Consider the following 137968-nt stretch of genomic DNA (forward strand, 5'->3'; position numbering starts at 1 on the left):
GCCACCAGAATGGCTGCTGGTCTCGCTGTGCCCTGCAGACCTCAGTCTTTCCCATGGAGATGAGATGCCTCGGGTGACTCCATCTCTCAGCAGCAAGTGACCTATTTTGGATCATAAGGAGCAGCACAAACACAGGCTCTGGCAGGAGAGCTTTGAGCAATCCCTGCTGCAGGGCTGTGCTGGTAATTGCAGTGTCTGATGGACATGGGCAGGAGGAGCTGCGGTATCGGCTTAGGCTGGGTGTGAGGCCCGACACAAATTTTTAATTGTATTTTTAATGCAGCAGCTTAGGATCCAACATGATCACAAACACAAACAGGGGCAGGTGACTGAAGCCTCCGATCCTGCTCTGCAGGTAGGAGTGTCTGCTGAGCTCCGTGATGGAGAAATGCAAAAGGCCTTTTCCTCCTTGGAAATTGACCTGATTATACTGAAAAGTAGGGGCTTCTACTTGAAAGAAAAAAAAAGCATTTTGAACATTGTTTCTCCAGCTTGATTCTGTGAGTTCCTAGTAGGATCCCTGCTGTGCACTTCTGCAGCAGCAACAGCTGATATCCCTGGAGAGTTAAATGACTTCCAGCAACTGAGTGGATTTGCATTTGAGGTGATGGAAAACAGGCAGTGCTGGCCAGAGGGGTTTGGGGCTGCATTTGTACCCATCTCAGTATCCATCCTTGTAGTACCCACCCCAATGGTACCAATCTAGTGGTACCCATCCTGGTAGCACTCATCCCAGTGGTCCCCATCCTGGTGGTACCCAACACGGTGTAACCCATGCTAATTTTGGGGTGAGGACCTGGAGGAGAGCACATGGAAGGACTCCATGGGAATCCAACTGTGCGCAGCCTCCCAAAACCTGCCCGAGGTTTAACAGTATGGTGATGGTCTGAGTGTGTGAGAGCAATGCCAGATCAGCACCAAGTCACAAAGAAGCCCCGAGAGTCCTTATGGGGCAGCAATGGCTGTGGCCACTTGGGCTGGAATGGGGAATGGATGGAGTAAAGGATGGGGGTGCACAGCCCCCACGCAGCCCTCCCAGCTGCTCCATGGTGCTGTGGGCAGAGAACACGGCTGGGTACTGTGATGGGGCAGAGGGAAATGACCCCGGGGGGCTGTGGTGCTGCAAAGTGCTGAGAGGAGGTGGGGCATTTTCTCTTCCTTTGGTTATATGTGGATGAACGCAGTGATTTGAACCAGAGGCCCCGGGGAAGGAGTTTCCTGTGGGTCTGGAAGCAAAGAAAGCCTGTCCTGAAGAGGTAGGGTCAGTGCTGGGTGTGATCCTATCCCATGGGATTCCCACAGCACTGCACTGCCCGCTGCCGGGTGGTCCGGGCGCATCCGGAGCTGCACATCCCAGAGCTTCCCTTTGGCATCCACTGAAGCTATTTCCTCTGTCTGAAGGAATCCAGATGGAAACCATCTGCTCGTTCCTGTGTCCCTCACATCTCCTCCTGCATCCCCCAGACATGCATCTGTAGTCCTGCACCTCCTTGTCCTGCGTTACAGATGTGTGCGTACGTGCCAAGGGAGGCACCTGAGTATTGTCTTATCTAAGAGGAATGATCAGAGCTGGGGGTAAGGATGCAGGGCTGCAGGGATACTGCTAATTAGCTGCATGGCATTAACCAGCCCGTGGGAGCCTGCTGGATAAACATTAGCCAGGATTCACCTCTCAGCCCAATTTTTCAGAGCTCTGTTGAGTTTGGCTGGGTGTGGGACCGCCGTGCCAGTGACCCCACTGGGGACCAGCTCCAAATGGGTCCACAATCCTCCTGCCATGAGGGGGAGGTCCTCCCGCACTGCTCTGAACCTGTGGCTGCTGAGAGCTGTGGGTCCAAACGCATGGGTGCAAATGGGATGCGACAGCTGCAGCAGAGAGAGCAGACTGGAGCACCTCCAGCAGCAGGGGTGCAAGGATGCTCTCTGACCCCACTTTCCACCCCGTTCCTGCAGTTTGCCCTCCAGATGTGAGCGAGTGAGGGAGAACCCTCTGTCATATGAGCACATAATTAAAACCCGCTGGGCAGGGGGCTGCGATTGGAGTCTCATAGGCTGTGTGCTGTGGATTCTCTGCTGTCTCATAGTCCTAAATCCCTGACCATGCCCATAGCGCAGCCCCAGTGCGGTTCCCCACTCCCAGCCCTGCATTTTGGATCCCCCCCCCCCAGGGAGTTGTGTCCCTGCTCCGGATGGGACCATCTCTGCAGCTGTGAGCAGGCGCACAGCCGGGCTAAAAATACTCCTGCTCTGTGCTCCTTCCTGCCCGCACTGCTGCCTTTCCTGCATTACTGCACGTTTCCACCACTCCCAGCAGCTCCAGCAGGCTGGGGAAAAAAAAAAACAACACACCAAAACAACAGGCAAGTCCAGAGCTCCAAAAAACCCCCCAAATCCCAGCTTGGCCCCGGCCTGAAGGCTTTACCAACACTTGATGCGCTCACGGTGGATTTTCCTTTTCCAGCCCCATAAACAACAGCTTTATTTCACTGCTCAGCTGTGCTGACTTCCCAGGAGAAGCAATATCAGGTTGAACAGAATGGGAGGTATGGGGGTCTGGCTCCCTTGAGGTGTGGGGGTCTGTCCTCCCTCCTGAGAACCCCACTGAGTGCAGTGGGGCTGTGGGTGACTGAGTTCCCAGTGCTGTGGCTGTGTGCCACCAGCAGCCATCCCATCCCAGCACCCAGCAGGGCCAGCCCTTGTGCCCCACTCCTGGCATGGCTGAGAGAAATGGCCTTGAAGACTGCATTGCCAACTCCATGCCAGCCCTGTGTCTCCAGGATGTGCCCAGCATCACTCCATGAAGCCTGGGTGTCATCCAGGGCTGGTTCCTGCCTGGTGGGGACCGGCTCTCTCTGGGATGCATTGAGATGCATTGAGATGCACTGGGATGCACCACAGTATACTGGGTTGCACTGGGATGCACTATCAAAGAGCTGAGGCAACACCAGGCTCTCCATGGATGCACTCTGGGATGCATTGGGATGCTGAGATGCACAGGGTTGCACTGGGACGTGCTGGGATGGATGGTGCTGGGCTCACTCACCACCTACCAAAGAACTGGGACAGGTTGAGTTTCCTTGGGAACCCCCCATGAAATGCAAAGACACGGTGAAGCCCAGCCCCACACCGGAGTTCATGGCAACGCACAGCTGTTGTGGCTCTGCACAGGGATGAGCAGGGCTTCATTATTTATTTTCTTCCCTTTATGGGCTGAGAAACCATCCCTCAGCCTCCCACCTCTGTCTGCGTGCTGTCTGCAGGGGATTCCTGTGCCCTGCTTTCAGCTGGAGCCATGGCTGTGCCGCACATCCCTGCATGGAGGTGACAGCCCTGTCCCTGTGTGCACCCCAGGGCCATGCGTGTGCCTCGGGATAAGGCTCATACGCAAGGAAATGTGCACCCGAGGGGTCAGCATTTATGAAAACGAGTGGCACAAGTGGAAGAACTCGTGGCCAGCTCATGGAAGGGGTCAGAGCAAACCTCTCAGAGCCACACTGAAGGCATTTAGATCCTTCCTGGGGCACTTTCTTATAAGGGACACGGCAAGGGTGACCCACGTGGCACCGCAGGGTGGGACATGCAGCAGCCAGCATCGTGCTGAGCAGCACCATGGGGCAGTGCAGGGGAGAATGAGCTCTGCACAGAGCTGGGGGCTGAGGGTAGGATGAATCAACTCGTTACTCTGTTGCTTCGTTTGTCATTTTGGTCCCATCAGCAAAATCGTAGGGAAAATATGCGTGAGATAAGGGAAGCTCTCATGCTTGTGCTGCCATCCCTGCCAGTAACAATGCTGATATTGAAACGCTGTGCACAGAGACTCGAGTGGAGATAATGCAGGGTCGTGGCGAGCAGCTGCTGTCTCCCATCCTCTCCGTGTAAACACATCCACTGTGAAAAATGCTGCCTGCTTTATGAGAGTGGCATTTTCACTCATAACCACAAATCCTTTCATTTTTTTCCCCGGGATGCACCTCACCATGCACGTAGCCCAGATTTAAAAACGAAAATAACGAAAACAAGAGAATAAAACCAACAGAAAGAAAAAAGCCTCCACTTCTGTGACATTTTCCATCTGCGTTTCCGCTTCTTGGGATTTTTGGCAACCTTAACCACAGAATTGTGAAAGAGAATTGTCGCCTGCGTCCTTGGGGCTTTTCCTTCCACGAGGAAGGCAGGCCGGCCGGACGCTGGCCCGCGTCCATCTTTCCGAGCTCTCCCCGCAGAAGGGAGGTGCTCGTGGCCCTGGCCTGAAATTGTCTGCATTTGTCACGGGATCCACGGCGCTGCGTCCAGATTTGTGTTTATGGACCGCTTTGCTGGCATGCGAAACTTCTTTCTGCTGCTTTATTTGGCTGTGCCAGAGCCTCTGCGGCGGGGCACCTTGTTCCCAACGGGTGGCAGTGGGGAAGGGGCTGCCTTCCAGTGCAGAGTATTCCAGATTTGGTGTAGAGGCTGGTAGGAGATCCATCCACACCCACTTCTGTCGCCGCCGTTCTAAGCAAGGTTGGGAAACATATCTGCATCTGAGCCTTACCAACCAGCCCTCCTCCTCCCCACCCCTCCATAACCGCCACGGGGCTGAGGTTCCTCAACGCGGGTTGCTGAAACTTGGCATTGACACCCGTAAATTTATGCATCATTTTAATTTATGTAAGATTTTTTCTTCAACCCCCAGCTCCGGGCAGAGCTCTTTCCCCCCTGCGCTGCCCCATGGTGCTGCTCAGCACGATGCTGGCTGCTGCATGTCCCACACTGCGGTGCCACGTGGGTCACCGTTGCCTTGTCCCTTATAAGAAAGTGCCCCAGGAAGGATCTAAATGCCTTCAGTGTGGCTCTGAGAGGTTTGCTCTGACCCCTTCCATGAGCTGGCCACGAGTTCTTCCATTTGTGCCACAAATGGAACCTGTGCACGTCACTGAGCCGCCGTCTGTCTTGAACTGAAGAGCCCAGAACTGCCCCCAGTGCTCCACGTGGCCTCCCCAGGGCAGAGCAGAGCAGGAGGAGCACCTCTCTCACTCTGCTGGCAGTGCTCCATGCATCCCAGGACGCCACTGCCTTCTTGGCCTCCAGGGCACACTGCTGCCTCAGGGCCAACCATTGGTCAGCTGTTGGTCAACCGTTGGTCAACAGTTGGCCAACCATCGGTCAACCGTTTGTCAGCTGTTGGTCAACAGTTGGCCAACCAGGACCCCCACGTCCCTCTCTGCAGAGCTCCTCTCCAGCAACTCAGCCCCAACCTGTGCAGCTCCATGAGGTTCTTCCTCCCCGGCTGTAGGGACCCTGCACTCCTCCTTGTCGGACCCAAGGATTTCGAGCCCACACCAAAAGCCAGGCTGGGTTTTTCCATGCTGCCAGCACTGTGCACTCGCATCATGGAATAACCCAGCTTGATCCGTTGGGCTGAAAACAGATTTCAGGCAGGAGAGTCGGGGTGTTTGCAACAGAGCTGCTCTTTATTTAGGTCCGGGAACGAGCGGCTGTTCTCTCCCACAGCCATGCAGAGATTGCGGGGGCAGAGGCGGCCTCGCAGGTCAGCCCGAAGGATGCCTATAGATGCTTAAAAGTGAGGAATAAATAACTCCTCCCAAAACAACCTCGCCATATGGCACCTCGGAGGAAGGAGTGCGGTGGAGATGCTTTGCTGCTAATTTATGGGGCTGTTGCTGCTATTCTGGTCCCGGGTCACCTATGGAGAGCAGCACACAGGTGCACGTTGTGTCCTTTGTGTGCATAGGGCATCCACGGTGCAGCTGCTGGGGCATCAGAGGCAGCTGCCACAGGATCAGGCTGCGGTCCTGATGGTTCCTGGGCGTCCACTCAGGGTGTTGGTGGCATGGTTGGTATCTTAGGGCTCTCTGTCCAAAGAGGTGCCCAAAACCAGCTTGGATAGGATACCGTGCAACCTGATCTGATGGGTGGCTACCAACAGGGGATTGAACGAGATGCTCTTAAGGTCCCATCCAATATAATCCATTCCATGATTCTATGAGTCCCAGACATCGTATGCTCGGAAGCCCAGTGGTTGGTTTGGACCGCACGGAAATCCCACTCAAAGGCTGCGTGGGGATCTTTGGGACCTCCCTCGGTGGCACGGTGGCAGCGCAGAGGGTCTGAGCGTTTGAGACGGGTGCTGGAGACAGGCAGGGCGCTGCGACGGGGACACAAGCCGGGCACGGGGCATCCCTTCCCAAGATGATGGCACGGGATGGGCTGCGAAAAACAGCGCCGGGAGCCGGGGCTGCGTGCCTCCCTCTGCAGCGATGCTCAGCTTCACCCTCGGGACCCCGGGGCTGCACTCCCTCCCCCGCAGCCCCCCGCGGCCCAGGGGCCGTCCGCCCCCCCGGGCTGCCCGCTGCCCCCCTCCTATCCCGGCGCAGCGCCGAGGCGGCTTGGAGGCGGTGCCGGTGCCGCTCGGGGCGGTGCGGCCCGGGAAGGGGCGGGGGCGGCGTGTTGGGCTGGGCACGGAACGGCACGGCACGGCTCGGCTCGGCTCGGCACGGCACGGTACAGCACGGCTCGGCTCGGCACGGTGCGCGGTCCCCGGAGCCGCAGGTAGGTGCGCACCCGGCGCCCCGCAGCGCGCTCCCAGCCCGGCTCGACTCTGCGCGGCTCGGTTCGGTTCGGTTCGGCTCGGCGCGGCTCGGCACGGCTCAGCCATCGCACCGGCGGCCCGCTGGGGCTGTGTCGGGTGGGCCCGGGCCGGCGGTGGGCGGCGGGGAGCGTCGCGGCGGCTTGTTGCGTTCGGAAGCTGAGTTGGTGCCGGAGAACTGCGAGTGGCTTCATTTTCCAGGAATGCGAGTCATTTCCTCTGGCCAGTCGCAGGGAGTTGAAATTTAACAGCGGCGGGGCTGCTCCGCCAAACCCCCGCCCCGGCCCCAGCTTCGCTTCCCGGACCCCTCGCCCGTGGGATCCCTGCCCGTGGGTTCCCCTGCCTGGGAATCACGCTCGGTCACGGACCGTGCTTGTCTGTGTGTCCTCTCACCAGTGGGTCCCTTCGCCTCTTGTCTGTCGGTCTTGTTGTTGGTGTGTTGCAATCATCAGTGTGTTGCATTCCCCCAACATCCCTACATCCGTGCATTCGCTCGTGGATCCCGTTGCCTTTGGTTTAGCATTCACCCGTGGGTCCCATCACTCGTGGATCCTCTTGTCTATGAGTTCTCTTGTTCATGGTTTGCATTCACCCTTGGGTCCCGTTGCCCATGGGTGACTTTCACCCATAGATCCCATTGCCCATAGGTTGCCCTTGCCCACGGGTGCTCTTACCCGTGGATCCCATCGCCACAGGGTCCCCTCACTCCTAAGTTCTTGTTGGCAGTGAGTCCTCTTGTGTGTGGGTTGCGTTTGGTCATAAGTCCCGTGACGTGTGCTTTGCATTCATCCATGTGTCCCATCACCTATGGGCTGCATTCACCCATGGGTTCCATCACCAGTGAATGGCATCCAGCCGTGGGTTCCATCGCCCACGGGTTGCATTGCCCATGGGATATCTCACCATGGGGTCCTCTCACCTGTGAGTCCTTGTTCATCGTTTGTGGACGATGAGAACTCACCTTGAGTCCCATCACCCGTGGGTTATGTTCACCCGTAGGTGCCATCCCCCACGAGTCACACTCACCCTTAGGTCCCGTTACACATGGGTTACATCCCCCCATACATCCTATCACCCATGGCTGATCTTCGTAGGTCCATAGCCCATGGCTTTTGTTCACCCACTGTGCCATTGCCTATTGGTTACATCCACCCATACCTCCCATCACCCATGGTTTGTGCTCTCCCATGTGGCCTGTAGGTTGCACTCACCCATGGGACCTCTCCCCCACGGCTCCCATCACCGGCCGCTCTCCTCACCCACGGGTCCCCTTGCTGGTGGGTTGCACTCCCCCACAGGATGTGTCACCCATGGGATCTGCCCGTGGATCCTGGTGCGTGTTGGTAGCCACGCTTGTGGGTTCTCTTATCTGCGGCTCCTCCTGCTTTTGAGCACCACTCACCCATGGATGCCCTCACCCATGGGTGCCATCGCCGCAGGACCAGCGCTGGGACGTCCCATAGGAGGCACTGAGGTGATCGTGGTCACAGGCTGGCTGTGGGGACGCGGTGGTGGCAGCGGGAAGGACGTGGCCAGATGTGTTTGCTGTCATCTTGCAGATCAGAACCAGCTTTTCCCCACCCGTGGCTCAGCATTCCCCATCCGCTGGGCTGTTCTACCCTTAAAGCCAAACTCTTACAGCCCTTCTGGACGCGCTGGCTGTGCACGGAGCCCTCCTGCTCTGTGCTGCGTCGGTGTTTTTCCACCAGGCTCTGTCATTCCTTGATTGAACGCGGATTGATTCGGTCTCTGTTGCTTGAGAGCAATGTTTTGTGTAAAACCCCACGTCCCGAAGGCGCTCCGGGGTTTGGTTATAGGCACTGCCTTTTGGCTGCTGTTTGTAAAGGGGTCCTTTCATTGGAGCTCGGGTTTATTCAGCCTCTCCGAACCCCGAATCTGTAAGCAATTATTCCACGACATGAAAAGTCGGCACTCTGGAAAGGATTAATTCAGACCAGATGTAAAAATAAATGCGAATTTCAAATTAAGATGATGTCAGCTCCCTCCTGCTAAAAAAAAAAAAAGACCCAAAAAAAAAAAATTAAATAAATAAAAAAGCAGCGCTGTGGACTCCAGATGGAATATACAAATTGTGGCTGTGGTTAAAATATCTGCCTGGCTCGTTAATTTAGTTTGATGCTTTATTTTCTGACGTTTCTCAGGCCCTGCTGGGGAAGGGCGAGCGCGGCCTCGACGGTGCTTTTAGGGCTGCATGGAGCAATTTGGGGCGGCCGGGGGGGTTCCAATGGGGGACTGCAGCTCTGTTTGCCCCAACCCGGAGCCGGACACAGAGATGCTGTGAGCTCTGGAGGGAGCGGACGGGGCTGTCGGTGTTCAAGGCATCATTGTGTGCGTTTTGGCATAAAATGGAGCTCGTTTCGGTGTAAAATGGAGCTTGTTTTGGCACATCCTGCCTGGGACATGGGCGGTTTTGCAACCACCAACCCGCTCCCGTGGGTGAGGACTGGGGCTCGGGGCAGGGCAGTGCTTCCCCACGTGTGGTTATGAACCCTCATCTCCTTCCCCTGGCAGATCAGCCCTGTCCTGGGGCTACACCACGGTGTAAGTGGGGGGCGTGGAGCTGAGCCCCAGCTGCTTTGTGGCAGCTCAGCTCCTGCCCGGAGCACAGCCATGGGATATGGGGCTCCCAAAAGGGGTTTCTGTACAGAAATCCTCTGAGCCTTCCCAAAAGCACATTTGGGGAGCTCGCCCTGGTTTGAGGCACCGCTCAGGCTTGAGGCTGCTGCAGGGCTTGGGTTTTGTTTTCGTAGGGACTTCCATAGTTTGGAAATGGCTCTTTATTACCCTGCTCCCTATGGCTGCTTTGTGGTTGGAGAGCAGAACCCACAGCAAGTCCAAGGCCAAGATCCACAGGATCTCCGGGTGCTGCTGTCAGCATGGACTCGCTCCCCATGGAAGTGGAGGCAGCACTGCTTCCCTCTGTGTGCATCCTCCAGAGCTGCTGTCCTGCATCTTGAGCACTGGGAGAATCTTCCTTTGTGGACACTGGGACATCCTCCCTTGGTGACACTGGAGGCATTGGTGGCACGGGCAGATCCTGCCTTGCTGATGCTGGCAGACCCTCCTTCTGTGGCAAGGAGTGATCCTACCTTGGTGACGCAGGGAGCCTTGGTGGCACCAGGAGATCTTGGTGGCTCCCAGAAATCCTGCATTGGTGGCACTGGGAAGTGTTGTCTTGCAGGCACTGGGAACACCTGCCTTGGTGCTAACAGGGCTGGGGAATGTTTCACAAAGGCCCCGGAAGGCGTGGGGGGTTGAATGGGGCGGCGAGGCGTGAGGTGCCGGGGCGCACAAAGCCCCTCTGTTCCCTGCTCTCCTCGTATAACCCACAGCTCCAAGCTCTCCTCCTCCTGGCTCTGCTGCGGGGATAATTGCTTCCAGCCGGGTGCCAGCCGCCCTGCAGCTCCTCCTTGGTGGAGACCCGAGTGGCTCTCATGCATTTTTGGTTTCTGATAGGGGTGGTTTGTGTGAAGCTTTGGGACGATGCTCAGTATCTCCAAAATACCCAAGGAACGAGGCTGGCTTTGTCCTGTGGGACGGAGCACTGCATGCACCCAGGGGGCCAGTTTGGAATCCTGAATGTCCCCAGATGTCCCCAAGCTGATGGCCGTGGGGTCCCTGCAGTCCTTTGGGGGCAGCGCTGGCCCCCAGCCCAGCACCCAAGCAGCATTGTGGTGGATGAAGTAATGCCATATTTATAACCCGGCCCTTTTTTCCCACTGAAGGGCTCTTTCATCTCCCTCTGTTCGTTATGAGGAAACTGTTGAGTTCGTGGAGAATCGGAGACGATTTTAATTACGGGGCGACCGCAAGCGTGCATTAATGTGGCTGTCGGGTTCGGAGACGCTGCGCTGAGCGCCGGCCCTACAACTTGTAGGAACAGCTTGCGCATACCTGCGCCCTGTGATGTGGGGCAGAACCGACTCTGAACTCTTCCAAACAAGAAATTCCTGCCCCGTGAATTCATCTTCCCATCCAGCCCTGCACTTTGTTCTGCTTTTCCTCTCCGATTGCCCTCCCGTAATCCCTTCGTTCGCCGCTATTGTGGCTCAGCAGCGCTGAAACAAAAGCTGGGGACGGGCAGAGGGGGGGAGAGAGCTGATGGGACAGAAGTTATTAAAAGCAAGCAAATGAGCAGGGTGTACTGATATAATATGGTGCAGCTGGGGGACCCGAGTGCTGCGTTATGGGTGCGTCTTGGGGATGAGCCACGTTCCCAAAGGGAAAGCACCAACATAAAGCTGTGCCAAGCCTGAGCCCTCCGTGCCGTGTGGATTTTGCAGCTGCTTTGCTTGGCTGCTCAAAGTTACTCGTGGGGAAAGTTTGCTGGGGATCTCTCTACAAATAATGGAATCCGAGGGGCTGAGCCTGGCTGCAATCCTCTCGTGCCGCTCCCAGCCCGCAGCCGTGCATGTTCAGTGCTCGTGTCAGTGCTTGTTTGGGCACACGGGGAGAAAAATACCTGTTTGCTGGGAATTTTCCTATCGACCGCAGAGAGATGGAGTTTGCCCCCGGCTCAGGGTTAGCCAACAACAGCACGTTGGGGCTTCTTTTCCCTTTTTTAAGCCTTTCCGCCCGGTGCCGGCGGGCGTTTTTTGGGGAGCTGCGTTGGGGCGGTGCTGCGGGGGCTGAGGGGCACCTTTGGGTGGCAGTGGGTGCAGAGGGTGCTGGCACTGAGCACGCCCAGCCTCGAGGTGTGCTGCCCTCCCCACCACCACCGGCCGCAGCTGCATCACACCCAGCCCTGCAGCGGGCACCGGAGCTGCCAGGTGCCCGGCCGGGGTGTGGGCACTCACCAAATACCTTCAGCCCCATTTTGTTCCCTGCTGGGATTTTTAATGAAGCTTGAAACAAGCCTGGCCACTGTGCTGCTCGCTCCCAGTCAGGATTGATCATGTCTGGGCTTGGTGCAGATGCAAGGCATGAGCGCCGTGCGCAGCCACGTTGCGTGGATGCAGGGCATCATGCAGAGCGTGACCACAATGCATGACCACAGTGCATGGATGCAAGGCAAAAAGCCGTGCTGCGTGGTCACAGTGCATGCAGTGCACATTTACAGCGCAGGCACGGCTGTGATGCACGTGCACAAGGCACAGCCATGATCCAAGGCTGCACAACTCCTTGGTGGTGCAAAGCCTCTGGATTTCCCAACTCCTGCTAACCCCCAGTAGCTACCTAACATCATCTCGCCTCGGGGCACTTCTTTCTCTGCTGTAGAAATATAAGAGTGAAATGGTTTTGGAAACCAAACATGTTGTCATGTAGACCAAAGCTATTATTTGGTGAAGAGAGAGGCACCGGGGCGTCCTCAGAAAAAAAGAGGATTTGCTTTGATTCTAAAGATCCGCGCTCGTTATTTCACACGTGCATTTGTTTCCCTCTGGATAGAGATGGCATAAAGAGCACTCCAGGACTATTTGCCCTGGGATCTGGGCTGTGAGGGGTGGCAGTGCCCTGGCTCCTCACCCAGCGCTTGCTGGCTTTCTGTGAGACAGGGATGCTCCGGAAGGGGTGCGGGTCCTGCGGCCGGAGATGGCAGAGAAGAGCCTGCTGTGTTCCCAGCATAGAGACTTTTTTTGGTTATTATTCTACGATGCCAGGAAAGGCATTTCTGAGGTTTTTCTGAACTAGAGCCGAGAGGATAAAACCGCTGCTTCAGGCTTTGGGGGCTGAGCTGCAATCCCACGCTGCCCAAGGGAAGGCCAGCAGTGCCACGGGTGGGGCTGTGGGATGGGATCTGGCGTGATGGGGTCTGGCGTGGGGCTGAGCACCCCTATCCCACAGGGATGGCGCCCGTGGGGACCGAGGCCGCCCCGTCCTGCCGGTGAGGTGCCCACTGCCCCCAGCCCAGCCCGGCCGTGCTGCCCACGATGAACAAGCTGCCCTTCCACAACAACCGAGTCATGCAGGACCGCCGCAGCGTGTGCATCTTCCTCCCCAACGACGACTCCCTCAACATCATCATCAACGTAAGCCTGTGGGCCCTGGGGTGCTCTTTTCCAAGCTCTCCTTTGGCTTCTGCTTTTGATGTTGAGCCCGTCGCCCTCTCCTTGCTGGAGAAACCCACATGGCACATCCCTCTGCATCAGCACTCCGCGCTCTCCAGCTTCTTGAACCGCGGGCACCGAGCACAAAATTCCCACACTTGGCTTCTTTCTTTAATTTGGTGCTCCCCAGGATTCCGTTTTCTGCCCACTTTGGCTTGCTAAAGGGGACTCACCTTTGGTCCCCATGGGAAACCAAGATCCGGATCCCAGCTGGTGACAGCGCTTGGGGACACGGCGGGGGTGGGTGCTGCTATCCGTGGTTTGCACCCAGGGCACACGTGTGCTTTCCACAGGTGAAGATCCTATGCCACGAGCTCCTCGTGCAGGTGTGTGACCTCCTGAGGCTGAAGGACTGCCACCTCTTTGGGCTCAGCGTCATCCAGAGTAAGTGTGGGGCTCACCCCATGGCCCCGGTGACAATGGGGACGCGTCGCGATGCTCACCCTGCCCAACTGCCCCCCAGACAATGAGCACGTCTACATGGACCTGGCCCAGAAACTCTACAAGTACTGCCCCAAGGAGTGGAAGAAGGAGGCCAGCAAGGTCAGCGGTGAGGTGTTGCATGGAGAGATGACGGCACTAAGGCCACCTCTGTCCCCGGCGCAGGTCACTGTCCCTGCGCAGCCGCGGGCTGGGGGTGGGCATGGTGCTGAGAGCCCCTTTGGGTGGTGTGGGGGGTGAAGGCAGCGCTCGGTGGCTGTCACCCCAGTGCCACCACGCCACGTGGGGACGTGTGGTGTGGAATCCTATTCCTCCCTTGTTTCCCAGTGGGTGAAGGGATGGGATGGAATGGGATGGAGGAGGGATGGGGAATGTGGCTGCCGACCCGATGGGGTTTTCAAACCCAGCCTTTACATTTTATAACTCCAAATCTCCTTTGTTTGTTGACATGAGGCAGATTTGGGGGGAAAATGAGAGGCGGTGGTGGGGAGGGGATTTGCCAAGACCAGCCCTTGTGCTGAGGGCAGCACTGGAGCCAGGTGCCTTGCGGGGACTGGCGGTCACAGCGTGACACCAGGATGTCCTCAGGGACCCTGAATGTGTTCTGTGTTCCAGGGGATCGACCAGTTTGGCCCCCCCATGATCATCCACTTCCGAGTGCAGTACTACGTGGAGAACGGCCGGCTGATCAGGTGTGAGGCCGTGGCACTGCCAGAAAACCAGATTTCTGGTGGGAAATGGCACATCTTTCAGGAGTGTTCAGGCCCCCAGTGCTCACCCCTTTCTGTTAGCTCCGTTGTACTGTCTCTGTCCCTCCCCATCTGTGTGCCAAGTGACCCCTCTCCATGAACACAGAAACCAGCAGGGACCCTCCTCCTATCCCATAACAAAGACATTGTGGCACTGAGGGACGAGCATGCTGGGGATGGGCTGGGATTGGTCTTTTCCAACCTCAACAGTTCCATGATCCTGTGATTTTGGGGGTTGGGGACATCAGATTTAGGAGTTTATCACTCACGTGCCCAAAGCCAGGAAGGAGCTATCAGAAAACCATTGTCAGGTCTGCCCCCCTCTGGGACGTGCTGGGGACACGGTGGCCACGTCGGGATGCTTCTGTAGGGTTGTAGGGTTTTGTAGGGGTTTTGTGGGTCCTGGCTGCAAACCGCACAGCTGCTGGGGTCCCCTCCAGCATCCCCAAATTTCTCATCCCTGCAGTGACCGCACAGCACGGTACTACTACTACTGGCACCTGCGCAAGCAAGTGCTGCACTCGCAGTGTGTGCTGAGAGAGGAAGCCTATTTCCTGCTCACTGCCTTCGCCCTGCAAGCTGATCTGGGAGATTTCAAGCGCAACAAGCACTATGGGAAGTACTTTGAGCCTGAAGCCTATTTTCCTGCCTGGGTAAGTGAGGCTGTGGGGCTCGAGGCGTCTCCTACTGCTCTCTGCACTCTGCTTGCAGCAGGAGGGGTGATGCTGCTGTGTCCACACTTTGTGGTTATTAATAACCAGTGACAACTGTGGGGCTGCAAATAGCTGTAGGCGTGGGTTGGGGTTGGGCAGTAGCATCAGCACCGCTGATGGGGATTTCCCTGTGTTTGCTATGGGGGTGTTCACTGCGGGGCTGCCCTCTGTGCCAGCTGGCACTGTGGTGTCACTCGGCCGTCCCTACGTGTCCCCTGCAGTCTGTGCAGCCCTGGTGTCCCTGTGCACAGCCCATCTCCCAAACAAGCCCAGTTGTTAGCTGACCGGTACATCCATGACTTAAGGAGATGCAGCGATGGGCAGCACTTGCAATGCTCCAACACCAAAAAGCTGAGCCTTCCCCAGGGTGTCCCACTGCCCAGGCTGACAGGATGGGAAAATGAATCAAAGCTGTAGGTGCTGCTGCCTGCTTTGATTTATGATGAATATTCCTTGGCTTTGCCCCAGATCTGCCTGCTTTGCTGTTTTTCGTACTCATGACGGCCGCAGGGCTGCCCTGCCCTGTGGGAAGCCTGGTGTGTAGGAATGGCTGGTTCTGTGCTGCTGATGGGGCTTTTGCCACCAGAAGTTGAGCATTACAAGGACTGAGCCCTGCAAATCTCTGCAGCAGAAGGCTCTGCTCCGATTTTCCATTGCCATGGATGATCTTCTCATCTCCTTCAACCAGGTGGTGGCGAAGCGGGGCCGGGACTACATCCTGAAGCACATCCCCAACATGCACAAGGATCAGTTTGCCCTGACGGCCTCCGAAGCCCACCTTAAGTACATCAAGGAGGCCGTGCGGCTGGACGACGTGGCCGTGCACTACTACAGGCTGTACAAGGTGGGAGTGGGGCTGCTGCTCAGCCCTAACCCTGCTGTGGGCTGGTTGCCCCCCCCCAGGCTGCCCACGGCCCCATCCAGCCTTTTATTCATCCCCAAGCCCAACCCCAGCCCTCCCCAGCCCACTGATTGTATCTCTCAGTCCAAGTCCAAGTCCAGTCACCTCCACGGTGATCCCACAGTGATCCCGCCACTCCATAGGCAGCTGCCACTGCAGCACTGCTCTTTCAAAGCAGAAATGACTCCTAATATACAACCTGAATCTCCCCTGGCACGACTTAAAGCCTTCTTTAAGTTCCTTCAGAGTTTCCTCCTTAGTTACGGACATTTTGGGGAGGTGAGGTGGGACCAGTTGAGGATGCAACCTGCAGTGTGTGTGCATCATTAATTGTGCAAGCCCAGCATGCAACATCTGCTGCAGCAGGGGATGGGGAAACCAGAAGGGACAGCTGGGTTTTGGAGGCAGATTTATCCACTTTATCATAGAATCACAGAATGGCCTGGGTTGGAAGGGACCTCAAGGATCACGAAGCTCCAACCCCCCTGTGCCATGCAGGGCCACCAACCTCCACATTTCACAGCAGCCCAGGCTGCCCAGGGCCCCATCCAACCTGGCCTTCAACACCTCCAGGGATGGACGGGGCATCACAGCCTCTCTGGGCAGCTGTTCCAGCCCCTCACCACTCTCATAGCAAAGAACTTCCCCCTGACATCCAACCTAAACCTTCCCTCATTTGCCCTTTATGGTACAAATTTAAAAGCATCTCATATTTCCCCTCAGGACAAGAGGGAGGTGGATGCATCGCTGACACTGGGGCTGACGACGCGGGGCATTCAGATCTTCCAGGTACGCAGCTCCTGCTCCCAGCTCCATCCCTGCAGGATTCCCCCACTGCCACCCTCATCCACCTTTATCATCAAATCACAGAATCACAGCGTGGCCTGGGTTGCACAGGAGCACAGTGCTCATCCAGCTCCAACCCCTGCTGTGTGCAGGTCGCCAACCAGCAGCCCAGGCTGCCCAGAGCCACATCCAGCCTGGCCTTGAATGCCTGCAGGGATGGGGCATCCACAGCCTCCTTGGGCAACCTGTGCCAGTGCCTCACCACCCTCTATCTGCTTACAGAACCTGGACGAGGAGAAGCAGCTGCTCTATGACTTCCCCTGGACCAACGTGGGCAAACTGGTGTTTGTGGTGAGTGCGGAGCCGCGCACAGCAGCGCTGGTTTGTGGCGCGGCGCTCCGAAGGGACTGAGCTTCCCCATCTTCTGCACAGGGCAAGAAGTTTGAGATCCTTCCAGACGGGCTGCCCTCGGCCAGGAAGCTCATCTACTACACGGGCTGCCCGCTGCGCTCCCGCCACCTCCTGCAGCTGCTGAGCAGCAGCCACCGGCTGTACATGAACCTGCAGCCCGTGCTGCGGCAGGTCCGCAGGCTGGAGGAGAACGAGGGTAGGTGCCCAACGTTCCTGCCTGTGTGTGGATGTGGAGCTGCCCCGCGGGTTCCTGTGATGGTCCTGTTCTGATTCTGTCCGATCAGAAATGCTCCCCTGGCTGTGGTGGATGCCTGCAGACCCCTGGAAATGGTTGCATGCCCTGCTGTGGTCCCTGAGGGTCTCAGTGCTTCAGTGCAGTGTTCCCAGCCCTCTTGTCCCTTCCCCAAGCTCAGAAAGCCCTTGCACAAACATGAGATAGTCCTCCTCCTTCTCTTCCTCTTCTTTTTCTTCTTTCTCCTCCTCCTTTTTATCTTTGTCTTTACCTCCTCCTTCTCCCTGACTTCTTCCTCCTTTTCTTCCAGTTCCTCCTATTCCCCTTCCTTTCCTTATTCCTCCTGTTCCTCCTTTTCTTCCTCTTCCTCCTCCTTTCTCTCCCTTCTTCTTTTCCTCTTCCTTCCCTTCCTTTTCTTTCTCTCACTCCTTCTTCTCTTCCTCTTCCTTATCTTCTACCTTTTTTCCCAATTCCTCCTATTTCTGCCCTTCCCCTTCCCCTTCCCCTTCCCCTTCCCCTTCCCCTTCCTCTTCTTTCTCTCTGTCCTCCTTCTCTACCTTGTCTTCTTCCTCCTCTTCCTCCAATTCCTCCTTTTATTCTTCCTCCTCCTTGTCTTCTTCCTCCTCTTCCTCCAATTCCTCCTTTTATTCTTCCTCCTCCTCTTCTTCTTTCTCTTCTTCCTCCATCTCTCCCTCTTTCTCCTCCTCCTCCTTCTCTCCTTCCTCCACTGAAGGAAGGACACAGCACAGAGCCCTGCAGGCCCAAAGCTCCTCACCCACCCCCAGCGGTCTCCAAATGCCATCAAGCAGGGCCGGCTCCCAGCGTACCACCCAGCTGGATCGTTGTCCCACGGTACCGGGGGGTGCCTGGGTGCCACGTGTGCATTGTGTGTCCATCCTGACAGAGAAGAAGCAGTACCGCGAGTCGTACATCAGCGACACTCTGGACCTGGACATGGATCAGCTGGAGAAGCGTTCGCGTGCCAGCGGGAGCAGCGCCGGCAGCATCCGGCACAAGCGCCTGTCCCGGCACTCCACTGCCAGCCACAGCAGCTCCCACACCTCGGGCATCGAGGCTGACCCCAAACCCCGGGACGTGGGACCCGAGGATGCCGGCGTTCACCGCAAGCTGAAGACCTGCAGCTCCATGACCAGCCACGGCAGCTCCCACACCTCCGGGGTGGAGAGCGGGGGCAAGGAGCGGCTGGACGAGGATCTGCAGGATGACGGTGAGAGACCGCAGGGTGTGCAGGTTGGGTGCCGGTGGGCTTGGTGGGAGGGAGGAGGGGAGGTGACCGTCGCCATCCCTCCTGGCACAGAGATCGAGATGCTGGTGGACGACCCACGGGAGCTGGAGAGAGCGGGTGAGCTGGCGCTGGAGGTGAGCCCCGACATGTGTGTGTACATCACCGAGGACATGCTGCTGTCACGCAAGTTCAACGGGCACTCAGGTAATGCCACGCTCCATAGAATAGGGGAATCACGCAATAACTCTGAGTTGAAGGGATCCCTAAGAGTCATGGAGCCCCGCTCCAGGCTCCACACCAGGTCCACCCAAAAATCAGACTGAGAGCGTTGTCCAAATGCTTCTTGAACTCTGGAAAGCTCAGTGTTTTTGGGAACCTGTTCCATGCCCACCTCCCTCTGGTGCAGCCTTTCCTGACATCCAACCTGACCCTCCCCTTCACCTCTGCTCCTGCATCTCCTCCTCCATCCTGTGAGATGCAGTGCTGGGCAGACCAAAATTAGCATGAGCATTCCTTTGGGATGCAGGGAAAATCTGTCCCATGGCTGCAGGTGGAGATGAGGCGTATTCAGCCTGGTAGAACTGTAAAAATCTTGAGAAAGGTGGAGGTTTTCTTTAGGGGGGGATTCACTTTTTTGGGTGATGCTTATGGAAGTGAAGCACAAATCTGTGCAGGAAACCCCTGCAAGAAGGCAAGGTTGGCCAATAAAGGTCAACAAGCAGGGATGGTGGGAGCCATCTGGGGACACAAGGGGACAAAGGTAGCAGAGATGGAGCCATAGGGAATAATTTTAGATTTGGATGTCATTTTTGAGTGCCCTCCTCTCCCTCTGTTGAATATCCAAGCTGATGGGGCACAGCTGCCCAGCAGAGGTGGGGTCACCATCCCTGGAGATGTTCCAGAGCCGTAGAGACGTGGCACCGAGGGATGTGGGCGGTGGGCACGGTGGTGGGCAGCGGGTTGGGGATGGGGATCTCGGAGGTCTTTACCCACCTGGGTGATTCTGTGTTTCCACACAGGGCTGATCGTAAAGGAGCTCAGCTCCTCCACCTCCAGCTCCTCAGAGACGGTGGTGAAGCTCCGTGGGCAGAGCACCGACTCCTTACCCCAGGTGGGTGCCACCAGCGCTCCTCACCCCCCGCCTCCCTTCCTGATTGCATTTTGCAGCCCCCCACACCCCTGACTGCCTTTCCCTCATGCAGACGGCATGCAGGAAACCCAAAACATCAACGGATCGGCACAGCCTGAGCCTGGACGACATCCGGCTCTACCAGAAGGACTTCCTGCAGCTGGCAGACCTGTGCCAGGACACGGCGCAGAGCTTCACCTTTGGCTGCGGCCACGGCCTCGGCGACGACGGCCTTTATTGCAACGGCTGCCTGGCCCGGCAGTGCCTCAACATCCAGGAGGGCTTCCCCGCCAAACGGACCAGCAAATACTTCTCACTGGACCTCACCCACGATGAAGTCCCTGAGTTTGTCGTCTGAGGGCGGTGGGGACGGCACCGGCTGCTGCCCAGGGGGGTCCGGGCCCCACCGAGCCCCACTGTGGCCAACCCCGACCCTCCCTGCCGTGGGGACGGCCGAGCTCAGGGGGATGGGGATGGGTCCCTCAGCGTCCTTCTGCCTCTGGAAGTCGATGTGTGTGCATGAATCGTCTTGTTTCACCTCGGGGAAGCACGAGGAGCTCATCCGGCCGAAGCCAACCCGTGGTTTCCCAGTGGCAAAGATGGGGATCCTCCCCATACCCGACCCCTGTCCTTAGCGTTGCCACTGTCTGCTGGGAAGAAAATGCCAGACTGCTGCGTCCAAGTCAAGCCAAAGAGATGTAAATACCCCAAAGGCCAGTATGGGAAGCGAGAATCAAGCAATAAGCACCAGGGATGTCTGTGCATGGGGGAGCAACGCTGGAGCCCGGCTCTGAGCAGTGCTGCTCGGGGGCTTCGTGGAGCTTTGTTGTACAAAAACAAATCCAGAAACCAAAAACGCCCCCCAAAAAGGCAAAGGAGAGTGGAGAACGTCATCTGTAATAGTGTCACAATAATGCTTCCCGATGCATAGAAGCCACATATATAAATATATCAAAGTCCGTATGTTTATATATGTCTGGATCTTACAGACCCACCTTCGTTGTATTCCTGCTCCAAAATACCTTTGCAGAAAGGATATACGCCTCTCTCCAGCCAAGCATACAGACAATCATTTGTATTCCAAAGCACCAAGGGGAGAAAATGGACCTTCCCACTGAGGAGAGCACGTATGCAACCGCACTGGGAGCGCAGCTCTGCCCGCAGAGCTTTCTGTGCATCCTTCAGCCTTTATGGATCCAGGAGTTGTGCTCAGCGGTGATGTGTGCCCAGGAGGCAGCCGAGGTGTAACGCACGGTGCACGAGGGTGCCATGCAATGATCACAGCACAATGCCTTCTTAATTGAGATTTTTAATCAGAGTTTAGCGATCGACGGCCAAAGTTTTACCCTATTTTGATATACCACCTTTTTCTTTTTTTCTTCTTTTTTTTTTTTTTTTAAACTGGAAAGTTTTCTTATATATATAAATATATATAAATATATATATTGTTTTATAAATAAGCACAATCTTATTTTTCTAAGGAACGCTGGGGAGGGAGGGGGGGATCGGTGCCCAAATAAAGCAGAGCAGAGCTGCGCTCAGCAGATGTTGTGTGCAGTGGGATGAGGTCCACTTCCAACCCAAAGCCATTCTGTGGCTCTGTGATCCAAGGGAATCTCCCGCTCTTGTTTTGAGGTTCCTCCTGAAGCACCCCAAAGCCTCCTAGGCCGTGGGATGGCTCTGACCCCGCATCCCAAGGTGGGATGTGGGGTGGGCAGGAAGGTGCCCCGCACTCATAGCCAGCCTCTGCGGGGGCAGAAGTGCATAAATCATTGCTCAGCAGTGCTCAGTGATGCTGGCAGATCCCCCAGCCCCAAAGCCAGGCTGTGGGATACAGAGATGCTGTTCATGCTGCTGCACGTGCCCGGGATGGGCGTTGGTGGCCTTTGGTACCGCTGGTCCTTCAGCAATAAGGAGCTGTGTGTCTGTGCAAACTGAATAGTCCTTTCTGTGAAAGGATCCTCCCATCGGGACGGCGTGAGAGCAAGCGGCTGTGTTACAAAACCAGAGGCCAAAAATTACAGCTGAAAGCATAGGGAACCCCAGGTTTGTCACAGTGACCTTCGCCGTGTGCCTTGGGTGGCACGGCCAGAAATGACAATAAAGTGACTGCTGTTTGCATCGCTGTGCCCCGTGGAGGTCGGAGGAGCTCTGGCTCATAAAGAAGAGATGGGACGTGGAGGGATGCTGTGAGCGGGCCACATCTGCCGTGCTCTGCTCCAGCATGGCTGCTTTGGGACAGGCAGGTTTGGTGTCTCCAGCCCTGTCCCCATCCCCAGCCCTGACCCAAGCGGTGGCATTTGCTGCCATCCTGTGGCACCTCTGGGTGGCAGCTGGGCCGAATCCCTGTCCCCATCCCCCATAGGGCCTCGAGGACAGCAGCCACCAGTGTGATGAGCACAGCCATTCTCTGCTCTGGCTCATACAAGGTCTCCATCTCACACTGTGCTGGCTGTGTCCCATTGCTTTGAGATTGTCACAGGTGCCATCCCACTGCCAGCAGGTCCCTGAGCCTGTTTCCAACCCTGGGGAGCAGTAAGTGTTCATTCCATGAACCAGCCTTTCCTTGTCCTCTGCTGGAAGGGAGTGTGCATGGAGAGGGGACGTGGGGTATCTGGAGCAGCAGTGGGCTGAGCACCCAGGTTGGAACTAAGTGATCTTTGAGGTCCCTTCCAACCCCATTCTATGAGTCTGTGACTTGATTCTAAGATGATGAAGGTACGAAGTTACGATGGTGATAAAGACAGGAGGATAACGAGGACGAAGAGATGAAGGTGATGAAGATGAAAATGAGGACATTCCATGGCAGGAGGCTCCCATTGCACAGGCTGCACCTATTCAGCAGGCTCCAAAAATTGTGGCATGTTATCAGAAACCCCCATTTTCTCCAAAAGAATCATTGGTGGGAGTGTGCCCAGAGGAGGGCAGCGTGGTGGGCTCTCAGTTGCTGACTGCCACCTTCTGCTGGTGTGGGATTCTCACAGTTAATTGCAGTATGCAGAAGGGGTGAGCATGAGGCAGCAAGCAATGGTAGGGCTGCACTGCTGACATGGAACAGGTTGCCCAAGGAGGCTGTGGATGCCCCATCCCTGCAGGCATTCAAGGCCAGGCTGGATGTGGCTCTGGGCAGCCTGGGCTGCTGTTTGGTGACCTGCACACAGCAGGGCTTGGAGCTGGATCAGCATTGTGCTCCTGTGCAACCCAGGCCGTGCTGGGATTCTATGACATCTGACAGCTTGTCCCTATTGCTCCTTCCTAACCCCATGGAGAGGGCTCTTCCCATTTCCACCCCATGCAGCCTCACACCAGCGCTCTCTTTGGGATGCTCTCATGTCCCAGCTGCCAGTTTGACACTTTCACAAGTTCTAGCTGTCACAGAGAAGCTCACATTCCATCTCCAGTTGCCTCCATTCCAGACTTGGCATCTCCTGTCATCGTTCTGGCAGCCTGGCTGGCTGAGGATTTGAGATCTGCAGCTCGACGACGTGCAAACGCCACCTCCCTGGCAGGAGGGCTGACAATCTCTGCATCAAACCCAAGCGAGAGAGTCGACGTGGAACTGGTCACAGCCACGGATCAGCCATTGGGAAAAGCTGATTTCAAGTCAAATAATAATGATAATAATAATTCCCATCTAAGATCCAAATTAGAAGCGCTTGGAATGTGAACCATTGGGACTAAGTGGGAAGCCAAGCACAAAAAAATGCAGTTTGAGAAGGCGAAAACGCTGTGGCAGCGCTATTTTAGTTTTGCTGCTTGGGTGCTTCTCTCTGGGGTCTCGTGCTGGGGGCACCCTTGGGTGCTGCTGGGGGCAGCCCCAGCCTCTCCCAGTGGCTGCCGACCTCAGCCATCAGCCGTTGGGCATTGCTGTGTAAATGAAGCCCATTTTCTTGCGGCTCATCGCCTCTCCTTCCAGGAAATGTGCATGGGGAGACCATGTGCAGCCTGCAACCCTGTTATGGGTGTGATAAAGGGGGTCTGGGGTTTAATAACAGGGGTTATGGGTTTGACAAGAGGGCTCATCCAGTGCATCCCAAAATTCAACCCAAGGCACCTGAGGTGAACACACATCCGGGGTGTTGGAGGTCATTTTGGGGTCCAGATGGAGGAAATACATGATCTTATAAAGAAGCTAACCAGCTCCCCATATCCTAAAAAGATCCTAATCCTAAAATCTGGGCATCGAGGCTTAAAGATTTAACAATAATGTATGTAAAATGAGGAATTGCTGGAGGCACAAGTAGGGGCTGGAGGTTGGAAAGGGCTCAGGAGGGCAGAGGACCCCTAGGAGGGGGAAAATAGGAGATCCTGGGAGATGTGGGGGCAATAGAGGGAAGGCTTGGGGGGTGATGGGGTGCAGGATGGGGTGCGGTTTCGGAGCGGAGCGATGGTGGGGATGGGGTGTGATAAGGTGTGGTGTGGGGGTGTGATAAGGTGCAGGAGTGTGATGGGAAGAAGGGGGTGAGGGGATGCAGGGGGTGTTATGGGGGTACAGGAGGGTGGGATGGGCTGCAGGGCTGCTTTGGGGAAGGATGCCGCTGTGTGACGGGGCTGCAGGAAGCGGGGTGGGCGCATAGCGGGTGGTGGGGTCGGTGTGGGGCAGGGGGAGGGAAATGGGGCAGGAGGAGGGGAATGGCAGCCCAGAGCGCAGCGGGGCTGCAGAAAACGGGGATAGCGGAGGAGAGGGGGCTCGGGGTGAGGAGAAGGGGAGGGGACAGGAGGGAGAGCAGCAGCAGAGGGAGGAGGAGGAGGAGGAGGAGGAAGTCGGGGCCGAGCCGCTTCCTGTAGGCAGAGGGATGAGCGCAGACAAAGCTGGGTGGGGACTCGCCGCTCCGGGCTGCTGCTGACCGCCCCTCTGCCTCCAGCCCTCATCCCTTCTCCATCCATCCCTCCATCCATCCCTCCATCCGTCCGTCCGTCCGACCGCCGCCGCCCCGTGGGGAGAGCAGGGGCAGCACCGCCCTCAGGTACGGGGAGAGCCGGGGGGCAACGGGAGCGGGGCTGGGGGGCAGCGGGCGCGCACGAAGCGCGCACATCTGGGCGATCCCATGGCAGCGCCGTCCTTCGGGGCCCAAACCTGCTTATTGTCCCCCAAAAGGCGATCCTCCCACCCCGACCCCGGCTTGCATCACCCCGTCATTGCTCGCGTTGGATGCCCCGCGGGGACCCCGGCACCCCGCACAGCCCGTAGCCCCAACACGGATGGGTGCTGCAGGGCTGGTGCTGCCCCAGCGCTCAGCCCCCAGCAAAGCTCTACGGGGGCTGATCCTCACTTAATCAACTGATTTGCCATCACATGAACGGCTTTTTCTCGGGATGAATAAGACGTAGTGTTCTCCTTTTTATTTTTTTTTCTCCCTCTCCCACCCCCTGCAAAGGGCTTTCCCTGCCCCAAATCCCTCTGGCTGGGATGGATCTGCCCCCGGCACGGCTTAAGGAGGGGGTATTTGGGGTGCCCCATCCCCACCTTCTGCCCCACCCCACCACCCCCATTCTCTCAATGGCTGGGATTTCAATGGGAGTTCGGATTTTCCCCGCTGTGGCCATGCAGCAGGAAGCAGCACAGATCGTGCAAGGTCGCAGGAAAAGTAACCATGGCAAAGGCACCGTGTGCCCAGGCAGCTCCCTGCTGTGCCCAGGGACTGGGGAGTCGTAGAATAGAATCATAAAAATGGTCCGAGGTCCCCTGTGCCAGAGGGAGAGGAATCCAGCCCCAAACTTGAATCTTCTTGCAGGAAAATGGATTTCTAACGAAGGAAAAACTTGAATCTCAGCTCCCCACTTATGAGTCTCTGATAAACTCAGGGTGTGCTGCCCCAATGGTAATGGGGGTGGGAGCACAGGGCAGCGCTGTGCCCCGTCGTCGTAGCCTTGTGTGCAATGCTTGTGGCTTTGCTCTACTGTTTGTTTCCCACTGGACAGACCTCAAATCCCCATTGCACCGCCCGGGGTCGGAGCATGTCCCCTTTGGCACCAGGCTGGACCCAGGCAGGGGGATTTTTCCTCCTAACTGGATTTCCCTCCATGCAGCTGGAGGCTGCGATGCTAATCCTCTTTTCTGCCATATGGCCGCTGGCTGGATTGAAATATGACTCAATTAATTATTGCCAGGAAAACCCCGGGGTGAAGTCTTCCTCCAGGAGGATGCTCAGAGGCGCTCCGGGCGTTGTTTTCCCACCCCATGCCACAGGCTATGGGGTCAGATTGTTCCCTTCCCACCCATTTTGGGGCTTTTCTTGCCATTTCCATCCCCTTGCTGCCTTATGCCACCTGTGACACAAGCACGGCGATCTCCTCTCCGTCTGAATCGCAGCCCCAGGGGCTGGCATCGTGCTCCTTGGGGTCAGGGCACAGCATCCCAGAGCAATGCGGGTAGCGCTGCCGGAGAAACCCAATGATGAGGATTGTTGCCAATCCCCAACCCAGCCAACACCTCCACCACCCGATGCTGGAGCTCAGCGCACAGCAACGTCTCCAACTTGGCACGGCACGGCGCTGCCTTTCCTGCCCGGCCCCACTGATGCACCCGCCTGGATTTTGCTGCTTTGGCCTCAAAACGGCGGCGGCCGAGGCATCACTTCTCCCTTTGAAAACCCGTGAGTCATGGGAGGAGGGAAGGCATCGCCGCGCACGCAGTTTCCATAGCAATTGGGACTGGAGAGGCGGCACCCAACCCGCGGCCCTACAAACGCCGCCGCTTGGTCCCACCGGCGCTGCTGGAGGGCTATGGAGCCCAATCCCACACTGGTTCCCGGGAGGGGTCATAGCTGGGCCTCCCCATTTCCATTTTGGGGTTAGAAATCAGGGGACGGCCGTAGGGAAAGCATCATTTTTGGCATGAGTTGTGTCAGTGCTCAGCAGGACGTCTCCTTGTGCCTGGAGCGGGATCAGAGCGAGCGCTCATGGCACGCACGAGTGGGAGAGGCGAGCAAAGGAACCAGGGTGTGGGGTTAATTTTCTTGCTTCTCAGCCTCTTTTCTGGCTTTTTTATCCCTCTGGGTGGCAGCATGGGGGGGGGAGATGGCTGGGAAGGCAGCGGGGTGCTGCATCCTGGACCATGGGATGCCATGGGATGCAATGCAGAGCGTCCTTGCATGAGCTGCACGTGTGAAGGATGAGGTCTGAAATAACGCATCTCCTCCATTTCGTGCAGCCAAAATCATTTATTTTCCACATAGCGAGTAGAGAAAAAATAATAACCAAAGAAATCTCCTGAAATGGCATCGTACCAAACCTTACACCTCCCCACCTTGCAGCTTGTTGGTGACAGCGCTGACAGCTCTTGGGCAGCAGCAGCTGGGTGAGATGCAGGGAGTGGCAACCACAGTGCATTTAAAGGGCACCGTGAAAGGACCTCTCCATCCCCAGCACTGTGCTTGGGGGCACTGATGATGGTCTGGGTGTGCTTCACCCAGGGACAGGAGCAGCACCGTGATGTCTGTGCACGGTTTGAGGCAACACACGTTGTGCTCAGTGGATCAACTCCTTGAGCTGAGCTGCTGTCTTGATTTAACAGGCTTAGCGCCCTCCTTGCATGGGAAGGAAAGTTAGCTCCGTGCCTTCTGTAATGCTCCCTGAGAGCTGCTCTTCCTGGGTCTGTGAGAGGGCTGTAACTCAGCTTCTCCGTGCTTTTGGAGCTCATCAAGCATCCTGAGCAACAAACACCATGCAGTGGGAAAAATAAAACCCATCACAGCACAAGATATTCCCACTGCAGCTCCCGGCAGACCCCGCTGTGCTGCTGCCTCACCCCAGCGTGCTGCCCTGCACCGCTCCTGCTGCAGCATCCTCCCTCCTGGGGCTGCAAAGTTCCACCACAACAGAGCTGAGGGTTGAAGCCTTGCAGGGATATGAGCCACGAGCAGTTCTGCTCCAGGGAGTTGTGCTGGGAGAGAGCCTGGAGTTGAAGAATGGGATCAGCTCCTTGGTGCGGGCGCTTCCCCGGCTGGCACGTTGGGGAACACGCTGACAGTGCCTGGATGGATTCATGGCACTAATTATAGGGCTTGTCAGTGCTGTCGTGTCAGTGCTGCTGTGTTGGGAAAGCTGTGCTTCTTCAGTGATGGGAATAGGGACAGATTCTGCAGTTGCATCATTCCCCATGTCTCAACCCATGTCCCATATCCCAACCAATATCCCATGTCCCAAACCATGTCCCGTGTTTCAGCCAATGACCCATGGCCCAACCAATATCCTGTGTCCCACGTCTCGATCCATGTCCCAACCAATATCCCATGTCCCAACCCATGTCCCATATCCCAACCAGTAACCCATGTTCCAACCCATGTCCATGTTTTAGCCAATGTCCCATATCCCAACCAATATCCCGTGTCACAACTCACATCCCACGTCCCAACTCACATCCCATGTCCCAACCCATGCCCCAACCCATGTCCCATGTCCCAACCCATAGACATAGGGCCCCAAGGGCAGGCAGGGTGTTCCATGGCCGTGTTGGAGAATTGTGCTTCTTAGGCCATTCTCTGTCAGAAGTGAGACGTTCAGCCACATTTTTTGGTGGTCTTGTAGGGAATTAGCTGCAGCAAGAAGGAGGGAAGCAAGGTGTAGGATAGGGTGCTGCAGGTGGGTGCCTATACCCCATGGCACTGTAGGGTCTGGGTGCTTTCCTACACTCTGGGATCACTGCATTGCTGTTTCCAAACCTTCCTGTGTCCTCTTGGAGAAACAGCAGCACATCTGAGCCCCCCCAGGCACAAAGCAATGAGAGAAATTCTCTGTCCCTGGATTTTGAGCTGGGTAGTGGTGTCTGTCCAAGGGTGTTATCTTGGGAATTGCCTTTGAGCAGCTTTGGGGAGTCCTGAAGCATGTCCTAAATGCACCAGGAGCTGCACAAAGCCTATCAGGTGAACCAGTTCCCTCTGTAGCTGCTTGGAGCACAACTCATTACGCTCCCTGCTCTTCCTTCTTATCTCATGGAGCCTCTCACATAGAGCTCTCACACAGAGCTGTGCTGGGTGTTGCTGTGACTGCACCCACTCGTTGGCTCCACACACTTTGGGATGTCCATGCTCCCTCCTGGGGTCCCACTGGCCGTGCAAAACCCACCTCACTGTCATATTTCTGAGCTGGAGGCTTTGACTCTACAGGATGCTCTGCTGGCACATTGTGCCTTGTTCAGATGGGGAGAGTGGGGGGATGCAACACCTCAGAGGTCACCGTCCGCAAGAAACATGGAGACGTGGCACTGAGATACGTGGTGGGGTGGCTTGAGCTTGGGCTTGGAGATCTCGGAGGTCTTTTCCAACCTGAATGGTTCTATGAGAGGAATGGGCTGTTCTGCAGATGGATGTCAGGCCAAAGGGTAAATGATGGCGGTGCTGGGATGCTGTGCTATGGCAAGGAACTCCAACTGAGATTTTGGCTTCTGCCAGGCTGGGATGCGTTGGCCCAAGAGCAGGTGGCCATGGGAAGAGCTGCCCAAGGATCTGCCCCTTCATTTTCATGGAATCATAAACTGGATTGCTTTGGAATGGACCTCAAAACTGTCCTCTCCAGTGCAGAATATTCAGTGTTTCTATGATTTGGTGATTTAGGCTGGACTTTTCTGGTCCATCCACCATGAGTTCCAGGATCATATTAACAGCCACTTTCCTTTTGTGGCAAGGGAAACCTGTCCAAGTCTTCTCCACACAGCTCTGGGGGCTCCTCCCCTCTTGTTTGGGGTCGTTTGGGGCCAGCAGCCCTCCACAACCTGTCAAAAATACTCACAGCTCTTCCCATCAGCTCTAGGGTTGCGTCTGCACCTGGAGGAGCTCTTCTCTTGCTGAGAAGGTTTGAGCATTGGCAGGGTCCTGTGTGAGCCCATGGCCTGGGTAGGACCCATGAAGAGCTGGTGGCCTCAGGACCTGTGTCCCAGCCTGCCCCAAGGACAGCATTTCCAAAGGGCTTTATGTTCAATTATTTAATGCTGGCCTGTCTGTGCTCCATCCATTGTATTTTTAATGCTGTGATGGTGTTTGTGCGGTGCTCAGAGTGCTGGTACCATCAAAATACGCTGCATTATTTATCAGCTGATTTAATATAATTGCTGCTCAGCCTGGCATCCTCACCAGGGGCTGGATCCATGTCTGCTGCTTCCTGGCTGATGCCGGAGGGGGAACGCAGCCACCCCCAGGAGGCACAGACAGCAAATGAGGGACATGCTGATGGGTTTTGAGCCTGTATCTGAGCCCTGTGTAAATGCTCCCATCAATGGCTCCCATCAAAAACTTAGTCTGGCTTGGAAGGGATGCTGCTCCTTCATCCTACATGTAGCTGAAGCCCAGCTTCCAAAAGAGCAGCTGGCTTCAGTGGTTTCTGCAGCTCAGGCTGGCAGCGATACAGGGAGCAGCAGCAAGACGGATGCTGAGGAGCCAGTGGGCAGGGAAAGATGAAATGCACTGGCTGCAGGTTGTTCTGAGTGGCTGAGGAGAGGGGGGTGGGCATGGGTGGAATAACTGAGGCATGTGGGGTGTGCAGCACGGCCAGGGTGAGAGCTGTGGGTCCCACATTTGTCATGTGTCTTCATCCCCACTGCAGCGTGGGATGGAAGGATGGATGGAAGGAGGGAGTGGAGGAGGGAGAAAGAGAGGGATGGATGGAGGGATGGATGGATGGATGGATGGATGGATGGATGGATGGATGGATGGATGGATGGATGGAGGGAGGGAGAGATGGAGGGATGGAGGGATGGAGGGATGGAGGGATGGAGGGATGGATGGATGGATGGATGGATGGATGGATGGATGGATGGATGGATGGATGGATGGATGGAGGAAGGGATAGAGGGATAGTGGAATGGGTGGATAGAGGGATGGAGGGATGGATGGATGGATGGATGGATGGGTGGGTGGGTGGGTGGGTGGATGGATGGATGGATGGATGGAGGGATGGATGGATGGAGGGATGGATGGAGAGATGGAAGGATGGATGGGTGGATGGATGGAGGGATCAAGGGATAGTGGAATGGAGGGAGGGAGGGAGGGAGGGAGGGAGGGAGGGAGGGAGGGAGGGAGGGAGGGAGAGAGGGAGGGAGAGATGGAGGGATGGAGGAAGGGATAGAGGAATAGTGGAATGGGTGGATGGAGGGATGGAGGGATGGAGGAATGGAGGGATGGAGGGATGGGTGGGTGGGTGGAGGGATGGATGGGTGGGTGGATAGAGAGATGGAAGGATGGATGGGTGGATGGATGGATGGAAGGATGGAGGGAGGGGTAGAGGGGTGGATGGATGGATGGATGAAGAGATGGATGATGGACAAATGGAGGGATGAAGGGATGATGGACAAATGGAAGGATGAAGGGATGATAGATAAGTGAATGATGGAGGGAAGGATGGAGGTATGAATAGATGATGGAGGGAAGGATGGATGACAGACGGAGGGGTGACAGATGAAAGGGCGAGCTGTGTAGGAAGCGCCACCTTGCACTGCTTTACTCAGAGTTTCACACATATTCTTTGCCTTTGCATTTTTCCTTTACTTTTTTACAACGCTTTGTATTGCAATTGCGAAACCACCGCCCCAGCAAGTCGCTCCTGGGTGGTTTTCTTCTTCTGTCTGCGCAATAACAGTGCTTGCTAAGTATGTGTCACTTCACGACGCAGCAAGAACGATGTTTGGTGTCACATGCAGTGCATTGACTCAGCAGGAAGCGTGGCAGGAGCGCGGCGGTGGCGGCTCGGCGTTTCCGGCACATTATTGTCAATAAGACTGTGAGAAAAACCGGGTATCAACAAAGGAGAAAATGCTCCGTGTGCATTTCAAGGGGAAAGCAGGCTGGGGCAGGGAGTGGGGCTCTGTGGGAAAATCGAGATGCTGCGTCTCGGGGCTGATGGATGAGCTGAGACCCAAAACCTTTGCCCCAGGAGCTCCTGCTCCAGCTGAGCCCCCTGCTTGCATCACAAGGGACCCAGGTGTGCAGGCTGCCCTGTAATCACTTTCTGCTTTCGCCTCCAGGCTGCAGCAAGCAGATCCCAGCAGCAGAAGTGCTGTGGAAAGGAGGCAATGTGGGTCAGACGAGGAGCAGCAGCAGCAGCCGCCTGCTTCTGGCTCATCAGCCCCGCTGACCCCATTTGCAGCACCACTTGTCCATGGGAAACTGCTCCGTGTGCTCCTTGGGTTGTAATGCAATCAATCATCGTTCAGCATCACAGATCATAAAAGCATGGGGACACATTTTTCCTGTTTTCCTTTCTTCCCCCTTCAATTGGAAACCTGCTAAAATCACCCACGTTCCACCGCGATCCTCCTCTTGCTGCTTAGGATCCGGCCATCAGCAAACTCTTTAGCAGCTATCTTGCATTTGCAGGTCAGCCATAGAGAGATTTACCCCACAGCTCATACAGCAAACGTAGCAAATCTCAGCTACCTCCAAGGGGTGCTCAGCTCAAAGGCATCTGCTTGCAGTGCTGGGGATGCTTAAAAAAAGAGAGGTGAAAGACAAGGGAGGAAGAAAAGAGGAGAGAGAAGGGGGGAAGAAAAGAGGAGAGAGAAGATAGGAGCTAAAAAAGACAAAAAAAGGAAGGAAAACGGGAAAAAGGAAAGAAATTGTGAAAAAGAGAGAGAAAAGAAAGGAAAGGAATAAGAAAATAAAAGAGAGAAGGAAAGGAAAAAGGGAAAACCACCTCCATCCTCCTGCCTTGATAGTGATGGAGCAGGGATGGGGGAGGATCAGTGCTCAGCAGCACTGGGGCTTTGCTCCACCATGCAGGATAGACTGTGACCTGTTTGATGTATTTGAAGCTTGAAATAGTTCCTTATGAGTAATGTGGTTCAGGTGCTTATCACTAATTAATTAATTCTTTCATAGTGTGGATACCTAATTAAAGCAGTCTAAGGTAATTCCGGAGGGGTCTGAAGCTGAAGGGATGGTTAATGGGGTTGTTTCTGTGCTGATGCAACCCTTGGGGCAATTCCCAGTGGCTGGAAGGGTTTATTAGGTTCTGTGTGGTTGTTACTTAAAATAAAATTCCAATAAAGGTTTGATTTGGGTGAAGTCATCAGAGACAGCAGCAAGGCTCCCACGGCACAGCTGGGCTTCTCTGGGCAAAAAGGAGATGGAAAAAGGCATGAGTTTGTGTCATGGCACCCCAGGTCCTCATTCCAAGCCTCGTTTTGCACCTCCTGTTAACACCTGTGTCTTGATGATGGGAAATACTTGAAAGCCACAAGGGGTTGGAAGCTGGGATTTCTGAGCAAGTTGACTTTATTTTAAGGTCAGCTTGAATTCTTTTGGTGATGGCGTCAAGAAGTGAAAGAACCAAGAACTCAATGATGGGATGGCTACTCTAATGAATGGGTGATGTGAGTTTTCTAGTGGTCTCCCCATAGTAGAAATGAACCTTTGAAATGAGGGGTTCTGATGTCTCCTGTTCCTAAAGAAGACCAGACAGGCCAGGAACCCGTGGGTCAGGCAGTGGCCAGGCTGTGGGATGCAATGAATAATGCTGGAGTAAAACAGAACCTTCTGCCAGGGGAAAGAGGCTCATAGGCTGGTCTGGGTTGGAAGGGACCCTTAAAGACCATCTGGTCCCATTCCTCTGCAATGAGCAGGGACACCCACAGCTGCATCGGGGCTCAGAGCCGCATCCAGCCTGACCATCTCTCAGGGCAACCCGTGTCAGTGCCTCACCGCCCTTATTGCAAGCAACTTTTTCCTTATGTCCAGTCCAAATCTCCCCTAAAATAAAATCATAGAATCACAGAACGGCCCGGGTTGGAAGGGACCTCAAGGATCACGAAGCTCCAACCCCCCTGTGCCATGCAGGGCCACCAACCTCCACATTTCACAGCAGCCCAGGCTGCCCAGGGCCCCATCCAACCTGGCCTTCAACACCTCCAGGGATGGACGGGGCATCACAGCCTCTCTGGGCAGCTGTTCCAGCACCTCACCACTCTCACAGCACACAACTTCCCCCTGACATCCAACCTCCAGCTGCCCTCCCTCAACTCCAAACCATTTCCCCTTGTCCTGCTGCCATCTCCCCTTGCCAAGAGCTGACTCCCCTCCTGTCTGCAGGCTCCCTTTAGGCACTGCAGGCTGCACTGAGCTCACCCCGCAGCCTTCTTTTCTCCATGCTGAACAAGCCCAGCTCCCTCAGCCTGTCTTTGTAGTGGAGGTGCTGCAGCCCCCTGCTCATCTCTGTGGCTCCTCTGGACCCTCTCCAACAGCTCCCTGCCTTTCCTGGGGGCTCCAGACCTGCACACAGCACTGCAGCTGGGGCCTCACAAGAGCAGAGCAGAGGGGGACAATCACCTCCTGTGATTGGGGCTGCCACCCCTCTGCTGATGGAAAAATAAGAGGCTGCTCAGCTGAGATGGGTGGGTGATGCAAAGCTCGGGCTCAACCATCACTCCCCCAAGTCTGTGAGGGACCCAGGGGGGAGAAATCCAGTAGTGTGACCCTGTGAAGATGTCCGCTGATGGGACACACGTGTCACCTTGGGGCAAGGCCAGGAGAAGCTGTTGCTTTGCAGCTGGGGCACTGCTGTTTTTTCCGTGCAGCATTGGGTGTTTTTAGGGAGTTTCTGAAGCTGCGTGTTCTTTTCTCAGGCCAGCTGCATAACAATAAAACACAAGCATAAAAATAAAATGCCAGCAGCAGAGAGCGTTCCTTACCTCTTTTGGACTCCCTTTACCCCCACATATAAAGGATAGAGGCCAATGGCTGCTTGCAGAGGTGGGAACTGGATGGTCTTCAGGGTTCCTTCCAACCCAAGCCATTCTCTGGTTCTACAGTTCCATGATTTATGCTGTGCTGGTTTTTTTTCCCCCCCAAACACAGTGTGTTTCCTTTTCCTGGCAGCTCCTGGGGCTCTCTCCTGCTCTGGGAAACGTCCCTTCACCCTCATCATTTCTTAAGAAAACAATACAAAAAAAAAAGCATAAAAGAGAATAAAAGGAAGTTGAGGTTGCTTTCAGTTTGCCTTCTCTTTTCAACCGTTAGGGCACGTGTGAGAAAACAACCTGAGATTCTCACTTCTGTGTGCCATCCAAAGGTGAAAGGGAAGGCTCTTGAGCAGGGCTCCCAAAATGCTTGGGGATGGTCTGCCCTATGTCTGGTTCACGTCTGCATGCAACCCCATGCTCTGCTTTGGAGGAGCCTTTCCTGAGCTGCCTGGGATGGGATGCATTGCTGTCCTGCACCACTACCTCCATGTATACTCTATGTAGGAGATTGTGGTTTTGTGGTCATGAATGGGTGGATCAGAGCATTGCTCCCCATACAGACACATCCAACAATGGGCTCTTCATCCCGTGCACTGATTTCAGAGGAGAAAACTCATTGGGAACCTCCCTCCATGTACCAATTTTGGAGGACAAAACTCATTGGGAACCTCCTTGCTGTGCCTCATCCCATGGGACGTGCATCGCTTGATGCTGGCTCTGCTTTTGGGGTGAAATGCAGTAGCATGGGGCCATGCAGGGCTAAGGTCATAAAATTAGACTCATTTGAATTGGAATGGACATTTAAAGGTCATCTGGTCCAATTCCCATTCAGTGGACAGGGGGCAGTGGGTTCTCTGCCCCCTCCATTCCAGTGATGGGAACTCAGTTGGCACCAAACCCTGGATATGGACACACTGATGGCATCAGGGCTGGCCCCTCACTTGTCACACCTCGTGTCTATCTGCTATCAGCGTGATAACGAAGCTGTTGCCATGGAAACAGGTTCATTTTCACCCTTCAATTTCTTTCTTACTTTGCTGTTGTGCCTCTGACCCATGAGCTGCTGTTTGGTGATTTCCATGCCACGCTGGGCACTGGGCAATAAAATGTAGGTTGGGAAAGGGAATGCAGTTTTCTGCTCTTTTCTTTCTGCCTGTAGTGTTTTTACAGCTTTCTATGTATATTTAGTCATTATTTTTTCAATGGAGCAGCCTGTTTTTAGAGTCGACCTTTAGCACAACTAAGAACTATGGAGATGATTCTATTAGGCTGAATAGAACCCCCTTTAAAGGGATGCCAAAGTGCCTGTGACAGGTCTCTGGGCTCAGACATTTCACTGCTGGGTTTTGCTCACTGATGCCTATGCTCCAGAAAGGTGGTTGGGTCACCATCCCTGGAGGAGCTCAAGAAACGTGTAGATTTAGTACTAGAATCATAGAATCAGCACGGTTGGAAAAGACCTAAAAGATCATCCAGTCCAACCATTCACCTGTTCCCAATAGCTCCCACTCAAGGTGAATGGTTTAGTGGGCAACATTGGTGGTAGGTGGGCGGCTGGACCAGATGATCTGAGAGGTCTTTTCCAACCTGTGATTGTACGATTCTATTCCAAAAAAGCACTGAGTTTCCCAAGGGGCTCTGCTTAATGGAGGATGACTGATGTATTTGATTGTTTTCTCCTTTCCCCAGTCAGAAGAGATCCCAAAAATTGGGATCTTCCTCTGTCACTTGGGCTTAATCTCAAGTTGATATGGGAGGAGAAAGGAATTCTTCTCAGTGCTTAAAAAGCAGCACTTTCGTGGCGAGTATTGAGTTTGAATACCTTAAATTGGTGACTTTCACTGCAGAATGGGCTGTCTGAGAGCACATTTTGCATTGGGTTGGGTCTCAAAGGCAGCATCATCCTTGCTTGGGACACCAGCAGCTTTGCGAAACATAGTATCACAGCATCGTTCAGGTTGGAAAAGACCTCTAAGATCCCCAAGCCCAACCCCAGCCCATCCCACCGTGCCCACATCCCTCAGTGCCACATCTCCACAGCTCTGGAACACCTCTGGGATGGTGACCCCACCACTTCTGGGCACCTGTCAGCTCTTGTGGAAAAGAAATTCTGCAGTGCTGTGCAGTGAATAGCCCACAGCCCCTCTGCACAGTGCCCAAGCATCAAATCAACCCCAGAGCCTGAGCTGTAATCACAGCCCAGAGCCTGAAAGAGACAATATCCAGGTCCTGTACACCATAAACATCATTAGCATGGAAATCAAACACCATCCTTACTCATTAACCTGCAATCTGCAAGACAGGAATCCTATTATCCAGACGCACTGCACTGCAGACGTGCGGTGGCTTCTCTGTCCCCATGCGGTGCCATGGAGCCCATAGCTCTGTGCCACTGCTTGCAAGAGGTACGGAGCCCTTAGGGCAAAGAGGGCTTAGGGAATTCCTGCTGATTCTGCTGGAAAACAGCCAGGGCACCGCTTGCCAGCAGCCCTCAGATATTTGCCTGCTGACCTGAAACCTCTTCCTGTGCTCAAAGTCTCACCGCAGGCTGAGAGTCACTGTGGTCTGTCCCCAGCGAGCTGCTGGGAGGCGGAAGGAAGCCCTGAGCCCTGGGGCCGGAAAGAAAGGTATCACTGCAGCCATCTGAGCAGGTTGGTTTTTAATTTCTCTCCATTTCCCTCTTTCTGTAAAGGTGTCGAACGCCGAAGTGGAGCAACTGTTGCCCTAAGGACAGCCAGCACCAGTGAGACCCAGCTTTGGTAAAGCAATGCTGCCCACATCGAGCACTGGGTGCTGGGAGGGAGGGTGGTGCTGGATGCCTGACTGGGGCTTCCAGAAAGTAGAGGATGTAGTGTTTATGTGGTATATATGTTACATGGCATGCAGTTTATATAAGGTATATGGGGTATATAGGGCATATGAGTTACATGGGGTATAGACTGTGAAGCTGGCATGGCCACCCTGAGCATCCCTTGTCCATCTGGGGTGGAAATCTTGAGCAGTAGGAAACTCCTGCATCCTGTTTGGCATCTGACAGCTGGAGCTGGCAGCAGGGGTGGAGCAAAGCTGATCTACACATCCATCCCACAACACCTATGGCCACCCCAAATGCCCCTGCTACTCCAAAAGCCACTGGTCCAGAGGGCAGGTGGCTGAGGGAGGCAGATGCAGCCCCGTTTCCTTCTGCTTTGTTGCACTGCAGCTTTTCTTGTAATGCCCCAGCATCCCCTAAGCCTGGCTAATGGGGGCATGCATCCAGCAGCGATGCCCTCGGAGGATAGTGGCTTTCTGCCCTTGCCCAAATGCAAAGCTGGTCTGCATCTCCTCCCCTCACCCATACTCATACGGCCCAGCTCTAACACCTCCACAAATACAGCCCCACCAAACTGCTTTTGGGATTTCAGGGATTCCAGGCTCTGTGTTGAGCCCCCATCCCCATTCCTGCCTGCTGCCCGACCGGGGTGTGCCCGGCGTGCCGATGGCCAGCAACAACACCGCGAGCATAGCGCAGGCACGCAAGCTGGTGGAGCAGCTGAAGATGGAGGCCAACATCGACAGGATAAAGGTGATGCAGCCGGGGATTCGTTGGGCAGGTAGAGGGATGCTGTGAGGGTAGGTGCTGGTCAGAATGATATTGCAGGAGCCATCGGATGTGGTGGCAGAATGTGGTGGGTATGGAGGACGTCTGTCGCGGTGGCACCATGGCCATCCCGTGGTCGTCTCGTTAGCCATGGGAGGTGATTTCCTGGAGAAGTTCCCATGGGGTGGGATGTTCCATCCCCACGGTGGGGTGTTGTGTCCCCATGGTGGAATGGCTGAGGGATGTGGCTTAGCGGGAGTGGTGCTGATGGGTCAGGTTGGACTAGATGATCTTAGTAGTCTTCTCCAACCTCAGTGATTCTCTGCTGCTATTCTGTGATTTAAGGCGGGATGTCCCATCCCCAAGGCAAGATGTCCCATCCCCAAGGCTGGATGTCCCCCATGCCACCTGTCCCCAACACATGGCTCCTTCTCTGCAGGTGTCCAAGGCAGCGGCAGACCTGATGGCATACTGCGAAGCTCACGCCAAGGAGGACCCCCTATTGACCCCCGTCCCGGCTTCAGAAAACCCCTTTAGAGAGAAGAAGTTCTTCTGTGTGATCCTGTAAAGCCTCAAGGAGCCTGACGGGCACTCAGGCCACCCTGAACACTGATGTAGAGTTTTTAGGAACGGGGACGACCTGCTAGTCCACAGAATTTAAACAAAAAATAAGTAAAATACAAGGCCTGGAAGCTACAGAGATGTGCATGTTTAAAGAATCTGGCCGCCTTTGGGGGATATAAGATGATCCGCATTGCGAGGCAAAAGATCTGAAGTCTGTAGAGTTGCCTAGAAAGAAAAAAAAAAAAAAAAAGGAAAAAAAGAAAAGAAAAAAAAAAAAAAGAATATTCATGTAAAGAATAAATTCGTGTCACTTTTCAGCTCACAAAATCGTTTGATTGTTCCGTATTTAAAGCACCAGAGCGGTGCTGAGCAAAAGTAACCGCTAAGGATGTGCGTAACCTTCTTGGAATGATGTTGTTGGTTCCTTTCCAAGTACAGTTTTTTATTTAAGCTGCCGGATCTATAGCTAGATGGCTGTGATGTTACTCAGTGTTCGGTCTCGTGCTTTCCCATTCCCCGCTTCCCGTCTTGTGCCTGGTGGCTTCGCCCCGCGGTGAATGGTGTTGTGCTCGCTGCTTCGCGCTCTGTGACGGCTTTTGGTTGTAGTGCATGGATGGGGTTTGGTCTCTGCTCGCCCGCTGTGGGTTTTCTGTTCTGTCTGACAGCACAGGCCGGCGGGAGATGCTGCGGGATGTGATGTTGGAGGTGATGCCAGTGGCAAAGCCGACCCCCGCAGCGCCTCCCGACACAGCTGCAGACCCCAAAAACAGTGCTGGCCTCTTTTTCCTAGGTCCATTCCTTTGTCCCACACATCTGTGCCTCTTCCCTGCTCCCTGCCCGGCTCTTCCTGCCCGTCCTCATGCCCACTCCCCCCCAGTGACGGGAGAGTGCCAGCATGATGATGCCCAGAGCACCCCGCTCCTGCAGTGCCTGATGCTGTGTTTACACACAGCCCTGTGCCAGGGTGATGGCTCATTCCCACGTCCAACATCACCCACAATCAGAGTTTTGCGGGAAACATGCCCCCTTTTGGGGCCGTCAGATGCTCGTGAGGACATGGCTTGCCAGGAGCCCCCAGGACACTCCAATGCTCCACACCCAGCAGTAGCACCGGGATCCCATAAGGTACTCTGGGCTCTGCATTCACCCCATAAAATCACAGAATCATTAAGGTTGGAAAAGACCTCTAAGATCATGAAGCCCAACCGCCAACCCGCCACCACCATACCCACTAAGCCATGTCCCCATCAGCCCCAAACCACAGCTACCCAAGAGGGCAATAGTCTTTAGGTACCTTTCTGAGAATCTTTCTAGCCCGTTTCAAGTGCATTTTGGGTTTTCTACCTTTTCATACTCTTTTTCTAGCTCTGGTTGGCAGTGGGATGGCGCGCCCGGGGCCGGCCCCGCTCGTGGTGTTCCCGGGCCGTGTAAATACCCCCAACCCTTTGTCTTGGTCGTTGTGATGCCAAATTTCCGCTGAGCGCTGCCATGGTTTGTAAGAAGTTTTTTAATGACTCATATCTTTTACAACAGGAATTCTTAATACATCAACAAAGAGTAATGCGGCCGTGTTCGCACTGCTCGTTTCCCCATGCAAAAGCCCTCAGCTGCCTCCATCCCGGGCATGGAAGGGAAAATCCATGGAGCATCGGTGTGGGATTTGCCCTTCGCCCATTGGTGTGGGCTGTGGGGGAAGGCAGTGCGGGGAGGTCGGCGTCGCGGTGTTGCGCATCCCCGTCCCGCGTGGTCTGTGTAATCGTTGGAAATAAAGTTGGGATTTGTTTCAAGGCTGTGGTGGTGATGGTGTGTGGGTGCCAGGGGCAATGGGAGGCTGCAGGGAAGGTGACCTGGCCTGTTGGTTGTAGAGGGATTGGGAGTGAGAGAGCGGGGTCTGGGCTCTGCACGGTAGGGCAATGCAAGGCAGGGCAAAGCAAAGGAAGGCAAGGCAAAGGAAGGCAAGGCAAAGGAAGGCAAGGCAAGGCAAGGCAAGGCACTGCTCTCTCACAGTCCTTTCCCCTGTGCTGGCCATGACGTAATGGTCATCTATCAAACTGTCAAGTTTTTTGAACACGAGGGATTTTTCCCAGCCATAGTTAAAGGCTGAACACCCTCCGCTGGTCTTCAGCTCACATAAGGCAGTAGGAACGCATGCGCACAGGTTGCTCAGCCTGTGGTGCCCCATCCCTGGAGGTGTCCGAGGCCACGCGCGGGCCCCGGGCAGCTGAGCTGTGGGAGCACCCAGGCCACGGCAGAGGTGGTGCTGGGGGCTGCGAGGTCCCTCCCACCCGTCCCTGCGGCCCGCCCAGACCACACCGCCGTGCCCGGATCCCCGCCCCGTGGGACTGCCCACCCGCCGCCGTGTCGTTAAAGCTGGATGGATGTCAACTTCCGTTCCGGCTGCTTTCTTCGCTCTCCAATTGGTCGCATCGCTTTTCTCTCAGCGCGCGGAAACCAATAGGAGGCGAGATAACCGTTATAGAGGCGGTACTTCCTGTGCGGCCCGGCGGCTCTGCCTGAGCGCGGCGAGTGGCGGGGCCCGGCGGAGTTGGTAGCGCCATGTTCCGCCGCAAGCTCACGGCGCTCGATTACCACAACCCGGGCGGCTTCAACTGCAGGGGTGAGGGCCGCGGGGACGGGTTTCGGGGCTTCCCCACGGCGGGGAGAGCGCAGGGTGTGGAGAGAGGCCTAGGTTTAAGGCAGGAAGCCTGGGTTCTGTGTGAGGCCTGCTTGGGGCTGGGAGCAGAGCGCGGCCCGCAGGGAGCCCGGGGAAGCGCTGCGCTGTGCTTTGCTCCTTCTCTGTGTGTGCGGGGGTCGTGGGTGGGAGCAGGGTTGCTTGTTCCGTGTGTTAATAGGACAGGGGTTCCCCTGGAGCGGTTAGGTGGCAGATCTGATCTGTGTCGGTGCTGCGATGTTCCTTCTTGCAGCGCTTTGGTGGTTTGAAATGTTGCAGTGAGGCAGTCATAAGCTTCAGGCCGCGTGGAGTGGGGCCTGAATAATATCATAATATCATGAAGCCTGATAAACCCAAGTGGAAAGGTGTTGTACTCGGGCCGTTGTACCTCCTGCTGTCAATAAAGGTGGGAGCCGTAAGGATGGAGCACAGCTCTGCCAAAAACGACCTGGAGATTCCTAGCTGGGTGTGAGCCAGCACCGTGCCCTCACAGCATGGAAGGCCAGCTGTATCCTGGGCTGCATCCAACATAGTGTGGGCAGCAGGGTGAGGGAGGTGATCCTGCCCTTCTGCTCTGTGCTGTGAGTCCTCGCTTGGAGTGCTGCATCCAGATGGGGAGTCCTCAATGCAGGAGAGATGTGGGCCTGTTGGAGCGTGTCCATAGGAGGGCTGCAAAAGTAATCCCAGAGGTGGAACACCTGCCTGTGAGCACAGGCTGTGCAGCATGGAGAAGAGAAGGCTCCAGGGAGACCTGAGAGTGGCCTGTCAGTATCTAAAGGGGCTGTAAGAAAGAGGGGTACGGATGCTTTAGCAGGCTCTGCAGTGACAGGACAAGGGGAAAGCGTTTCAAACTAAAAGAGGGGGGATCTAAGCTGGACATAAAGAAGTTCTTCTACAATAAGAGTAGTGAGGTGCTGACACAGGTTGCCCCGATAGGTGGTTGTGCCCCATCCCTGCAGACACCCGAGGTCAGGCTGGATGTAGCTCTGAGCACCTGGTGGGGCTGTGGATGTCCCTGTTTGTTGCAGGGAGTGGGATCAGATGGCTTTTAAGGGTCCCTTCCAACTCAAACCATTCTGTGGTCTTTGTAAGGGATTGTCTTGCCCTCTGTGCTTCTGGTTGGCTCATTTCTCTTTGAAAAAATGGCGTCCACTGTCAGCTTCGTGTGTTGTGCTTTTTGAGCTCTTACTGCTAACATTCTTTCTCCTCAAAGGCTTGCTTTGTTGGTGTAGAAGTTGTTGAAGTTGTTACTGAAAGTTTTCCTCCATGTGTGTTGTGGCTGTGGCTGTTTCTTACAGCATGCTCACTGGAAGTAGGGCGTTCATGTTGCTTCGAGGAGACCCTCCTGGCAGGCAGAAGTAGCATAGCAGGTTTGTCCCTGATGGGAAAGCATTTTGCTTACCCCAGCCTGAGCTACAGGAGGATATTTACCTCATTAATCCAGGTCTCTGAAACTCATCCAGTGCCAAAATTTCACTGATGATTATCAAAATGCTGGTGGTGCCCAAGTGCTGCAAATCACAGATGCAGAGTAATTGTTTTGTCCGTTACCTTTGGACCACAGCCTTTGTGTTGTGGAGTTCCAACTCCAAATGATGAAATGTTGGCTCAACAACCAAGAGAAGTTGACTCAACAGAGAAGAAGGAAGAAAATGCCCCTACAGAGTCACGGGATGAGGGTGCATTGTTCTTAGGGACAGACTGGGGTTTGTTGCAGCATGTGATGTGTTTGTCCACGCAACAGAGTTGGGCGCTGAAACCCTCAGTGTCATTGTTTTGCTTTCCCTTCTTTGCTTAGTAACATTTATAATTGTATTCCTAATGAAAACAGTCTCTTAACTGATGCCTTTTAGTGTTGTCCATCGACTGTGGCCAATTCCAAGTCACTTGAGAAATGAAGAAAGCTCAGAGTGTTGAGCTTTGGTCAGAAGTTAGACTGGGCTGTGTGATTTTTAGGTAGTGGTGTGTATCTCTCTTTTTTTGTGGTAAGAAAGGGACACAGAATTTGTAGGAATTGGCTCCAAACTTGAGGGCTTGGTTTTGCCCTTAAGGTCTTGGTTAATTCTTGCTGTGTTTACTTCTCCCTGCAGATGAAACAGAATTCAGAAATTTTATTGTCTGGCTGGAGGACCAGAAAATCAGACACTACAAGATTGAAGACCGAGGGAATTTAAGAAACATACACAGTGATGACTGGCCCAAATCGTTTGAGAAGGTATTTTATTCCAATCACAAATGTGTCTCACCTGAACACATACAGGCTTTCTGTAGCTGTTGAGTGTAAATGAGTGGCCCCTTGTCCTGTCTCTGAATGTTTTCTGCTTCTAGGAACTGAAATATATAATTGAGGCCATGCTGCAGTTGAAGATGGTGAAACATTTTGTTTGTAAATTTCACTCAAGCCTGTTTTTGCAGTAGCATCTATCCTAATATTTCTTGCCTAAATTGATTTAGCTTTTGACGTAGAAAATTGGCTACAAATAAACAGCTTCTTTTTCTGTGCTATGGTTTTTATGTGGCAAAATAAAAATGGATTAGCCTAATATGGGCTTTACAAGCATATGAAATGAAGCTACTGAATCTCCTCTCTGAACCTACTGTCCTGTCAGTAAATGATTTTCCATTGCTAACATGAAGTGTGGCAAGCAGCCATAGCTCTGGTTGTGATCTCCTGTGTGCTTGTGAGCATTTGGACTCACTTTGGGCTGCTGGTTCTGTGCTGGATTCCATTGCCTTTCTCTCACAACAGCACTGAGGAGCTGAAAACTGCTCCTTATGCTCAGTGCCCATTTGTCTCACTCGTGTTCCCAGGAACCATTTGTCTTCTTCCCTGCCCACAAGGTTTGGACTGGTAGTGCACACACTTTGTAAGTGGAAGCCTAAAGTTCCAAAACTGATGGCAGGAGGGAAGCATTCTGAGCTTTAAAGAGGAATGATGTTGGAATTGCTGGCTGCTGGTACTGCTGTGGTGTCAGCAGTGCTTGTGGCATCTTGCTGTTGTATGCAGCCCCTTGGAAATAGAATTGCTCTGGTTTTTGTGCAGGTGGTGCTGCTGAACCTTGATAGCAGTATTGTGAAGGCTTTAGGTAGCATCCTTCCTGCTTGAGATAGGAAGTTTTTGCTGTACTTTGTTCTCTGTTCTTCTCCCTTGCCTCCTCTCACTGTATAAAGAGAGCAGACAGCAGAGGAAGGAGTGTTTGGATTCTCTGGTTGTCAGTCTGACAGGGAATGTTACTCATTCAAAGCATTATTAAATGTTTAGTGTTAAAGACTAAGTGCCCCTTGCATTCCTCAGATGGATCAGATGCTGCAGCAGGGATGTTTTGTACTGATGCTTCTTAGTAATGATCTTCCCAACTGCTGGCTGTGGGAAAGCGACTGCAAATCAGTTCTGTGCTTGTAGCTAACTTATACAAGTGTTTCCTTCCAGCCTATAAATAATGTCTATTTGTTTCTCCTCTTTCTCTTCCACAGTATATGAAGGATGTAAACTGTCCTTTCAAAATGCAGGAACGACAGGAGACTGTGGACTGGCTGCTTGGGTTAGCAGTTAGGCTGGAGTATGGAGATAATGGTATGACTGAGTTTATCTAATACTTAAAAGTGGAAGGAAAACCTGTTTGACTGTTTAAAGTTAAGAAAGATACATTCTTAAGAAAGAATGAAATTATGACAGTGTCAGAAGTATACATTGTTTTCCTTTAAAAAAAGTAAAGCTGTTTGATCTGCTTGATACAGCACCATGTTGAGATGTGGGCTGTTTTTCTCAGCTCTGTTCCTGTGGGTCAGTGCAGCAACATACTCACATTTGCTCTTAATTTCTGGATATAGCAGAACCCTCTGTATATATTGATACGTTTCTCTATCTGCTTTTGCCTTTGAGAACTTACCTCAAAGTCTATGAAGTGCTTTTTCTTTAATGCTACATATGTTGAAATAAGTTCTTCTGAAAACCACGTTTCATTGGGAGCTGATCCTGAACCCTTGGGAACTGGGACAAATGGATGAAAAAGTTGAATTTGACCTCAACAGGCAGTAGCAATTTCCTTTGCAGCAGGAGTGCAGATACAAATCTAATTACTGGTGGCAAACATAATAGCCAAAGGACTGTTTTCCATTACCTTTAATTGCTGCAGGGCAGGGCTCTGTCCAAGATGAGGATGGGGATATGAATGCTGGCAATCTACAGAGCTGGTTTTTAGTCTGTAGTACTGGAGGAAGTGAGCTTTCTCCCTTGTGTCAGTGTTCTATGAACGTGGAAGAGCCAGCAGAGATCACCTCAAAATACTTGAAGAGCACCATTATGGCTCATGGTTGAGTGCTTCAGGCTATAAAAAACAAATCCTCTGTTAATGTTTTGTTCACTGATCAGGGCCATCTCAAATCCTGACCCTCCATATGCTGCTCCTTAAGGCAAAGGGCCAATCTTGGCTGATTTGCTGGATTTCTAAAGTAGAAGAACTGTAAGTTGCAGCTTGTTCAGCTTCCTTCTGGGAGGTTGCAGGATTGCCTAAATTGAGTGCATGATGACTTATGTGAGTGTGAGCCGTGCTCTGATGCTACTGTGGGTGCAATGAGAAGCTTTGGGCAGATGGGGGCTGTTAGGACAACTGTCCCTGGGGCACTGAGGAGCTCCAGAATGGCAGCATGTGAGCTGAGGATGCTGTTGGGTATGTACCACATCTCCCAGGGGTGGTCACCACAAACTAGTTGGGCTATAAACTTCTAGCTAGTTGCTTTCTTAATTAGCCCTAATGGTGATCGTATTTTCTTCTTAATTTACCAGCTGACAAGTATAAGGACTCCACCCCTGATGGTGCTAAACATACTGACAGTACAGCCAAAAATGCAGAGCCACTGATTAACTTGGATGGTAAGTGTACAGTGATGTTGGATGCAGAAAGGCTGCATCATTCACAAGTCTGTCACTTGTTGGCTTGGTCTTCCACAGCCACTTCTTCCATAATCATTGTGACTTTCATGCTGGCTAAGTAGAACTGGTGGGAAAACTGCAAGGAAATAGCCCTAAATCCTTCAAATCTTCTCCCATTACTCCTACAGAAGGACAGCTAAGAGTTGGCCCTGCCTTCACCAGTTCTGCTCTACAGTGATGGAAAGATTTCTAAAAGATAATGTCTTCACTCTTGCCTTTAATTGTTAAGACTCAACACTGATTTCCTGTGGAGTAGGAGATGCATTTGATGTGTTTTGCATTGAAAACGGTGCTGTTTGAGCTTGGATGGCTTCCCACAAGCTGACTGATGAGCTTAGTGGCATCTTTTCATTGCTCTGTGTCCTCCTTCATATCCTAGCTATGTGCCAGCTTAAAACTTGCACCAGGCTGAGCCCTTCCTTGTGCTGCAGTAACAAAGTGGTTGCTGTGCATCCACGCCTCACCCATGCTCGAGGGCAGCCTGGTTCCATGGAACCAGAAAGCTAATTTTGTCTTCTGCAACCGGTTAAACCAGCATTTTTTTGTTGTGATCATTTTATTTCATTATTTTTTTTCCAGTGAATAATCCTGATTTCAAGGCTGGAGTGATGGCTTTAGCTAATCTGCTTCAAATCCAGCGACACGATGATTATTTGGTAATGCTGAAGGTGAGCTTCACAGGTTTCAGACCTTCTTTCTTCCTTTTCATCCCCTGCAGTGTGTGTGATAGCCTGTGGTAGGCAGTTACTGAGACCCAGGACTCACTGAGGAACAAAGAAAGTAAAATTCATCCTGTTGTGTGTCTTTCAAGCAGATAAGATGCAGTGTGAGTTGTGGAAATTAATGCAGGGTAATTATCTTGTTAAACACTTTGATTGTAGCCATGTTCCTGGAGTTCCAGTGCTGGCTGAGAGTTGTCTTTGAGGATTAGAAATGCTCTAGGCCAGTTGATGTCTCTGCTCTGTGAGGTTTCAGTGCACTTCAGGCATAGGGAGGAATGGGCTGGAAGGACAGCATTGTAGTCCAATTTTAGCAATGAAAAGCTTGAAAGCATAGAGCCTAAGTCATGCAGAGGATTTTAAACAGCACAGAAGTCACTTTGGTCGTGTCAGCTAATCATAATTTCTAAGTGCTGCAAATAAGCTAATTAATTTGCTAAAGCATCTCGGTATGGATATGGGAAAGCTTGTGATTTCGTGGTGGAACTCTGGTTATCTGTTGAGATTAGCCTCTCCAGGTACCCTGTTTAGGGAGATAGTTGCAGCCTTGAGTTCTTATGTGATCATGTCATAATATGGGAATTAAGTGAGTTGTCTGTCACTGCATCAAATTTATTTTGGTGACAAACAAGACAACATCCATTTATTGCAGGAGCTGTGGTTTTAAGCTGAGTTATATGTAGATATTGCAGGATCCCATTATGGTTTGTGTTGGATGGCACCTGAAAACCTGAAAGCTGGTTCCAAGCCCTACTATGGGCAGGGATGCCTCCCAGCACAGCAGTGTAGGGATGATGTCTTGCAGGACAACATCAAATGTTTTGCACAGATCCAGATAGATGGTGCCTGGTCTTCCCTTATCTACCAGTGCTGTACCCTGTAGTAGAAGACTGCCAGGTTTGTCAGGCACAGCACATTTGCCAAGCATTTCGTTAGGAAATGATGCCCTGTAGTTTTCCCATCAGCTCCTCCTCCCTTCTCTCTGGTCTGTTGTCCTCCTTTGCTTTCTCTAAATAACCCTTGGGTCCTTTACAAATCCTTAGGGAGGGTGAGGGTCTCAGATATCAAACCTCTGAAGGGGGAAAGGAAACAAAACAGGAATACTCCACAAAGGCATGAAGTGAGAAGAGAGAGGAGATGCAGTGAGTGGCGTGCTGGGGATCTGCGTTATCTCAGCCCTCCAGCAGAATTCCTGCAGCAGCTGTTACAGGACAGTCTCAAGGCTGGCAAACTTTATCAGGATCCACCTAATTGGCACTAACAGCTCAGAAAGCAGGATGTTTTCTGCCTGAACATGTTTACATTTTGTCTTTATTTCTGCATTTCTAGTCTCACTTTTTTTTTTGGTTGTAAGCAGTTGGACAAAGCAACCAGTCTGCATTTTCCTTCTCTCACTTGCAAGAACAGATTCTTGCAGTGGTGATTCACGTTATGTGAACAACAGTAATGCTGCTTTTCGAGGCTTGATGATAGCAGAACATGTCAGTGAGATTTTTTGGTTCTATTCCATGTGAAGGAGGCTTGCAGCGATGCCCATACATAGAAATCATGATCCATATTCAGGCTTGGGCACTCTGGCTGCTTGGGAAAAGTGAGAAGCTGCAAGCCTGCCAGAGATGTCTAGCTAGAACTTGGTCAGAGTGAGCAGAGAGGGATTTGGAATCCCCCTTTTATTAATTTAAATTGGAAGAATTAATCAGGAAACACTTATTTAACACAGTTGGATACACTTCCTAATGCAAAAGATGCTCAGAATTCTCTTATGAGTTCTGATGTCACTGCTGGAATTTCAAGCTAAGATCCTCATCAAATCACTTCCCACGTCCAGGGCAGTCACCTCTGTTAGAAAGACTTGTAGCAATTCCCACTGGTAACTTTGCAGTCTCACTTCTCAGCTTTAATAGTGAACAAAACCAGGAGAAATGGTGGAGAGAAACATGAAGCAGCACAACTGCTTCTGTCGCACTCAGCTATTCATCAGGCCGAGTCTGAGGAATGTGTTTGACAGACAAAGTGCTTTTTGGTGGAACGCTGCTTGCCTGGTATTCCTTCAGTTATTTTTAGAGGCATTTTCAGCTGTAGGTATCAGTAAGTGACAGCTCAGTGTGGTTTTGTGCTGAGTTTTGGAGCAGTGCGAGCAGATGAGCAGCAGGATCGTGGAGGCTCTTTTTGTTCCTGCGTCTAGAAATAAATATTTCCTTTTAACACCTGCTTAGGTAGCCTTGTTCAGGTTTCTCTGCCCATGAAAGGGGGTTCAACACATAGAATCATAGAATCACCAAGGTTGGAAAAGACCTTCAAGATCACCCAGTCCAACCGTTCACCTATTCCCAGTAGCTCCCACTAAATCACATCCCTCAACACAACATCCAGCCTTTCCTTGAACACCCCCAGGGTCGGTGACTCCACCACCTCTCTGGGCATCCATTCCAGTGCCTGACCAACCTTTCTGACAAGTAACACTTCCTCATGTCCAGCCTGAATCTCCCCTGCCGTAGCTTGAAGCCATTCCCCCTGGTCCTATCACTGATGACACGAGAGAAGAGGCCGACCCTCAGCTCACTGCAGCCTCCCTTCAGGAAGTTATAGAGAGCAATGAGGTCTCCCCTGAGCTCCTCTTCTCCAGGCTGAACATTCCCAGCTCCTTCAGCCTCTCCTCATCAGCCCAGACCCCTCACCAGCTTTGTTGCCCTCCTTTGAACACGTTCCAGGGCCTCAATATCTTTCCTGCAGTGAGGGGCCCAAAACTGGACACAGTACTCAAGGTGCGGCCTCACCAGTGCTGGATACAGGGGAACAATCACCTCTCTGCTCCTGCTTGCAGCACTGTTTCTGATGCAAGCCAGGATGCCATTGGCCTTCTTGGCCACCTGGGCACACTGTAGGCTCATGTTCAGCTGAGCATCCATCAATACCCCCAGGTCCACATCACCTAAAAGATCCCAGTAGCAGGAATTGCTGCAGTTAGAGGCAGAACAGCACAGTGCAGGGAGCACAAAGCTCAGGAAAAACAAAACTGAAGCTGTCGCTTTGGGAGCGGTATCAACTTGTTCTAGGAGCAGCAAACTTTCTTGGCTGTTCCTGGTGCTTTGAAGCTTCTGATCCAGTGGTGTCTGAAGTGCATCGAGACGTGAATTAATTACTCTGGTCCTTAAATGTTTCTCCCCAGGCAATTCGCATTTTGGTTCAGGAACGCTTGACGCAGGATGCCATAGCGAAGGCCAATCAGTCCAAAGAGGTTTGTATGCACTCTGCACGGTTTTATCAATCCTTCCTGGTGTTCATTGGTCAAAATGGGTTCTGTTTAAGCACTTCGTTTAAGAGGATGGTGGAAATTCACTTAGCAATTGTGATTCTGAAAGACCCAGAGAGCAGTAAGGAAAAATTGTCGTGTGCAAATATTTGTATGATAGCACATGTAAATAGCTGCTTTCCCATCTTGGAGTGTGCTGAGGGGTGACTGCTGCTATTCAGTGCAAAGGGGCCACAGTATCCACAGAAATGTGTGCCCTGACTTTTCATTGGAGTCAACTGCATGAGCATAAGCAGGTGGGGTTTGCCTCTTATGGAGTGTTTTGCTGCTGAAGTCTTTGCGTAAGTTTGAAGAATAGGATGTTGGCCACCTGGCTTCTCTCCCTTCTCCCCCCCAAGTGAGAAATGGTGAAGGAAACTTCAGCAATTAAACATCAGATCGTCCAGCATTTGGCACAGCAGCTGATGGCATTGGGCCCAGCCAGGGAGGGGAGCCTGGTGCCCTGCAGGTGTGTGCTGAGGAATGGCCCTGCTAAAGCAACTGGATCTGGTCAGTGAGGGCAAGGCCCTCCATCCCTTCTGGCAGCTGCTCAGAGCAGTCTGTGCTTTGTTATCATAACACTGTTTGTGGTGTTTACTAAGTGGCAGTCGCAGGTGCACAGAGATGCAGTGCAGTAATTGCCAGAAGCCTTGGAACATGAAATCAGAGCTTTGGGCTTTTATATATCCAAAGACATAAAAGAGTAGGAAAACACGCAGGCAGCTGGGACTGCTTTATTCATTTTAGTTTCTATAGCTTTTAGTAAAAGGCTGCTTTTTATTATTGTTGACGTAGCTGCAAAGCTGCCTTGTAGGGATCAAAATGCAGTTTGGCAGAAGTGTCTGTTTGAGCAGCAGGGGCTTTATTTGAGGACAGGATTCATAATTAGTGGGCTCTTCAAGTGTGGTCAGGTCTTAGGTTGAAATGTCACTGAATGTCATGATGTCACCAAGAGTGTATTCTTACTACAAATATTAATTTCCAAATGGGGTGGAGGTGTAGGAGAGGCAGGGGGCCAGAGGCAGGGGAACAGCTTTGTGCCCATAGCAGTCATCAGAATCATGACGTGCTGGATAAAGGAAGAAAATGACTGGAAGAGAGGGGCTGACTGGGTCACAGGGTAGGAGCTTGGGGAGCATAAATCTCTTTCTGGCCTTGGCTGGCTCGTTAATAGCCAGAATACTAGCTAGTGACACTTTGTGTAATTAAGTCTTGTCCCTAGAAATAGTTTATAACTGTTTGGCTTCTGCGTGGCTGACAATTTTATACAAAATGTCACGAGCTGTGCTCTTGGCAATATCAAGATATGGTGCTGGAAGATAAAATAGGTGTAGGAGTAGCTTCCATGAAGGATGCACGGGAGGGTTGTGCTGAGGAGACTCTTCTGTGCTCAGGGTTTAAATTTGCAAAATAAAGTGAGATTTATCCTGAGCTGTCAAGCTAAAGTTTTAAAGATAAAGAAGAAAGGTTTGGTTGTTTTTTGAATTATGTTGTGAATGGCTTGCAATTTAATGTATTCACTGTCTGGATAGGGTTCATATTTGTGTTGATATGCACTCAGCCTGTTTCAGGCTTCTCTTACTGGGTGAGTGTGTCCTAGGTAGAGTCACAGCACGGCCTGGGTTGCACAGGAGCACAGTGCTCATCCAGCTCCAAGCCCTGCTGTGTGCAGGTCGCCAACCAGCAGCCCAGGCTGCCCAGAGCCACATCCAGCCTGGCCTTGAATGCCTGCAGGGATGGGGCATCCACAGCCTCCTTGGGCAACCTGTGCCAGTGCCTCACCACCCTCTGGCTCAAAAACTTCCTCCTCATATCCAACCCAAACCTCCCCTGTCTCACTTTAAAACCATTCCCCTTGTCCCGTCACCATCCACCCTCACACACAGCTGAGGAGGATTAAGTGGATGAAATAGCTTTGGAGCAGCCCTTCAGATCACTCTGGGGCAGCTATACCTCTGCCTGCTTAAAGTGCAGGTGAACGTGTTCCTGCTGGAATCCAGCAGCAGCTCAGTGCCTGTAAGACCACTGCTCTGCCAAGAATGGGCTGCAGCAGAGGGAGCAGCCAAAAGGGAGCTCACAGCAAGGGTGTGGGAGGAGGACATGGAAAGCAGCAGTGCTGTGCTTCCAGGATGTCTGAAAACACCAGCTGCTTTGGAAGTGCTGCTGTGGTCACCCAGCGTTGGAGGTGCCTGCAGTTGGCAGGCGTGTGGTGATTTTATTGTGCAAGTCAGATGCTGAGAGAAGCTGCATAGTAAAAGCAAAAGCTTAAGATTGTCACTGTTTAAATAAATGCATGTGCACATTGAAAGGTGGGGAGTGATTGTTCATTGTGACTTCTCCGTGGCTGGAGAAGGTAAAGAAATAAAACAGTACTTAGAAATGAGCACTAATAAAACTTGTGCTTGCACTGTTTCTTAGAGCAAGAGTTCAGAATTTAATGTTTAGGTTTATTCCTAAGCTCAACACTTGAGCAAATGTTTCTGAGGATGTTGATGGAGGCTGCAAGTACAGTGCTTGAGAAACTCAATCAGGGGACTTTTACAGCTCGCTTTCGATTCAGCCAGTGCTTTGACATCTGGCAGCTGTTTAAAGGCAATAGTTACTAAGAAAGCCCAGTTTGTGCATGCTTATTGTTTGTCTGACTTAGGGATGTGGCTGCATTGAGTGCTCTGCAGTGCAGTTGTTAGCCTTTTAAGGATTGAATATGGGCAGTGTGTGTTCAGTGGGACTCACTCAACAAGTAGGGGGAATATTATTCAGGATGAAGACTAATTATTGTTATTGGTGCCCTGGGTTTGAAGTTTCAGAACACAAAGGCAGGTGTAATCAAGCACGATGATTTTTTTGTCACGTGTATCTGTAGAAGCAAAGCTCAGGTGTCCTCTCCAGGATTATCTGGGGTGGTATTTTATTTGCCAAATGTACAATGTGACATTTCTAATTGTACCTGCAATGTTTTTTCTCTTTAAAGGGTTTGCCCGTTGCCTTAGAGAAACACATTCTTGGTTTTGACACAGGAGGTAAGCAGGTCCCTTAATTTTACTTCTAAACAGCAATGTTTGTCGTTGTCAAGTGTGTAATTGTCAAATAGATAATGTGTACAGAGGGGAAAAAAAAACCCACCCCCATTCCTCTGGAGCCTGCAGTGGAAAGAATTGCTCCTTCCCAGCTTATTTATGAGCACTCTTGAGCTTTTTGTGTTGAAACAGAAAAGCACAAATCTTGGCTGTGGAATATATCATTATTGAAATATTACTCTAAACAGTTTTCAATAGCAGACCCTCTTGCACACGGAAGGAATGTGTCTTGTTGCTGCTGTCTTGTACAAGCTTACTCCTACCAGCAGAGGACCCTTGTGCTTCTCCCGTGCATTCCAGCTCCCTGCTTTACCTCCATCTAACTGGAGGCATCTGTCGGTGTGACCCAATAGATTGTTTCACAGGCAGCAGTCAGGTGTCCTGGGCTTCCCTGGTCTGCCTTCACTTTTGCCCCACGTCCAACTGAATTACTGCTTGGAGCACTTTGTACTGACCTGACTTAGCTGGGGATTGCTGCGAGGGCCGCACGGAGCTGAGCGAGGTTTTGCAGAGCACCCTGTGCAGGGCAAGTTCTGCCTCTGCTTTAAGCATGAGAAACCACAAGCATGAATCAGATACAAATGCTTGACACGACTTTCTGCATCTCACCCAGATGCTGTTATCAATGAAGCTGCCCAGATTCTGCGGTTGCTGCACATAGAGGAGCTCCGAGAGCTGCAAACAAAGATCAACGAAGCCATCGTAGCAGTTCAGGCCATTATTGCTGATCCCAAGACTGACCACAGACTGGGAAAAGTAGGGAGATGAAGGGATTGGAGCCTGCAGTCTCTCGTGTACTTAGTATGGCTAGGCACTACGTACAGCCCTGTACAACTCTGGCATGCAGTTTGCAATGGATGTTATCTCACTGATCTGAAAGAAAACAGGAAGTCGAATTCTGACTGTTCTAGCAAATTATCATCCTTCTTTCAATAAATGAAGTCGGGGAAGTAGAAACAAATGGTTGTCATTAGCTGTGTGTTGGCAAAGATGGTTCTTTGTGCTTGTTTTTTTGTTCTTTTCCCCATTGTTTGGCTTTGAGTGGAGAAAGGGAGTGTTTCATAAAGGCTCTTTCGCTGAGCTCCTGCCTTACAGCCAGCTTGCTCCTGCCTTGCTTCTCCTTCTCTGCTGTCTGCCCTGTGACTGAAACATTTAAAAACTAAATCCAAAAGGAAACGTAACCATTTTATTCAATTAATGAAATAACCTAGAAAAAGTGAAGCATAACAACTTAAAGTGTATTTCTGAACACGTATTGGTCTACGGTGAGTAGGTCTATGAAGGCACTTGGGGACCAACAAGCATGAACAGATCAATTCTTCTAGCATATTCTTCTAATATAAATACTAAAAGACATGCATTGAGGCAGTGTTGAAAATACAGAACTGTCTTCTGGAAGAACTTCAGCACCTTTGCTGTATCACAAAACTGTTCTGCACACTTCTGAACGTACACGGTTGGCTTCAGGGCTGTGGGTTACTTAGATCTGATGATACTGCATCCCAAACTTCCCATTTGTGCTTGTTTTGGGATAAAAGGACCTGGTGGTCAGATTGTCACACCATTAAAAATCCGTTCTTCTTCCAATAAAACAAAGCGTTTGAGTAAGAAAACTACACTTGAAACTTGCTTGCATAAGCAAGAGTTAGAGTAATGGCCTTAAGATTCACAGGACCATTTCTTCCAATATTAATATTTCTCACTTTAAAAAAAAAATACAGTAGTAAAGACCTGAGGTATAAGTTCAAAACCACATCATCTTTGGCAGGACGGAAGGTTGCTTCGTTGGCCTTAGCGAAGGGCTTCCCCCTTCCTCGTATGCAGTGACAGTTTTCTGGGTCTGAGGTCCTTTTAGGTGTGAAGTTGTCATTGCTATTTCCTTGCTGCAGAGAGAAATTGATCTCTTCAGCTTGTCTGCCATCTAATGCAAGAGAAAGGGGGTGGGGCTTTTTTGTGTTTTACCTCCAGGGCAGTAGGGATAAACTGCTGTGATTCCATAGAGATGCGATCGGTGCTCTGGAAGATACTCGTCAGTGAAGGAGCCGGTTTCCTTATTGACAGCAATCACACCATCACTGTGGATAGAGGAAAAACCCTGTAACTGTGTGTGTTTTTTTTCTTTTACCCCATCTACGTGGGGTGAAGGACAGAGGCAGCTACAAAGAGAGGACTGAACACCTGCACAACAAAGCAAAAGCACGCCCCACGACTTCCATGTGCAGCTCACTCAGCACGTTGGTGATGCAGAATCACAGAGCCAGCCTTCCAAGGAGAGATTATCTCCCTGAGAGCCTCGTCCAAGTGCAGCCAGCACTTAAGTGTTTGTTATAATCTGCTAAGATGTGACTGAAGCTTGAGAGCTTCCAGCTGGCAGGGGAATAGAGGCGAGGTCCTGATGACCCCCGATGCTTTTGGTGAGGGAGGGGAAGAGGGAACAACTGAGGACAGCATCTTTTCTTTCACTTAATCTGAATTCAAAACCCCGAGCCAAGTCCTAGTTAGAAAAAACAACCGCACCATTTCCATCCCTCCCAGGAAGATGGAGTTGTTTCTAAACAACTCTCCTGCGCACTAAGGAAGCTCCACAAGCGGCTGCTGCCCAGCACGGCGCTGCAGAGGGGCTGAGGCCAGGATTCTGATGAGGTTTCAGGCCCGGCTTTCAGCACTTGTTTTCCCCTTCTGGAGTGGGTTTTCTCCCCTTACCGTCTCCAGTCGGTGTGGTAGAAGTGACTGGCGTAACTAACGATGCTGAAGGGGTAGTTGAGGTTGTTGTGTACGACGCGCCTGCCTGCTCCGTCAGGGAACGTGCACTCCAGCTTCTTCGTTCCTTGTCGAAAGCAAGAGAGTTACCAGGCCATGCAAACAAATCAACACACGCTCACTGGATCCACTGGTTTTACAGCAGCTTCTCAGCCCAAGGATGCAAAAGCTGCAAATCCCCCCGACCCACTCACGCTTAAAGTCTTTTGGATCAGGACAGTGGAAGGGGATGGAGTGGCGTGCAGGAACCAAGGGGCTAAAGACTGAGCTGCTCTTCCCACTTAGTGGACTCATCTGGTCCATCCTCAGTGCAGTTACCTGCATCTGCCCAACACAGCAGCTTGGAGAAGGGGTCGAACGTCAGGCCGTTGGGCAGCCCGATGTCTTTGTTCACCAGCACCCTCCTATTGGCTCCACTGACGGTAGAAGTTTCAATTTTTGGTGCTTCTCGATTCCAGTCCGTCCAGTAAAGGTTGCTTGGGAGATAATTATATAGTGAGCAAACAGGACACGCAACAGTAAGGACAGGAAGGAGAACACTGGCTTTCACTACAGCACTGGTTCTTATCAGAAGGGAGGCCTGGTTTTTCCCTTCTGCTGCCTGGAATAGATCTTTATTTGAGCTGAAAAACCACTAAAAGAAAACCAGAATGATGTCAAACTTGTTTACGACCCAAACTGTAGCTTCTAGACGAGGGTGAGCCTTAGGAGTAGCACATTCCGTATCGCAGCAGCACCCTAGGGGCACGGCTTGTGTTTTCAAACACCGTATTTCAAAGCTTTTAGAACTAATCCCGACACTGAGACAGCAGGTTTAGCCAAACCCTGAATTATTAAATGAAAGGAGGGAGAGGGGGAACAGAGCCAGTCCTTCCTGCAGGGCGTGCAGTGCAGGAAAGCTGCTCCCAGGGCCAGGATGGGGTCTTGGTACTGCGAGGAGTAACCAGTCCCGCTTCAAGCACTCCCCCAAATACAACTCCTATTGCAAATGGGGCGAATGCCATCCTAAAAGAGTCTTGCAGAACCTCCAGACAAAGGCTCTCACCCTCGGACGGGGTCCACTGTGATGGCCCGAGGATTGACAAGGTCTGTGTCGAAGAGCACCCTCCGCTCCGAGCCGTCCAGCTGCGCTCGCTCTATCTTATCCAGGCCGCTGTCGGTCCAGAACATGGCTCTGCGCAGGTGATCCACTGCCAGCCCCTCGGGGCTGATGAGCCCTGCAGGGGGGGTGAGGTGCTCAGCGATGGGGATGCGTGGATCCCGGTGCACCGCCATCCCCATAGCCACAGGGAGGACGATCGGAGATGGACCCAGCAGAGCTGGGCACACACCTGAGTTGATAATGGTCTCTGGCTCAGCGCCTGGCTCCAGGCTTGCCCTGCTGATGGTTCGCCCCGCCACGTCAGTCCAATAGATTGTCTTCTCCCGGCAGTCGTAATCGATCCCTACCACGATGGAGCCCTGGGTTGCAAGAGACACGGTGAAATCCTGCCTGGATCACAGCTGGGATCCTCGGTGGGTACCCTCATCCCAGCAGCCGGCATCTGGGGCACGATGCAAGGTGCAGCGATAGGGACTGATGCTCAGATCCCTTTTCCCTAGCAAAATCCTTCTGGCTGCGAGCCTCCCACTGACCCCTGCAGCAGGGCTCCCAGGCAGCTGCTGCAGGCGCACACCCACGTCCAGCTGGGACTGAAATCCTTGGACTCAAGGAGAGATTTCTGCAACAGCGAGGCCAGCCCGAGGATAACTGTCAGCAAAGGGGGAAGGGAGAGCTTTTGGCAAGCTGAGTATTGCTTCCCAGCGTGCTGGGGAGTTTCTCTCCGTCAGGCTGGCCAGGCTGGAATGGACACATTCCCAGAGGAATCAGAGGAAGGAAAAAGGCAAATTTTTGGAGAGTTCTGCTACTTGGCCTCTACCCCAAGCCCCAGATCCCCTTCCCAAGCCCCATCCCCAGCGATACTTTACATGCAGGGAGAGCAGGGTCTTGGCTGCCTCCTTCTGCAGTCGCGTGCCGTTGAGTGGCAGGTAGCCGATCTGCTGGCCCTGGGCATACAGCAGGAAGGTCCCTGCGGCCGGCGGGGACACGTCAGGACGCGGCGAGGGCCGGACGCTGGGCGGTGCAACGCTGGGGAGACCTGGGCACAGCACAGGGGGGACGAGGAGAGAGATGGCTCCGAGCGCATCGGGGCGGATGGCGCTCAGGGCGCGGGGTCCCAAAGCTCTTACATGGCGGGGGGCTGCCGGGCTCCGAGCGCGTGCCTTGGATCTCCCTGCCGCTCTCGTCCACGCACCAGCAGTACCCGCTGTCCCCGTGGCACTGCAGTGGGGTGAAGTGGCCCTGTGCATCACACTGTGGCACGTACTGGTCGCCGCGGGGGCTGCCGCCGTAGTGCTCCAGCAGGCTCTGCCGCCAGCGCTCACACATGGTTGGGGGACGCTCCGAGGGCTCTGGCACGGGAATGGTGACCGTCACCCGCCTGCCCACGTGCAGGGACTTCACTGGAGCCTCGCTGGGCGCTCCGGTGACGAGGCTGGGATGCTTTGGGGAGGGCAGCTCTATGGCACCCACCTGGGCTCCCGCAGCGCGGCGGCGTGCTGCCCGGTGCTGTCCTGGTGCCGGCGATCTCCTGCCCCGCGCTGTCCACGCACCAGCAGTGCCCGGTGCTGCCATGGCATTGCAGGGGCCGGTAGTTGCCCTGCTCGTCACACTGTGGCACGTGCCCGTTGCCCACGGGTGAGGGGCCCGGTGGCACTGCCCGTGGGTACAGCCGCTCGTGCTCACATGGTGTCAGCTGCTGGGAGGAACCTGCGGGCAGAGAAACACCTCCGGCACACAGGAGGCCAGGGGGCAGCTTGGAGCTGGGCACCCGGTGCTGCTATAACCCTGTGGGCCTAATGACTCGGGAGCTGGAGCTCCTGAGATGCCCAAACAGCTATTTGGCAGAACCTGCAAAGGGTCCCCTCCTCTTGCCCTGTCCCATTCTGCTGGAGGCCAAGGCAATAATGGCAGTGGGGATTTAGGCCCCGCTCAGCCTCCTCTGTCACACAGCACAATCACGCAGCCTGCCACGCTTTGCCCCAGCACCTAGGTGCATGCCAATCTCACAGAGATGCCAGGGAAATGCTGAAGTTCCCAATGGCCATTTCCTCCGCTGATCCCATAGAGATGCCAACAAAATGCCAAAGGACCAACCCCATCCCCTCAGCTAATCCCACAGAGACGCCAGCATAATGTGAAAGGACCTGAACCCCATTATCTACACCAGTCCCACAGAGATGCCAGCAAAATGCTGAAGGACCCAGCTCATTCCCTCCACCAATCCCATAGAGATGCCAAGAAAATGCTGAATGATCCAATCCCCATTTCCTCTACTGATCCTCTAACGAATGCCAAAGGACTCAAACCTCATCCCCTCCATCAGCCCAGTAGAGATGCCAACAAAATGGGGACGCAGTGTGCGTCCCCTCTGCTAATCCCATGGAGATGCCAATGAAATGCCAAAGGACACGGCCCTCCATCCTCTCTATTGGTGCCAAAAGAATGACAAAGGACCTGACCCCCACGCCCTCTGTCGATCCCACAGAAACACCAAAGGACCCGACCCTTATCCCCTTGATCAATCCGATAGAAATGCCAAAGGATCCGATCCCCACCTCCTCAGCTGATCCTACAGAGATCCCCCAGAGATGCAGATGAAGGTCCTGAGCCCTTATCCCCACGTGCTGAGCACAGCAAGGCAGCACCCACCTGGGTTCCCGCAGCGCGGCGGCGTGCTGCCTGCTGCCGTCCTGGTGCCAGCGATCTCCTGCCCCGAGGCATCCACACACCAGCAGTGCCCGCTGCCACTGTGGCACTGCAGGGGCCGGTAGCTGCCCTGCTCGTCACACTGTGGCACGTGTCCTGGTGTCCGTGGGTACAGCCGCTCGTGCTCACACGGCGTCAACCGCTGCGTGCTGCTTTGTGCTGCCGGCAAATCCGAAGCAGCAGCAGTGAGCATGGGGTCTCCATGCTGAGGCACGGGGATGCGCGCCGCAACCTTACCATGAGTGCACTGAAAGCCGTCGCCTTCGTAGCCGGGCTGGCACTGGCAGGAGAATGAACCCGGCGTGTTGTAGCAGATGGCAGCAGGGTGACACAGGTTTAGGGTGCACTCATCCACATCTGTGCAAGGCAGGATGTGGTCAGATGGGGCAGGACGACCAGCATCTCCCCGCCACACCGGCCATCCTGCCCGTACCGGAGCAGACGCGGCCGTCGCCGGCGTACCCGGGCAGGCACTCGCAGGCAGGCTGACCCCCGGCGCGGGGCAGGCAGCGCGCCTGGTCCCTTGGAGCGCAGGGGTGCCTCCCAACCTCACAGGGGTCAGCTGCAGGGGTCGGCACTGTGGGGACACAAAGATGGATGGGGAGAGCCCCGTAGGATGCTGGGGTCAGTGACGCGGTGCCCCACATGGTGAGGCTGGCACTTACACACACAGCCGTGCCCATCTTCAGCCGGCCGGTAGCCGCTGTGGCACTCGCACCGGTAGCTGCCCGGAACGTTCAGGCACATGGAGAAGGGGCCACACTGGCTGAGGCCTTCCTCACACTCATCCACATCTGCAGGAAGGAGAGACACCAGGCACCCAGTGGTGGTGGGGCACCCATGGAATCACAGAATGAATCACAGAACGGCCCGGCTTGGAAGGGACCTCAAGGATCACGAAGCTCCAACCCCCCTGTGCCATGCAGGGCCACCAACCTCCACATTTCACAGCAGCCCAGGCTGCCCAGGGCCCCATCCAACCTGGCCTTCAACACCTCCAGGGATGGACGGGGCATCACAGCCTCTCTGGGCAGCTGTTCCAGCACCTCACCACTCTCATAGGAACGAACTTAACACCCAACACAGCCCCTAGTTTTGGTGTGCTGGGTTCTCAGTGCTTTGGCCATCCTGTCCCAAAATGCCCATCCCATGGCTGTCCCTTCCTCCATCCCCACTTCCTTGGTCACCTCCAGCCCTCCTCTACCTCTAGGACTCACCAGCCCCTCTCTGCCTCAGTTTCCCTTGTAATTCACCAGCAGCTCTTCTGACCAGCACCCCAAATAGGGGGGTGGGGGAGATGCCCCAAGCCCCCTGAAGGCACACAGCCCCCCTCACCTTTGCAGCCCCGTCCGTCCCCACGATACCCGGCTGCACACTCGCAGGTGTAGCCCAGCCCTGTGCCAGGCTGGCAGCGCGCCGTCTCCTCGCACGCATGTGTGCCATCATGGCACGGGTTCACCGGTGGCACCTCAGCATCATCTGAGCGGCAAAAAGCACCGTGAGCACGGGAAAAAACGCTGAGATAAACTTATCTCCACCTGACACAGGTATCTGCCGTGCTCACCATGTGTTGAGCTGATGCGACTGGTGAGGGCGTAGCGCAGGACCTGCTCGTGGCCATCGTAGAGGGCAAAGGCACGTGCCACGCTCAGCTGCTGGACGGTGGGCAGGCGGCTGCGGGCGTGTGGGCAGCCTGTCACAGTGATGTTCTGGTGCAGGCGGTAGGACAGGGTCTGGTTGGTGGAACCCGAGGTGAGGACGTAGTCGCGATGAGCAGAGGACGTCACAGCTGCAAAGGGAACTCTAGAAAATGAGCTTCGGCACCGGCGGCTGTCTCACATGTTGGGAATTGTGATGGGGATGGGGTGTTTTGAATCATAGAATCACAGGTTCAACATGGAGTCGGGGAATGGGTTGGATTGGTTGCGTAAGGTTGAGTTGGAATGGGTAAGGCTGGGTAGGGCTGAGTAGGGTTGGGTTGGATTGGGTACAGTTGAGTTGGATTGGGTACAATTGAGTTGGATTGGGTAGGGCTGAGTAGGGTTGGGTTGGATTGGGTACAGTTGAGTTGGATTGGGTATGGTTGGATGGGGTAGGGCTGAGTAGGGTTGGGTTGGGTAGGGTTGGAAGGTATCTTTTAGCCATTTCCAACTCTCTGGGACACCCACAACTTTGTGGGGGCTGATCTAAATGAGGCACGTAAGAAAAACCAAAGACAGGGCCAAAAAATTGGGATACACGGCTCATACCTGAGCTGGAGTAGCGGTAGAGCTCCTTGTAGGGAGCAATGTGGACGCTGGCACTCTCTGGGACAAAAGGCACCTGGCCCTCAATGTGGGTCCTCAAGCTTAAGTAATTGTCTGCCCCCAACCCTTCTGCTGTCTGAGTGATGTGCACCTGCTCCTCCCCAGGGTAGAAAGTCACCTCCAGGTACTGGGTGAACTCAGCACCTGGGCAGGAAAGCAAAATGTATAAGATGTGGTTGTAATGCTGCAGGGAACAATGCCTCCAAACCTCTCTGTCACACCCAACAGAACCTGTGACAGAGAATCCAATAGTTACACCCATCAGAGCAGCAGGGAAAACTCATTCCCCATCCCACAGCCCCCATCTCTGCTCACCTGTAATGCTGAAGCCGTTCTCAGAGCCGGGCTCTTCGAGGGCAAAGAGCCACCCGAAGAGCCCTCCAAGGGGCAGCAGGGGCAGCAGGGCATGGGCAGCAGGCGCGGGCACCCTGCTGATGGCTGTGTAGGCTCTGCCATCGCTGCCCACGATGTAGGCGTGCAGGTCGACGTCCTGGAAGCGGACAGGAGTCCGACCCACCACCAGGCTGCCACTCACCTTCCCGTTCAGTCGGTGCACGGCCCCTGGGTGGAGACACAAAGCAGCCCTGGCATCGGCCACCCGACCCCGTGCTCTACGCCCCTTCCACGTCGCCCACCCCACGTACCTTCGGGCAGGCACTGTCGCCCATTGCCATAGTAGGCAGCCCGGCAGTGGCAGCACAGCCCGGTGGCATAGTCGGTGCAGAAGGCGTGCGGGGAGCAGCGCCCGTGGTGCTGGGCACACGTCTCCCTGCTGCCCGCGCTGTAGGTGAACACTGGGGAGAAGCAGAGGGTGGGTTGAGGACAAGGGGACGGAGCCACAACCGGGCTCGCTGCCTGCAGGCACCACGCCACAGCTCCCGGGCAGCCAGTTTGGGCTCAGGGAGTTTGTGAGGCGGCAGCAGTGCCAACTTATGCCCCCCTGGGAAGAGGTGAGCTTGTAAGAAAAAGGCCCTTCTCACCGTTTGTGTTAAAGTGCACATCCTCCTCCACACCCACACCGTGCTGCCCGGAGCTGTACGACACAGGGTGGCCTTGTGGAGCATCCCCAATGGAGTGCAGCCCGGGGCTCCATTCCTGCCCCAGTGGGGACGCGGGCAGCCCTGAGGGGACGATGCTGAGCAGCGCAGGGTGCGGATGCGGTGACGTTGTCCTCAAGCCAGGTTGGGCCAAAAGCTCAGTGGGCAACGAGGTGTCATCAGTGCCAAGGGGCACAGAACTCAGTGCTGCACCGGGGCCACTCCTCGGCTCCACGTCTTCCAGGGTGCTCACATGGAAAACCCACACTCCGGGCACCCCCACGTTGCTCTCCCTGCAAAGACGCACACATTGCAATTGAAGGGGATGTAGGCACACTGAAGGTCCTTATTCCAAGGAATGGGGCTGCTCCCTGTCCGCCATCCCCACTCACCGCTCGAGCCGCTGCAGTTCCTGCTGGCTGCTGGCCACGTTGTATGAGTGCCCCTCTCGCTTCCCATCGTCGCCGTCCCCGCGGCTGAAGCCCACCCTGGCTGGCAGCTCCAGCTGCACGTTGTAGGACTCCTTGGGCCGCGTGCCCAGGAACTGGAGGCCACCCTCTGGGTAGAGGAAGATGGCGTAGGTGTCCTCCTCATTGTAGGCTAGAATGGCTTGGAAGGTGTTGAGCTGCCAGGAGGATGGAGAGATCATATAATCATAGCATCATTAAGGCTGGAAGAGACCACCAAGAATGTCGAGTTCCCCACCATGCCACTCACAGAATCATGGAATCATTCAGGTTGGAAGAGACTTCAAAGATCACCGAGTCCAACCACCAACACATACCCACCATGCCCACTCATGGAACCGTGAGGGTTGGAAAAGCCTCCAAGATTGTCAAGTCCAACCATTAACCCATCCTCACTATGCCCGTGCATAGAATCATAGAATTGTTAAGGTTGGAAAAGACTTCCAACATCACCAAGTTCAACCAGCAACCCATCGCCACCATGCCCACTAACCATGTCCCAGCGTCATGGGGAAACCCATAGCAGAGCATCCTGAATGCCCTGTACCCTCCAAAAGAGGGAGGTGGGGATGTGACAGCACCCCAAAAATGCATGCAAACAGGAGAACTCTTCCAAAAAGCCCTTTGTTGCCCTGCAGAAACCTCCCAAGAGAGGTTCCTTGGAGCTGCCGTGCAGCGAGGTGACAGCCCACCGGCTGCACCCCAGGCACCTGCAAGCCCCTTGCTCCCATCCCCATCTCTCCATCCTGCCCAACCCCAGCAGCCCCCTCCACCTCCCCATCAGCACCGCGGGAAAACCCGCAGCTGCATTCCTATGGGAGAACAAATGTCACTTGGTTTCCTCTGGAAAAAACACACACGTGCTCCTGCCTTCCCTATGGCTGTGCTATAAAAGCGTGCTAAAGCCTTGGGGCCGTGCCAGCCCCAGGGAGGCAGAGGGGCCACGGGGGGCGAGCACAACCCTAACTAGCCAGCGGAGAACCCACAGCACCCCCAGGGCTGCAATGCAGAGCACACGCACGGCAGCAGGGGCACAAAGAGCTCTGTTGTCAGCTCACACTCGGGCATTCAGACCCCGCAGAGGCAGCCAAAAGGCCGGGGGTGAGACCCCCCCGGGGCGGATTCCTTCCCCACGCATTACAAGGGGGGTGACGCATGGCCCTTGGGGACAGCCATGAGCTGGCATCGAGTGACACAGGGCACGGAGAGGCAAAGGGTGGCACAGAACGGGGAGCAAAAACTGGGCTTTGGGGGCAGCGATTTTTGCTAAGGGTGCAAACTGAATTTCGGGGCTCCTAAAGCAAAGCTTCCATCGAGCCGCTCCGCTCCCTGATCCAACTGCTTGGAGAGGAAGAAAACAATTAGGCAAAGAAAACGCGGCTGCTCTGCTGCCGTCCGCAGGGTCGCTGCGAGGCCTCCGATGGCATTTCTTCAGCTGCTTTCCCAAGTTTTAAATAAGAGGAAAAAATGTGCTCTGCTTCCTTCCAAACCCCGCTGGCTTCCTCGCTCTCCCCATTCCGCCGCTGAAGGGCCCCGGTGCGGGGATGGGCTGCTGGTGGCACAGCGTCACCATCACCGTCACCGTGTGGCTCGTTGGCTCCCACCCCACATTTTTGGAGACAGCTTCAGCACAGAAAGGCAGCGCTGTGGATCTGAGCCTTATCAGTGCCGGGGTGGGGAATGCAGTACAGCTCCCTAAAACATCACTGCGCCAACAGACAAACCCAACGCTACAAGCGAGTAAGAGGACGAGCCCTGCCTCCCCATTTTGGGTGTTGCACTGGGGAAACCCATCCCAGGCGACCACTGAAGGTCCCTTCCAACTCAGTGCTGTGATTTCCACGATTCTATGACTGCACAACTCCACAGTGCTACGATTCTATGGCTGCACGGCTCTACGGCTCCGTGATCCTGACCCAACATCAGGGATCCAACCTTTCCAGGGGGCTCCCCGTGGGCTCCCACATCCTCCCAGGTGGCGACGAAGACGCTGCTGGGTACGAAGGCATCGGTGGTGTATGGAAAGCCAGCATGCACGTATCCTGCTGCCTGCTCCAGCACGGATGGAGCGTGGTCCTGCCTGTAGTAGATGTCCCCTCTGCCCCCAGAGGTGTCGAGGTCGGCCAGGAAGGGAGCGATGACGGGGAAATCTGTTGGGAAGTCGTCGTCCACGTACTGGGTTTCACCTGGGAAATCTTGGCTGGAGATGACCCCGTTGGTGCCCACCTGTGAGGAGAGCAGCACAGGGGTTTGGGGAGCCGGGGAGGGGACACCACCCTCCTGCCATCACCTCCATCCCGTGTGTCAGCCTGAGCAGCACGGCGCTGACAGCCCCGAGGCCGCGTGGCCCCAGACAAAGACCTCTCGGGCTGCTCCAAGGCCAGAGCCAGCTGCTGGCAGGGAACAGCTGCAGGGGGAAAGGGGAAAAGGGCTCCTTGTTCCCTAGGAGGAGGGTTGGGTGGGATGCAGGGAGGGGAAAGGCCTGGAGGATGGATGGGGATGAGAAGCATGGGGTGGGCAGAGGATGGAAAGAATGAGAGGAGTGTAGGAATGTGCGGGTGCAGGAAAGACACGTGTAGGGGTGCTGGGGCGAGAGGGAATGGGAAAGGTGGGTGTGAAGGGCTGAGGAGAAAGGGGGTGGATGGAGGGAGGGAGGAGAATTGAGGGAAGGAGAGAGAGACGGTAAAAGAGGGACAGAAGGATGGAGGAACGGAGGAAGTGTCAGAGGGGTGGAGGAACAGAGGGAGGCATGGAGGGACGGAGCGACGGACTGATGGAAGTTAGAGAGATGGAAAGACAGAGAGGAACGGAGGGAGGGCAAGAGCGCGCGGACTCACGAAGAGGCGGCGGGCAGCGCGGCCGTAGAGGCGCATCGGGGGCCGCAGGACCACTCCGGGAGAGCTCTCGTCGTCCCCGTGCCGCAGCCGACCGTCGCCGTGAGCCGCCCCGTAGGGCAGCAGCTCCGCTCGGGGCGGCAGCGCAGCCGCCGCCGCGGCCGCGGCCACCGCCAGCAAGGCAACCGCTGCCCGCATCCCGCGTAGCGCAACGGAGCCGAGCGGACCCCGACGGGACGGACCGGAGCCGGCAGGGCGGGACGGGGCGGGCACAAACCGCGGCCGCGCTGCCATTGGATCCCAAGAGCTTAGGGCCGGCCAATGGGGGCTTCCCCCAAAATCCGACCCGGGGTTGTGCGCCCCTCCCGGCCCCCCCCCCTTCTCCTCCTCTTCCTTCATCCCCATCCCCCTCCGGGCCGGGTACCGCGGGCCGCCCCCGGAGCCGGGATTGCCGCCAGCTGGGGCCGGGCCGGGCTGGGGGGCCCCGAGCCTCCCTCTTCCCTCCGCTCCCCGCAGCCGGGTAGAAACATGACTCCGTGTCCCCAGGAGAGCTGCGGGGGGTTGGAGGGGGTGGGGGGAGAGGAAAAGCTGGAAGCGCACAAACAAATGTCGCGCATCGCCCTGGAGCGCTTCCCTGGCCCGAGGCCAACGTAGCGCTGCGTCCGTCCCGAGTGGCTGCGGGGACGGCACGAAACGGAGAGGGCGGATAACGGGGAGGGCAGATAACGGGGAGAGGGGACGCGGCGGCACATCCGTGGCATTCCGGTGGGAGATCCCCGATGGGGGAGCGGCGGGACGCCCTCAGCTTGTCCCCGCGGCGGAGGTGGGGCAGCGTCACTGGGAGAACCCGCGTCCTGCACCCAGCTCTCACCCGCGGGGATCCCAGAGCTTTGGGGTGACTTCGGGCTGCATCCCGACCCGCCGTCGGCACCCGGAGGGGAACGCCTAGCCTTGGCCATGGAAAACCATTAAGGTAGTGAGCAGGGCCAGCTGGATGAGCTCCACAGCCTTCCAGCAGGTGCCAAGCGGAGGCTTCTCCCCAAGCTCCCGTGCACCCAGGATACACAAGCAACTCCCAGAGGGGCAGCAGACCCACAGCCCTTCCCCTTCCTGCATCCCCAGTCCTGCAGTGGGGTCGAATTTAGCCTCGTCCCCCCCCAAGACCCACAGGGGATGGTTTGCAGCTGGTGTCCACAGCTGTTTCACATTTGGCTACTGATGTGTTTTTAAGGAGAAAATTGAGTTAGGACCTCAGTCCTAGGCTCTCTAACCCCACATGGAGACACAGCCATTTTCTGGAATGAATGGAAACTGGCAAGTGGAACATTTGGGCGCAGCTGGCAGTTCTGCTCTCTGAAAGTCCACTTTTGTTTGTATGATGAACTTTTCACAGGGGAAAATGGCTGCAGCTGGCACCAGGATGTCCCCACCTGTGCCTCTGTCCCATGGCTAGGGATGTCCTGTGTTTAGGGGCCCGTGGCCCTCAGGGCCTCTCTGTTGGGGCAGAGGCCTTCCCCCATAGTCCTTAGGATGCTAAAAAGGGCTTTTCTTCTGCCCCCTTGGTAAAACCAGCACCGCTTGTTTGGGAACTCCTATGGATAAAAAAGAGGCAGCTGGAAACAGCTGGAGCTGTGCCTTCATCCTGGGAGGGGAGCCCCAGCTGGGGTGTCCTTCCCTGCCTCAGTGGGGATGGGGATAGGATGAGGATGAGGGTGGGCTGGAGTTGGGGATGGGATAAGAGGGATGGGGATGGAGGCGGGGATGGGGATAGGGATGAGGTGGGGATGAGGATGGGATGGGAATGGGATAGAGTTGGGAACAGGATAAAAAATAGAGACAGAGAGAGGGATGGGGATGAAGATGAGGAAGAGATGGAGTTGGGGATGGGAAACAAGGGATGGGAACAGGATTGTGAATGAGGATGGAGATAAGCTGTGGACAGGGATGGAGATGATCTGCTCACACCCATGTCACATTGTGGGGAAGCAGATACTCGTGGTGACTGATCCCTCGGTGGGGGGTTAGCACTTCCCATAGCCTGGGCATGAAAAAGAACCAAGCAGCCACTGCCTTGTGCAGAACCAGATGTGCTGAGGCTGGAGGAGGCTCTGCAGGAAGGGGCTGGGTCCCATCACATCCACCCAACCTCCCTCTGCCCTACCAGCACTGCCTGGGGACTGAGGAAGGGGAAGGGGAAGGGCTGGGGAAGGCCAGGCTGGGGGCTGTGGGGCAGGAAATCCCAGTAATCCCAGTAAGTTGAGGCCATGGGGTGTGCGGAGAGGAGGGAGCGGCAGGAAACGCGCAGCTCTGCTGGGAATCACAGCTCTGTCCCTGCAGCCACAGCGATGCCACTCGTATGGGATGAATTGGGATGATAGCACAGGATCCGGGTGGAAGAGCTCTCAGAGCATCTTTCCTCCAGGCCACGCCATGAGCTGTGAGTTCTGCTTTGCCCCAGCTGTGCCTCCACCCATCGAGATGCCCAGCATCTCTCGCTGATTCGGGTCTTGCTGCTTAGAACTGCACTCATCTCATAACTCAGCTTCGTTGCTCCTGTGCTGCCAGGACCCTCAGCACCACCAAAGATTCCTACCAACACCAACAAGGACCCCAGCATCACCAGGGCCCCCACCAGCAGCAAGCACCCCTACCAGCACTGGCACAGGCTGCCCAAGGAGGCTGTGGATGCCCCATCCCTGCAGGCATTCAAGGCCAGGCTGGATGTGGCTCTGGGCAGCCTGGGCTGCTGGTTGGCGACCTGCACACAGCAGGGGTTGGAGCTGGATGAGCACTGTGCTCCTGTGCAACCCAGGCCATGCTGTGATGCTGTGATTCTATAATCCCCAGCATCACTGGGACCCCCAGCAGTACCAGGACAGCCCTGCCCCACTTACAGCCCCTCCTGGCTGTCTGCATGCTGGAGGTTTCCACCCACACCTCCAGCTGTTCCTCTATGCAGGATGAAACCCACGTGCTCCACCTCATCCCTGGGCACTGAGGGACAGGTTAACTGGGAACACACAGTGACCACAACGGGTTTTAAAATGTATTTTAAGGCATAAAAATAGATAAAAGCTTTTTATTTTTTATTACTTCCACCTTTTGGGCTCTCCTTCTTTCTCCTTCCTTCCTTCCTTCCTTCCTTCCTCTCTCTGAACACCGAGGCTGCAGCTGCCGGATGAGCACCACAAGGTTATCCCTAGCCCTTATTTGGTCCTGCAAACACCCCACCAGAGGGGTTCCAGGTGCTGAGCAGAGCAGCCTGGATGGCTTTGCACTCAAGATTTGTGCGTGCAGCTTTTGGGAACGGAGCAGGAGAAAATCAGCACGTTGGTGTGGCCGTGCCCTGCCATCCCAGCGGGTGTGCATTGCACTGCAGTGAGAAATGCTGGCTGTTTTTACCCCCCTGGACCCTCTCCTGCAGCTTTGGGATCCTATTCCAAGGCATTCACATCCCAAACCGTGCAGAATGGGGCTGCACCCTGGGATGCACCCTTTGGGTATGGCACCCCGTGCCCAAACAGCCCCAAACCACAGCTGGCAGCCCTCAGGATGTCCCCAAACCCCCAGTCCATCCCAGCACCTCCTTGGGACTCCGAGCCCGTCTCCAGCCTCGCAACCCGCCTCCCTCCGTGCAATGAGCGGCTTCCTGCCTTTGTCTCCCCTCTCACCGAGCAAATCTGCCTTTAGCCACATTTTCCTGGCTGCGGTGCCACCGCATTGTCCCCGAGCTGCTGTCCCTGAGTGCTGGCAGGGCTCAGTACAGCCCTGCGTGGGAATGCAGGGAAAAGGAAGAGAGGAGAGGAGAGGAGAGGAGAGGAGAGGAGAGGAGAGGAGAGGAGAGGAGAGGAGAGGAGAGGAGAGGAGAGGAGAGGAGAGGAGAGGAGAGGAGAGGAGAGGAGAGGAGAGGAGAGGAGAGGAGAGGAGAGGAGAGGAGAGGAGAGGAGAGGAGAGGAGAGGAGAGGAGAGGAGAGGAGAGGAGAGGAGAGGAGAGGAGAGGAGAGGAGAGGAGAGGAGAGGAGAGGAGAGGAGAGGAGAGAAAAGAAAACCAAAAGCAAAAAGGGGGGGAAAGGAAAAAAGAAAATAAGAGGAAAGGGGAGGGGGGGAAAGGGGGGGGGGGAGAGAAAATAAAAAGAAGAAAAACGGAAAAAAAGGAGAGAAAAAAAAAAAGGCAGAGGAAGAAGAGCCGCGCGGGGCGGTGCCGGCGCTGTGCCTGCGCCCTCGCGGCGCTGCTGCCCCCTGCTGCCCGCGCACGGACACACGGCCACGGGGACACACGGCCACATCCGCACACTCGGCGTCCCCGACCCCAAACAGCCCTTCGGAGCTCCCCCCGCCTGGCTCACCCGTGGCTCAGGGAGCAGCGGTGCGGTCACCGAAGCCACGGGGACGCGAGGACCGGAGGCGCACGGGGACGCCCGCATGGCTGGGAATTGGGATGGGGGGCACAGGGACCCCCGGAGCCGCTCCCAGTTTGCGCTGTGGGCTCTGGGACGATGCTCGGAGCGTCACCGCAGCGAGGTGAGCTGAGCACGAGCAGCATTCCTGCCCCAAGCAAAGAGCGTGCGGGGAGCAGAGGGCTGCGTGACGCTCTCGGCTGCGGAGCAGCAGTGGGGATGCTTCGTGCTCGCCCCGTCCCGGCAATGTTTGCTCAATGCGAGCATCCAACGTGCTGCCAACACGGCTGCTCAGCGTCCAACCGCTGCCAGAAGCCTCCCGGCAGATGGGCTCTGATGCGGGATATTTGGAGACCGAGAAAACAATCCCAAAGTGGGAGGACGAGAAATCGCCGATGGGGAGAAAAGGGAGGCGGATCCCCCGAGCTCCCTTTGGGACGGGCAGAAGGGTCGATGTGAGTCTTGGAACCAACCCCGACATTCCTCCCGGATGCTCTGAGTTTTTCCAGTTCATTTGGCTTTGGGTTTTTGTGGCGTGCCGCGATTTTCTTCCGCTTTGGGTTGTTTTCATCCTTCTTTTTTTTTTTTCCCCCTATTTCTCCACCAGGAATGCAGGGCCACATCGGAAGCGTGACAAAGAGCAGAGCTTCGTCATCGGTGGTGATGGGGCTTTCTCAAAACCGTTCCCTCCCCAAACAGCTGCTGTCACAATGATTGCACCCAAACAGCTAAAATAGAGCATCTGGCTGCGTGCTGCCCTTGGGGAGGGAGATGGGATGAGTCTGAGGTTGTGATAATGGGATGGGATGGGATGGGATGGGATGGGATGGGATGGGATGGGATGGGATGGGATGGGATGGGATGGGATGGGATGGGGTGGGATGGGATGGGATGGGATGGCATGGCATGGCATGGGATGGGATGGCATGGCATGGCATGGCATGGGAGGCAACACGATCCCAAAAAATCACCTCTCCAACCCAGATAGAGGCAGTCCCCATCGCTGTCCCACTTCTGGTGCTGTGTCCCCATGTCCTTTAGGGTGGTGCCTACTCTGGAAAGCGCTGTGTTACATCGAGGTTTCTCTTCCTCCTTTCTTCCCAAGTGAGAAATTTGTGCTGAGTTTGGCTCTGTCCATCCGGTGGGGAACTTCTCAGCAGTGACAGGGTGACACTTGGGCCACCCGAGGGCTGTGCTGCTCCTGGTGACGTGCCTGTCATCAGAAGGGACAGCAGTGCTGGGCTGATGCCACCATCCCGCAGCCAAGCCAAACACTGACGCGTGTCCATCTACAAGAGCTGAGCATTCCAAGGCTGGGGGACCAGGAGGAAGGGCTGCCACCATAAATCAGTGTTCCACGCTGTGTTCCTTCACAAGCCATGCTCTGCACTGGATCCTCTGCTCTCTGGATCCTCTGCTCTTCATCCCAGAGGGGCTGATGGCTGAAGGCAGGTCCCAGTCCCATGAGGAATGCACTCACTGTCAGCACGCAGTGCTCACTCCAGCTCACCGCCTCTCCCAGCCCTGCTGTCAGAGCGATGCTTTCCTGTGCTGCACCACAGCGGGGGCTGAGAGCAAACGATGCACACTGGTGCTCATTCACCATCACGTGCACACTGGAAGATGTGTGTTGCTGTGGCCAGGAAGCGCTGCTCTGCTCGGAAGAGGTGCTGTGGGGTTTCTGCCCTATGGGGGTGGCTGCGTGCTGCTGGAGGGGCTGGATGCCACCGTGGGGTCTGAGCAGCAGTAGCACCCCATGGCAGCAGGTGGGGTGGGAAAGGTGGGGGTAGGGGAGAAGGGGTGAGGGCAGGAGCTGTGCTTACCCCAGTGGAGTGACTGCGCTCAGCCCTACACCCATAATTTCCCATATTACCCTAGGGCTCAGCCATAACCCACTACCCATCACGCCCAAGGGACTCAGCTCACGTCCTCCACCCCATTGCTACCCCAGGAGCTCAGCCCCACATCCCTTACCTGTGACCTCCCAGGAACTCCGCTTTCCTCTGCTCTGTAACCCCTCAGGACTCAGCTCTGACACGGTTACCTACAAACCCCTTCCTAGGACTCCCCTCCTGTCCTCCACCCCATCAATCATCCCAGGACTATGTCGTCCTCACCTGCAATCCCCCAGGAGCACAACCCCTGTCCTCTACCCCATAAACCTCCCAGCAGCTCAGCCCCAATTCTCTACCCATAACTCCAGCGGGACTCGGCTCTGCCGCAACACCCCCGGGATTCATCTCTGCCCCCTTACCGACAACCCGCCCAGGATGCAGCCCACGGTCCTTTACCCCACAGCCCCCCCAGGATCTCTGCCCTGACCCCCTTCACCCTACAACCCCTGCGACTCGTCTCTGCCCCCCCCCCCCCCCCCCCTACCTACAACCCCCCTAGGACTCACCCCTTGCCCTCCACCCCGTCCCCAGAAGAGCTCAGCCCTCCGTCCTCCCCAGCCGCAGGGCTCGGCGATCCTCACGCCGCTCCCCCAGCTCGGGATCCTACACCGCAACCCCGGTCCCACCCCGCCTCCCCCGGCCGGGTGCAGGCAGCGCCCGCCCCGCTCCCCGTCCCCTCCCGCCGCTCCTCCCGGGGCGTTCCGCGCGGCGGTGCCGCACAGCGGGCGGATGGCGGCCGATGGGTACCGCTGCCGGGAGAGCCGCTTCATCGCCAGCGGGCAGTCGGTGGTGCCCAGCTCGGCTCTGTTCGCCGCCGGCCTGCTGGGCAACGTGCTGGCTTTGCTCCTCTTGGGGCAGCACCGACGGCGCTCCCGCTCCGCCGCCGGCCGCGCTCCGCGGGTCTCCGCCTTCTACGTGCTGGTGAGCGGGCTGGCGGTGACCGACCTGCTGGGCAAGTGCCTGATCAGCCCCATCGTGCTGGCCGCCTACGCCTACAACCGCAGCCTGAGCGAGCTGGGAGCGGGCGGCCGCGGGGAAAGCGAGCCGGGAGCGCTGTGCCAACTCTTCGCCTTCCTGATGGCGTTCTTCGGGCTGGCCCCCACCCTGCTGCTGCTGGCCATGGCCACCGAGTGCTGGCTGTCTCTGGGCCACCCGTACTTCTACCGGCGGCACGTCACCCGGCGCCGGGGAGCGATGCTGTGCGCGCTGGGCGCGACTCTGTGCGCCCTGTTCTGCGCGCTGCCGCTGCTGGGCTTCGGCGCTCCCATGCAGTACTGCCCCGGGACGTGGTGCTTCATCCGCATGGCGGGCGGCGGGCCGAGCCAGCTCGGCTTCCCCGTGCTGTACGCCAGCGTGCTGGGCGTGCTGGTGTTGGCCATCGCGGCTTGCAACGTGTGCAGCATGCGGCAGCTGTACGGCATGGCCCGCAGGCAGCCCCGGCGCGGAGCGCAGCCCCCCGGCCCGGCAGCGCCGCGCATGGAGGAGCTCGACCACCTGGTGCTGCTGGGGCTCATGACGGCTCTCTTCACCGTCTGCTCGCTGCCGCTCATCGTGAGTACGCTGCGCGTCCCTCCCCCCCTCACCTCCCCGGACCCCCCCGCTTCATCGCTTCCGTTGCCCCGGCGCTGCTGTGCCCCCCCGACGTGAAACCCCTTTCGTCCAGTTTGGGTTCAGCCGCCTCCCTCAACCCCCAGGGTGTCCCCTTGGCGCAGCCCCGTCCCCACTTGCTGCAGGGTCACGTTGCGTCCTCGCCCTTTGGCGCAGCTCGGTGCCTGGAGTGGGGGGGGGGGGGGGTCGTGCCGCTGCTTTGCCCCCCAGCACCGCAATGCACACCTCAAGGTATCGGGGGGTTCCTTGCTATACTGCCTCCACTGTTACCCTGTCCCAGAGGGTTGGGTTGTTGCTTTATCCCCTTGGAATAAACCCCCCCCATACCATCTCTCTGTCTCGTTGGTGCCAAGGAAGGGGGGGGGCTCAGCTCGTTGCTTTAATCCCTTTTAATGACCCCCCCCCATCGTCCCCAGCCCAGCGTTGTCAGAAGGAGTGAGGTCCTTGCTTTAACCTCCTTGGAACAACCCCCCCTCCCCGTTCCACCATCCCATCCTAGAGGGTCAGGTTACTGTGTAGCCCCCCCCCCTCTGAAAACCCCCAGCATCACTTCGTGTCCGATGCACTCCTTCAGTGCTTTCACTTCTATGGAATAAAACCCCATTACCTCACCCCCCCACACCCCATCCCAGAGGTGCCAAGTTGGGATCAAGTCATAACTTTCACCACTTTGGAATAACGCCCCCCCCCCCCCCCCCATCACCACCACCTCGCTTTGGAGGAGGAGGTCAGGTTATCCCGTGGCTACCAGACCGTCCCTGGGCAGTCCAGTCACTGCTTTAGCCCCTTTTTAACAACCCCCCCATCATCCTCATCCTGTCCCAGACGTGCTGGGGAGGCGACCTCATTGCTTTCACCCCTTGAGATACCTCCCCCTGCTTTGTGCATCCCGGGGGGTCACTGTGTCACTCCCATCGATGCACCCTCCCCCCTGCTGCCCCCTATTCCCCCCCATCCCGGAGGCATTGGGTCCCTTCCAACCACACCTGGGGAAACCAGTCCCCGAATATTTCCCTTTGTTCTTTCACGGGGTTACGGGTGTCCCACAGGTGGGGTGGCCCAGCGTGTCCCCAAGATGTCCCCAGGGAGTCCTTGGGATGTCCCCAAGTTATTCCTGAGCTGCCCCCAAGGCGTCCACTGGGTGTCCCTGAGTTGTGTCCCAGTTGTCCCCAAGCTGTCCTCTGGATATCCCAAAGCTGTCCTCAGATCGTCCACAGGGTGTCTCCAGAGCGTCCCCAAGCCATCCCCAGAGTGCCCCCAAGTTGTCACCAAACTCTTCTGGGGGTGCCCTCAAACTGTCCCCGGAGCGTTCTCAAGCTGTCCCTGAACTGTCCTCAAACTGTCCCCAAGTTGTCCCCAGGCTGTCCCCAAATCCCAGGACGGTTCCCACAGCGCCGCACCTCTCATAGCTGCTTTATTTTTCCCAGGTCCGTGCCTACATGGGGGCGTTCGCCGCCGACTTCAACGAGGACGCCGACCTCAGCGCTCTGCGCTTCCTCTCCGTCAACTCCATCGTGGACCCGTGGGTCTTCATCATCTTCCGCACCTCCGTCTTCCGCCTCTTCGTGCGCCGCCTGTGCCGCCGCCTGGGCTCCCGCCGGGCCACGCTGAAGAGCACGGGGCCGGGGGGGGACGGGCAGTTCTGTCCCCAGGGATGGCGTGGGCCAGGCACCCCGCAGCTCGTCTTCCCCTGAGCGCAGTGCTGGAGGAGCTGGGGGAGCCAGGAGCGAGCCGTCGGCCTCGGGGACTCAGGGGTGACGGCGCCCGGATGGCGACGGAGAGCGGGCGGCGCTGTGCCGCATCCCCGGGATAGGAACCCTGGGGGGTGCCTGGAGAACTGTGAATGCTGCCGTGCAGCGGCGCTTTGCGAGGTGTGGGCAGCACCCGGCGCTGGGGAAGCGTAGGGGTCGTTGGCGTGTGGCTTTGGGGCGGTGCTGTGCCGAGGGGCAGTGCCGTGGGGACGTGCTGGGAGGAGGGATGTGTGCCACCCCGTGCGGAATAAAGTGGTTTGGAGCCCGGTGCCATCACCTCGTGCCTGTGGGTTATCCCTGGGGGCTGCCCTAGGGTGTCCCCAAGCTGTACCCGGGGTGTCCAGCAGTTGTTCCAGGGCTGTACCCAGAATGTTCCTAAGGGGGACCCATGGTGTCCCCACGATGCCCCTGAGATGTCTCATAGCTGTCCCTGAGTCATACACAAGTTGTCCCCAGGATGTCCCCAAGCTGTACCCAGGTTATCCCCAGGGTGTCCCCAAAATATCCCCGGGCTGCCCCTGAGCTGTTCCCAAACTGTCCCCAGGCTGTCCCCACGGTGCCGCAGGGCTCAGGATGGGTGCACCATCCCTGCCCCACCTGAGCTCAGGGCTCAAGGTCCCCCCAGCACTGACGCTGTGTTTGTGCCGCTCAGATGGTGCCAACAGCAATGATTTGAATCCACTATTTATGATCAGCCCGTTAATAAGAGCAGCTACGGAGAGAAAAAGCAGAGCCTTGGATGGATCACCCGGCGCTGCAGCGTGCAAGCAAACCATCATGGCAGTGAGAGCCCCTTTTCCCCTCTGGGTGCTGCCTCCAGTGACAAGCTGAGGACAAAAGATGGCGGCAGCCACCATCCCCATCCACACGGCGTCCTTGGAGCAGACGGAGCCGCACTTCTTCCTGTGTTTATGCAGCCCTGTAAGGTGCAGCCGTGCCCCGCCAGCTCTGCACAGTGTTTACTTTGGTTGTCAAACCGATATTGCGTTTGGAAGAAGAAACCCGTGTGAACGCGGCGCTGCTGGAGGTGACCTGGGGCAGTGTCACATGAACCGTGTCCCCGCTGTCCCCCTGCATCCCCACCCACCCCTCTGCCCCACGGCTGAGCCCGTTCCGTCTCTCCCAGCTCACGCCATCCAGGCACGGCTCTGCCAAAGCTCATTTCCCAGCACTGCTCTCTGTCCTTGTCCCGTTCCACTGCCTGGGCGCATTTTGCAGCCGCTCCCCACGTGTCTGGGCGGGCTGCAGCGCGCAATGCGCGGCCCCACAGTTTCTGTGGGATTCCTGCAGTGCTCCGACAAGCCTGGGGCTTTGCTCCAAGTGGGACAGCCCTGCGAGGCTGCTCCCAGGGAAAGCCATGCCAGCAGCCCCGGGGAAGACATGTGCTCCTTGTTATCCCCGAGATAAACATGGAAGCAGGAGGAGGAAAACAAACGCTTCCCAAGAAATGGACGGGCTGTAGCACCAAGCGCTGCGTTCCTGCTGTGGAGCTCAGGACAAACAAACCAACAAACCCAGCGATTTTCCTGTGATTGCAAAAATATCCCATCAGAGGCAACCGCTGGTCGAGAAGCCCAAAGCCCACATGGGTATTTAAGGCTCCATTAGCGCAAGGAAAACGGGCTCCAGGAGTGCCCAGGCTGTGATGAGGAGCAGCAGTGGGAGGCTGGGAGCAGCCCCTGTGGGAATGCTGCTGCTCGTAATGCTTTGCCCCGTGGGTTGGCGCCGCTCGCCCAGCATTTACCATCTGGCTTTTGAGGTGCTGTGCAGAGCTGAGTTGGACTCAATGATCCGTTGGGTTCTGCCTGGGAACTGAACCAAAGCGGCACATCGGAAGTGAAGGTGCTGTCACAAACCGCAGCTCCCCCAGCCCTGGAGTTTGCCTTCAGCATATTTCCTTGACGAGGTTCCTGTTACCAAAGGGAACTCGAAAAGCGCAGCAATGAAGATGCGCGTGGCAGAAAGCGGCGTGCCCACGGGAAGCTGGTTGGCACCACTGAGCATTGCTGGGTTTCGGGGACCAAAGGACACCGAGGTGACCACTGGGGTATGGATAAGAGGCGTGCCTGAGCCCTGCTTGGGCTGGATCCATGGTTGGATCAGAGCATGGTTGGGTTGGAAGGGACCTCACAGCCCCCCCAGCCCCTCCTCTGCCGTGGGCTGGGTGCTCACCACCAGATCAGGCTGCCCAGGACTCCATCCAGCCCAAGCCATCGTAGAATGGATCGAGTTGGAAGGGACCTTAAAGGTTGTCTGTTTCCATCCTGAGGTGGGGAGAGGTTGGGCTGTTCCCCACAGGATCCCTCCGGCAGTGCATCTCACTGTGCATGTGGGCTCCTGCAGAGACACTAGAAGTGAAGCTTGCCATCAGCCTGGGGCTCCTATGTAAGCACTGGGACTCATTATGAGCCCAGGGTTCCCAAATCAGCCCTGGGGTGCTCTGTGTGTTGGGATTCCCAGCTCAGCATTATGGCTCACCATGTTCCGAGGCTCCCACCTCAGCGCTGGGATGCGCTGTGCTTTGTGGCTCCCAAATCAACATCTGGGTACATCAGGGCTCCCGAATCTCCACTGGGGCTCACCATGAGCCCAGGGCTCCCAGATCAGCACTGGATCTCACAGTGCCTTGGGGATCCTTCAGTGACACCACAAGTGGGGCTTACCATGAGCCTGAGGCTCCCAAATTGGCACCAGGATGTAGCGTGCACCAGGGCTCCCAACATCTGCATCAGTGCAAGCTGTGCCTCGAGGCTCCAAAATCCACGCTGAGTGGTGTCATGGCTCCCAAATCAGCATCACGTCATGGCTCCCAAATCAGCACTGGGGCTCCCACACCGGCACCAGCACTGGGAATGGCAGCGAGCCTGGGCTCCTAAATGAGCACAGGGGCTCCCTTTGAGCCCAAGATTCCCAGATCCGCATTAGGGCTCGCCGTGCCCCGATACCCCCTGATATCACCGGGACTCTCCGGCAGCAGGAGGACCCACGCTCAGCACCGGGACGCTCGGCTCGTCGGGGCTCCCAGCCCGGCAGCGGGATGCGCCGTGCGTCGTGGCTCCCCGACCGGCGCCGGGGGTCTCCGCGCCCCCACGCTCCCATCACCGGAGCCCCTGGCCGCCCCTCCCGCCCCTCCCGCCCCTTCCCCGCCACCCCCGGTTGCGCGGACCCCCTGGAACCGCAGCCCGGCCCCGGGGCGGAGCGGGGCGGGGCGTCGCGGGCGGCGGGCGGGCGGCGACGGCATTCGGGCGGCGGCAGAGGGATGAACGGGACGGGCCGGGAGCCGTGCGGGCACGGAGAGGCGCTGGCGGCCGGCGCTCGGCCGCTGGTCAGCGCGCTGATGTTCTCCGCGGGGCTGCTGGGCAACCTGCTGGCCCTGGGGCTGCTGCTGCGCTGCCGCCGCCCGCCCCGCGCCCGCGCGCCTTCCCTGTTCCACGTCCTGGTGCTGGCCCTGGTGGTCACCGACCTGCTGGGCACCTGCTCCGTCAGCCCCCTGGTGCTGGCCTCCTACCACCGCAACCTGACGCTGAACGCCCTGGGGCGGGGAGGGCACATCTGCCTCTACTTCGGCTTCGCCATGAGTTTCTTCGGCCTCGCCACCATGCTCGTCCTCTTCGCCATGGCGCTGGAGCGCTGCCTGGCCCTGGGGCGGCCCTACTTCTACGAGCGCTTCCTCAGCCCCCGCGCCGGCCTGGTGGCCCTCCCGGCCATCTACACCTTCTCAGCAGCCTTCTGCTCCTTGCCTCTGCTGGGCTTCGGGCGCTACGTGCAGTACTGCCCCGGCACCTGGTGCTTCATCCAGATGCGCGTGGACGACGGCCGGCACAAGGCAGCCGGTTTGCACCTCACCTTCTCGTTGCTTTACGCCACTTTACTCCTCTTCCTCATCCTGTCGGTGCTGCTGTGTAACCTCAGTGTCATCGCCAACCTGGCCCGCATGCATCGCCGCGGGCAGAGGACGCGCCGGCTGGCTGCGCTCGAGCAGCCGCGGGCGGTGGGGGGCTGCAGCCGCCGCATCTTCTCCATGGCCGAGGAGATCGACCACCTCCTGCTCCTCGCCATCATGACCATCACCTTCGTCATCTGCTCCTTGCCCTTCACGGTGAGTGCCGCCCCCTCTCCCCGTTTCCCAGAATCGCAGACTCATAGACTTGTAGAATTGTGGAATCGTAGAACGGTTGGGTTGGAAGGGACTTTAAAGATCATCCATTTCCAAGCCCTGCCGTGGGCTGGGTGCCCCCCAGCTCAGGCTGCCCATCCACGGCCTCGGGCATCTCCAAGGATGGGGCACCCACAGCACTCCATGCTGCTGCCCAAAATTTAAGGGCTGAGATCAACGTGATTTTTCTCCCAAAACTTGGGAGACCCCAAACTTTTGGCAATCGAAGCGAGGGATTCCCAGCAGCAGCAGCGGGATGAGCGGATGGCAGCAGTGCCCTCCCACCCTGCAGAGGCACACCGGTGTCTCTTGGACCAAATGGTTCCCAAGCCCAAGGGCTGGGCGCTCATTGTGGCAGATCAAGGAGCTGGACGTGGGAAGATGGCGTAGGGATTGGGTTGGGATTGGGGTTGGGGATGGGGATGGGGTTGGGGTTGGAGATGAGGTTGGGGATGGGGATGAGAATAGGGTTGGGGGTTAAGGATGCAGATGAGGAAAAGATCTCTGTGCTGGTCTGGATGAGGATGTCACGTATCAGTGCTGCATAAGCAGACCCTGCACCACTCTCCCCAATCTTGGGGCTGCTTTCAGCTCCCCCATGCTATGTTTCCCCAATAGCACCTCATTCTCCTCGTCACCTCCAGCACCCACCTGTGAGCCCACGGCTGCAGGAGGAGATTTTGCCGTTGTTTTTTTTCCCATTAGAAGCAAGCCCCGCTAGGGTTAGGCGTGCTGCCAGCACTAATTTTGTGCTCGTGGGCTCAGGCGGACGCTACCTTCCTTTTGCACTCACAGAAGGAAGAGTCCCGAGGGAAGATAATGTAACCGCAGCCTGCAGCCCAGCCAGGCTGTCTGGATTTTAAGAGAGAGAAAAGACACAACAGTGACGGCCGGCAGCTCGCGAGCATCCCAGGATCCTCAACGTCCTGAGATCTCCCATCAATGGGCCCACGCGCTCCATTGCAGTCTTCAGGGAGTGGGACCCCGGGGTCTGCTTAGGGTCGGCGGGTGGGAAAGCGTGGCCAAAGAGGATCCCATGGCAGATGTCAGCCGTGCCCAAAAATGTGTCGGCTTTTCCTTTCCCACTGCCCGGCCCGCATGGGTTTCATTGAGGCTGCCTTTTGGCAGCTTCTCAAACCAAGCAAAGTGACACTTTCTCTTTTCAGCCACCCCTCTAATAGGCTGCCCTGACATGTGAACCTTGAGGTTACTGTACTACAGAGCCACCAAACCTTCCTCCTAAAAAGCCCCAAGCCCTGGCGGCACCGTGGCCGCACCGTCCCCATGTGGTACCCCATGGATCTGACCCACAGGAGGGATGCTCGCACCCCACAGCCCTCAGCATCCAAGCATCCCTCGTGTTCTGGAGTGAGGGGGAGGCAACGGCCCCGTGTGAGTAAGGCGTGCTGAGTCACCCTTCCAGGAAGCCCCATAAGCTGCTATGAGTCGGCACATGTCAGGGTGCAGCGCCGGGGCGGACACACGCTCCAGGACCTCTCCGTCCCGTGCCTTCAGCCCACTCAGTGAGATTTGTCCACTGCTCACCGCTTCCTTGAGCAGCCATTGGGTTAATTGCGTTAGGGCTGAACGAAGCATGCGAAAACGAGAGCATGGACCTGGCTTTCATTAGCAGGAAATTCATTTAAGCCAGTGGAAGCAGGCCGTGTGCTGTGACAGCACTCATTTCCCCGTCACCGCTTGAGAAGCACCACCACCTGCCCGCCAGCCTCCTGGCCCACCAAACCCCCGTCACTTTCCCCCGTTGCCTTTTGCAGATCTGTGCTTACGTCAACCAGTTCAGCCAGAGCGAGAACCACGACTGGGACCTGCTGGCACTGCGCTTCCTCTCCATCAACCCCATCATCGACCCCTGGGTCTTCGCCATCCTGCGGCCTCCGGTGCTGCGGGTGCTGCGTTCCGTGCTGTGCTGCCAGCTGTCCCCAGGCAGACAGGATGCGCAGTGCCCGACCCCTGCAAAAACAAAGCTGGAGCCCAGCGGGCAGTAGGTGCAGAAGGAGGCAGCCAACAGACTGGGCTCACTTCGGGTGGGCTCTGTTTCATGGCTTCAAAAGGGACGTCACTGCCGTAAGGTGGGACGGGGCTGCAGCCGGTGCCACGCCAACGTGGGTGGAAGGTGATGCTGGTGGGATGGGACTGGAACGTCAAGCATCACTGACACCGTGGGGCGGGGCGAGTCGTGCCCCATGGAGGGCTGTGGTGGGGGTGCTGTTGAGGATCTCCATCTCAGGATGGTGGAGAGGTGTGGGCACGGGTGCGGGTCCACCACCAACACCCAGCTCAGCAGGGATGGGCAGGAGAGGAGGTGGCAGAGGGAGAAGGTTGGCCCCACTTCTTCCTTTCCCCTCTGTCCTCTGCCCAAGGGAATGCAGTGTATCAGCTGTGGCTCTGTGTGTCTGTGTCTGCTTGTCCTCCTCCTGGCAATGTCAGGCTCTGGATGGTGCCAGCCCAGCACTGATGGCCGCTGTGGCCACGTGGCCTCTCCCAGATTCCCTTTTTGCAAAGAACTTTTCTTGTCCCTGTTTTACCGTGCCCAGGGCTTTGGGTTTGGGGTTGGCGTGGAGGAGAAGGTCTCATCCCCACAGTCCTTCCCGTGGGGACTTGCCTGGTGGCACTCGTCCCAGTGTCCCCACTGCCACTGGGATGCTGCAGCCCCACCAAAGCGACGTCTTTGTGCTATTGCCGATGGCGTGGCCTTTCTGTTGGAGAGCTCTGCCCCAAAAAAGCCCAAAGGGGCAGAGGTGTGGAGCTCTCCTGTATGGCATCAGTGTAAAACCCCCGTGTAATAAATGTCACTGGAAGGAGCTGTGTGTGGTTTTGTGCCGAGGAAATCGATCTGCTCCTGGCATCGCAGATCAGGAGAGCAACCTGTGAAGCATCATAGAACGTAAGAGCAACCCACGTAGCATCACAGATGTGAGAGTATCCCGTGCATCACGGATGGTGAGAGCAATCCAAGCCTTGTAGAGGGGTGGGGAGCCTCAGCTCATCCCCAAGCTGCAGAAAGATCCTCACCTCCAAGCTGCAGAAAGATCCTCACCTCTGGGCTGTGCAGAAATGGAAACCCCAAAACCGCTGTGCCTGAAACCAGGGGCAGAGCACCTACCTGTTTTAACAACAAAAATAGGGGGGGAAAAAAAAAATCCAACCTCTAAAAAAAGGGCAGAATTTATGTCACTCCTGTCAGCCAGCCAACATCCACAGGAAGTTTACTGGCCTCCGAAGCGCGTGTGGGCAGATGTCAGCATGGGATGCGATTGCTCAAGCCCTGCCGACGGCTTTCTGGCAATCCTGCAGCCCGGGGATGGCTGCAGGGCTGGGGTGGGTTCTGGAGAAGGCTGCTCCTCATCACCCACCCTCCTTCGCATGCAGCTGTGGCACAGCAGTTTCTGGGCCATTCGTGTTGCAGAGAGCGCTTGACAATGAGCCAAAGCACACGTTGGGAACAGCCAGGAGCTCTTCTGCTTTATTTGGTGGTGACACGGTGGCTCACAGTGGAATTTTGGGACAAGTTGCCTAATCCTAAACCAGGCTGCCTGGCATGCAAAGAATGGAAAAACCTCATTGGGAATAGAGGGGTCACATCCCACCGAGGCATGTGGTGGTCAGGGGAGCAACAGGGGAGCATAGAGACTGATGGGGTGGGGTAGGGTGGGATGGGATTGGATGGGATGGGGTAGAGTTGGATGGGTGAGATGAAATGGAATTGGATGGGATGGGGTGGGATGGGATTGGATGGGATGGGGTGGAATTGGATGGGTGAGATGAAATGGAATTGGATGGGATGGGATGGAATTGGATGGGATGGGGTGGAATTGTATGGGTGGGATGAAATGGAATTGGATTGGATGGGATGGGGTGGAATTGTATGGGTGAGATGAAATGGAATTGGATGGGATGGGATGGAATTGGATGGGACAGGATGGCAGGGGATGGAAGGGACAGCTCCATGAATACCACAAGCTCCAGCCACCAGCTTGGCTGCTGACCACTAATTGCTGCTTGTATGGTGCTGGGGAACTTTCTGGCTCCTCAGTGGGATATGTAGGGCTGGGGAAAACCTCCCAGTGCCCATCCTGCTGCATCCACTTGGCCACATCTCAGTGCTGTTCCCACCCTCAGCCACCCCTGGCCGCTGCCGCAGTCAAAGCAGCAGCTGGTCCAGCTCCTTCTATCAGACCAGAAAAGCTCCTCAGTGAGAGCTCTGCAAGGCCATAATTAACTGCATCCTGAGCCATGAGCCTGCACAAAACGTCGCTTTTATTAGCGTCAAGCAGGAGCTATTAGAATACCCAAATTAATTCAACCTTTGTCAACTCAATCAGTGTCTGCTCTGCTGAAATGCGACGCACCCGAGCGTCGTGCTGTTATCCGTGGCCTTCCCTTAAGGGTTTCTTATCTCTGTCCCTCTCATTTGCTCCTTTTCTCCTGGTTTCTGGCTCATTTTGGAACATTTCTGGGCAGGGTTGTGAGGATGCCATAGGATGACAGCACGGTTGGGTTAGAAGTGACCACACAGCCCCCAGCCCAACCCATGGGCTGGCTGCCCCCCACCAGCTCAAGCTGCCCAGGGCCCCCCCTGTAATCTATGAGCGGTATATACCTGTCATTTATTGATAAGTAGACAAAATATAATGCTATCCCATGATGTATATATTTAACATTTTGAGGTTTTGGTGGTGGGTGAAGCCTCCCCCCACTTCCCACTTCATGTTAGCTGCTCGGGGACTTCCAGGTTCTTTGTCCCAGCCCATACCTGGCCACGGCTCCTGGAGCTGATGCATGGGGGAGGAATGTGGGAGGGAGGGGCTCAGCTCCGTGCCTGGCTCCATTCTCCTGCAGTCACAGCTGGGGGAAATTGGGAAAGGGGTGGGTGCTGGAGCTGGCATTGGATCCTGTGGGGGGAGGGCTCCCGTGCTGGCCTACATTGTAGAATGCTAGAATCATTAAGGCTGGAGAATACCTCTAATTAGGATCCCCAAGCCCAGCCCCACCACTGCCCACTGCCCACGTTCCTCAGTGCCACACACTTCTCTTGAGCACCTCCAGGGACAGTGAGCCCACCTCTCCCTGGGCAGCTGTGCCAGTGCCTGACCACTGCTCTGGAGAAGAAATTCTGGCCCTCCCCTGATACAACTTGAGTCCATCATCTCTCATCCTATAGCTGTTACCCATGAGCAGAGGCCAAGCAGCAGCCAAGAACTAAGGCACGTACATGGGGAGGAACGGGGACATCCTGTCTGCATGGAGAGCACCCGGGGGACACTCCATGGTGGGAATCGTTGGGATGCCCCGTGAGTATGGAAGAGCTGGGGAGGACGAGCTGAAAACACCACGGGACATTTGTACAGACCCAGCAAGGACTGAGAGCCAAAAATAAAGCTACCAGCACAAGGGTGAGCCCTAAAATGTCCGTCTTTGTTTGCTCTGGGGATGTGTGCATGCAGCGGGTCTGCACGGCTTTGGCACTTTCCCGTGGAGAGAATCCTCATCCTTAAGAACATCCAGATGATGTATGCGATAATATGATTTCTCCACCGCCTCCCTTTGTCTCACAAATGGAGATAAATGGCTTTTCCTCAGGTGGGGAAGCCCAATGGTGAGAGCCATCCCCGTTGGGCACGCGTTGCCGATGCTCGCGGCTGCGCTTTGGTGCCCACGTGGTGAGCAGCCTAAGATCACCAACAAGTTTCCCTTGCACCCATTGAGCTGCTGGCAGTGGGAAGAGAAGCAGACGTTTCAGCACGGCTCTCACGTGCCCAGCTGCTTTTTTTAAGTGGATTTCTCTGAATCGTGGAAAAATCCGCATGCACCCGAGCGATGGGGTCCACGGGGAAATGCTGCAGATCTGTCAGCACCGCCGCGGTTCCCAAAGCAATCTGAGCCTTCAGAAACAAGAGCCTCAACAGTGTCAAACTAATGTCAAGCATCTGGCTCCGGAAAGACTATAAAAGTTACAAGCCATGGCTGAGCGCGACCTATTGCTCCCTGCCCTGCTTGCACGCTACAGTCTCTCCTGCAAACCCCTTTCATTGGGCTTTTACCCCTGTTATAGCATCCTCAGGAGCAGGGCTGATGGGTGAGGGAGAGCAAAGGTCCTGGGATTTCAGAGCTGGTCACGTGCAGCCCAGATAGAACTATGGCAGGTCGTAAATCTGAGCACAGCTCGGGTGCAGAGAGCAGCCCCCAGCCGCCCTGCTGGTGCTGTGGTTCAGCTGCTGGAGCTGCCAGCTCGTGGCTGAAAGAAAAACTCCTGGAAAGTGAAAGAAGTTTGTTTCTCTGCTCTGTGAGCCGGGTCTTGCAGCGGTCAACACACCAAGCCACAGTGTGCAGAGGTGGAAAAGAGGTTGGAGAAGAGAAGGCTGCAGGGAGACCTCATGGTGGCCTTCCAGTGCTTGAAGGGAGAGGATAAACAGGAGGGGAACGGCTGTGTGTGAGGGTGGATGGTGATGGGACAAGGGGAATGGTTTTAAAGTGAGACAGGGGAGGTTTGGGTTGGATATGAGGAGGAAGTTTTTCAGCCAGAGGGTGGTGAGGCACTGGCACAGGTTGCCAAGGAGGCTGTGGATGCCCCATCCCTGCAGGCATTCAAGGCCAGGCTGGATGTGGCTCTGGGCAGCCTGGGCTGCTGGTTGGCGACCTGCACACAGCAGGGGTTGGAGCTGGATGAGCACTGTGCTCCTGTGCAACCCAGGCCATTCTATGGCTCTGTGATTCTTTGGAGGTGGGGACATCCCAGAGCAAGGATGCTGCGTAAGAATGAAGGAGATTAGCAAGGCACTGCTTTTCTTCCCACTGTCATGGCCCTCCTGCAGCCTGCATCCATGTGGGAAAGCCCAGAGGAATGACAAAGGCTGACACTCTTCCTGATGCAGCCACTGATGCAGATACCACTGGTGTGCATGGGGAGGCTCCTGCTGCAGGCACAAAGCTCTGCGAGCCCAAGGATGCTGTTTGGAGAGGAGCCTGGCTGAGCCCTGCACCATCCCTGTCCCTTCCCTATCCCCATCCCCATCCCCATCCCCATCCCCATCCCCATCCCCATCCCCATCCCCATCCCCATTCCTGTCCTTACACCTATTTTATCCCCTACTGTATCCCTATCCTCATCCCTTTCTCCATCCCCATTCCCATTTCTATCCCTATTCTCATCCCATCCCCATCCTCATTCCCATCCCCATCTGTATATCCCTGTTCCCATCCCAGTCTCCATCCCTATCCTTGTCCCCTTCCCCATTCTCATCCCCATCCCCAGCCCTATTCTCATCTGATCCCCATCCTCACCTGTATCTCTGTCCCCACCTCATCTCCATCCTTATCCTTGTCCCCGTACCCATCCTCATTCTCACCCCATCCTCACCCCAGTCCCTGTCCCCATCTCTGTCCCCACCCATCCCCACTCTCCTCCCACCCCATTGCTGTCCCTGTCCCACAAGGCTCTGGCACCCCGCACTTATGCTGACCATCCTCAGCTGTCTCTCTTCCCCCAGCCTCCATAAACAAACCCTTCACACACAAACCTCTCCAGCCATGTTTTTCCCAGCAAGACCTTCCCTTCTGCTGATCTCACCTTTTACAATCACCACTATTCATTTTTTAAATTATTTTTTATTCTCCCCAATGCCAGCAGCAGGGCACACTGGGCCTGGGGTCCAATCTCCCTATGGGTGGGAGGGAAGGGCAGGAGGGGACGGTGTTGGCCGGGACAGATGTGAGATTTCAAAGCGGACAGAGCCTGGAGCAGAGTTGAAAAGAGCTCTGGCTGTGTTTACATGAAGCCATTCCAGAACTGTTTGCTTCTGCCTGTGTTTATCCACAGACATTCGTGCTACCAGAGCTTTGGCCCCATGGATCACCGAGGTTGGTGGAGTTTGCTGTGCCGAGTGGGTGTACACACGAGAGAGCATTTATTTGCCATGAGCAGCTGCTATTTCCTCCCCTACAGACCTTCTCCATCCAATTGGGAATGGGAGCAGCTCCTTTGAGGCCGTGATGGCTCTTGGGGAGCCCACATCCAGGGCTCCCTGCACCTGGCCCAGCGTTCCCATGTCCCTGGCACCAACCCATCGCTGCTGTCCTCAGCTGCGCCTCCGCAGCCCCCACTCCCACTGCAGGGCCACGTCCACAGGGTGGATAGGGAATCCCAGAGCCAACAAGGTTGGAAAAGACCTTGGAGATTCCCAAGCCCACCCCCAGCCTATTCCCTCCGTGCCCGCTGTCCATTTCCCCCAGTGCCACGTCTCCATGGTTCTTGGACCCCTTCAGCGCTGCCTGCGCGGCTGTGCCAGAGCATCACCTCTCTTTCAGAAAACGACGTTTCCCAGCATCCAACCTGAACCTCTCCAGCACCATTTGAAGAGCACGAAGATGCTGAAGACGAGGCAAAATGTTTCCTGGCACGTCTGGCTGCTGGGAATGGCTGTGCAAGTTTCCCTGCAGGCAGTGCTGCCCGAGATGGGAGAACCGGCCCCAGGAGAGCCAGGGCTGCTCAGGAGGCCACTTCCCCCTCTGAGCATCCTCCCAGTGCCTCTCCCCTCTGCTGAGCCATTGCACAAGAGGGGCACTGGGGCCGCTCTTCCTCCTGTGCATGACGCTTTCCTGCTCGTGCTCCCCAACAGCAACGGTTACAACTGCCCCGTGCCTCCAGCCCATGCTTTCCCTCAATGATTTCCCAGCGTGTGATGGATGCACTGCAATTATGAATATGGATCACGAAGATTTGCAATGTTTATAATTAATAATCTCTCTTGGACAGGGAGCTGAAGTGAGCTGCTGTGGCACATCCCTTCTGTAAGAGGTTTCCAACTCCACATTCATCATCCAACTGCTCTTTAAGAGAGCTCAGCCCTACCCGGCCATCACGACGGCCCCAGGATCCTCTGCAATGGGGACGTGGCTGCAGCCTGCAGGCTCCGTCCTGTGGCTCCCATGCTGTTTTCCCTCTCAGGGCAAGCAGCTCATGTTTTCTCACATTTTTCTGAAGTCATTCTGTGTTTTTAGAAGGGTGCACTAAGCTGGGAAGGATTTTTTCGCAGGACTGTGTTTGCTTTGGGCACTGCCTCTGCACTGCCGTGCTCCGAGCGCCGTTCTACACTCTGTTGAACTGTGTTGTCCCCCTGCTCAGATTTGCTAGAGCCAGAGGACAGGGGGACAGGGCAGGATTGTTTGGCTGATGGAGGGCAGAGCTTTGCCAGGAGCGGGAAGGAAAACAGGGAGCATCACAGCCTTGGCTTTACCCCGGGGCTCGGCACTGGGCATGTGTTTCTAACAGGGAACATCTTTGGGGGAGTCTCCATTCTTGTTGGATGCCAATATGGGGTCCTCATCCTTCCTGAGGGTCTAAGACTCTCGCAGGGTGTTTTTTCAGAAAATGGAGATGGAAATATTCAGCTTTGGGATAGAGATATCCAGCACTGCGATGGAGATGTTCAGCAGTGAGAGAGATGGAGATACTCGGCGTTGGGATGGAGATGTTCAGTGTTGGGATGGAGATACTCGGCGTTGGGATGGAGATGTTCAGCAGCCATCAGCAGCCTGCTTGCCCACCCCAAACTCATCTGAAGTGACCACCGCCCTGTAGCAAGAGTGGAGGAAATTCAAACCCTTACTTTTGGACCAGGTGAAATGCTCCTTATCATTAAAAGGAGACAAGGTGGGGGTGTCCATGTTTCCCAGCTGGGTGTCCCTACATCCCGCATCCCACCCAGGCTCTGCCGGTGCCATCAGGAGGTGGATGATGTGGGGGCAGCAGGAGCAGTGGGCTGTGCTCTGGGCTGGGCTGCTGAGCCCACAAGCATGGGGAAATAGCTGGGAAGAGCCAGCTGGCCCTGCTCCTCCAGCACTGCTGCATCGCCTGGCCGGAGAATAGTTGAAGCTTTGCCATGAGGAGCCTGGCTGCGTTGCAAAGCCCTTCCCATTCCCTGGGAATCGGGCAGCAGAGAGAAAGCAAAAGGCCGCAGACCTCGTTCTGGCTGGAGATGTGTCCTGTTGTCTTCAGCACAAATCATTCCAGTGATACGACCCCAGGGCTCTGTGTCCTGTGATCCAGAATGGTGGGGATAGGTGACACAGCAGCCAGTGCTATGGCCACCAAAGAGCCCAGCTCCTGACCCATACCCAGCTGCAAATAGCATGGCGAGGAAAGAAGGACCCGCAGTGTTTCAGGTGGCTTTCTTCCATAGATCCTGGCTTTTGATGTCATCGTCACGCTTTTGGATTCCACCCCCCATTGCACCAAGTGCACCATCCCAAAAAACAGCTCCCAGGGTAAATCTGAGCTGTGTAGGAAGATGACCTCAAACCAACTCCTGGTGCTCCTCAAGGGCTGCTGCATCCGCAGCGCCTCACTGCTGCCTCCGTCCTGAGCCATCGGGAACAGCAATAGGTCCCTGTGGGTCCTTGCTGACCCCAGCCCCCTGGATTTGTGCTCTATAGGGCTGTGAACTTCTATCTGTTGCACTTTTCATTAAGAGCCAGCGGGGTTATGTGCACTCTGGGTGTGAGCTGGGCTCGCGCCCACGCTTGGCCATGGGTTGGGTTTTGACACCTTTTGGAAACCGCATTCGTCCCAGGGCAGCCAGCGGTGGCTTGGGGAAAAAAAGAGGGGTTTTTAGCAGGAGGGAAACACGGAAACATGCAGACTGGAGCAGCGCTCTGTGCTCGTCATCGCCGCCAAGGAACCAGATCCAGATGGCACCGGTGCCTGGTGCCTGCTTGGTGACACAGATCCGGCTGCGTGCCAGGCTCTCAGAGCAGGATGCCTGCCACAGGGATCTGCTGCATCCCTCAGCCTCTTCCCCCTCACATCCCTTAAGCAGCACAGCCAGCAGTGGGTGCGCTGGGATGGGGTGGCAGGATGCGGGGTCACCAGAGTGCACGTTTCCCCCGGGCTCCAGCTGTGCTCACGTCCCGTGAGGGCTGGCAGGCCTGCACCTGGCTGGGTGACTCAGCACAGCCCCGGGGGCCAGAGGGCTGCCCGGCTCTGCATATGCAATAGCTGCCCATGGGAGTGGGCTGAGTCACCGCGTGCCGCACAGCTGGCGGGCTGTGAGCACATCTGGCTGCCCTACAGGAGCAGAGCTGCTGTCCTGGCTGCTCACGGCCAGGCAGGGCCATGGGGATTTGGTGTCTCCGAGAAGCTCAGCCAAAAAAGCCCGATAGACCTTGCACACTGTGCAGGCAGGGCAGTAAGTGGCCAGGAGCCGGCCCTGCTCTGTCCCCCGGGCTGGGTGGCTCAATCCGCTGCCCATGGACGCCGTCACCGTTCCAGCTTTGCTCCTGAAAACATTTGCATTTATTTTTGGGCAATACCTGCCTTTCTAAATATTTGCCTTGCTGTTAGTGCCTGGCCCGCTCGCAGCTGGGGCTCCCTCCTCTGCTCACCTCTACACCGGGATGAGATCCTAGCAGAGCATCCTCCAGCCGTACCCCTGGGGTACCCCGTGCCCAGGACCCCACCTTTCTTCACAGGCCCCACATCCCCCAGGCTGCACACAGGGTTACCCAGAGCATTTCAAGGGTCATCCATCGTTCTGAAGCTCCCATTTGCCAGCACAGGCAGCTCCCAATGAGCCCCAGCTGCCAGAGACAAGACCCCAAGTTAGGAAATTCAACAGGGCTCCAAGGAGATGCCATCCCTCTCCTCCTGGCAGGACAGGTCACAGCAGAAGGCTGGGACAAGGACATGGTGGATTTCATCCCCACCTGAGTGCAAGGAACTGCAGTGACTCCTCCACGGCTTTGCCCCCCTTTGAGGTGGTCCTGCTTTGCCTCCATCCCAGGTGCAGATGCAACACAAGTCCATCAAGTCCAGCTCTGCAGTTTGGGCATCTGCCAGCAGCAAGGAACAAGACCGAGTTTAGCGATACAATTATTTGTGTTGCAAGCAAGCCAAGAAATCCATGGCCAATGGAGCAAAGGGCCGTCCCCACCTCTGCTCCACATTGGACATGGCCCTCCAGGCCAGGACCCTTCCAGCACAGCTCCTTTCTTACCACTGAGGGTTGAATCATGGTGTTGCAGCCCTTCTTTCAACACACAGAAGGGATTTGGCAACCCTGCGGGCTATTAATAGAGCCGGGCTGTTTTCTGAGAGCCCCGCGTTGTGTTGAGAGCAAAGCAAACGGCAAGAGGCAAAGCACTGAGTTTACCTAAGGAGAGGTCAGGTGAGTGAGGAAACAAGCTGTCGGGGAGCAGGAACCAGAGCAGTGCCCTCTCCTCCCTTATCGTCTCCTGTCCCCGCGCTGGCTCCGCTCAGCCAGGAGGGAACAATGAACAAAGAGCAGCCACGTGGCACTGCAGGACTCGCCACCTGCGCTCCGTCCCCACTTCTGCCTTGCTTGGCCCATTCTGATTCTTGCTTTTCCAACTTGAGCTCCCCTTCTTCTGGCCTCTCAGGCTGGGCAAGTTTCCTGTACGGACACCTGCGCCGCTCAGCCTGGGGACGGAGCGAGACACCTTAGGGTGACGGATGTAACCCCAGGAGGAGATGCTGGGATGTGGCATCTCTCTGTTGGGAAGGGAAAATAGAGCGAGAAGGCGTGCGGGGATTCTCAGCTCCAGAAGGAAGGAGGCAGAGGGGATCCAGCCCCTGTCTGGCTGAGCAGGACACACATGAAGCCACGTGTGGCAGCTGCCCTGTAGGGAACCGCAGTCCCCGTCTCTCCCCTGGCCACGATTGGGAGCACAGCTGTATTTTCATCAATGGAAGCATCAGGCACACATCCTCAGCAATAAGGAAACCCGGCCCGCCCCAAGGCCACTCGTTATCTCACATCCCAGCTCCATCCTGCACCCTCCCTGTCCCAGATGTGCGTCAGCGCAGCTCCTCTGCCACCTCATGCCAACCTCTGCCACCTCATGCCAACACCACACCAGCTCCTTCCCTTCTCCCATCCCCTCCAGGGCCCTGGGATTGCAGCCCGATGCTTTTAAAATTGGATGTCCCTGAACGAGGCCCACCTGCCTTGCGCCCCTCACCACAGGGGCTGTTCAAAGAGCCTCAGCTGGTAGCTCTTCCCCAGCCACAGCTCCAGGAAGGCTGCCATCCTCCTCCTCCTCCTTCCCCCAGCCTTGCCAGACGCTCCATCCCTGTGGCACCAGGAACTGATGAGCACAAGTGACACAAGCCAGGACACCAGCTCTTGTCTTGGTTCACATCCTGGCAGCGCTGGCAGCTGCCCACACACAGGCACGTGTCCTTCCCATGACATCTGCTCCTGCATGCTTCCTCCTGCTGCAGCCACATCTTTAGCCATCCTACGGCTGTATTCCCACTGCATAGCCACAATAGGGTCTGTGGCCACTGGTGGTCTGGGGCACCGAGGCAGGGAAGGGTTGATAACAGCTGATTTGGAATGTTCACCTTCCATCCCACCTGAGAAAAGCTGTGGTTCACCCAGAGGGTCACAAAGCTGCAAGAACACGACTGCTTTCACGTCCATGGTCATGCAACCAAACCCCCAGGGCTGGCTTCCAAGGGGATCAGTCTGCTGCCCTGAGCCACAGACCAGAAACACTCCGTAACAGTTCTTCTACAAGCTCTTTAAACATGAAAAGCTCATCCCACATGCTCCCTTAGTCCCTGCAGTGAGCACTCCTCTCCTTCCCTGCTCAGTCAGACCACAGCTCCCGGAGCACTCCGTACAGCGCTGGGCTCTGAGTTAAACTGTTTTGCACTCAAACACAGCCATGTAATCCTACTTTTGCATCCTCATTTTATCTTCTGTTCAAAGACACCTCAGACACCTCTCAGCTGCCCTGGGATGCAGAGCTCTTCTTTCTCAGCTCTTTTCACTCGAGGCCATCAGCATTTATTATTTCTTTCCATGTTGGTCTTCTCAGAGCCACAGCTACTAAAAAGAACACAATGCAGGACTGCTGCTGCCAGCAAATGCGAAGGCTGTAAGATACAGACGACAAACTGCTCTCAATATGCAGAACATTTTCTTTCTATATGCATATATCCGGGTACACGCATGCCTGTAAAGATTTCCTTCATGCCCAAGAGCTTGAGATACACAACAACAAAGATATTTTGTGTTTAAAGAAACAGCCAAACCCAGAGTCAAACCACGAGACCTGATGCAGCCCAGGACCCTGACCCAGACCTGTGCTCAGGGCCAGCAACCCCACCTAACGCAGCCCATGGCCATGAGATGTGGCCAAGCATGTCTCCTCCGTGGTGCCTACAGCCGTGGCTGCACAGAGCTGCTGGCTGGGCTCAGGGCTCCTGGCACCTCCCTGCTGGGAGGCTCAGGGTTGGGGGACCCACTGGTGATATGGGTGCTGAAACCCTTAGAGCTGTGAGTCCCCCAGCCCTTAGGCTTCCTGCAGCCATTGTCCCAACCCCCAGCAGCAAACAGGCCCTCAGCCATCAGTACCCTCAGAGGGTATCAGTTTCCTGGACCCCCATTGCCTTGATGGCAGTTCTCCAGGATCGATTAAGCAGCACTAGAGGCAGCAATTCTTCCAGCCAGAACTGAGATGTGGCACTGACCCCTAGTGACAGGCTTCCACTTGGATGCTGAGCAGCGAAGACCTGTGATAGAAAATGACACGCAGCCAAAAGCAGCGGGGATCCGGGAAGGCTCCTGGTATTGCACAAAATCTGCTAAGTCAGTGATCCTCCTGCAACTGCACTCAGCAGCCAAGGAGCCTTCCTGGAAGCGTGCTTCCATCCTAGACATGCTGCTCCAGGACACAAATGCACATCTCAAGTTGAACTTGAGATAAGAGTTTATTTAAGAGATGAATGAAAAGCCCAAACATTGCACTTTGTCTGCCTGAAGAGTGATGCAGTAAGAGGGAAAGCAGCCACCAGTGCTGGGTTAGTGCTGGAAATTACCCGTGTACAGGTCATGGAGCACAGCGTTACAAATTTGAGTTGCAGAGGAATGATGGGAACTCACAGAGGCTCTGCTTGCACACTGACCTACTCCTTTCCTTGGGAAAATGCAGCTGCATGGAAGACTGTGTACTGCACATTTATTACTTTAAATACATACGTTCTGGCTCTGAGCCCGTCAGAGTCCAAAAATGGTCTGTTTCAATTATGGGCTGCATGGAGGGCACAGAACTAATGGTCTATTCCTTGGCATTTCAAAATATTCCCATCTATGTGGGCTGCTTGCAGGACGAGAGAGACTTCACAGGGCTCTCAGCAGATCCTTAACATTTTTTCCCCTCATCAGTAGCTTCAGAGCCACAAACAGGGGGAGGACCTGACCCTCCCCTCACATCTCAGCAGGGCTGTGGAACAGAGCAGATGTTTACTAAAGGCAGTGGGAAGACTGTTGTGGCCATTAGTGGAATTAGACAAAGCTTTCTTCCTAAAACATTGCTCCGTCCAGGTCATGTCCCATGCTGTCTTGCAGCACGGAATCAGACCGTCCCAAGGAAAGGAGCAGAGGCTGAAATGCCACTTCCCCACGCCCCAGATCTCCCACTCATCACCAGAAGGATGTGAAACAGCTCTGTCCCACATTGGCACCACCTGTCCCCAATACTGCCAGCCTTGCCTCTCACTTCTCCTTATCTCTGCACTGGTCTTTCTGCAGATCTCATTTCCTGCACCATCCTTGGCTCAGAAGGCACCAACCTCACTGCTGTTACCCAGACCAAAGAAAACGAGCAAAAGCTGTAAATAACCCCCTGGGCTCACAACCAAGAAAATGCCAGCATTGAGCAAAGCCACCTTCCAATCTGCCCGCCTTTGGGCTTTGCTGGCAAATCTTTATTTTGGGTACTCGCAGCTGTTGTGATGACCTGAGCTCTGCATAATAAAGCTGCTTTAGCCAGATATGCCATTACCCCTGGGAATGAGAACGCCCGTGGATTCAGTTCACCACTCAGGTGTAAACAATCGCATGTCAGTTTAAACACTTTAGCCTTCCAGCCAGAGGTATGTTTGCCCTCCCAGCTCTGCACAGTTACCGTGCAGATTTAACTGTTTATGGAGAGCACAGCTTGCCAACACAGGTCTGTAGAGCCTCTGCTGAAACGAAGGGAAGATAAATGTTCTTTATCCCAGAATCACTCGCTCTCTTCCTGCTCAGATATATAGCAACTGTGAAGAAAAGCTGCAGTGTTTCAACTTTTCTGGCATAATTTCTGTGTGGGCAAGCCCTCAGTACGCCAAGTGAGCTCACTGCCTCTCCACTAACGAACAGGCAGGCAGAACTCAGCAGCAACCTCCATGAAGACCTGCTCTCACAATTTACTGTGAAATGCAACACGGCCTGCACCCAGGAGGGCCAAGCTACGTGTCGTATGGATGTGTTTCTGCTATCAGAAATCACAGGTACCACAGAACTACCTGCAACAGAACTACAGACAGAACTACAGAACTGCAACACAGAATTTAGACCGAAACTTAAGGGCCATCCCTGTCGATTTACAGTTGAACTCACTTCTCTCTCTGCTGCAAAGGCTCACTGAGGGCACTGTCCCACAGCCTCCCGCTCTCACAGCTCACTGTGCCTCCTGGCCTGCTTTTCCCTGCCTGCCAACCTCGGGGCTGTGCCCCGCAGGTCCCTCCCTGGGCCCTGGGCTTTCCCTGCTTTCACCCCGACTTGCTCAATCAGTTCCTCTCTGACTGTGGCTTTTTCTTCAGAGCCTTGCAGCTGCTGCTGCTCCTGTCTGTCCTCTTGGTGAGAGGAGGTATGGAGGGTGAACTCGGGCCCTGCAGCCTCCATCATCTGGAGGAAATCGTAAGCAGGAAGAGGTGGTTTCCAGTCTTCCTCAGACAGGGTACCTGCAAGGTGAAGACAGTCTTTTGTTAATAAGTTAAGAGGCTGTGATGTAACCCACTTTACAGTCATTTCCATTTCAAAGCAAATATGGCTTTTCTGCCCTTCCAGTGAATGCAAAATTAAAGATCTCTTTTTAAAGTTCACTCTTTCTTCTCCACAACTAATAATGCCACCCAAACCAAACCAGCCACAGATGCATTAACATTTACAGGAGCTGGCTGAGGGCTCAGCTCCTCAAAGGCTGGTTCCTGTGTCTTCAGACATCAAGCTGTGAATTTTACAAGCAGCAGCACTCTCTCTCTCTACCAGTGAATGGATGTTTCACTCAGATCTCAAATCACTGTGCTAATGACTTAGCATTACTGAAATGCCATTAGGAATGAGGTGAGACTGCTGTCTCTACAGAGAGGAAGCAGCACCATTAAGCGAGGATGCTCTTTAATTTGTGCTTTTAAGGCTGATCACACAGACCTAAAAGCTTAGCAAGGAGGCTGATGGCTGGCAGAGCCCTTGGCCATGCTGCCCAACCATCAGAGCACCCCTCTGGCACCTGGAAAGCTGAATGAAGGAAGGTCCTTAACTGGAGACCTAAATGACATCCATCCTTTGGCACTGGAGATGGGAAGAGCTGTGGGAGAAGGGCTGGGTCACAGAGCTGTAGCAGCCAGGCCACAAGTGATGTCTCTGATTACTGAGAACACCTCCATATCCTACCTTGCCAGGCTGCTGCTGCTGGCGTTTGAAAACAATTGCTGTGAAAGGCTTATCTTAAGATTCCACAAGATCAAACCCCCATTTCAATTCAGGAGCCTGAAGCAGGCCATCAGCCAGCTGTTCCTGAGTTTGTGGCACCCAGTGGCTACACCTACCATATGAGGAAGGCACATTTACACTGCCTTCCTCCAAAGCTTCAGCAGCTGATCAAGGAAGGAAGGGACTTAGTGAAAGGCTTCACAGCAAATGCCAACCGTTGATGTTCCAAAGACCACAGCAAGGCTTCTGCTTCCTCACACTTTCCTGTCTATAAAAATGCTGGAAGTTGCCTAAAGAGAAGCTATTTCTAACGCTAGGACTCTGGAGATTTTCTTATTAGCAAGCAATGTTTCAGCAGGTCTGTTCTCAGCAATCAGAAAGCACAGCCAGGTCTGGGGATTATACAGGGAAGAGATGCCGATTCAGAACTATTCATGCTTGGCTCTGAATGTTAAACAGTCCTGCAGCAAACTCGTGAGTAAGGGTATTCTGTTCTGGCTGGACGATTTGTACTGCTCCAACTCAAACTAGAATAGCTAGTTTTTCCATAATTAAATTCCAGGACAGACAATTTATTGCACGTAGCATCTTCTCATAAACAGACCAAAGCTAACAGTGCATGCTTAGGAACATTTCAAACGCTCATCCACTTACTGCTGGGAATCTCCAGTCCTGCCTTCAGTTTCTCCAGCCAAGATAAGATGTTCATTTCAGTGATTGACTGCTCTGATGGGAACTTAAACACTTGACCTCCAGCATGAAGGTTCACCCAGACAAGAGCAGGCAGTGAAGGTATGGTGGCAAAGTATGCCTTCAGGACCCCACGGCCCACTGGAGTGTTCTTCCTGTTGGGGAGATCCAACAACGTGCTCAACAATAGTTTGGCAGCAGAATATGTCCTCGGGGTCAAGAAAGCATTAAAGCTCTCAGGCTACATTCAGCAAAACATGTGTGCATTGTTTTACCTATGGAACAGCTGTAGAAGTTCACAGCTCAAGGACTTAAGCCCTTATTGTCTAATGGACAGGGAGTGGACAGCAGAACAGTTAAGAAATCCTCTAGCAGGAGGAGCAGGGACAAATTCTGCTGGCACAAATTCCGCACAAAGGTGTGAAATCTTCTCCACCACAAGTTTTTAAGAGCAAGTCAGATGGGAATGACACACTGCAGTTAACTCTCGTAGTGCTGGACATCTGCTGTGGGAACTATCAGCTCCTGTCACCTCCCCGCAGCTGCAGCAGCCACCAGCAGGTAGAAGTGGTATGAGCTGGTGCAGAGGGCTGTGCTCATGCAATCCAGTCCCTTGGCATCTGTGGAGTGGTTTCCTGCAGTCAGTGGGCAGAGACAAGGAGTTGGAATGGCAACTCCTCCAAGAGACACAGGGAGAGCCAAAAGAGGAGATCCAACTAAGATGGAGGGTCAGCAAGGACACAGAGATGATGAGTCCTTCAGGTGCTATTTTCAGGCTCAGTGATGCACAGGGTCTGAGCTGGCTTTCACCATGGGAATGAGGTCCTCTTTCTAGGATTGTGTTGCTCTTTTAAAGCCAGTGACCATTTTCTGCCCTGGTAAAGGACAGCTTATTCTTTCTCAGTAAAAGAGAACAGAGGCAGATGTGTAGGTGGGGAAGTTCCAGGGACTCTCATTTCTTGCGCATTACTGGCAAACAAAGTTAGCTAAACTCCAGCCCACGCTGCTAGGCACTTCCCAGACTTCAAAGCACGCTATGATTAAGACAGTGAGGTGGCTCTGGGCTTGAGCAAAACAATCAGAGGTTAAAAACTGAAAACTTACACAGGAGGGGAGGATTTTTAAAAGTCCCCTTTCCTATCATTATTTTTTTTTTAATTATTTTTAGTGCCTAGATTCATTTTGTTTCTCCATTATTTTTCAGGTTTGTCTTACAGAGCTTCTTCCAGAAACTTTCATTTTTCCCCACAGTCAGCAATCACTAATTGGCCCACTGTGTTTCACACTAATTGCTGATGGAATAATTATATTAAGACTCTCTAGGAGGGCAAATTTACTTCTTTTCTTCCACGTGTAAAAAAATAATAATAATAAATTCAGGTCCAGAGTGAAGCTACCACGCAGCATCCTCGAGAAATTTTACTCTACTGGCAATTACTTCTGCAATCAATTAAGGTTTTTACTAATTTTACTTTTCTGTGCAATTTTGCAGCTGCCCAGCATACATACTGAATCACTGCTAAATGATTTGGCCTCCCAACCCATGATGATTTCAGACCCAATGATCACATTGCCACATCGATAGCGTTCTGAGTAATTGCAGGCTCTGTTTTCTCCTTGCCCTGCACTGCTAAGAGCAAGGCAAGGGGAAGAAACAAAGAGGTTTTAGCATACTCACAAGTTCAACCAGCACGACACAAATGCTTGCTGAGATCTCCCTTTTGCCAGTGTCAGCATTTCCTTGCTTTCTGTTTGACCAATGTCACCGTCGCTAAACAAGATGAGGAAAGGCTTTCCGAGTTGCAAGTAGTGGGGCAGATTTTGCACGGTGATTTCTGGCTGCAAGACACCAAAGCAAGAAGTTGGTGTGTAAGGGGATGAGGGAGCAAGACAAAATCAGACTTTCTGTTCTTACATGAGTGGGTCAGGGGCTGAGCAAAGCGGTGGGGTTTGCGTTGAATGCGAGAATCTCAAAATCCAGTGTGGATTTGGGGACTTCAGTGCACTTTGGAAATGCCTACACCCATCCATGCCTATCACAAGGCAGGTCTGAATGAGAAGCTGTGTGCTTTGAGATGAATGGGTGTGAGCAGAAAAGCAAAGCAGGTTTCATCCAGCTTATGTGCAGGGAGCAGGCCTTGGAAGATGCCTACAACAGTAGGTCCAGGACTAAAAGCACCAGCCAGCCAACCGACTCCCAGGGCCTCCTCCCAAGGGACAACACTACAAACAACACATTTCTGGCCAGACTGTTGGCTCCAAGTCATAAAAGATAAAAACAATGGGAGCAAATAATGAGCAAATGTATTTATTTTGCAAGCTCAGTGCTGTAATCAGCGCTTCTGAAAATGACTTCAGTGGAAAAAGGACACGTTTCTTTTACTTACAAAAAGGTCCAGCAGCTCATATCTGATCATCTCCACGATGTCCTGTGCACTCTGCTTGGACAAAGCGATGCCTTCCACGCTCTGACTGCTGCTCCTGGCAAGGAGGAGGGCAGGAGGAGACACTGCGTATTTATGGGACCTGAAAAAAACCCAGCCAACTCACAGCAGGTACCAAACATACACAAACTAAGCTTTCAATTAAGGCAGGGGAGGTTTGGGTTGGATATGAGGAGGAAGTTTTTCAGCCAGAGGGTGGTGAGGCACTGGCACAGGTTGCCCAAGGAGGCTGTGGATGCCCCATCCCTGCAGGCATTCAAGGCCAGGCTGGATGTGGCTCTGGGCAGCCTGGGCTGCTGGTTGGCGACCTGCACACAGCAGGGCTTGGAGCTGGATGAGTTGTGCTCCTGTGCAACCCAGGATCCATTCTAGGGTTCTGTGATTGTATGATTCTATCAATTGAGCTCCATGGGCTTTGATTGTTGGCAGTTTTGTGCAGTTCTGCTGAAGTTCAGCAAACGTTACAGCAGCAGACATACCCTGTGACTCACTTTTATCAGAGAAACCAGCCCCTCTGTTGCTCCTCAACATTCTTTGGGTGAAAGAGTTCAAGGGCATTAAAAGAAAAGCTGAGCAGGTGGAAATAGCAAAAATAGGAGAAGTCTGAGCAATGACAGGGGCACCACACCAAGATGGGTGAGCAACGTGCTGGAAGTTTGAAGAAGTTCACCCTAAAGACTCCAGATGTCACCGCCCAGAGGAAGGGTGAAACAGAGGAAGTGAACAGCCCCAGCTGTTTCTTGGGGGTGTCTGTAGTTTATTTGTCAAAGGCTGCTGGTATTTCTTCAAAGGCTGTGACACCAGTATTGCTGGGGAAGTCAGCCTGTGTGAGAGAAACTGAGGGCATTTTGGGCTGAGGAGGCCTCTGATTTCCTTTTCTAGGGTAATCTGGTGTGCCTAATCTCCTTTTTTCTGTATGAAGAAGATGCAGCGTGGGGGGAGACGTGCTCAAATGTGCTTTAAAGGCCTTGGTGTTTGGTGTTTCATGCCACAAAGACAAAGCAGGTGAAGATGACACCAGATAAGACATTTCTGCGCCCTTCGGTTCAAATGCAGACCTTTCACTTTGCCCCTCACCCCATTTCTCTGCTGGGAAGAAAACACACCCACTGCACATCTGCTAAGGGAAAGCCAAGACCTGCACTGGTATCTTGACAAAGAGTGGCAGTAATGACCTTCCTGAGGCTTTCAAACCTTATCAATCCTTTGCTGACCTGTTCTTGTGCTCGTCAGAGCTTTTTCACTTTCATTTTTCTGCTTTTTTTAGTCCGTTCTGCTTTGGTTTTCTGATCATTTCCACTCACTCAGGTGTGGGGGTTTTTTTTGTTTTTTTTTTCTGTTTTTTTCCTACCAGAACCTTCCCATTTTTCTCCAGATCACCAAAAGCACAGCAATTTCTTAACTCTCATCACACTGTGACACCAATGGAAAGCCAGACGCTCCAGGAACTCTTGCAGCTCACACCCCAAAGGCCAGGGCTGTACCTCACACATTTTTCTTCCCCCTAGAAATACCTGTCAGTCCAGCCCTGAGCTGTGCTGTGCCCTTCCTGCCTGGATTCACGAGCTCCTTGAGTCCAGCACGTTATTTCACACCTCTGGTCACAGCTGGGAATCCTCTGAGCTGCTGAGAAGATCTGTAACTTCCCTGTTGATTGTTTTTTCAAGTTAACTTGCACTTGCCTTTGATTGAGAACAGTAAAACCTCACAAATATTTTAAATTCTGCTCCTTTTTCAAACTCCCCAAGTCTTAAAGAGACACTCTGGCAGAGCCACGTCTCCAAGGAGGTCAGAACTCTTGTTCTCTGTGTCTAAAAAGATGAACTCATTCAGCAGCCTTTGATAAGGAAGCTCCCAACACTGCCAGAAAACCAACAAGTTCCCCACCTAATAGCTTACCCTGAAGTCACCTCTGATTTTCCCAGTAATATGACCAACACCTATCAAGTGGTTGCACTGCTGCTTGTGACAGCTTTCTATTTATAATAGCTGGCATTACATGGGTAATACGAGACTTGCATTTAAATCAAAAACATCTGCAAACAAATGCTTGGCAGGAATCTGCGACATCTAAATATGTGAGAAATAAATGACTCCATTCAAAGTATTTCTTCATTGGTGCTTTGTTGCATTGGTTCCCAACGGACCAGGTGTTTGCTGAGCAAACAGTTTTGTTTAGAACATTCCTTGGTGCATTTTGTATACCTTTTCTTCTGGGGGAATGTGAGCAGGGCCCAGTTTTCTGTGAGCTGGGAGCCACAAACATTTCCTTAGTGTGAGCTTAGCAGAAAAACAGCTTTTCTTCTCTCGAGAAGGGAAGTGAGCCCGACTCTTGCATAAGGAATTCCTGTAAGTGTTTACTTTCTACTTACACTTGAGAAGATGACCATCTACAGTAGCTTCACCCACAAATAACAGCTAAAAACACCTTCCACAGCCAGAATCCAAACTTGGCAGAATGAATATCAATACAAACTGCATTAACTATCCCAAGCAAATAGGAGCACTCTCCAGACTATGGCTGCAGCAGGAGGATGGAGATGTGTTCTTGAATGCGTCACTGCTGACAGGACACAGACTTCTGCTGGTGTCATCAAACACAGCAGGGATGTGGCACGTTCCTAAGAAACTAGCAAAAAGAATTCACTGCTATGTTAATGGCTGTTAAAACCCACGCCAGCAAAAAGGGACACTTGGGGATTTTTAATGCTGCACTGGTGGCTGATTCCTGATGGGAACGAGATGCTGGGAGAAGACAAAGACCCCTTCTGGATCTCCCTGCATTTATAAGCACTGAAACATCCCTCACAGCCTGACTCAAAGCACTTTTCCTGTTGGAGGAGCGAGCATGAGCCTTAAGCTAAATGTACAGACCCATGGACTCTAAAGTCCCATTAGCTACAATTTGGCTTAAACTGAGAGCTGCATTTTCCAGCACCCAGAAACAATTCCTATTCCACTGGTAGCCAAGAACTCCTTGCAAGAAGGCAGCACACAGACTCTCTTTTGGTTGCTATTTGCAAACAGGGTCAACCACCAGAGCAAGAGTCAAATTTACACCTCTGGCTTTGCAGCATCCCCCCCTGCACTTCACTTCCTCACCCACCACATGCACTTCTACAGCATCAGAGCACGGAAGACAGAAAAAGAAGGTGCAGAGATGGCAGCAATAGGCAGAAAAATAGCAAGTCAGCATTTCTTCTCAAAGGAAAGAGAAGGGCAGAACTCTTTTTTTCTTCCTCACATTCTGATCTAGCTAAAAAATAACATTCTTCCAGCCTGTTTTTTCCCATATAGGTTTGGTCTTGTTTTACAGGGAACCCAACAGATGCGTGAGGGACTGGCAGGGATAGAGGCCTAAAAATACCCAGAGTGAACCTGAACAACAGGAAGGGAGCTGACAGTTCATAACAACAGGGTTAAATAGGTCGCTTGTGGAAGGGCTGTAAATCAGCAGCCCAGTCACTGCTCCATCTCTCTTTGGCAGAGTCCTGAACAATCTTGCTACTGGGCTAAGACATCTGTAGATGTTTGGGCTGCTGATAAACACTCAGCATGGGCAGAGACACTCGCTTTAGGCAGCAGCTTTCACTAAACGCAGGTCAGTCTGAATTGTCACAAAGAAAAAAACAACTTACAAAGCCAAGACATCATCTTCGAAATACATCCCTGTTGTTACGTGCCCACTTAAGATGCTTCCTGCCTCTGTGAAGGCTTCCCTGACTGTAAAAGAGACAAAGAATCATAAATAAACAATAGAAAGAGAAGTGTCAGCTTCCTTCTGGAAGTCAAATCACCACATCTGCATATGTAACACCCTCCCACAGCAAACTGTCAGCTGTGAACAAAAATATGAGTAGTGGCTGATGAGAAATGGGTGCATCTCGTGGCCACAGGCTACACAAGGGAGGAGTTGGCAGCCACTGAAAGGATGAGAAGGAAAGAGTTCCTATTATGAGAGCAGCCTTTGCTCTTTAGCCACCAGCACCGAGTTTCCAGGATCTGCATGACAGAGATACTGATGGAAAGTGAAATGCCCTTGAGAACTTAAAGACCATAAGTGGTGTTCTTAAAAACAGGAGACCAATTAAAAGGCTAAATAGAAATCTTATAAATCACAGCAACCTTTTGGAAAAGACTACTGCAGGAGTGTTAAGTGGCCAGAACTCTCTCCCTCAAGTGTCTTTTTGTCTTATTGGGCTCCTCCAAACAGGAGGATCTGTTACAACCACCAAGGGTCCAAAGGCACCTTGAAGGCACACTGTGTGCCACTGCTTCTTGCAGCTGCAAGGAGAGGGCTTTCCCTCTGCTATCACAGTTCAGAGTGCAGCATCAAACCATCGATCCTTAACAGCTGCTAAGGTCTACTTCTCACCTTAGGAAGCCAGTGAACTCACAAGATGGGGATAAAAGGTGACTCCCTTTAATCTGTAACAGCTGAATCTATCTGTGCTCAGAGATTGAGAGCAGAGCTCCAGAAGGAGCCAGCTCCAAGAGCTGGTTTATGCCCTTATAGAAACATCCTCAGTTTTAGGCAACTGGATCCATGGAAGAGACAAACTTTGTGAGAATATGCAAGCCACAGTGTGTGAGCTTGTAAAATGCACTAGATAAAGATCAGGGAGAAAAAAAAACAACACTGCCTAAGCAGGCTGAAAATGGGGCACATTTCAGCTCTCCCACTCTTTATATCAAGCAGTTGAAGACAACAAAAAAGGCTCTTCTCGTTTATGTTAGAGGAGTCAGGTCTTCCCACGAGTTGAAGTTACGATTCAGATACAGCTGTGATAAGTGTTGCTACAGAATGCAACTAAAATCTCATTCAGACTGAATTTATTGTTCCCTGTAATGCGGATCATCGTGACAAAACTGGCCAACCCAGGCACTTGGGACCAGTGACTCAGACCTCAGTAAACTGGAGCTGCCTCAAAGCTCTTCACTTTTTTGTTCTTTGCCTCTCTGCCTTTCCAGCAAAATTTAAGGATGCATTTTTCATTGCGATCCCCTGGAACCACGAGGGCTACAAGCTTTTCTTTATACTGATTTCTGAAAGAAAGCTTGGATCCTTAAAGGAATGGCTTGTTGGGAGTTCAGACACTGCAAGAAATAACACATGCCACAGTGCTTGTGACACAGGTTGCCCAATTAGGCTTGTGACCATAGAATGGCCTGGGTTGAAAAAGATCACAGTGATCATCTAGTTTCAACCCCCCTCTGCCACATGCAGGGTCACCAACCACCAGCCCAGGCTGCCCAGAGCCACATCCAGCCTGTGATGTCAAGCAAATCAGGATCTGACACTGGTTTTCAGATTCACTTGGTCTTCAGTCACTTGATGTCAACAACCCAAGTGATCAGATGATGAGGAACAGTGAGAGCTTCGCTCTGAGAGCTTCACCAACAAACCCTCTGCTAACGTGGTGGCCCAGCTACAGCAGAAAAGGCCATGAAGAAGACTGTGAGCTCTGCGAGGCACGAAGGGACCCAGTGTGATACACAAAGAGCAGGCTTAAATCCAAACATCCTCAGGAGAGCACTTCCACTGGCATTTAACTTGAAACACTCACTTGAGACGTAAGTAAGCATGTGCTCAAGTGCTGCCCTGGAGAGGCCTTGGCTGCAGGAATTCTCTCCTAAATCAGGACAACATTCAGCACAGTCCACACTTGGGACTCGTAGGCTCATTCCTGCTGTTCCCTCGCCATCACACTCTGCTTTGCAGCTCCTTCCTATCACAATTCCAGAACTGTCAGCATTTTGGGGACAATTTGTGACAGACCCAGCGTCCCACACAGCAGCCTCGTAGTTCTGTGCAAGAAAACCTACATGCACACAGTTCCACAACAGATACAGAGCACTTCCTAAGAGCTATTTATCCTGAAAACTATATGAGATGGTAGATTGTGTAGCACTTTGCTTTCTTTATCGAGTGAAAGCTTGAAGCTAAGCTGCTTTCTGCCTTTTGCTGTTAACTGTGCCTGCTGGGTGACAATGGACAGGCAACACAAGATCTCAGAAAAAATGAACGGGGATCAATCCTTCATCATCTCTTCTAACACAACATCCAGCAGCCCACAGAATGCTTGGGCAGCAGTTACTGGAAAACAGGAAATTCACAGCCATGTGTAAAATCCTCCACAAAATAAACTCACTGCCAAGGCATGCTGTGGATACCAGGCAGAGATTCTGATTATGCCAACACAAGCCATTAGATACAAAGCAGGAGGGAGATTTCTAGACTAAGGAAGATCCTGAATGATGATTCCTGGAGTCTAGTTCCATGCTGCCAGGGAAAGAAATCCCTCTGAACATGTAATTGTTTTCCTAAATGTCTGCTGTTGCCATGCTGGAGAGAAAAAAATATGGGTCATGTGGGTCCTTTCTTTATTCTGCCCCAACCTAAGTCTGATCACGAGTTGAAGTGAGCAGTCTGTGCACAGACAAAGCCCCACAGACAACTTCAGATAATGTTTAATGCTTGATTTACACCGATGCTTGGCAAGCCCTACAACGTTACCAGAAATCTGAGGAGCACAGGTGTGTTCTTGAACAACTGCTGCACGTCTCAGGACACAGCCCTAATTCCAAATGTGCTCCTGAGTAGCAAATGAACCCCTGTAAAGTTCTCCCATCTTCCAGGAAAATGCTCATTCACTGCCCTGGTAATACTCTGTATCTCCCTGCAATCCATTTCTATTATGGATAGAATCTATTATGATTTTTTTTTGACAAAACTCTTTTAGCTCACATCCATTGAGTTTCTTAATATAGTTCTCACACTAAATGATGGAAAAAGTCCAGAGCTTCATTTAACTGGGCATCTCATTGCTCTACTTCAGTTAACTGGAAATGGCAATGACGTGACACGTTGCTGGTTCAGGTAACAACAGGAATTCTTGCTATGAGAACATAAATATGAAACTTCCAGAGAAGTCTGCAGGCTGTTAAGGACAGCAACGTGGTTTCCCTGACTCCTGGTCTGGGTTTGGTGCCAAACAGCTGGCTCCAAATTTCTGCTCCCTCAGATTATACTGCGTGACACTCAGCTATCCCTCAGGCTACACACTGAGAAAGCATCCCATCTTTCTTCTCCCTTGGCATCCGTGGCTGAGTTACCCAGACTGCAGATGCCATTCTAGATTGCAGCCTGAGCGTGCCCCAGGGGAGGAGGAAACCTTGTGGGTTCCATACAGAGCTGTTTGGAAGCCTCCAAGCCCTGTGTTTCCAAAGACAGAAGGTCTAGAAGGAAAGGAACATCTTCTGCACATAAACAGTCTGAGCTCACAATGCCATCTGGATCCAGGCAGGTTCCCTGCAAAGAACTCGTCTCACAGATCACATGCTGTCTGCAGTGCTGTCATCTGGGCTAACACAGGCACCACTGCTGCAGAGAATGGAATACATGGAATAAAAGGATGATTCCAGAGCTCAGCTGATGAAAACTAGGGAAAAATGTTTGAAAGTTTTTTTGAGACCAGTAAGATTTTCTGCTGAATTTAACACTTAGACACAGGCCCTCCAGAAGAAGGAAGGCATGCTAGATGTCACCTGGCTTGGTGAACAAGGCCGAAATGTTTACTGCCATTTTCTTCTGTTCTTATCTCTGAGCACAGTGGATTCCCTCTGAACCTCCTCATGCAACTCATTAGCTTTACTGCATTTAACCAAAGGTTACAGGCACGCTGGGTCTTCAAAAAGAAAAACAGTCTGAAATTTTGATCTTGACAAAGATCATAAAAACATCCCCCTTTGAGCACAGTGACTCCTAGAGAGAGTGGTAAATTGGAGACTGTGGGGCTGGAAGATCCTATCTGCCCACTGTGGATATGATGGAAGCATTACATGACATTCCTTTTCTAGACTGACTTTATTCCTTTCTCCTCATTAACATGTCTGATTGCCATTCTGGTGCAGCACTCTATGTAACAGACAGGAGAGGCACAACTCCAAGTTTCAGCCACCCTGCATTCCTAGCATTGACCAGGATGACACTGACCAAGAATACAATGTGAGATAAATTGAGATAAGATCAGAACACTCCTTCTAGCAACTGTGCTTAGCACTTACAGCTGGGACCAACCACTGCAGAAACTGGGCTCACCTATTGCAAAATCCAAAGAAGGATTTCAGAGGCTTGGTAGCACGTCATTCCTGTTTGATGCAAGAACTTTGCATTTTACCTCACTGCTTTTTTTTTGTATTTCAGACTCCATGTCAGTTTCAAGTTGAGACTCCAACATTTGCAAGAGGAGCAGTCAGTAGGATAACCACCAATGCAACAGTGGAAAGAGCTTTCTTTTAAAAAGCATGCTATGACATTACATGTGGAATACAAGAAAAGACTGATGAGTCTGGGCTTGTTCAGTCAGAGGCTGAGAAGAGATTTGAGAGCAGCTTACAGCTCCTTTGAAGGAGACTCATGAAGAGGATAGAGGCAGACTTTTCATGGTGAGGGACAGGGAATACAACAGGGACAGCGAAATTGTGGCTGAGTAAATTCAGATTGGCTGTTTGTGAAAACACCTCTTTGTGCAGACAGCTGTGCAGCCCTGGGACAGGTCATCATGGAATTGTTTTGTACTGGTCCAAGCACGCCTCCAAGACCTGTCAGGGCTGTCACATGTCAGCACAGTGGATATAGTAAATATGTCCACAGTTGCTGGCTGATGTCAGAATATAAACTTTAGGTGCCACATATGGAATTACCCCAATCTTCTACTTACAAAAACCAAGAAAGGTGGTGCCAGGTAGGCTTTGATGTGAGCAAACATGATTGGTTCTTTAGAGAAAATGAAACATGGAGAACTTCCCAAGCATCTGAAATCAACCTTCTCTGGTCAGCAATTAAATTCAAATGCTTAAGCCACAAAATCTCACTCACCTTTACTTGTGGCTGTGTTGAATACTCCCAGAACAAAAGAGTGGTGATAGGACGACAGCTCAGATGGAAGCTCTCCTCTTAAATACCGTTCTGCTTCATCAATCGTTGCCAGCTTCAGAGGGCAAGAAACTTGACTCCTATAGAAAGGCACACAAACAACGTGGGCTGCCTTCTTCACTTTTGGGATGAAGAGACAAAATCCTCATAACAACTCTTCCCTAACCCAATGTGACAGCCATTTGATCTCAACAGAGAACAAAACCAGCTGCCTCTGGGAAAGAAGGGCAACATCTAGGCACTGAAAGGCACTGGGACTGGTTGTGGTGAAGAGAATAGCCCTAAGCCAACCTGCCTGCTCTGAGATCCTTTCTGCACACAGAACAGTCTGGCATCCCTCAGCTAAACTGCAGAGATCACTTGTTTTAGAGTAAGGGCTCGGCAGTGCTTCCAATAAAACCAAAGAGGGTTTTGCCATTCATATGGACCACATTCATCTATTTTGCCATTCACCTTAGGACAACACCCCATCCCTGGACAGGGATCCACATAAAAAATAACTGAGAAGGAATTCTGTAGAGAGAGAAAGGAAAAGTGACAACAGATGATGTATTGTCCAAGAAGAGATGTTTTTGACAAAGAAAAGCACAGAAAGTTATAAAACTAATTTCCAAATCAGGTCTATAACAGGATCTGACATTTTTCCAAAAAGGAATGCCATTACACAGGCCACAAAGTATCCAAAACATCATCTGGTAGATGTGCCAGTGTTACAGTGTGGGGACTCATTAAAAGGCACTTACAACACGATGAAACTGGTCAGTTCTTCAGTTCCCAACATGCCACTGTACGTTATTGGTTGCTCTCCCTTCTTGTAAATCTTTATGGTAGGAAACTGAGTGACATTCTGCATTGTGCAAACACCAGGCCAGTCCCAGCAGTTTACTCGAGACAGCAAAATCCCCTGAGTTCCTGCAATGGAAAACAAACACATAGAAATAGTAAGAAAAAAAAAAAAGAGAAAATGAAATGCTTGAAAAAGGGAGCTATGTGAACATTTTTGGATGCTACTGTATATGTTTGTATTAACATACCAGAACTCCTATTTGCTTTGGTGTGCATCCTACTGAGCTGGATGCTAGCACACTGCACGTACATGGAGCACATCCAGGTGATCACTGAAACGTTACTCAATCATTCCTGGAGTGAAATGCTGCTCTGTGTAGGCAGGATGTCAAAATCCAGCCCAAAATAAGCAATCCCTTCCAGTCCATGCTGTCTCCCTCTTGAAGTTATCCATGGACATGCCGTACAGCACTGAATATAAAAGCAATTATTTCCAGACTACTACTATATTAAATATTCCAGCAGGTGTGAATGGATTAAAACAATAGACCACAGAGAGATTAAACCCAGGGAAGTGGCAGCTTTCACTTCTCAGAAAGAAATACCCAGAAACATTCACATCTGGATGCAATGAAAGCCTGAGGCAAACATCCAGAAGTATATATGGCAGTAAGAACAGGTGCTGGAAATACTTCATGAATAAGGCTAAGACAAAGAAACCAGGCAGGCCTTTGCTTACAGGAGAAAAAGAGGGAAAGTAAAGCTTGGCATGGAAGAGGCTGATGCACATGGGGAGGAACAGCCCCAGACACAACCACATGCTGGGGACCATCCAGCTAGAAGGCAGCTCTGCTGAAGAGAACCTGGGGATGCTGGTGGACAGTAAGTCAAACATGACCAGTCCTATGCTGCTTCTGCTAAGGCCAATGGCATCCTGGGCTGTACGACACAAAGCAGGTCATACTTTCCTCTGCCCTGCACTGGTGAGGCACCTGGAGTTCTGAGCTCACTGCCAGCAAAAGAGGCAACAGGCAAAAACCAGAACACAGGAGGATCCTGATGACCTCCAGAGATCCTTTCCAACCTAAACCATCCTGTCATTCAAGGCTTTTTTATTGAACGAGGTGCCCAGTATTGAAAAGTATCTAATTTACCTAAAACGTGGAGCTAAATACACAGTGAGAAGTTAAAGGTCACATAAACAAACTGCAATGCAATCTGGCAATCTGATGGCTTTCACTCTATTGTACCTATGCAAGATGCTCATCTCCAAGGCACCAGCAGGTACTTCAGGCCCCTAACTAAGAGGCTGGGTTTTTACAAGTAGGTAACTGGGAAAGGAACTGGAAAAGGAACTTTCCCAATGCTTGGGAACTACAGAGCAGTCAGTCCAAATTTGATTTCTTGGACAAGTACTAAAAAAGCCTTTTAATCATCAATGTGATAAAAAGGGATCTGTAAGCAATGAAACAGATGAATGCTGTTCTCTTGCATGCTTTCCACGAGCCCAAGACAGAGCACCTGCAACTTCAGCACGTCCCTATCAGCTGTCCTTTCATCTGCAGGCTGGGTGAAAGCAGCTGCTAGTCCACTGCTAAGTGTGTGCTGACTGGCCAGCAGGTGATCACTGGCCTCAGCAGCCACAACCTCCTGGCTGCTGCCTTGCCTGACCTGCCTCTTACCTACTTGCAGGTTTGACCAATGACAGCAGGGCTGTGTGCAGTCCTCAGGCCATTCGTCCTTCATGCCCACTGCAGGAATGCAGTATCTCAGAGATCTTTATACCTTTGCTAAATTTGTTTGAACAAGATTCAACAATTGCATGGGAAAGATGGGATGAAACGCCGAGACAGGGACACACGTGGAAGCAGGTCACTGCAAGATGTGACCTTCAGAAAGGGCAGATCAAAGCAACCAAGCCTTCTTCTCTGTGTGCCCTGGGTTTGATTCTGATCACTGCTTTCACTAGAGGCCTGGATGATGGAAAAACACACATCCAGCAGATGATCCTAGATTCAGAGGGGCAGAAAGATTTGAAGAGCAAATGCAACACTCTGTAACGAAGAACAGGATTGACATATATCATTAGTGCTGCAGATAAGGGCAAAGCTCACCCTTGGATGAACTCTCAACAGCATCTGCAAAATACAGAAGGAAAAGGATGCTCTTGTATTTTTTTCTGGTGATGCTTTTGCAGGACCCATCGAGCCTTCGTGCAAGCTGGAAAACACATTTTTGAAAGGTGTAAGCAGCTGAGAGAAAATCTGAGCGAGAGAGGTGTTTAAAAGACATGTCTCCTGAAGAAAAGGGCTGTTTCTTCCTAACAGAAATTGCCTGGGAAAGGGAAACAATAAAACCTAAGAACATGCAAAGTCTGGTCCTGAGGTGACGGTGGGATCTCTCTCAGTTGCCAGCTGGGAAAAGACGAGCAACAATTTATCCCCAGGCAGAGAGGCTTGACCAAGTATTAAAATTAGCTCCTGAGAACCAAGCATAGGCAAGTCTTAGGCAGAACAGTTACTGAAGGGTTTTAATCACAAGTTAGACATTTCTGTCAGGGATTGGCAAGGCTCCCCAAAGATGGGTAAAGACACAAGTGACCTCTGCGTGATTTCCCATCCCAAAGCTCTGCATCCTTGACATCTCACCAGACCGTTTTATACAGCTTTATTTTTCAGTTCTGCTTTGCAGCTCTTTCACAGGAGGAGTTCACCGCCGTTCTGCCTTGTGTCAAATGTATGGACAGAAGAAGCAAGTAGCAGCACAGAACTACTGGTCTGCAATTCCACTCAGACAGTCCAGAGCTGTCAAAACACTCCAAGAGAGCAGAAATGGTTTGTGTCATTCTCCAGGCTGTGAAATAACATCTCAATTTAAAAGCCTGCCCTGGGATTTATTTCACACCTCTGATCCGGTATGGCTGGTTCTCATCAACTGTTACCACATAATTTTGTGTCTTGCCCAACACAGAATAAAAAGTGGCACGCAAACTGAGCTTTGATGTCTTGTTAAAACTGCAAGGCTCCTCTGAGGTCCTCCAAATGGGATTTAAAGTATTTGGATACCACCTTGGGGGATTATGTACCAAGAATGACCAAGATCCCCCAAGGAAGCCCCAGCTGGCCTGAGGAATGCTGTGTATGGGATGACCACTCCGCCATCCCAAGCTGCACCGTGTTATTAATTACCAAACACACAGCAGTTTCAGGAGTTGAGTAATTCAGCAAAAGGCAGCACAGCCCTGTGGTCACTGTTGAGCTGCTGGATGGGAAGAAAGTTGAAGGAGAAACAGGGGATACTTCCTTTCTATGATTTTAGGTGCTATTCAAACTAGGGACGGAGAGAACTTCTGTTGTAAGGGTCTTCTAAAACAAGGACAAGATGATCATGGAAAGCTACAAGGAACAGTGCAGGATATGCAAAAAATCAAGACTCCCTTAAGCAGCTGGGCCTTTGGAGAGCAGGACTGGCATTTTCGACTTTGAGAGCTGGTCTGAAGTCTACAAGATGAAAGAGAATCAAGCTATCTGTGAAGTGTTGCACTTCAAGAGGAGGAATCCAGTGCAGAAAGGGAAATGACTACCTGCACAGCATCACTGCAGGAAAGCACGTCAGAGAATCTCACAGCCCACCAGCTGTTGATGTCTCACATATCTCATGTATGTGCTAACAGAAAATGAATGGCATTTGGTGTTCTGGCAGATCCTGGGTCAGAGGGCCCCCTCTCAGACCGCACCACAGCTTTGGGTATGGAAGCAGAGCTCAAAAGGAATGTGACAATCTGATCTCTTCTCTCTGGTGACAGCAATAGGACCCGAGGGAACGGCACGGAGCTGCACTGGGGAGGGTCAGGTTGGGGCTTAGGAAAAGAACCTTTGGCAGAAGATGGTCGGCCTGGAACATGCTTCCCAGGGCAGTGGTCACAGCCCAAGTTAAAGGAACATTTGCACAGTGCTCTCAGAATATAGGGCTGGGTTTTGGGTGGCTGTATGGAGCCAGGAGTTGGACTCAGTGATCTTTGTGGGTCCCTCCCAATTCAGGATATTCTATGACTCAATTCTGTGTGCTAAATCACACAGGTCTTTTTTAACATAAGTTAGAACTACAACTTCAGATCTCTGTCTCTGAAAGTCATTGGGCAGGAAGACCCCACAAGCATCAGGAGAGGGAAGTAAAATTGTTTTTCAGCTCAGTTTTTCAGCATATTGCTCTTCTTTTGTAGTAGTTTCCTCCTACCTTTGCAAAAAAGGCTAATGAAACATCTGAGAAATACAGTCACACCTTCACAGCCTTCTGTTGCAGGGGGGCTGCTTTCATAGATTTACGTTCTACATAAGAAAACAAGAGCTGCCCTGGTTAGCCTCAGTGCAGAGAGAATGGCACACTCTCAGTGCAAGAGCAGAAAATGTGCTCTTTTCAGCAAGACAAAGGTGTTTCTCTTGATCTCTCATTTGATCGGATCTCTTAACAAAGGGAAAACACTTGGAGGGCTGTAAACTTCATTTGATGGTGATCTGCTGACTGTTTGTTACTGGATGATTCATGGGGTCATCCCAGCCTCCAGCCTCCTCTGCACCCTCTTTATTTCGATGGCCTATTCTCAGTGCCATTTTCCATGGAAAATTGGCATCAAAAGTGGGCCCTCATCCTGTATCTATCTAAAAACGTGCTTCTAGCTTGGCTGACTCATGCCTCAAACAGCTGATCTTGGCTTCTGAGCCCTTGGGAGGGGTTTCACCCTGAACAGCAGATACCTGTACTTCTGGGGGAGCTGAGAAATTGCCCCAGAGCAACAGCCCATGTTTAATTCTCACTGCATAGCTCAAGCTCTTCTTCCTGATGCAGACTTCTGCCCCTTGCACTGGTGTATCTTCCCAATCACCTTGCCCAACCCTGCATCACTCTCCTGCTAACCTCAAACCCAGCTCTGGATCCCCTGACTCTGACTCCTACTTGGGTGTTCACAGATTCAGACTTCCATCAGGCTATGCCCCCTGCACTGGGACATTCACACTGATATGGCCTCTGCTCTGTCTGATCTGTTATAACTTCTGGATTCTTTAACCTCTTGACCCCAGCCTACCCTAATTCCCAGACCAGAAACACCCTCATCCTGGCCATAAAAAAGAGCCTGGGAATTCACATCCTTTTAGGACTTCCAGGTCCCCAGCAGACATCTTTGTAACTAAGTCTCTCCCAGCAGCAGATATAAAGTCACATCTTGCAGTAAACTCACTTCAGATCCAAAAGCAACCATTCTCCATCCTTTCCAAGGTCACAACAGGGAGAACAAACAGGAGTCATTCCACAGGTCACATCTGGCCTGGGAGTCTTCAGCTGGACCTCACTGATCACAGAGGAAAGGCCTTGACTTCAACCAGTTCATAATCTTTCTTGAGAATCTGCCTATGGCTGCGTCCATGTGCCAAGATTGTTATCAAATGATTAAAGCAACAGATGGTGGGAGCTTAGCCTCACACAGTCAGCCACAGTTTGGCCACTGACTCAGGAAGAGGCAGGGTTCCATCCACCGCCTCTCCCACTTTGTTACTCCAGCTGGTTTAACAGCTGGAAAGTCTAAAGAAACCCCAAATCATCAATAACCGTAACCCCTCTAACGATGATAACCCTCCCTGAGTTTACCAGTTTATTTCTGGGCTATCAGCTCAGATCAAAGCTGATGATGACATTCCTTTTATGAAAATTAGTAAAGCAGAACCACTTTCCTCCAAATGACAGCACTGCCCTCAGTGTTCCCAGGAGGGTTTCTTGCAAACAGCCACTTCTCAGAAAACTGTCTGGGTCCTCCGCACACTCCATACATTTTCCCTCTGCTGAGAGCTCAGCCTGAATCCTGCCTTAAGTTTGCAGGAAAAGGCATCCAGTTCCAGGGGAGTGCCTCAACTAGGAGAAATCAGCAACTAGGAGAAATCAGCCTTGATGAAGAAGGAAAAAAAAACAACAAAGAATGCACCAGCTACCTCCAGGGCTGCAAGAACAGCTCAGACTTAGATCCACTCAACTTCCTTGCTGTGCTGAAATGAAGGGATGAAGCCACTTGCTTACCCCCTGCAGTTAGAGGGAAGGACAGGCATCTCTAGAACTGAGCCCATACAAGCCTGTTAGCAGTGCAGAAGAGCACACCTCTTTCCACTGATTATAGAGGGGGAGAGGGCTGAAGCCCTGAATTAAGCTGAATCAGTACTTAGATCACCCAGGAAGCATCACAGGTGCTCCTGAAGGACCAGTCCCTTCTGTCTTTACTAGTGCATTACCTGATGTGTGTTGCCTTTAAATGTTACTGATCCTTAGCTGTCATCTATTATTTTTGGCATTCTGTGGTTGCCTGTGAGACTTCCCATGTAATTAACCCAGTCTACAGGCCCTGAAGGCATAGTCATTTTAAATTCTTTCTGCCCCATGGATCTGGGCCTGCCCCCGCCTGTCTATTATGCTTCTACCAAAACCTGGGCCAGTACCACTCTGCTACAGATCAAATAACCATCTTGTGATTTCTGAAAGCAGGAGACTTGATGTACCACCCCTCCCTGGCAAACACTGAGTTGGCTCTCGAGCCTCATGCTGTGCAACATGCAGTGCATCTTTACCCTGACTGGACACAGCACTGAAGGGCACCAACAGGATCCTGTTCCTCTCATGCAGACTACGGTGTCTGCTGCTGGACCCTCCACCTTCAAACCCGTGCTGTGTCACTCACTGCTTCTGGTGATGAAATGCCTGTGCCCATGAACATCACAGTCCCAGCTGAAGGGTGGTTTGGGCAGCTGGTGTGTTCCAGTTTACACCAACAGCACCAGGTGACTGCACAGGGTTGCACTGCCAGTCCCATGACTTTACAGAAGTGCAAAGGGACTGCAAATATTGCTAGAGACACAAATTCTCTTCCTAAGCAATTTAACATGGGAATGCCTTCCTTAAGAGTTCGGGAACTAAAAATGAATAGATTCTAGGTGAGTGAGCAAGACACCACCAATCTCTTTCCAGTTTTTTGGTGTGTACTACCAGGGCAGATGCAGACCAGCCATACAAGCACTCAGACCTGTGGCACCTTACCTTTCAGGTGATCAGCCACCTCTGTGTAAGACTGTAGCACTGCCAGGGACACTGCCTCCCCTGAAACACAGAGGAGAAGCAGCCCTGAGTTGCATATAGGCAATGAACAACCCCACTGTGCTCTTTGACAGTGTTACATGATGATTTTCTGCATCTATGGCACTTGAAGCTCTGAAAGACTTTGAAAGAAATAAAGAAAATTGGACTTTATGTTTCTGCAGAAGAGAGCAACTAGGCTCCCCAGCCTATCTCATGAAGTCACTCTCACTTTTCTTCTTGTCTTATGTTTGCCTTGCAGAGAAAAAATTAGAAAAGCAAAAGCCCAGTTTGAACTCAACTTGGCTGCTGGGGTAAAACAGAACAAAAAAACCTTTTTGCAAATGTTTTTTAACAGTAAGAGGAAGGCTAAGGAGAATCTCCATCCTTTACTTTTCCCAGTGGTCACTGGGAATGTGACCACTGAGGATAAGGAAAAGGTTGAGGTTCTCAATCAATGCCTTGATGTCTGTCTTTAAAAATCAGACCAGTTATCCTTGGGGTACTTTACCCCCTGACCTTGAAATCCCAGATAGGGAGCAGAATAAACTCTCCGCAGTTCAGATGGAAACAGTTAGAGACCTACTACTCCACCTGGACTGCCATGGGGCCAGATGGGATCCACCCAAGGTGCTAAGGAAGCTGACAGAAGTGATAGCCAAGCCACTTTCCATCATCTATCTGCATTCTTGGTCAAGTGGAGGATCGAAGGCTTGCCACTGTGACTCTCGTCCACAAAAAGGGTCGTAAGGGGGATCAGGGGAACTACAGGCCTGTTAGTCTGACCTCGGTCCCTGGGAAGGTTATGGAGCAAATTGTCTTGAAGGAGATGACATAGCATTGCAGGACAGCAGGGGATAAGGCCTAGCCAGCATGAGTTCATGGAAGGCAGGTCCTGACTGACCAACCTGATCTCCTTCTATCATCTAGTGACCCGTCTGGTGGATGAGGGAAAGGCTGTTGATGCAGTGCACCTAGACTTCAGCAAAGCCTTTGACACTGTCCTCCACAACATTCTCCTGCAGAAGCTGACAGCCCGTGCCTTGGACAGGTGCACTCTTGGCTGGATAGAGAACTGGCTGGAGGGCTGGGCCCAGAGGGTGGTGGGGGATGGAGTTACATCCAGCTGGTGACTGGTCAGGAGTGGTGTTCCCCAGGGGTCAGTGCTGGGGCCTGTCCTGCTCAGTATCTTTATTGATGACCTGGATGGGGGCACTGGGTGCAGTAAGCCTGCAGATGACCAACAAGCTGGCAAGAAATGTCAACCTGCCCAGGGGAAGGAAGGCCCTACAAAGCGATTTGGACAGGCTGGATATCTGGGCTGAAGCCAATGGGATGAGGTTCAGCAAGGCCAAATGCAGGGTCCTGCACTTTGGCCACAACAACCCCAGGCAGCGCTACAGGACCGGGGCAGAGTAGATGAAAGACTGCGCAGAAGAAACAGACCTGGGGGCATCGGTCAGCACTGGGCTGAACATGAGCCAGCAGTGTGCTCAGGTGGCCAAGAAGGCCAATGGCATCCTGGCTTGCATGAGAAGTAGTGTCACCAGCAGGAGCAGGGAAGTAAGTTTCCTTCTGTACTCAGCACTGGTGAGGCTGCACCTCGAGTATTGCGTTCAGTTTTGGGCCCCTCACTACAAGAAAGACCTTGAGGCCCTGGAACGTGTGCAGAGAAGGGCAATGAAATGGTGAGGAGTCTGGAGCACAGGGCTGATGAGGAGCAGCTGAGGGAGCTGGGATTGTTTAGTCTGGAGAAGAGGAGGCTCAGGGGAGACCTCATTGCTCTCCACAGCTATCTGAAGGGAGGCTGTAGTGAGGTGGGGGTCAGCTTCTTTTCCCATGTAACTAGTGATAGGATGAAAGGGAATGACCTCAAGTTGCACCAGGGGAGATCCAGATTGGATGTTAGGAAATAATTCTTCGAGAGAGGAGTCAGGCACTGCAATGGGCTGCCCAGGGAGGTGGTGGAGTCACCATCCCTGGAGATGTTCAGGAAACATTTAGATGTTGTACTGAGGGACATGGTTTAGTGGAAAATATTGGTGATAGGTTGGACTGGACGATCTTAGAGGCCTTTTCCAACCTTGGTGATTCTATGATTCTATGATTTGGTCCCTGAAAAAGGAAGATGGAAAACCTATAAACACTGACGTGCTTTATACTGATAGATACCATCTTCAAAGAATATCAGCCAATGGAAGGAACCGATCTAATCTGTTAGATCTAACATCTACACTGGGTAGATGTTAAACCCAAAACACTGAGTAAGGGCCCACAGGACAGGATGCAGCACATTTATCATTTACACTTGTCTACAAGTGTGGATTATCACACTGTGGAAAGTGTAGTGAGCAGCACAAGTACAGTCATACTCACAGCTGGCATAAAACAGCACCACTGTCTGGGCAGCTTCCACCATGGCAGAGTGAAAGGTCTCTTCTGTCAGGGTAAGGATCTGATCCAGGGGCAGCTCTCGCTTCTTGTCCCTGAAAACTGCTTCCACCACCTGATCATCCTGTATATCTGCATGGAGAAAAGCATGAGCACACAGGACACAGGAAACTGCAGCCCCCTGCCTGCAACCTCATTGGAACATTTTAGGAAACCACCACCTCTCAGCAGACACGTGGTGACTGTCAATTAGAGATTAAGTAATCACCTTACTGGGGGAATGGAAGGAAAAGAGACAATCTCATTGACATACACACAAGCTCATCAAAATGCTCCTATACCACCTCACACCACTGCCCAGTTGTATCCTCAAAATTGAACACAAGTCTTAAACATGCTGGATATTTGATCTTCCTTGCTGCTGTGTCACTTTGTCTTCAAAACAAAAACAATTCTGTACGGGAAAGAAATATATTCAAGAAAGCATTGTAGGAGCCACTGTTTTCTCCCTGAGGAATGCAAGTCTGAAACAGCTGTTACAAAAACACATCTCAAACCTTCCCAAAGGGACTGACTAGTAAATCCTACGCTTCTTCTGAAGCTTGGACAGAAGCTGGACCCAACCAAACATCAGCAGCTCCTCCCTCATGCCGGATCTCTGCAACTGTTCCAATCACAACAGCGCCTTGTGTTTGCCCATGGTGTTTGCCCTAAAAATTACACCTATCTGTCATGAAGCTCCAGTGATCTGCAGAGAATGAAAAAGCCAGTTTGTACAGACATCACGTGACTGTGATCATCATAGTGACAGCATGACAGATGAGTTGAGGCTGGCAGGGACCTTGAGGCCAGCCGGTCCAACCCCTGCTCAAGCAGGGACACCCAGAGCAGGCTGCCCAGACCCAGGCCCATGCCTGGCTGGCTTTAGAAGATCTCCAAAGAGGAGATTCCACAGCCTCTCTGGGCAATCTGTGCCAGTGCTCTGTCACTCACACTGTAAAAAAGCATTTCCTGATGGATCCTCTTGTGTCCCAGTTTGTGCCCATCACCTCTTGTCCTGGCACTGGGCAACACTGAGGATAGCCTGGCTCTGTCTCCTCTGCAACTTCCCTTCAAACAGACAGCTTGCCATGGATTTGCAAGAGTATTCTCGAATGCTTTAACTCTGCGTGTCTCTAGGAGTTGCTGATTGCATGCCCTAATTATCGGTGATAATTGGCTTTTCACTTTCTAGTTACACACCTTGATTGTCATTCTCTTTTCCATCCTCATCTTCCTCATCTTCATCCTCATTCTCCTGGATTTGTTTAACCTTGCTCTTATCTTCCACCAGAGTTATAACTTCCTCCGTGTCTTCCAAGACCAGGTATTTGATTGGCACTCCCTACAGAAAACAGGAACAAAACATCACTCTGTGTCTCTTCTATCATCTGCAAATGAAACTCAAAATAGGGAACTCTAATGGAGAGGGATTTTAAAGTTCCCTCTCACCATCTAGCTTCTTATTTCTGGGATATGTCAACAGATTCCTAAAGCTACCAAACCATGGATGTGCTTTCTTGGCCCAGTTTCACCTGCACATTAGTTTTCTTTTCATTCCAGACTGCTATTTCCTTTTCAGGAAGTAATTGTAGCTACGTGGGATTTTGTGTCTGTAACTGGAGTGGTGAAAGTAAACACGTGCTCCACCTCCCAACACCTTAACACAGAGCTACTGTGTGAAAAAACCCAGAGGCCAAATGAGGGAGCTGAGGTACAAGCATGGTGTCCGCTGTGCTGCCTGGTCCCTAGCCTAGGTGGGTCAGGTTAGACAGGGAAGCTCATCATGGACTGGGAAAACACACAGATGATCTTTTATCTCATGTAGCTCAGCAAAGAATGTCCCCAAGTGTAATGGACTGCCAAGCCACGGAAAGAAAAGTGCAAAATTTATTTCTCAGAAATGAGGCCGTGTCAGCTTTAAAACCAGTTCTGGCACTGTCTCAGGAAGAGGCACTTCAGAGAAAATGAATTTTATAATGAACTGAGAGAAATGACAAACTGCTGGCACCTCCCATTGGTTCTAAGAGGAGAAACACACCACGCACATCTCTCAGCAGGTCAGGGGAAGCCCTCAGGGGACACTCAGATTCAGGTCTGATCGTGTACATTTGCAATCACAAGTGTGACAGTTCAGGTCATTCGGGGCAACGTCTGTTCCCTGCCATTTGTTGCCTCACAAGGTGGGTCAGGCCCCTCCAGAGTTTAGCTCATCTCAATCAGCCTCTTTTAATTTAGGCTCTGCCCTTTTCCCAGATCACTACCAGAGGCATTTGGTTACATCAGTTCAGCACAGACTTTTGGTTGTTTGCTTTCTTGGCTCTTAGTTTCATGCTCGTTTCCTCTTCCATCTTTTGAACTCCTTTCCTAAGGGGCCAAGGGCCTTTGGAAGTCCAAATCTGGTGGGAATTTACACTTGCAGTATTGCCTTAGGTATTCACAATCTCACACTGACTTACTGTACAACAGAGAGATCACTCTCTGATTAGAACCCAAAATAAACATTTCCATTTGTCTCCTGCAAGCAGGCACAATTCCTCTGCAGCATCAAGCTCAGGCAGCTCCAAACGCATGCACACAGCTATGGGAAGATACATCCCCTTGAGCTTCTTTGAAGGCCACCAAATACAAGAGGTGAGCAACACCTTACTACACTTTCAAGAGCGTTTCCAGATAGGAAATAAGATTTGTATGATAAAGAAATCCATCAAACCTCATCCGGTGTTTTGAGAGCAACGTTGGTCCGCCGCAGAATGTTCAAATGCACCCGGTCCCTTCCAAGATACAGAGTGAACATCAGATGGTGTGATGATATGCAGGATTTGTACTCTGTAACATGCCTGCCTGACAAACACACCCTTCTCTCCGCTGTACCACATCCCCACAGTCATGTTTCTGGGCCCCAGAGTATGTGCTGGAGCTCAGTCACAAAGTAGGTGTTGGAGAAACATGTTCCAGGTGACCTGGTGGGACTCGCCCCACGTGTGCTGCATAACATGCCTATTTCCTGAGGGCTCTGAACTGCCTTTCTGTGACTCACACCTTTGCTCATCCATCGGTAACCACATCCCAGTGCAGCTGCTCAGATGGCAGACTCCAGCTCGCGTGTCAATGCAGCCAAGAAGTGCCTCTGCACATGGAGATACCACGATGGCAGAAAGCCAGAAGACAGCCCACACCCATCCTTCCCATCCTTCCTCCTCCTTCCTCCATCGCACTGCTGCCAGCAGCACGCAGAGAAGACATGCCCTCTCACAGCCCTAACCCAAAGCTGCTGGACCCCCCTCTAAAATCTGAAATATAGGAGGGGAGATCTGCTCACAGGAGTGCGTTTCTGACTCGTCACATCCTGCAGGTTTCTCATGTACGCAGCCTGACTCTCCGTGCACAGCTCTGCTGCAGGCCAGCCATGCAGCATGTGTGCACGCCTCCAGATGCTCTGCAAACACCTGCTAACACAAGAAGCACATGGAGGCACCCAGCCCTGCTTATGGGCAGGCTGCAGCCAAGATGGGCTGTGGAGAGGACGCAAGACAGGATGCGCTGCATGCAGCCCACTTCTGAGCCCGTGAAACAGGGGTAAAGGAAACCCACACATCTTTGCAGCATAGCCCTGAGTGTCTCATTCCTATCCTCGTGGGAAGCAAACTTGTTGCCTAACTCTGGTATCCCTCTCTAATTCACTGAGCAGAAAACCATCCAGCACTCACGAGGACGTGCATTAGCACCCACAGTTCGTGTCCTTTACTGTATTTCCTTCTGTCCTTAATTTAAGGGCAAAATACAAGCTTTTTGCCTCTGCATTCCAAGTTTCCTTTCTGAAGTTTCCCATAGTCTATTTTTCTACTTCTAAATCAGCACTAGACTTAAATATTTCTACACTTCCAGACAGTCTGAAACCAAACTTACCTGATTCTGGAGAAGTTCTCAAACATTATATCTTTTCACAGGATATAACTTAGTCTTGCTGCTTCTCATACAAATCAGAGTAAGCCCTCTGACTGTGATACCACTGTCCTTGTTGTGCAGTAAACAAGTTCAGAAACAGCATAGGAAAAAAAGAAAAAAGAGAATCCTCCAAACATTGGAAAACAATTACCTGGACAAAATGGCAACTCCTGCTTTCCCCAGAAGTTTCCAGGCCAAAAATTCTGCTGTTCTCCTGTCTGCCTCGTAAGTTTCTTTCTGGCTGAGGATGAACACAAGCGGTAGCCCAAGCTGTAAGTGAACAGTGGAAACTTTCTCTGGGTCTTCAGCAACTTCAGTCTGGAAGAGACACACGGTTACACTGCAACACGACTCCACATACCTGAACATACTTTAGCTCTTTTACACCCAGATGTCGATTTCAACAGAATTTGTTTGAATTTGTTGCTGAAATTGGTCAGCGAGCTCAAAAGAAATTGCAAAGGAAAGCACAGAAGCCTCATTTTTCTCAGGAAAACTGCTGGAAAAACCAATCACCAGATTGTCATCAGTTTAAAAATTGTTGGACATTAAGAGCTGGGAAATACTTCCTCCCTGAACCCCGGAGAGGGTTCACAGCCTGCAATTCCTAAGGCCAACAGGTAACCTGGAAGGCTGATCTCCTGCACAGCCACTGTGTTCTCTGCAGTCACAGAAATAAGGATTATCTCGAGTAAAAGCCTCCAGCTCTGATTCTAAATCATCCACTGAAGCAGAACCAACACAAGCCTGGTTAAATAGTTCTAACCTTTCACGATCCTCTCTGGGCATTAGTATGCACGTTCTTTGTGACCTAGCAACTCCTGATCTCAAATTTCCATTAATTACTATTTGTCTGGCAGCCATTCCTGGGGGCAGTTTGAAAACCCTGTCAAACACAAAAGCTGGCATCCTTTCCCTTTCTTTCTTCGACAGGCTGCTTCACTCTAACACACAGCTGCTTAATGAGGTGCCTTCTCTTTACAAGCCTCATCAAAGAGGTCGGCTGAAGGAGGCCCTTCCCAGCTCATTTACCCATTCTTTCTGCTGGGCAGAGTTGTCACCAGTGGGAACTGGAGCCCTGCTGAAGTTCACTGCCCCATGGCAGGCACTGCTGTCTGCCTCCTCCAGGTGCTGAGCCTGCTGTGAGGAATCTGGAACCCCCAGCAAAATTAAAGGTGCACCTCCACCCCATTTTGAGCAAAGCACAATTCCACTCAGATTGGCAGCACCACAGGAGCACACACAGGCCTTGGGATTCCTGAAGAGGAGGACCAAAATTTAGAAGTGTAATGGAGTGCTGCTCAGAACCAGGCTCAGGCCTATTCTTCGCCTGAACTCAGCCTGAGAGCTTTACCACAACCTTAATGGAGTGGGGGCAGATTCTCATGCTCTGCCTTGTCCTCTGCACACACCTCCCTCATCCTTACGTCTGCCCCAGCTGCCCTCACACTGCCCAGCCCAAGTGAGTGCATCATTTCTCCTTCCCTCGTACCACAAGAGGAGCTCCCATGAGTTTGAGGTGTCTGTGGATGTTTAGCACTGTCAGATCCTGCTCCAAGGGTGTCCTCCTGCAGGGCTGTGCCAGGTCCACGGCCTGCTGGCAATGGCAGAACAACAGCTGGGCAGACGATACATCAGGCTCCTTGCTGCTGTGAGGGAGAAACAAAGATCACACTGAGCTAGTAATCCACCACAGGGTTTTAAAACACCCTAACAAAAGGAGAATTTTGCTGCCATGTTTTACAAGGCAGATGATCCTTCAGTTCATGGTGTGACTGGCTCTTGAGACTTCAAGAGCCCTGCTACCAAAAGGTACACTTGTGTTCAGGCACTGCTCAGAATTATGTTCACTATCAAATGAAAACTCAGGCTTACCAAGTATAAATGACCTCAATCCAAGAACAGTTGTCTCAGCTGAAAAGGACACAAAATAAAGCTTTTTTTCAGTCTGACCAGCCATGCTACTCCAGTAAGGACCCTGGCAGAACAGCTGGAATACAAGTTCACTCGTGTATTTTACCTCACTGATGACACCTTACATACTGCATAAGGAATATCTCACCTTTCAACCAGCTTTGGTTTTGGCTATCCCAAAGGAAGCAGTGAAATCAGGTTCCCTCTGTGGCTCCCTGGCTTGTGGTTTCTGGTACCAACACCTGCAGAGGGGTTTGCCTGTGGGTCAGCTTTAGGATGTCCTCTGCTTTCATTCCACCGTCTCTAAACTAGGGATCACCTTTGTTTGTAAAGGGCTGTGAGATCTCTCCATGGAAGAGCGAGGTGCTGCATTAAGACACCAAAGTCTGACCAAAGCTGCTCTCTCTGCTTTTGGCAAGATAAAGCCACATCCTGTCCAAATGACAACCGTGCCATCTAGTGGCTGCCACAAAACGCCATCCCTGATCACGACCCAGCAAGGATGGGATGTGAAAACAATCGAACTGCTGCATAAATGTTTTGCTGAAGGTACATCATGCTATCTGATATTCCCACTTTCCTCTCTCCCTCCCAGCTTCCCGATTGCAGTATAGCATGCCAGCAACTCGCATTAGAATTGCAGAATCATAGAATCACAGGATGGTTTGGGCTGGAAAGGACCTTAACGTTCATCTGGTGACACTCCTTGCCTTGGGCTGATTGTCCCCCACCAGATCAGGGTGCCCACGGCCCCGTCGAGCCTGGCCCTGAATGCCTCCAGGGATGTGGCACCCATGGCTTGTCTGAGCAGCACTGCCAGGGCTTCACTGCCTTCTAAGAATTTCCTCCTATATCTAACTCAAATCTCCCCTCTTTTAGTTTAAAGCCATTCCCACTTGTCCTATCTCTATCTCCCTTCTATTAAAAAGCTCCCTTCGAGGACTGACAGGCCGCAATGAGGTCTCCCCACAGCCTTCTCTTCTCCACGCTGACTGACCCCAGCTCCCTCAGCCTCAGTGGTGAGGAGCACCATTCCCATGAGCTGGTGATCCTCCTCCAGATCTGCTCCAGCAGAATTAAAGGATCTGCTCTTCTAACCCAGCTCCTCCCGTTACAGAAGGGATGGTGTGAGCTGACCAGCTCCAGTGAAGCCATCAGATGGGAAGTCTCAACTACAGCACTGCAGGGAGCACCATGTCATGAAGTCAAACTGCAGAACTCACTGCTACTGAAGCTGTGATTACTGGTGACATAGTTTTTTTAAAAAAGTCTAGTTGTTGTTAACATCATGATACACGTTCAGCTTTCATCTCTAAAAGTCCAGCAGCCTTTGACTACCAGAAGGTGTGATGCTGCATGCAGCACACTTGTTTCCTCATATCCCTTGCTAAGCATCAGAGGCCAGGGCATGAGGAAAGAGAGCTGGGAGGGCTTTGCTCAGGCTCACCATAGCAGTTCCTACACTTCTCATCTGGCCAGACTTGTTCAATAAGGAACGAGGCAGACTTGGGGCTGAGTGTGTCTTGACATTATAGCATCAGCTATATATATCAGATCATAACATCAGCAGCCTCTATGAAAATCAGGGAGCTACCAGCCCAGGCCTTCTGGTGTATCCCAGCTGCATGGGGGGAGGATCAAGAAGGTCTCAGTAGGAAAGGCACACCTGTCCTGCAGTGACTCCAGTATGACTTCACCCCCTTTGCCAGATTTGTTTTTTATTAAATTTCCAGGGAGACATGGCTGAGATTTGACCAGTTAGCCCAGGAAGGGAGATGGTGGGCTCCTCTCCTGTAAAATCCCATTCATGAGCAGTCACAAATGACTTGGCTAGTCCAAATCCAGGTACACAAGCAGCAACTGGCGTTGGAAAAGCAAAAGAGATCTGACTGTGCATCCTTAGTTGTTATCCTAATCATCCATGGCACTCTTTCACCTTGAGGTGCAAAATGCATATGTGGGCTTTGATCTCACTGACATTCAAGGGTGCTGAGAACAGTCAATATTGCCAGCTGGATGGAAACAAGATTTCTAAATACCCTTGAGTAACCCAAGTTGCTCTTTCACTGGAAATGATGTCTCATTCTTTAGCTCAGCAAGAGGCCAGCAGTGAGCCTAATGTGTAACAGGCCTGGCAATATTTAGACACTTTAAACTCAGGCTGAGAGATTCACTTCTAATGAAAATGATTTTTCTCCCACACGAGCCAGCAATGATGCCAACCCAAGATTTGATGTGACAATCCTAGAAACCAAGAGCAAGCAGTATTTGGACATACCCAGTGTCTTTCAGCAGCGTTGCCTCAGTTGTTAGAACAAACTGGTGGACAGTTCCATAGACAAAAGCCACCTCCATCACAGCTCTGTGCTCTGCAAAGAGAAAAGCACGACTCATTCACTGCTGCAGCTCACTCCAGAGCTCCCCTTTACACCTTTCTATTCTCCATTTGTGAGATTCTTTCAAAAACTCTCTTCCATCTTAATAAAAAAAGGGCTTCAGGAGAGCAAAGGTGAAAAGCTAAGAGTTCATACCTGCTGTTCCAGTAGCTGGTACATATGCGAAGACCATGTTTGATTTCCCTTTCAGTGCATTTTCTATGTTCTGAAGATCCGTCGGTGTTTCAACATACTTAACTTCATTAAACAGCAGGGCACTGAGAAGCCAAAAAACTCGTTACCAACTGTTTTCTTTTAGGAGAAAATATGCAGCTACATAAGCATGACTGGAAAAAAATACAGAGGAAAAGCTCCAGCTTCTTACTTGCAGATGCAAGATTAACAGCCAAACACAGCTGGCCAGATGTGTACTGGTGAGCCATCATTTGGAGGATACAGATTCAACAGGGCCAAACCAGACCGAAGTGAGAAGCCAAGCCTTCTGCATGGCTGAAAGCAGCCTCAGGAATATGTGGAGTTTCTATTTATGCAGAACTTTCTATCAACAAGTAAAAATAAGCAATAAATGATTTCACAGAGATCAATCTTGTCCATACTCACAAAAGAACATTAGCAACAATGGAGTTCACATCAAACAAGGCGTCAGTAGGGAATTCTCTGATCAGAACGTTACCTCTGGAGAGGGAAGAAAGAGTGTCACCAAAGAAACCATGCAGGGTTAGCTATACATACTAAACTCATTTCTGCTGCGTAGAACAACTCCTGGTATCTGCTGGGGAAAAAATGTCAGGACTGAATGTGGGCAGTTCGTAGGAGCTGCTCCTCCTCTGTCACATACAACCATCAATGAGAACTGAGCACATCAGGTTTGCAAAAGCCCTCTACCTGATATATGGAAAGCTTCCAGCTCACAATCCATGGAGGGATCAAGAGCTAAACATTCCCACCTAAGGTAGATGAACTAATCACACCAATAGGAAGAGCAGCAAAGAATGTTTATTTCTTGGACTAGATCTGAAATTTAGCACACTGAATGCAGCCCTCAGGGACTCGGTGGTGGGAGTCCCCAGGATAGAACACTGGACAGAAGATTTGTCTGGTTGTTTCTTGTAACAGAACAGGGACGTGCTGCTAAAAAAGAACACAGGGCAGGAAAGGGGGTTTCGTGATGAGGACAAAGCATCCAATTTCCATGTTTTGGACCTCCTAGGAAAACTTTCAATTCCAGATATGTTTGCAGACTGAGAAAAGAACTCGTTGAGAGCAGCTCTGTGGAGAAGGATGTGGGGGTTCTGGTGGATGAGAAGCTGGAAGGCCAACTGCATCCTGGGCTGCATAAAAGAGAGGTGGCAGCAGGGCAGGGAGGGGATTGCGCCCCTCTGCTCTGCCCTTGTGAGGCCCCATCTGCAGTACTGCATCCAGGCCTGCAGCTCCCAGCATAGCAAAGACATGGAGCTGTTGGAGAAGGTCCAGAGGAGAGCCACAAAGGTACTCAGAGGGCTAGAACACCTCTCCTATGAAGAAAGGCTGAAGGAGCTGGGCTTGTTCAGCCTGGGGAAGAGAAGGCTCTGGGGAGACCTCATTGCAGCCTTCCAGTACTTAAGGAGACTGACTTTTTACACAGGCAGTTAGCAATAGGACAAGGGGGAATGGTTTTAAACCTCTCTTTTAAGAGGAGATTTAAATTGAATGTTAGGAGGCAACTTTTTCCTCAGAGGGCAGTAAAGCCCTGGCACAGCTGCCCAATCCCTGGAGGCATTCAAAGCCAGGCTGGATGGGGCCCTGGGCAGCCTGGTCTGGAGGGTGGCAATCAGCCCACAGCAGGGGTTGGAGCTGGGTGAGTTTTGAAGTTCCTTCCAACCCAACCACTCTGAGACTCCATGATACTACAAACGTTTTCCTGAACTCTCTATGCCACTGCTATCCTCACGGCTCCTCTCTTCCTATGCAGACATCTCTACTCCCTCTTAGCATTTCATCCAAAACTTTGTACTTAAAAGCAATCACATGTGGAGGTCAGACAGCTCCCCCTTACCTGAACAGGTAGGCTTTCCTTAATGCATTCTCTTTTCCACAGTATCTTGAGACATCCTCTTTGGGACACTTGACCTAGACATTAAAAGCATGTCATCAGTCACTCACCTCCACAACTGATGACAAACACACAGCACCACAGCTTTCTCCCATTCCAGAATGTAAGTACTAGCCTTTTCAAACCTGCCCAGGATAGAAAATACAATCACACAGTAAGATGAACAGAGTCCAGTGGTGCGGACTGGAATTTGTATTTCAGTTCCTCAGCCCTTAATTTGGGTCAGACAGCATTAAGAGATCTTGTGATCTGCCAAGTACATTCAAAGGGACTGACCACTACTTGCTTACTGAACTCAGTTTGTACCTGGAGGCAATGAAATACACACACACACACACATATAAAAATACTTCTTACAAAATCTAACTGTACTTGCCCACATTTATAGTTTGCTCTCCTAAATCTGCATAAGGTTTCACTAAAAAAAATATATCTGTTCAGCATTTACTGCACTGTATGGAAAGGAAGTGATCTGATCCCATCCAACACTCTTCATAGCTCAACCTTCTTCTCTCCTAGTGCACAAGCAAGACTGAGTTGTGCAGGTCTCATACTCTGGGTGTATCAGCAGGCTCTCTTGTGTAACACAGTGGGGATCATACTCTTCCCTGTACCATGTTTAAGGTACACAGCAATAACCATGCAACACCACACATGACATACTTGGGAAATCAGATTGGACGAGCCAGCCACGCTCGATACATGAGGCTTCCCACAGCAAAGGCCAATTTTCAAGAAAAATCTGAGGAGTTAAATATTCCTCACATCCATGGATGCTAATCATGGAGTGTGGACAACATAAAGTCTTCCTCAGATAAAGGAATCTGCCCCACAGACAGAAGGTGTGACACAACCCACAACAAGATGTGATGCTTTTGATTCATAGCTGTGCAGTGTAGTTACTGCTGGCCAGGGCAAGGGAAAAAATTGGATGCTTTGCTGCAGCCAGAACCCACTTTCTTGTGGGGTTCCTCTACTTTCCATCACCCAAGGTAGGTGCAGACAATTTCTGTCAACCCCACAGTCAGCCCTGCAGAAATACTCTGTCCCATTCCTTGTTCTTGTTCACCTTCACCACTGAAATGCCATAGTCGTGAAGAGCCTCAACCGAGTTTTCAATCTGTTCCAAGAAGGGCTGGGCACCAGGAGAAACTGAAACACCAATAAAAGCTGGTTTTAGTCCCTTCCCATTACAGAAAAGAAAGCAGAAGAGCAGAACAACCCCTTTCTCTCTGGCAGTGTTAGCCTTTCTGGGAGTATTTCACTCCCTGGTCAGACCAGGATCACAGTCTGCCTGTGACAAGGGGAAGGATGGGCATCAATGTAGATATCCCTTATGAATGATCTTTAAATTCAGATGGACTGGAGTCCTCCAAGCCACTATGACTTCCAGGATGCCAGAGATCCCTAAGCAGCATGACATCCTTTGCTCTGTGCTGCAGGACACACTGCAAAGCACTACAGCTGCACTGAGCAGCAGTGAGGACGCTCAAGGATGCTGCATGCAGGCTTTTGCAGGTGCCACTAGTAACTGCTCATGTCCCCTGTTACTGCCTGCAGGGCACTGTCTGTGCTCTGGCATGGTAACAGCATGCTGAGGTCCCTGAGCAAACATCATCAGGACATTCATGAAGGCCGGAGCAGGAACAAATAGGGAGCTGCAGCATGCTGAAGGTGGAGCTGTGTGAAGGGATTTGGCTGGGAGCTGGCCGGGGGAGACAGGACTGGAAGTGGTTCTGTTAGATGGGCATCGTTCTGCTGGGCAGCAAGTCCTCACAGGGTCCTCAAGAGTATCCTGCTGCCATGCAGTGATACAGCACTCATAATGTGGCCTTGCTCTTACTCAGAATAAGGTGTTTAAGAAACAAAACTGACTGTGGGCAATAGCACGAACGCCTGCAGGCTGCCCACTTTCCTCTCTGACACACGCAGCCTCAGTACTGATGTGGGAGCTGTGTTGGTGTCTCTGCCCACATCTCTGGAAAACCACACATGGGGGGCATGGAGGAGCAGAAGAAGAAAGGCAAAGTGATAGATCTCCTTGTAATTACTCTAGGAGGTGCTCTGGAAAAGAAATACAGCCCATTTCAGGGAGCAGCTCCTTACAGGGCATCTGGAAGATTAACGAAAAGGCTTGAAGGAGTGTGTTTAGGAACACAAGCAGGAAAGATCTCAGCCCCAGACACCTCTGTCTATAAGGACTACTCAGGAGCTATGCAAACATAGATTTGCCAGTGAAGTTTGCCAGCTTCTCAAAATAGCTTTGCATTTAAAAAGTTCAGGAATTGACCCTTCATTATTCCACTTTCACACACACTCTAACATGAGTCTTCCCTGAAAACCCAGGCTCATGTAAATGCATGCTACTGAATACATACCAGTATGGCTGAAATAAGCCAAGGAAGCCTTGCTAGCTTGCAAGCCACTGAAATACTCGTGGGGGCTCAACTCCTGTAGCAGACTTGCACTTCCCAGCATTGGAATGGAGACAGCACAGAAGAGCAGGAAAGAGAAGGAAGAAATCCATCTGTCCTCCTGAGCTGACATGGTTATTATCAGTTACAGGCATAGAAGAGCCACAACTGGAAAACAAACAGATACACAAAACATAAATATATATATATGCACACACGTAGCATGTATATGAACATGTATATGAATGTTTTCTGTTCAGATAGGTGGAGCATCACTGTAATTTACAAACCAAATGGCAGAGGGGTTTGTCCAGACTGCTCCGTGTCATGCCTTGCTCAATCCCTCCTTACTTTTTTCTGTCACCAGTGACACTGGAGCAAAATCTATGACACACACCAGGCTGCAGGACAGGCCTGGCAGCCTCCCTCCCACTCCAGGATCCTACATGGAGACGTCTGGGAGGAAAGCCAAGAGAAGTTGTGAGATGATTCAGAGAATGAAGCCAAGACCAAGTGTGCAAGCCTGCTGCCAGGCTTCACCAGCAGCGTTCCCCAAGGTGCCTTGCTGCAGCTGTGTAGTTCCTCCCACTTGGATTAAAGGGCTATGGAGAGATATGGACAACAAGCTCTGACTACAGGATGAAAAAACAACTTCTTGCCTCCTAATTCCCCAGTTTAATACCAAGCTCTCTTGCAGCCTGCTCTTTGGGTACCCATCGTTGCTGCTGAGCATGCAAGAGCAAGGCTGGTTCCTGGTCAACAATGAGACAAAGCTGGAATTCAAGCCTCGAAGAAGCTGTTTGCTTTGCATTATGAGCTGCAGCTGTTTTCCTTAACAAATGTCCCTGTGTACATGGGCTATTATTCCTTCCAGTGCTGCGTCAGATGCTGTAAGCTTGTTATTGCTGCTCTGTTATGAACCCAAAGTCAGATGCTCAAAAACAAGCAGGCAAAGTCCCTCTGCCTTGCTCCGAGAGCAGGCAGCAAAGCAAGGCATGCTCCACCTTCAAAGGCCTCCTTCTCTCTCACTCACGCACATGAGGTGTTGGGATAAGGCCTTCACAGCACGAAGGAACAAAGACAGCCGAGGAAGGAATGAAATCTTTTCATCTGAAAGTCTCCAGTCCTCTCCCTCCTACTTCGGGATGTGCCAGGCGCTTCTGGTTCTTTGCCCTCCCATCTGTTCATCTGGCTTACAGAGGGGACAGAGATCAAGGGGATGGGGGGATGTTTACTGAATGACAAACTTGGCTCCAGCAGGATGGAAAAATAAACTCAATCCTGGCGTGTAGGAACGAGCCCAGGTCAAATGGGAAAGTTTACTACCAAGGAGGCAAAGCCAGAGGAGCAGCCCACGATTCCAATACTTTGCAGCCTGATACCTGGAGGAGGATGCTTGCAGTTTAAGACACAACTCCAACTTCTTCCCAGCCCTGATCTCCTCATCCTCTTTTCGGAGCTCTTGCTGAGTTCTGCAGCTCCCAGCCCTCTGGCTCTCCCAGCCCAGCCTCTGGTTCCACAGTGTGCAACTCTCCCAAACGCAAACAGGAACTTCAGAAGCACTCAGTGGAGGGAGCAAAAGTCAAGATTTATCACCCATGTTCAGGAGAGACTGGAAGCACCTGGATTTGGGATTTTCTCCTCCATGTGTGCCCCATAAATGTGTCCAAGCTGGTAACCGCTGAAAACACATCTCCTCACAGGAGAAGAATTTGTTGTCAGTCTACTGACTGTTCCTTCAGCCTCAGTATTACAACAGCCTCTACCCGCCCAGCTAGAAATCTGGCAGTGATTATATCCCTCATATCCTCATATCCTGTCCTCCTCCTCCTGCCATTTCCCATTTTGTCCCAAAATCACACGTAAGGCCCCTGAGCACATCCTGCCTTAAACTACTCTAAAGCCAGGCCTGTCCCTGCCCTAGAGGTGCAGTCCCTGCACAGCTCGGCCTTCCCACCCACATTTGGTAAAACCTGGCTTAAGGGTTTCCTGGCAAGTCTGAAGACTCCAATACTTCTCTGGAGTCGAAATAAAGCCCAAATATGCCCAACCACAAAGCAGACTCAATTAGGGACCAACAGCAGCAGGGGATGAAAAGCTGTCTTCAAAACACCCAAAGCTTTGTGGTAGAGTGCTGGAATTGCTCATAAAGCAAGCAGTGAACCACCTGTGAGGAGGATATCGAGAACAGCTTGGCCAAAGAACAGTTTAGATAGATCTAGTGCAGTCTCAGGGCAGAGGTCTCTGGGAGCTTCCCCAGTTGCATTCTTCCTGCACTGAACTTCACACAGGCTCTGAGAGGCAATGTGCAACGCCACTGGAGAGACTGCTATGCAGTGAGCCACGTGCTGACTGGGAACAGGAGTGCTCCAGCACGCCATCACAGCTCCACCTGGGTGTTCAGTGTCACCACTGCTATCCAGCCTTCCATACTCAGTGTCTGCTGGATTATTCAGCTTTTAGGCCATTCCCTGAGCCACTTCTTTTCCAATGAGGGAAGATTAACACCATAGGGTTAGAAACAGCCCGAACTCCCTACAGCAGCCACTTGCAGGATTACCAGGGATGTGTGAAAATACCAGGCATGTGTGAACTGGCCCTCGTTACAGGAATGACTCCAAGGAGAAGGATCTCACCAAGAACCCACGAGGATCCAGGGAACAGGCTACAGCTAAAAACAACCACAGGCAGCTGGGACACGTTGCAGCCTTGCTTTGGCTGCTGTCATTCAAGGAAGGGCTCTGTGTCACTTGTGGGAAGCCCTCAAACTCACAGGCCATGGCCGTGCACATTGCAGCCAGTGTGCAAGGCCTGTGTGTTCATTGTCATGCCTTCTAGACAAAGCCAGGTAAAATGGCCACTGCAGATGACCTAAAATAAGAGTGAATACACCAGAGACACACTGGCATAAATTGCTTGTGCTACATTGATTTTGCTTGGGATTCCTGCAGTGGTAACCATGGGCTGGGATCCCCTTACCTCTGATGACAATTCTAAAGTTAATTATCACTACGTAGTTTTGCTGGAATAAATTGCTCATCAGTCAGCCTCCCTCAATGTTTCTGAGGACAAGTTCTCCGACCTGCCTGGATGTGTTCCTGTGGGACCCAATCCAGGAGTTCCTGCATTGGGGTTGGGACTAGATGATCTTTTGAGGTCCCTTCCAATCCCTGACGTTGTGATTCTGTGAGTGGGGCCACGCTCACCCGTGCCATGGAAGTGAACTATCTGCTGGTCAATTCCACCTTCCCCTTCTGCACATTGGCCTGTGAAGGAGGCATGTGTTGGGGCCTGTGACCAGGAGAAGGCAGGTGATGTTCCCATCCTGGCTCATTCTGATCACTGCAGCATTCTCTCCTCACGTGCTGTCACGAGTTTGCCCCTTCAACCACAGAAAGATGTTTATTTCTACAATGAGCATATCAAAAAGCATCCCAACCCTGTGTAACTAATGCTAAGAGCTGAAAGCAGACCCATGTGCTGCATCCAGAGAGAAGCAAGAGCCTAATTGCAACAGTATTACTCCAGTATTTATCCACAAACACTTTCAAGCCCCAGGGCTGACAGGTTTTTTGTGCACAGACAGCTACACTTTTTACAAACAGCATTTTAAGGACCTTGCAGACTGCTATGTAATCGGTCTGCGGCACAAAGCAGCGCCAGGACAGCTCATGTGACTGGAGGCACATCTGGCACATTAAGTCATATGATAACAGCTCCTCTCCCACAGTAACACTTCCCCCAGTATCTCTTTGTGCCGCTGCCTCTCCCCTACTCTGTGATCCACAAACCAGACATGCTGAGCTCTCAGACCTCACATCAGGCAGGCACAAGACCTGGGCAGGACAGAGGCCCTGGTGCAGTCATTTAAGATATGGGGCTTGAATAAAGGGGGCAGGCTGTTGTGAGCTACAGGAGCTGCATCTTTTGGCACAAGGAATCTTCTGATTTCTCAAGAGTCATCAAGAGGGATGGGAAAACACATTTACAGCAAAATAATCCTTGCCTGTTGCCCAGTGTGCTTTGCCTTACTGGGTTTCTCTCAGTGATGCCCTCATGCTGGCTCCCTACTGGAGCTTGGCCTCCTCTCCTGCAGAGCACCCTGGAAAGGGGCATTCAGCCACTTCCCTGAGTTTCACTTTCATTTTCACTTTCAGGTCCCACTTCCCAGCACCCAGGAACTCCTTATTTTCTGGTCCTGCAGCCAAAGCAGCCTCACCCCTCGGCCTACAAAAGGAGAGAAAGTCTGCACTGCTGGTGCACAGCTGACAGCCCACGCCTTGCCCATGTCTCTGCCCAGCTTGTCCCCGAGGACCTTCCTCCCACAGCTGGCACTGCGCAGGAAGCTGTTATTGCTGAGCTGCCTGTAAAACGGCGTAGGGGTGTCACCTACCTGGCAGGCGCTGCTTCCAGCAGCAGGCTGAAGTGCTCGTCCCTCGTCCCCAGCTGCAAGCAGAGCACCACGTGTGAAGGACTCCTGGAGGCTCCCGCAGTCCGGCACGGTTTGTGGCCTGGCTGCTTGCCACAAGAACCTGCAGGCAGCCCTGTCCTACACTTTGCCTATGGGATGTTTGAAATAAAGATGTGCTGGTCTGAACCTTCCAGTGATCTCAGAGCCCTGAACTGAGATCTCTTGGTCCTGAGGGGAATTTCTAAACTACCCACCTGCTGGCTGTGTCTATAGCCACAGGGATCTCTGCATAGAAAAAAAACAGAGGAGAGGTCCCTGACCTACATCCAAACACTCCCACAGCACAGGAGACCCAACCTGCGCCTACAGCAGCAGTCCTTCCCCACCCACATCTGCTGCAGAGGCTCAGACCCAGCACAACACCTGCAGGGATCTCTCTGCTGGCCCTGTTGTGGCAAACTAAACGTCAAGGCCCCCAGTCCTCCCTTACAACAGCAGGGATTTCTAACCGAGGCCTACAGCAGCGCTGCCCCCAGCCCCACGCAGGGGGAGGATCGGCTCTTGAGCTGCCAGGCCTTCCGCCCCTAACCAGACGTCAGAGCCGTGCTGCGGCTGTGGGGAACCGAGGGCTGCCGGGGCAACGGCCCTGCCGCTACGGGAACAGCAAAACCCATCGGGCCCCTAACGACGCCAGATCCCCCCCCGCCCTGCCCCTGCGGGGACCCTCAGAACCGCCGGGCCGCGGCGCTGAGGAGAGTCTCGCCCCGCCCCCGTCAGCGCCGCCACTCGCGCCCGCGCCGCCAGCCAATCAGCGCCGATATCCCGCGCCTCGCCCCGCCCCCGCCGCCCTCCTCCCGCGAGGAGGCGGGAGGCGGCGACCCGAGCGGCGAGAGAAGCGCCCCGCTTACAGCGTGTGTGTGGGGGGAGGGACAGGGGGGGTGCGTGAGCGACGGGCGGCGCTGGCCAATCGGCGCGGCGGATGGGCGCGGAGGGGGCGGTGCGACGGGGAGCCAATGGGGAGCGCGCGCTGTCAGGAGCGAGCGCCTCAAATCATCGGGCTCAGCTGATTGTCCCCGGCACCGAGT

At 53.0% G+C, this 137968-nt stretch overlaps 7 protein-coding genes and 1 long non-coding RNA gene across 11 annotated transcripts; 5 read left to right on the forward strand and 3 right to left on the reverse strand.

Annotated features, from left to right (window-relative positions):
• The first annotated feature begins 6439 nt into the window (after window positions 1-6439).
• Window positions 6440-20725, forward strand: FRMD6 (FERM domain containing 6). 2 transcript variants are annotated; one of them, XM_052696608.1, is made up of 14 exons: window positions 6440-6552; window positions 12395-12579; window positions 12951-13041; window positions 13121-13263; window positions 13714-13790; window positions 14314-14500; window positions 15249-15404; window positions 16185-16250; window positions 16530-16598; window positions 16680-16854; window positions 17795-18118; window positions 18209-18340; window positions 19156-19247; window positions 19339-20725. In XM_052696608.1, the coding sequence occupies exons 2-14, from the start codon at window positions 12481-12483 to the stop codon at window positions 19621-19623; spliced, it is 1896 nt and encodes a 631-aa protein (XP_052552568.1). In that variant the 5' UTR covers window positions 6440-6552; window positions 12395-12480; the 3' UTR covers window positions 19624-20725. The 2 variants fall into 2 exon arrangements, with proteins under 2 accessions (XP_052552568.1, XP_052552569.1); XM_052696609.1 differs by having other exon boundaries at window positions 13121-13200.
• A 3282-nt stretch (window positions 20726-24007) lies between these two features.
• GNG2 (G protein subunit gamma 2) lies at window positions 24008-38361 on the forward strand. 2 transcript variants are annotated; one of them, XM_052696700.1, is made up of 4 exons: window positions 24008-24232; window positions 36626-36692; window positions 37338-37498; window positions 37953-38361. In XM_052696700.1, exons 3-4 carry the CDS (start codon window positions 37412-37414, stop codon window positions 38079-38081), a joined length of 216 nt encoding a protein of 71 aa, XP_052552660.1. In that variant the 5' UTR covers window positions 24008-24232; window positions 36626-36692; window positions 37338-37411; the 3' UTR covers window positions 38082-38361. The 2 variants fall into 2 exon arrangements, with proteins under 2 accessions (XP_052552660.1, XP_052552661.1); XM_052696701.1 differs by lacking the exons at window positions 24008-24232; window positions 36626-36692 and adding an exon at window positions 35370-36584.
• A 2190-nt stretch (window positions 38362-40551) lies between these two features.
• Window positions 40552-53730, forward strand: RTRAF (RNA transcription, translation and transport factor). The gene is made up of 8 exons (XM_052696682.1): window positions 40552-40694; window positions 42839-42963; window positions 44223-44322; window positions 45535-45621; window positions 46261-46349; window positions 49570-49638; window positions 52664-52712; window positions 53383-53730. The coding sequence occupies exons 1-8, from the start codon at window positions 40634-40636 to the stop codon at window positions 53535-53537; spliced, it is 735 nt and encodes a 244-aa protein (XP_052552642.1). The 5' UTR covers window positions 40552-40633; the 3' UTR covers window positions 53538-53730.
• A 211-nt stretch (window positions 53731-53941) lies between these two features.
• Window positions 53942-66207, reverse strand: NID2 (nidogen 2). The gene is made up of 22 exons (XM_052696513.1): window positions 65985-66207; window positions 65083-65373; window positions 63073-63305; window positions 62624-62973; window positions 62288-62437; window positions 61959-62204; window positions 61587-61787; window positions 60902-61126; window positions 60673-60816; window positions 60003-60131; window positions 59771-59914; window positions 59575-59694; window positions 59281-59496; window positions 58102-58338; window positions 57759-57980; window positions 57498-57667; window positions 56861-56990; window positions 56575-56746; window positions 55848-56005; window positions 55473-55596; window positions 54732-54844; window positions 53942-54652 (listed from the first exon to the last, which is right to left on the reverse strand). Exons 1-22 carry the CDS (start codon window positions 66177-66179, stop codon window positions 54642-54644), a joined length of 3981 nt encoding a protein of 1326 aa, XP_052552473.1. The 5' UTR covers window positions 66180-66207; the 3' UTR covers window positions 53942-54641.
• A 5035-nt stretch (window positions 66208-71242) lies between these two features.
• Window positions 71243-75387, reverse strand: LOC128087303 (uncharacterized). The gene is made up of 2 exons (XR_008209780.1): window positions 75282-75387; window positions 71243-71946 (listed from the first exon to the last, which is right to left on the reverse strand). It is a non-coding gene; the product is annotated as an uncharacterized LOC128087303 (long non-coding RNA).
• Window positions 72965-75896, forward strand: LOC128087225 (prostaglandin D2 receptor-like). The gene is made up of 2 exons (XM_052696651.1): window positions 72965-73824; window positions 75309-75896. Exons 1-2 carry the CDS (start codon window positions 73003-73005, stop codon window positions 75573-75575), a joined length of 1089 nt encoding a protein of 362 aa, XP_052552611.1. The 5' UTR covers window positions 72965-73002; the 3' UTR covers window positions 75576-75896.
• A 2987-nt stretch (window positions 75897-78883) lies between these two features.
• PTGER2 (prostaglandin E receptor 2) lies at window positions 78884-82610 on the forward strand. Its single transcript, XM_052696652.1, has 2 exons — window positions 78884-79731; window positions 81564-82610. Exons 1-2 carry the CDS (start codon window positions 78892-78894, stop codon window positions 81792-81794), a joined length of 1071 nt encoding a protein of 356 aa, XP_052552612.1. The 5' UTR covers window positions 78884-78891; the 3' UTR covers window positions 81795-82610.
• Window positions 82611-93594: 10984 nt separating this feature from the next.
• Window positions 93595-137652, reverse strand: TXNDC16 (thioredoxin domain containing 16). 2 transcript variants are annotated; one of them, XM_052696553.1, is made up of 20 exons: window positions 136866-137652; window positions 132437-132640; window positions 131128-131210; window positions 130002-130075; window positions 128567-128641; window positions 128102-128223; window positions 127849-127939; window positions 125149-125302; window positions 123808-123974; window positions 122422-122482; window positions 120912-121053; window positions 119655-119801; window positions 117243-117302; window positions 110126-110294; window positions 109326-109462; window positions 104083-104167; window positions 100388-100526; window positions 99679-99839; window positions 97965-98155; window positions 93595-96559 (listed from the first exon to the last, which is right to left on the reverse strand). In XM_052696553.1, exons 2-20 carry the CDS (start codon window positions 132603-132605, stop codon window positions 96270-96272), a joined length of 2517 nt encoding a protein of 838 aa, XP_052552513.1. In that variant the 5' UTR covers window positions 132606-132640; window positions 136866-137652; the 3' UTR covers window positions 93595-96269. The 2 variants fall into 2 exon arrangements, with proteins under 2 accessions (XP_052552513.1, XP_052552512.1); XM_052696552.1 differs by having other exon boundaries at window positions 125149-125305.
• Window positions 137653-137968: the final 316 nt, after the last annotated feature.

This window comes from Tympanuchus pallidicinctus, unplaced genomic scaffold, assembly GCF_026119805.1.
Source record: "Tympanuchus pallidicinctus isolate F22 unplaced genomic scaffold, pur_lepc_1.0 scaffold3, whole genome shotgun sequence".
Taxonomy (NCBI): domain Eukaryota; kingdom Metazoa; phylum Chordata; class Aves; order Galliformes; family Phasianidae; genus Tympanuchus; species Tympanuchus pallidicinctus.

Bases quoted from the DNA above. Each gene is read 5' to 3' on its own strand.
- PTGER2 (XM_052696652.1), top strand. From the start codon at position 78,892: ATGAACGGGACGGGCCGGGAGCCGTGCGGGCACGGAGAGGCGCTGGCG. The intron at 79,732-81,563 runs GTGAGTGCCGCC...TGCCTTTTGCAG, and splicing joins TCTGCTCCTTGCCCTTCACG to ATCTGTGCTTACGTCAACCA.
- FRMD6 (XM_052696608.1), top strand. From the start codon at position 12,481: ATGAACAAGCTGCCCTTCCACAACAACCGAGTCATGCAGGACCGCCGC. The intron at 12,580-12,950 runs GTAAGCCTGTGG...TGCTTTCCACAG, and splicing joins CCCTCAACATCATCATCAAC to GTGAAGATCCTATGCCACGA. The intron at 16,599-16,679 runs GTGAGTGCGGAG...TCTTCTGCACAG, and splicing joins TGGGCAAACTGGTGTTTGTG to GGCAAGAAGTTTGAGATCCT.
- TXNDC16 (XM_052696552.1), bottom strand. From the start codon at position 132,605: ATGTCAGCTCAGGAGGACAGATGGATTTCTTCCTTCTCTTTCCTGCTC. The intron at 128,642-130,001 runs GTAAGGGGGAGC...TTCCCTCTCCAG, and splicing joins AGGAAAGCCTACCTGTTCAG to AGGTAACGTTCTGATCAGAG. The intron at 104,168-109,325 runs GTGAGTGAGATT...TCTCTTTTACAG, and splicing joins CAACACAGCCACAAGTAAAG to TCAGGGAAGCCTTCACAGAG.
- GNG2 (XM_052696700.1), top strand. From the start codon at position 37,412: ATGGCCAGCAACAACACCGCGAGCATAGCGCAGGCACGCAAGCTGGTG. The intron at 37,499-37,952 runs GTGATGCAGCCG...CCTTCTCTGCAG, and splicing joins CCAACATCGACAGGATAAAG to GTGTCCAAGGCAGCGGCAGA.
- RTRAF (XM_052696682.1), top strand. From the start codon at position 40,634: ATGTTCCGCCGCAAGCTCACGGCGCTCGATTACCACAACCCGGGCGGC. The intron at 42,964-44,222 runs GTATTTTATTCC...TCTCTTCCACAG, and splicing joins GGCCCAAATCGTTTGAGAAG to TATATGAAGGATGTAAACTG. The intron at 52,713-53,382 runs GTAAGCAGGTCC...CATCTCACCCAG, and splicing joins TCTTGGTTTTGACACAGGAG to ATGCTGTTATCAATGAAGCT.
- NID2 (XM_052696513.1), bottom strand. From the start codon at position 66,179: ATGCGGGCAGCGGTTGCCTTGCTGGCGGTGGCCGCGGCCGCGGCGGCG. The intron at 61,788-61,958 runs GTGAGCAGAGAT...TTTCCTGCCCAG, and splicing joins GAACGGCTTCAGCATTACAG to GTGCTGAGTTCACCCAGTAC. The intron at 59,497-59,574 runs GTAAGGTTGCGG...ATTTGCCGGCAG, and splicing joins CGGCTTTCAGTGCACTCATG to CACAAAGCAGCACGCAGCGG.
- LOC128087225 (XM_052696651.1), top strand. From the start codon at position 73,003: ATGGCGGCCGATGGGTACCGCTGCCGGGAGAGCCGCTTCATCGCCAGC. The intron at 73,825-75,308 runs GTGAGTACGCTG...TATTTTTCCCAG, and splicing joins TCTGCTCGCTGCCGCTCATC to GTCCGTGCCTACATGGGGGC.